Consider the following 121,896-nt stretch of genomic DNA (forward strand, 5'->3'; position numbering starts at 1 on the left):
TTCAATTTGCGAAATTAATATTTAAAGGTTACGAGTTGCTCATCTACAGCTACACCAAAACGTTGATCACACTACAAACAAGGCATAACTAGAATGCTATAAGAAAAGTGAAAATAATTATTTATTGTTTACCTGCTGTTTTGTCTAGGATTATGTCATCTCACCTCTTCTGATGGGTCTTCAAATTTAAGTGGTTCGTTCACGTTACACTGACGGTCCCAAATAAGTTTAACCAAAGCACACAGCCTCAGCCGAAAGGAGCCATGATTAGTTTATCTTTCGAGTCATCTGGTTTTTGAGTTGTTCGTTCATTGGTGACAGCATGTAAAGAGAGATTACTCAAATTGATGACTTGAGAAATTAATGAATCAAATCTTTTTCTGGCTCTAAATGCATATGATCGGCTTCTGTCTTTCACGTGATGAACAAACGACTCAAACTGAGGACTCGAGAGATGAACAGATCAAATCTTTTTCTGGCTCTAAATGCATATGATTGGTTTCTGTCTTTCACATGATGAACGAACGACTCAAACTGAGGACTCGAGAGATAAACAGATCAAATCTTTTTCTGGATCTAAATGCATCTAATTGGCTTCTGTCCTTCACAAGTTGAACGAACGATTCAATCGAAGACTCGAGAAATTAATGAATCAAATCTTTTTCCGGCTCTTAATGCATATGATTGGCCTCTGTCTTTCACGTGATGACTGAACGACTTAATCGAGGACTCGAGAGATAAACAGATCAAATCTTTTATGGCTCTAAATGCATATGATCGGCTTCTGTCTTTCACGTGATGACTGAACGACTCAGTTGACAACTCGAGAAATGAAAGTAGGATTTTGTTCTGTCTTTCTAATCCTACCTAAAACCTAAACCCAACTTCTATCTTGCTATCTATTATTAAACAGCTAATTAGTGGTTTATTAGACTAGTAGTGTTAGTTAATGGTTTGTGAATATCGTCAATTGTGACCTAAACTATATGTTTTCAATCCAAAGGCTTTAATTGGGGACCAAAATTTAGATGAACAATTATGTTTATAAATGCATATAAATAGTGACATTCGTTATCTTTGATTATTGCTCCTGATTTTGTAATAACGTTTATTAACAGAATACCTAAAAAAGGGTTTTGTTTGGGAAGACAACATGTCGTTTTCTAGCAACACAGACAAAACACTTGTCACTTTTTTGTCAGTTTTCATGCTCTTACTGAACAAAATTCTGTCATTTTCAGTGTTGAGTAATCTCAGCACCTCTGACTGATCACTGCATGTGGTTAAAAATGTTTGGTGGTTGTGGTTAAAATGTGATTAAAATGCTTAATGACAATAAAAAGGAATAGAATGAAATCTGATGGAACGTGCATGTCGCAAACTGACACTTTTCATTGAGATTCATTGAGATTGAGATTCATTTCACATCTCAGTTTCACCACAGCAGCCATTATAGATTTACATTTGAAGTTGAATTGTGGAAAAGCATTTTTTTTTTTTTTTTTTTCCTGGTATCTTGAATTTGTGGATTATTTTGAGTCATTTTGGGAGCATTTTTGGTTATCTAAATCTGTCCCTATCACATGGGAAAATATATGAATGCCATCAATTAGGCAAAACAGTAGCATATATTGGATATACTGTTCTAAATGAATATAGACATTTGGTTCATGTCCATATAGTACAGTGGTTCTGTTGCTCTGCTTGTACACTTGCGGAGAACTGAACTTCTTTTATAAAAAGTATTGGTCCCACTTTATATTAAGTGTCCCTAACTACTATGTACTTACATCAAAAAAATAAATACAATGTACTTACTGTGTTTATAATGTATTTGAAAACACTTGTATTGCTTTTGAGTTGGGATAGAGGTTGGGTTATGGACAGGTTTGGTGGCATGGATAGGTTTAAGGGTGGGTTAAGGTGTAAGGGATGGTCAACAGTGTATTTACAAATGTAATTACAAAAGTTAATTACAGATTAAAAACATACAGGTATTTAATCAAGCATAAGTACACAGTAAATACATGTATTTACACAATATGTACATTGTAACAAACTATTAATTCCTATGTAAGTACATATTAGTTAAGGCCTCTTAATATAAAGTGGGACCAAAGTATTTGTTTGCAAACGTCCCTTGGCATTTGATTTCAATTATGCTTACATAAGATGTATGTTTAAGAACTAAGGAGAAAAAAATGTAAATTCTAACTTTTCAGCTGCATCTTATGCATGATGGCTTCATTATGTGCATGTGTGTGTTACAGGAAGTACAGCGCTGCACAGCTGATATGAAGATTACAGCAGAACACTCCAATCATCCAGACAACAAGCACAAAAACAGATACATCAACATCATCGCCTGTAAGTCTTTTAATGTTTATACATGTACAGTTGAAGTCAGAATTATTAGCCCCCCCTGTTTATTTTTTCCACAATTTCTGTTTAACAGAGAGATTTTCTCAACACATTTCTAAACATAATAGTTTTAATAACTCATCTCTAATAACTGATTTATTTTGTCTTTGCCATGATGACAGTAAATAATATTTGATTAGACATTTTTCAAGACACTTCTATACAGCCTAAAGTGGCATTCAAAGGCTTAACTAGGTTAATTAGGTTAGCTAGGCAGGTTAGGGGAATTAGGCAAGTTATTGTATAATGATGTTTTGTTCTGTAGTCAATCTGAAAAAAAGTTGCTTAAAGGGGCTAATAATTTTGACCATAAAATGGTGTTTAAAAAATTAAAAACTGCTTTTATTCTAGCTGAAATAAAACATATAAGACTTTCCCCAGAAGAAAAAAATATAATCAGACATACTGTAAACAATTCATTACTCTGTTAAACATTATTTGGAAAATATTTAAAAAAGAAAAATAAATTCAAAGGAGGGCTAATAATTCTGGCTTCAAGTGTATATATATCCAAAGCTGAAGTCATTATTATTAGGGCTCCTGTGAAATGTTAATACATCTTTAAATTTCTTTTAAAAATATTTTAGCTTGCGTTTTACAGAGCAAACAAATTTTCACAGTATTTCCTATAATATTTTTAGTTTTACTTTGAATTTTAAAAATGTTAAAAAATTGTTAAACATTTTAAGGTCAATATCATTATCTTTCTTGGGAAATATATATTTTTCGATTGTCTACAGAACAAACCACTGTTATCTAAAACTTGCCTAATTATCCTAACTTTCCTAGTAAATACAATAAGCTAGTTCGGTGTTTAAACTGCACTATTTCTTCATTTCTTTCTACTACTATTTCTTTTCTCTACTAAAAATAACAGCTTGCAGTACTAAGATTCATTCATTCATTTTCTTGTTGCCATTATCTAACCAGCAACCCAGCGACCTTCTTGCTGTGAGGCGACAGCACTACCTACTTTGCCACTGCTTCGCCCAGTACTAATATTTTTTAGCTAAGACATTTTTATTCCACAAATAATATGTTTTTGTATTGTTTTAAACAGTAGATTTTCTTTTAAACCTTCTATTAATCAAGGAGTCTAGAAATAAAAGTGATGATAATCATGTTTTATGAACACCAAATGTGCATATTTGAACAATTTCTGAAGGATCGTTTTACATTTAGGAGTGGAGTAACGCTCAGTTCACACGGGGCTACAGCATCAACGCTTGACGGACAACGTGTCTGAAGTTGGGCTGACGCGATCGTCATAGCAGCATCAGCCAATAAAATTAGTCCGCAATTGGCTACTTTCTGAGCTGGGGTATTCGCGTAAAAAAAGTTCTGATTGGCTGACGCTTTCGTTGGCGCTTAAAAAGTTGAGAATTTTCCAATGTATGCAGCCATAGATATATACACTAGATATCGCATATGAACCCTGGGCATGCGTCAATACCGCCGCCATATTTGTACAGTGCTCCCAGAACAAATGTCATTCAACCGCATTTAGTCAAGACTAAAGCCAATCTGAAGATGCTGGACTTTTGCGCTGCGTACAGGTATAGTAACAAGCTAACAAAGAAAACAAAGCACGAAGACAGAACATTTCATAAGATTTAGTTTTTTATGATTTTGTATGTTATGTACTTTTGTGCTCAACAAGTAACGTTATTAATGATAATACAGTCTCTTACTGCACTAACCATAAGGCAAAAGTAGCACCAACTTGCACTTAATAATAGCCTTATGCTAGTTTTGTTGAATAAAAACAGCAAACTATGTAAATTTAATATGACAACAAGTCGCTGATAGCAGGAGCTTGTATTATTGTCGGCTAAGTGAAGTAACTGCTAGTAATTTATAAGGCTGTCCGATAACATAACAGTACCTGCGCCTAAATGTGCATACTGTAAACCCTAAATAATTGAATATTACAAATGTTATGTACCATTTAACTCAGAAAGGTGGATATGCACATTAAGATGCAGAGATATCGATGGTCCACACGAGTCGTTCATAACGTAGATTTATTAACAAACAAGTTGCTCCCTCCATTAGAATTAGAAGTTAAATATTTGCGTACTGACCACTGGGAAAACTCCCAATCATAGATATAGGGATAAATGTTTACATATCTATAGCTCCGAATGGCCAGTCCTCCACTGCACCTTGTTCCCTCATTCATTTCAAAGGAGTACTGCCCTGTACTAAAATGGCGGCTCTGTTGACGCATTCCTTACAACAGCATAGGCATGTAATATATAATTTCAGTGTTAAACTACATATTTAGCCTGTGTTCTCTTCCATGTCTCTAAGCATCCATCTCTCTTTGTTCCCCCAGATGACCACAGTCGAGTAAAGCTCAGGCCTCTGGCAGGCAAAGACTCCAAACACAGTGACTACATCAATGCCAACTATGTGGATGTGAGTGAAATCTGTTGACTGGCTTTTCTTTTCTCATAATGACCTGACTGTGTGTGTGTGTGTTTTTATGATGTATATCTCCTGTGTTTCTCTCCTCCACAGGGCTATAATAAACCCAAGGCCTACATCGCAGCTCAGGGCCCTCTCAAGTCCACGTTCGAGGACTTCTGGCGGATGGTGTGGGAGCAGAACACTGGCATTATAGTCATGATCACTAACCTTGTGGAGAAAGGCAGAGTGAGTTAGCACAGCCACTACATTTTCTCAATCATCTGATAATCTTATGTCTGCTCTCAACTTTTTTATTATGGTGTTCTGCAGAGAAAATGTGACCAGTACTGGCCGTCAGAGAACAGTGAGGAGTATGGGAATATTGTGGTGACGCTGAAGAGAACCAAAGTAATGGCGTGCTACACACTCCGCATCTTCACTATCAGAAACACCAAAGTAAAGAAGGTACACAATGTTTTTATCTCTCTATATTTCTCTCATTCTCATACCAAAAAGATTTAGCAAAAATGGTAACTTTTAAAATTCCTGAATAAGAAACAAACATGTCCGATTATATTTAGCTCTTTCCCTGCCAGTGTTGTTTTTTTTTTAAGTTGTCAGCCACTGTCAGCATTTTTGAAGATTTTCACCTGTGTTTGACGGCCCTCAGAAACTTTTTTGTAAATTTTACAAACAAGAAACATCAAGTCGAAAATTGTTTTGCAAAATGTAGTCAAATATTTGTACACAGCGGAATGAACCGCCAACTTATCCAGCGTGTTTTTACGCAGCGGATGCCCTTCCAGCCGCAACCCATCTCTGGGAAACATCCACACACAGAAATACACACATACACTCGTACACTATAGACAATTTAGCCTACTCAATTCACCTGTACCGCATGTCTTTGGACTGTGGGGGAATCCGGAGCACCCGGAGGAAACCCACGTGAACGCAGGGAGAACATGCAAACTCCACACAGAAACGCCAACTGAGCCGAGGATCTAACCAGCAACCCAGCGACCTTCTTGCTGTGAGGCGACAGCACTGCCTACTTTGCCACTGCTTCGCCCAGTACTAATATTTTTTAGCTATTTATTCCACAAATAATATGTTTTTGTATTGTTTTAAACAGTAGATTTTCTTTTAAACCTTCTATTAATCAAGGAGTCTAGAAATAAAAGTGATGATAATCATGTTTTATGAACACCAAATGTGCATATTTGAACAATTTCTGAAGGATCGTTTTACATTTAGGAGTGGAGTAACGCTCAGTTCACACGAGGCTACAGCATTAACGCTTGACGGACAACGTGTCTGAAGTTGGGCTGACGCGATCGTCATAGCAGCATCAGCCAATAAAATTAGTCCGCAATTGGCTACTTTCTGAGCTGGGGTATTCGCGTAAAAAAAGTTCTGATTGGCTGACGCTTTCGTTGGCGCTTAAAAAGTTGAGAATTTTCCAATGTATGCCGCCATAGATATATACACTAGATCAAATAGTCAAATATTTGTATTTTCATTTTAAAAGTAAGTTTTAATATTGTGTAGACATTTTATAAACATATTTTTTTAAGTTTCTATAAATATTTTTGCATATTACCCTGTTTAATAGTTTTTTTCTTTTTTTTTTGACAAAACCACAATGAATTAATTTATATATACACTACCTGACAATAGTCTTGTCATCGATCCCAGTTTAGTAAAAGCAACAAGTAATAACTTGACTTCTAGTTGATCATATGCAAAAGTAGCAGAAGGTTGATTTTTTTCAGATGAATCATCTGTTGAACTGCATCCCAAATACTGCAGAAGACCACATAAACTCAAGATTCTTAGAGAAATTTTTGGTGTTTGGTGAATGGTTTCACCATGGTTTGGGGTTACATTCAGTATGGGGGCCTGTGAGAGATCTGCAGAGTGGATGACAACATCAACAGCCTGAGGTATCAAGATATTGGTGCTGCCCACTATATTACAAACCAGAAGCTCCTTCTCATACTTCAGCCTCCACATCAAAGCTCCTGAAAGCAAAGAAGGTCAAGGTGCTCCAGGATTGGCCAGCCCTGTCACCAGAAATGAACATTATTGAGCATGTCTGGGGTAAAATGGAGAAGGCATTGAAAATGAATCCAAAGAATCTAGGTGAACTCTGGGAGTTCTGCAAGAATGCTTTCTTTGCCATTCCAGATGACTTTATTAATAAGTGATTTGAGTCATTGCAGAGATGTATGGATGCAGTCCTCCAAGCTCATGGGAGTCAGACACAATATTAACTCTTTTTCCACTGCAACATGACTTTATATTCTATACTGGACATTATTTCTGTTCAGTGACAAAGACTCTTTTCTATGCAAAGTCATACCTTACTGTCCTAACTAAATAATTAAAAATCATAGCTTGATTATATTTGATTTTGGTAAAATAATTGTAATCTTGAGGTCTTTGCCTTTCATATAAGCCACTTCTGATACCAAATGATAAACTAGTCAAGTTTTTATTTGTTTTTCCTAGAACTTGGATAGGCGACGAGACTTTTGTCAGGTAGTGTATATATCATAAACAAAGAACCAGGCCTCTGCTTTCAAACAAAATAGGCATTTTTTAACTTTTTGTGTTCATTTTTTATCCTCACTTGAATGTAAAAATGCAACATTTCTGACAAAAAAACAAAGGAGTCTATTTCCAACCCTAATTTTCCCGTTTTGTGACATGTTGTAAAGAGCAAATCTTTGTGCACCTTAAACGCTTACACATGGCTTAATACACACAGCAATTAGCAAATATCTTTACAAATTAAGAAGAATTAAAGGATTAAAATATTGCAAAAATACATTATTTTCCACATAAATATAAAACCACTGCCTCCATGCCTTCTTCATCACGGGGGGCTTTTTTCAGTTTATTCATGACAGTTTGCATTTGTTTATTGTTATTATTATTATTATTATTATTATTATTATTATTATCAGTATTATTTATTATATGCGTATTTATATTTGTTTTAATAAAAACAAGTTTAGATTTTACATTGTCTTGTAAAGTATAGTCACATGTTTCATTTTATTTGCAAACAAGAATGTTATGTGTAGATGTTAATTGATATTATGTATTATTAAATCCACTTATCTTTCTTTTGGTTTGTTATATTTGTCAGATGTGTAGATTTTAAAACCTTTACAAGATTTTTGTATGATAAACAAGACTTTTTGAACAAATATTAACATTCTCTTGCTAAGAAGCACGGTATAATTTCACAAATTTTAACTGCGTGAAATTAATCATTTTTGTTCGTTTTACTTGTATGGGGTATGATCTCAAGTGATATGAAAAAACAGACAGATTAACAGTTGTGCAGATTATTTGCTGCTTATTCTGACTATTTATAAGCATTTATTTTAAAAATGACCTGATGGAACTGGAAAAGGCACTTTTCTTGGAATGATCAAAGTAGCCATTATGCACAGTTTGACCTGCTTTTTTCTCTACCTGTGAGAAGGATTTTGTCAGGGCTGAGCATTAAAAGCCAGAGGAAAATGTCTTAAGAAGCTTATGCGAGGTCCTGGCCTTCACAGCGTCAGTGAGAGTGATCTGCTCTCTCCGTAAATCTCTTTCATAATGCACACCGAGGCCACTGGCAGCAAAGGAAGAAGCTACTTTTATAGCAGCCGCTTAGATTTGAGTTAAGCTGCCACTATTTTCAGTAAATGAAAATGCCTTAATGGTATATGGTGATTTTATGTATATTGTTATTTATTTTAAGATGGCACATTTCTATATTTCTTGGTTTTCATTTTGAATTTCAAGAGCTGGTGCTGGTTATGTATATTATTATTGTCAGTGTTGAGGGTTAGGCATTACAAGTAATGCAAGTTACATAATAATATTACTTTAAGTAACTAGTAAAATTTACTTAAAAGTAATGCTAGTAACAAAATAAATTGCTGAATCAAAATTAACATAGTCACATTAAATCATGCACACAATAGCCGCATTTCCACTATCGCGCCTATAGCGAGTTAGCCAGGGCAAGTTAGGGCCAGTCAAGTTTCCATTGTCACTTCCGGGGCCTGATCAGGTCAAACCGGGGCTTCCTTGGGCCAGCGTCCAGCCTTTTTCCGGCCCGCCAAGTTCCTTGGGCCAAAGAAGGCCAGCTGGGGCTTCAGGGCGGAGTGAAAAGAGAGGCAGAGTTTGCCCGAGTCTGGTAGAAATGGCATGCCACCTTTACACTAGTTTTTCGATCGCACACAAGTATGCGGTAAAATAAATAAATAAATAAGGGGAAAAATATAGCTGGTCAATTTAAGATAGGATATTCCATAAAACACCTTATAGGCTAGAGGTCTTTTTGATTATGATTGCCCTTATGTTTCCCTTTTAAGTGTAAGGCTGTTGATAAGGCTGAAGTGATATTTCTTTGCTGCATCTTCCGTTGTGTTTCAATAACGCATAACAATCTTTACACCATATTAAAGACCCTGAAGCCAGTAACTCTCAGCTGTCATGAGTTTTTGTTTAAATGTTAAAATGGTGTGTTTGTGCATGAAACGTGCATGTTTAGATGGCATGTGTGAGAGACCGGGGGAAAGAGTGTTCGCTTGACAGCTCTGTTGATGGGTTTCTTTCTTTCTTTCTTTCTTTCTTTCTTTCTTTATTAATTTATTTATTTTGGAGATAATACAAAATATGAATACAACAGAAAGACATAAAACTTCGACCCCTGACTAATAAAGGGACTAAGCTGAAAATAGAATGAATGAATGAATGAATGAATGGATGGATGGATGGATGCATTGGTTGATTGATTGATTGATTGATTGATTGATTGATTGATTGATTGATTGATTGATTGATTGATTGATTGATTGATTGATTGATTGATTGATTGATTGATTGATTGATTGATTGATTGATTGATTGATTGATTGATTGATTGATTGATTGATTGATTGTGTTGGGACAACATGAATAAATGTGTGTAACCCTGCATTTATTAACAGTGTAGTTACCTAGCTGGGGATCTGATTCAAAGATTTATGCTAAGCTAAGCTAAAAGTGTTCTCGCTAGGCTTGGAGATCAGCTAGTTATGGATTCAAAAAATGGTAAAACTCTGCAGTTTAACTTTAGGGAAGCTGTACAATGAGCCAAATTTTCCTCCAAAAAAAGGTGAAGTGTTCCTTAATGGAAAGATATATAAAAAATATATATTTAGAATATATATATATATATATATATATATATATATATATATATATATATATATATATATATATATATATATATATATAAAATATATAGTATATAAATATATTTGTTATATTGAAGAACATTTGGATGTTCAAGGGTCATGTGGTTTGTTTGTTTGCAGGGTCAAAAGGGGAACACTAAGGGCCGTCAGAGTGAGAGAACGGTTCTGCAGTATCACTACACCCAGTGGCCGGACATGGGTGTCCCAGAATACACTTTACCCGTGCTCACATTCGTCAGGAAGTCTTCTGCCGCACAGACCCCAGACATGGGCCCCATGCTTGTACACTGCAGGTAAAACCCACACACATTTGAGTATTGTTTATAGTTTACATTTGTATTTTATTTTTGTATCTTTATTGGAATGACATCTGGTTAGGGGACCACCAATGAAAACTTGTCTTTGGGATATTTGGCTATATTTACCTTCTTGGAGAATGCTGATTAGAGTATACTGTCCTTTGTTGTGAAATCAAATAAGCAAACATTCCTACATCTGATTTAATGGCTGAACAGAGTAATAAATGCACTGACTCGTATGATATCCATGTGTTTTTTTTTTCCTCAGTGCCGGTGTGGGAAGAACAGGAACATACATTGTGATTGACAGCATGCTACAGCAGCTAAAGGATAAAGGCGCTGTCAATGTGCTCGGCTTCCTCAAACATATACGAACTCAGAGAAACTACCTGGTCCAAACGGAGGTGAGTCAGCTGACATGGGGTCTGATTTATACAATTTGAGTAGAAATTGAACGTATACCAGAACGTATTTACATTTCTTGATTATTGATCGTTTGTTGAAAATGCTTGGCTCATTTGATGATTTCAAGTCTTTCAAGTCAAGATGTCCAAAATCTTTACACACATTGACCCAGAGGCTGTTTAGATGCATGCCACTGATGAGAAGATGACCAATGTTTACTGTATGATGACCGAAATGGCCTTATACACCCAGCAGGCACAAGAGGTCAACGTGACGTCAGATTGACGTTGTACCCTAACGTTGTGGGGATGTTGCATGTTGTTTTGAAATAAAAATCAGGTTGATGTCAGAACCCAACGTCAGGCCGACATCAGTGTCCAATGTCCAACCTAAAATAAACCAAATATCAACATCTAATGATGTTACAGCTTGACGTTGTGTGAACGTTACCACTATGATATCTATCAGATGTTGGATTTTAGTTGTAATACTTGTCCAATAAACATCAGTATTTGATGTAAATTTTGGCCGATTTTGGTCACTCTCTAATAGAGATCTTTGCGGGACTAAATTTTGAATCCCGCTCCCGCCCGCACCTGCCAGGTTTTAGCCCGAACCTGACCGCTCCCTCTTACATTCAGCATTTGTTGTCCCGCTGCCTGACCTGCCCAGTTTTCTACCCGCCGCGCCCGATCCTGCTAAAGAGCGGGGGGAGAACAAAACTGAAAACCACCCAGCTATACAGTCCAGACAGCCTATAACAAGCTGTCTGTATAAACACACACACACACACATAAGCACCAAGCACACACACAGACAAAGCTCTCTCTCTCTCTCTCATTCGCTCTCGCACTAATACACACAAACACACACGTAAGCACCAAGCACACACATAGGCAAAGCTCTCTCTCTCATTTGCGCGCACACACACACACACACACCTCTCATTCACGCGTGCACACACACACACACACACACACATACACATACACACACAGGAACAAACAAGCTAAACACAGCATCGCGCTATTTCATTTCATTTACACACATACATACTCGTGCTCGCTCCGGCGCTTTATTCGGAAATTTATTCCAGGAATAAAGGAAAAACAGACCTTTACTCTCTAACAACCTAAAATCAACCAAATATCAGTGTCATTTGACGTCGTTATTGGACGTCAAAATAACGTTTTCCCTAGATGCTGGCTAGACATTGATTTTCAACTGACATCACAAACTAAATCTAACCTAATATTAATGTCTTATGACGTTTTTGTGCCTGCTGGGCAATAACTGAATTAAATTGCACTACAGAATGTTACGTTAACACACCATCATTTTTTTTAACTGCGTAATACTCACAACTCACTTCTCTTGAGTACTTTTAAAAGGTCTACTTTTTACTCATCCTTTGAGTAATATTTACAACAGATACTTTTACTCTCACTACACTTTTAGGCAAGTAATGGTACTTTTACTTAAGTATGATTTTTCAGTACTCTTTCCACCACTGATAATAACACATACAAAACAAAAACATTTTCAAAGGGGTGGTCCAATGCTCTTTCAAGCATTCAGAGTTATTTACACTGTTAAAAGGGGTAAATGAGGGCAAGTTGTCACATTGTCGCCCTTAGTGTTAAACGTCAATGAAAAATGCTAGCAAAAAGAACTGCAGTGTGAACTAGACTGAGTGTGAGTCTGGATTATATATGTTTGGCTGGATCTGATTGGTTCATTTAAGACTACAAAGCTTGTTTACATTTTATTTATAGCGATATCACAGGTTGCAGTCAATTGTAGAAAGACAGTTGCGACTCATTAGCCCAGCACCCGCCTCCATTAGCACTGCTTTTATCCAGAAAGAATCGTAGAGCTGAATCTTCATTCATTCAATCATTTTCTTGGCTTAGTCCCTTTATTAATTCGGGGTCGCCACAGCGGAATGAACCGCCAACTCATCCAGCACGTTTTTACGCAGCGGATGCCCTTCCAGCCGCAACCCATCTCTGGGAATCATCCACAGACCCTAACCCTAACACACACATACACTTATACACTACGGACAATTTAGCCTACCCAATTCACCTGTACCGCATGTCTTTGGACTGTGGGGGAAACTGGAGCACCCGGAGGAACCCCACGTGAATGCAGGGAGAACATGCAAACTTCACACAGAAACACCAACTGAGCCGAGGTTCGACCTAGCGACCTTCTTGCTGTGAGGCGACAGCACTACCTACTGCACCACTGCATCGCCAGAGCTGAATCTTTCCTTCATAAATTGTGTAAGACTGTTCGGTAAAACTTATCAGTGATACGAAGGATGCTGTAGTACTCTATCCCCTGGTTTCACAGACATAGCTTAAGCCTAGTCCTAGACTAAAATGTAAGTCTGAGCTGTTTCAACAGAAATAAAATTGCACTGATTGATTTTTAAATAAGAGGTGCCTTTGTTTTGTTTCAAGATGCACACCAGTAATGTTTTTTTTTCTAAGCATGTTTGTAAAATTTACTTAAATGTCCTAGTTAAACTATGGCCTAATCCTGGCTAGTCTAAGCCCTGTCTGTGAAACCAGGCCTACATGTACTTAAGGTTAACATGGGATCAGCCAAAACTGGGTGTATTTGCTCACATTTAATTAAAAAACACATAATATTATTAAGGGCGAAGCAGTGGTGCAGTAGGTAGTGCTGTTGCCTCACAGCAAGAAGGTCGCTGGTTCGAGCCTCGGCTCAGTTGGTGTTTCTGTGTGGAGTTTGCATGTTCTCCCTGCATTTGTGTGGGGTTCCTCCGGGTGCTCCGGTTTCCCCCACAGTCCAAAGACATGCGGTACAGGTGAATTGGGTTGGCTAAATTGTCCGTAGTGTATGAGTGTGTGTGTGGATGTTTCCCAGAGATGTGTTGCGGCTGGAAGGGCATCCGCTGTGTAAAAACTTGCTGGATAAGTTGGCGGTTCATTCCGCTGTGGCGACCCCGAATTAATAAAGGGACTAAGCCAAAAAAATGAATGAATGAATAATATTATTAAGTGACGTAATTGCATAGGAAATATTCAGCAGTAGCTAATTAGACGTATTACAGTACTTCTGAATAAACAAGGCCTCTGCCTTTGTGCATTTAGGAGCAGTATATCTTCATCCACGATGCCTTGATGGAAGCCATTCTTGGGAAAGAAACAGAGGTGCCCTCGAGTCAGCTGCACAGTTACGTCAACAGCATCCTGACGCCGGGCCCAGGGGGCAAAACACGACTAGAGAAGCAGTTCAAGGTGGGCACCGTCTCTTTCTTTATGCAAAGTATATTCAACAAGCAATTTATCGGTGGAAACTGTTTGCAGAACTGCCCTGCATGACATACACTTAGCATATCACAACACTCATGCTCACACGCAGTTCATTTTTAATGCATATTTATGCTGGTCGGAATTTTGCTTTTATCACTTCATACTTTATCGTTTCACACCTGCGACTTACAAGCCAAGCCTGACAGGTTCTGTGCGGGTAAAATGTGTGATATGTGGTTTGCTGGAGTTTCATGAGTTCATGAAATGTTTTATTAGGCCAGATAGTCCAGCTTTTTAGAGTCCCTTTTGGTTCAGTCTCAGTGGCTGAATATAAATCACATTTTATTTGGGATGCTACATATCAAGACAAAGGTTGGAGTGGCAGTGCCTAATATAATTTTCGCATATGCGCCCGAAAATTAATCTATGCGACCTCACAATATATCTGGGAGCATTAGTGCGACTGCAGATAATGATTGTAGTGCGACCTGTTTTGATTTTTTTCTAAAAACGTGCTGAATTGCTCTTCCCTGCCGCTATATTGGTTCATATTAGCTGTCAAGGCTTTCCGCTGTTAGGTGACAGGGAATGAGCTTTTATGACCACGGGAAATGCAAACGGCTGAAGAGTGAAAACTTAAAGCACGCAGGTTTGCAAACCCCACCTAAAGTTGAGGCGCAGATGGGAGCGATCATGACATGTGGTGAATATTGATCCGCCAGCTGAGATTAATCGAGTACGTGCTTTTCGGAGGAAGCGCCCGAATCTCCATGCGTTTCATTCACTGCGTGTTCAGCGCAAATGTCAGCTAAAAGTCAAATCTAATACTGTACATATCATCGCCAAAGAAGCTCGTCTTTACTAAGTTTACACTGAAACTGCGGCTCATAACAAAACAGCGGTATAGAGCCGGTGGTCATTGCAAGAATCCTGCTCTGCCTGCTCATAAATTGGGTCGGCTGACTCGACTGCTTTTCCACTAACACAGAAAAATGAAAATCAGCTCAGACTGAACATTTAAATTGACACAAACTGAAACCAAAACTTTTAAAGAGTGATAAAAGTGAGACTTAATTTCTTTTGTCTATTCTTTCTTGAGGTGTATATTATTATTATTTTTTTATTTACTTACTGATGACTGTTTTGCAGCTTTTAGCCTTGAATTTAATTACTTATTATAATCTTTTGTTTGTTTTGTAGCAGAAATATTATTTATTAAACTGACATGCATAAACAGCAGAACAAAATATATATTTCTTACTGCAATGCTTCATTTTTGTTTGATGCAAACTATACATTTCATAAAGTAACAGACTTTTATAGCAGATAACTTGCATTTACGCACATTCAATGCAGCATGATGATGAGAAATGTATTCCATTGTTTCTATTATTGTCATTTTCATCATCATTAATATTTAATAATTATTCGACATTCATTTTGGAACTATTGCACACAAATATCAATGTCATCTCAGCATTAGTTAGATAGTTGTTTCTGGTTTTTATTCGTCCTAAATGATGTTGTTTTAAAATACAATAAATCCCTTAAAATACAATTTGCAGCGGTGCTCATTCATTTTTGGTGGGTGCTCCTAAATTTTTTCTGGTGCTCCTAAATTTTTGAAGTTGGGAGCACCGGTGCTACCAAGTAAAAAATATTAATTTCGAGCCCTGTAATGCATCTTTTTATTGTTTACTTAAATAAGGAGTCAACTTAAACAGTTTTGATAGTTGTTTATTTGTTTGATTATTTGACTCCTGAAATTATCGCCAATTATTGTTCTTATACTGGACATTTAACCTTCCTGTTGAGTTCAAATGGTTAGCGTGGTCTTATATGAGAGATTTACTCTACTTTTCATTTGAAAAATTCAATAATTATTTGTCTTTTATCAACAGTTGGTGACTCAGTGCAATGCAAGATTTGTCGAGTGTTTCAGTGCTCAGAAAGACTGCAACAAGGAGAAGAACCGCAACTCTTCTGTTGTACCATGTGAGTACTATAAACCAAAATATAAAACAATGGTCAATTAAATAGTTTGCCCACATTCAGGTCATCCCAAAGACTTCTGTTCATCTTCAGAGCTGAAATCAAGATAAAAAAACATTCATCTATATTCATCCAAAAGAGCGAAGATTCAAAATTTTTATTCATTCATTCATTCATTCATTCAGCTTAGTCCCTTTTATTCGTCAGGAGTCGCAACAGCGAAATGAACCGCCGGATGCCTTTTCCGGTACTGGGAAACACCAATACACTCAAATGCACACACCTAACCTACGGCCAATTTAGTTTGTTCAGTTCACCTATAGCGCATGTCTTTGGACTGTGGGGGAAACCCGAGCACCCGGAGTAAGCCCACGCGAACAAGGGGAGAACAAGCAAACTCCACACAGAAACACCAACTGACCCACCCGAGGCTTGAACCAGCGACCTTCTTGCTGTGAGACGATCGTGCTGCTCACTGCGCCACTGCGCAGCCCTATTATGTTTCCGTTTTTTATTATTCAAATGGCCAAATTCTGAGGAAAGTTGAATGTGCTGGTCAGTTTGTTATTTGCTTAATAAATGACACTAGGCTAACTTTTTTTCTAATGATATATGATGTAAAAAAACATCTATTTTAAAAACAAATATTTGTCATATTTCTTTATTCTAAATATTTGGGAAATTATTTTGGTACAACAGAAAGTGTAGTTATGATGATCATCTGACAAGCTAATTAATTCAATAAATTCAGCTAAAAATAGTGCTTAAAATGTCACCTAAATTCAGTATTTAAACCTCATAATTAAATACAAAATGAGGCGAATAACTGCAAAAAGATCCACTTTTTGAGGAAAAAAGAATCACCCCTTTCACCAGCTTGACTACGGGCCTGCTACTATTGGTTTTCCAGCATCCATCAAGCATGGTTAAGCTTTTGTGACCAAATTTGAATGCTATAAACATTATAGCAAGGGATTTATTTGTCCTCTTTGTTGAATAGTTTTGGGTGAAAAAGTTGTTAGTGGAGTGACAAACATACCTGACAATATTCATTTAATTTCATTTTTTTGTCGGCTTAGTCCCTTTATTAATCCATGGTCGCCACAGCGGAATGAACCGCCAACTTATCCAGCAAGTTTTTACGCAGCGGTGGCCCTTTTAGCTGGGAAACATCCACACACACCCTCATACACTATGGACAATTTAGCCTTCCCAATTCACCTGTATCCGGAGCACCCGGAGGAAACCCACACGAACGCAGGGAGAACATACAAACTCCACACAGAAACGCCAACTGAGCCGAGGCTTGAACCAGCAACCCAGCGACCTTTTTGCTGTGAGACGACAGCACTACCTACTGCGCCACTGCTTCGCCCACCTGACAATATACCTGCATTAATGTTTCAAAGATGAACGCATTTCTTATGGGTTTGGAGTGACATGGGCATGAGTGAACAATGACGTCATTTTATTTTGTGAACTCTTTAAGGATTATCAGCACTAAAGGATCTGTCCTCACTAAAATGTCAAAATAATAGTAATGTATTACACAACAAATGTATGTATTGTGTACTGCAGAGTATTTACTTTGTCTTTTGCACACACATATGTTATTTAGTGGAACTGCTGTTCTAGTATCTAAACTGTAACAAAAATGATCTTGCATCACTGTTTGAGCTCTCGCTCTCTCATTCCGCCATCCTGATTGGCTGTTTTTGTTCCTCTCAGCGGAAAGAGCACGTGTTGGTCTCGCACCGTTGCCTGGGATGAAGGGCACTGATTACATCAATGCATCTTACATAATGGTGAGTCCCCAACACCCCCACTGCAGTAAAACATTAACCAATGCTGTAATTTAAAACAAACATTCAGTGTTCTGAAGAGAGCCGATCTGTTTTACAGTCACAAGCCTGAACATTTGCTGAAATGTTGGCTTTGTAGCACCTGTGCACCATGTTTTGAAACGGTACAAAAGTAAAAAAAAAAAAAAGACAGGTCAACAAGAAAACAGGCTTCAACTTAAGGAATTCAGTCTTTTAACTAATACTTCAAGAGTTCACACTTATCTGATGATTGATTATAAAGCTTGTTTGGCATGCTGTCCTGGGAGAGAGCCCTGAGCTCATAAGATCCTCGAGCTCAGGGATCCCTCTCGTTTGCAAGGCGAAAGGGGAGTTTGAGCTCAGGTAGATCTCGAGAACTCCCCTGCTGTAGTAGCTAATGAACAGATAGTGATTGCTCTTAAGAGATAACTACCTATGTACATATACAATGACTGTAAAAAATATGGACGACGCGACAGCCCTTTTTCCCATTGAACGCCTTGAGGGCAAAACGCCTGCTTGACGGGCACAAACTGTCGCAAAAGACTGCTGAAATTGGAGCCAGACATGCGCAGAAGGATTGTCTGATGGAGCCAGAGGAGGAGCCGCGAAAATGAGCAGAGTCGAGCTTCCAATCAAACGCTTTATGTAAAATCAACTACGCCCCCCGAACTTCTCAGCATGCGTTTGCTGTCATATCAACACAAATGGATGTAATACGTTAACAAATATGAGGGTTTTATATATTCAATCGCGCCAGCTCCAGGCCGCAACACATAACTTACTCGCGGCGTCGCGGGCTGATTCCGGCTCGCATGCGGCAGCGCCTGCTCGCTCGGCCGCCGCATCTGGCTCGATTGACTCGGGCTGGAATTGGGTAGTGAGTCCAGGCATCCGGAGTAGGTCCAGCAGAGGTAACATTAGTCAGTCTGAGCTCTAAGAGATAAGTCTCCGGCAGGCGAGAATCTAGCCGGAACTGTATTTTGCTATCTGGGTGGCTAGGCGTGTATCAGCAAACTAATAAAGCCCGAAAAAAGCCCTGAACTTAGCGAATAAACAGTGTTCCACCAGGATCATGTATGTCAGAAACTATAGTTTACTGCTGAACTCATTTTGTCATGGTAAAATAACACAGAAATCGAATAATAACATTTCAGTCTACTTCAGTCTCCTGCCGAAGCTCAGACGCCGCGCTTTGAGAAACTGTCAATCACAGCTGTCAATCGCGATGACACGCATTAAATTACTGCTAAAAACAAACTGTTTACAAAAATGAAGATCTGCACCTATTTCAGCACAATAACCAGTGCCTTAATCGACCAGAACTATCTTTCAGGACATTTTATTGCAAGTGTAATATTTTTTTTTATTTGGGCTCAAGTCTCCTTCATTAACACGGAGGAGGCGGGCTTTATGACTTGTACTGCAGCCAGCCCCCAGGGGGCGATCTAACGGCCAAAACCTTCACTCAAACGTAGGCTTGCGGCACACTTGGTCAAATAGCTTAACTTGCATGTGTTTGGACGGTGGGAGGAAACCAGGGAGCTCGGGGGAAACCAACGTGAGATGGGAAGAACGTGTAAACTGTACAGAAACGTTGGCTGGCTTGGTAAGGACTAGAACAAGGGACGATCGTGCTGTGAGGCAACAGTGCTAACCACTGGGCCACCGTGCCACCCATCTAGGAAAGGAGGAGGAGTAGGGGTGGAAGGGGGGATTCTTCTAAATGAAGATGGCTGTTATATGGAACTTAGGGTAATTATAGTGGCTTAGGAATCGTCTGATTGGTGAATCATAAATTGGATAATGTGAGACCAGCCGAAAGCAATCATAAGCATGTGATCCTCTCGAAGTTAGTTTATAAATAGACTTCACTAAGTTGTAACTCTATAGGGTGTGTAAATTAGGACACTTTTTAACACTTGAATTTGTCTGTACTAACTCTAACAGGGCTACTACCGCAGCAATGAGTTCATCATTACCCAGCATCCCCTGCCTCACACCACTAAAGATTTCTGGAGGATGATCTGGGACCACAACGCTCAAATCATCGTCATGTTACCAGACAACCAGGGCCTGGTGGGTATTCAGGACTATCTGTATGTCTCTTGTTTGTCTTGTGTGATGAGGGAAACTCTAGTTAAAGGTGGCATAGTGTGCATTGATGAAACATGTTAAACTGATCTCTTATATCTACAGTACATAGTATGTGGCTTAGGTAATTCATATTTATTCAGTTTTTAAATAAATTTCAGTATTGCTATTGACTAATATGAAAATATTTATGATTTATTTACTATAGTTTAATGTAGTTTGTACAGTAACATTTTCTGTCTTTTAGTAGATGTATTATATGAGAGACAGTGGTTCTCAAACTGTGGTACGTTTACCACTAGTGGTACGCGGGTTTCCTTCTAGTGGTACGCGGAGATAAAATAAATAATAAAAAAAATATATATATACACTTTTAAGCCTTTGACGCAAACGATAACACTGTGATCAGCACCGACTGTTCCCTGAAGCGTATGGTCACATCTGTGTGCTTAGAATGTTTACTCCAGTGCATCACGTCATCAGGTGCTAAAAATCCACCCGATTTGTCGCAGAGCCAGAGAATGTGTGCGGCGAGTGCGGAGCAGATCCGCACTAGAGAAGCGCTTTTGCAGACCAGGGGCCTCATGTATCAACGCTGCGTACGCACAAAAACTTTGCGTACGCCAGGTTTCACGCTCAGAATCGCTCACGTTTGGATTTACTAACGATGAACTGAACGTGGGAATGTGCGCAGCTCCATGCCAGCTTTATGGCTGGCGTACACACATTTCTTGTGCGTGTCTGTTTTATTTCCATTGGCGACTCCTAGAGGCAGTTGTGTTAAATTGCACTCTACAAAGTGTCATTAAGCTGTGCATTGACAGCTGTATGAGACGGGTTCATCTAGCAGGTATATAAGGTTTCCATACATACAGTTGACCAGCCGAACATTAAAGCGCAACTTGCAGCGGTCGCCTGTTTTCCCAATGTAATGGGAGCGATCAACTGCACGCACATTGCTATAAAGACACGATCTGAAGATGAATTTGCATACGTGAGTCAGAAACATTTCCATTCAATAAATATGCAAATAAAATATCATGCACAAACCTATTAATGATTCCTACTTGTCTTCTTCGTGATAAATAGTAGGCAAAATCTGATATGCAGTGGGGGGGAGAAAGGAAAATGAGTTCACCAGACGCTGGATTCGAACTGAGTTCATGCTCAAACGTGTCAAAACATAATGACATGCGTTTTACGAGCTGCGCCACAGACTGTTAAGGTAACTGAAATATTTTACACATATAAATCACACTATTTCCTGTTTACTCCACTCAGTGGAGTATTTAACTGTGTTGACCGCATCAGCTAAACTCTCCCACTCAATTTTTTCTTTTGTTGTTAATTCCGGTGGACAAACTTGCAAATAACACCGTTTTTCTCTGGTCTACCTCCAAAAGCAGCACCTCTAATTCACATTCTGTTCAAAGTTTCTCTTTTTGCTTGCTTTTGCCATGGCTTTTTTGTTGGGTTTTGCCAAAGTAGAGTCATTAGCATATTCATACGGGGGAGGAGGCAGGGAGGGGTTTTGCGCTCGTGCATGTTGCCCTCAGTTTCACGTTCATTCTGATGTACAAAAGAATATGCGTGGGATTCAGCATACGCAGTGATTCATACATCTGAATTTTTTTCTGCGTACGCACATTTACAGCTTTGTGCGTACGCAACGTTTTAGTAAGATTTCCACACAAGTCTTCGTACATGAGGCCCCAGTACTGTTGTGTTGGCATTTCAGTTACTACAACCTCAGGAATCTTCCAATGCTGCTTCATCGGTAGAATAATTCTCAGAAATGTGTTAAAGAAATTTGTGTTCGTAGTTGTGTAAAATAATGCATGTTTTCGATATGTTATTTGTTTTGTAAAGCGTTAGTTTTGTAAAGTTTGTTTTGTTAACCAAAGTTGGCTTTCGGTTAATTTGTTACCTCAGATTTAGGCTGATTAATCTGGATGTGATTCAAATGTCTCGGGACACAAATCAAGCAACTTTGCCATGCTTAAAGCTTGGAGCTAGAATAATTAAAGTTAGTCTCTGTATACGGTTAACACAAACTCCATTAATTAATCTGCTTCCTCATTATGGTGGTACTTGGAGAGTAATTTATTTCCGAGGTGGTACTTGATAAAAAACATTTGAGAACCACTGGTTTACTTAATAAAGAAGATCTAATTGGATTTGCGTTGTAAACATTAAATACAAGTTAAAAATGTATTACTTTTTATTTAATATATTAAGGTTTTAGTTATAATACTCCCAAAATCATTCCGCACAAATCCGAAGATTTTTACCAAAATTCTGCTTAGAAACAGCCAAAAATTTCAGCAGATTCCGTCTGGCCCTAGACATGATGCTTAAAAATGCATCAAACTCTTATATTCAGCCGTTTACATATATCTGTTGCCCCATTTCAAACATCATTATACAATAGACATGTTAAACTAACAAAGAAATACATTTATGCAGACCTAATGCCTATTTGGGGTGATGCTGAATAGATTTATTAACCATATTTCTGACACTGCATGAACAGATGAGCTGCTTGTTTCACACTCACAGAACAGCTTTATCTTTCCTAAAGCCTCTGTCATTTTCAAAATAATTCCCACACACAAAGTACATTAATACAAGCTTAAATAAATGTAAAACATTAGGGGAAAATATTGTTGTAATCTCATTAGAATACGTTGAGGCCAATCAAACTGCTAGGGGCGTGCATATATTAATGATCCCTTGTGCATGGTAACAGTCTGTAAGTGGCTTGTTTGTCACTGGAACTCACAGTATTTCACGGTATATCACAGAGAACTATGTCATTTCCTTACACTGAAATCTTATTGTTCAACTATGCCAAGGTATATCCAGATTTGCATTCTATGACACCTTTAATGTTATTGGCTGAGCTCATCAAGGTCATCCGATGTGTTGTTATACTGTGAGCTGTGAATTATGGTGATGGGATAGAAGAGTGTCCGTTTTACTGTCCGTCTTTAATGAACTCCTTTACATATGTTCCTGCAGGCGGAGGATGAGTTCGTGTATTGGCCGAGTCGAGAGGAAGCCATGAACTGTGAGGCGTTTACAGTCACTCTTATCAGTAAAGACAGACTCTGTCTCTCCAATGAGGAACAGATCATCATTCATGACTTCATCCTGGAGGCCACACAGGTCTGTGGAGAAACAGCTCGCGATTGAAAGTGTTTAAAATATATCATTATTACAAGGGGCTGTATGGATTCAGAAACTCTTGTTATTAGCAATATAATTCAGACCAAGCAGTTTTGTGTTCACCGAACAGATATCCAAACATAAACCAAGTCTAAATTTGAGCTGTCAAGTGAAACTCTTAACAATAGCCTGAAGCTAGACTAGTCATCAAATAGACATTCATGTGTTGTTATTCATTCCTTTGTGTTTGATGACAGGTCTAGTTTTGAGCTATTTTTAGACATCTATTTCTCAAATTTAGCCTTGTTTTAGCCAAGACGACTATGTCAAGATGTCTATTTGACGTCCATGAGACATCTTTTCAACCTAAATGCTTGTTGGGATGGAAGAGAGCGCACAGATATCACATCCTTCTCATTTTTAATACACAACGTTCTACAAATACAATGTAAAATGTCAGGCTTGTGTAATCAACATCTGTGATAAGAATGCATATTGTTATATTTAATTGATTGGTTAGTTATATTTAAATAGTATGAATATTAATATACTTTGTATTAAATAATATACTTTAATTAATAATATAACAAATAATAAACAAATAATAACAAATACATTTCATTTGAACTTTAATTAGTAACTCTTAATATAATTTACTTTTTAAAAGTTTTGGATTTAGATTATTATGAGTAATTTTGTCTCAAATAGCCATTTAATTAAGCACATATTTAGATTTTCCTATGATGCAAAGCTGAGATTATTATGAGCCTTTAGAAATGATTCTAATATGCTGATTTGCTGTTAAAGAAATTATTTAAATTGTTCTTAATATTAATATTAATATTTTTAATATTTAATATTAAATTTGTTTAATGCATTAATATTATTATTTAATATTCGTAATATAAAAAACAGCCTATGACTTCTTGACTACACACATACACATTAAATGGTTGTTATTTTTGTGGAAATTTTGACATTGTATTAATTAAATGCATATTGAAGAGAAAGGAAAGATGAATTATATATTATATAATTATATATATTATACAAAAACATATATATATATATATATATATATATATATATATATATATATATATATATATATATATATATATATATATATATATATATATATATATATACATATATACTATGAATAGATTCTTTAATTAAAATTTGAGAGTAAATATGTTGCCTTAAAAGAGATAAGTTGATTAAATCACTTGTAACTTAACACTGTTAAGTTGACTTTGCCTATTTTTTTATAACTATGCACATAGTTCTTTTACTTAAAGGTCCTGTGAAATTAAAATAAAAAAAAATTAAATATTCGTTTCAGTCTGTTAGTTTTAAGAAGGGGTGCCCAAACATTTTGGTATGAAGGGACAAACACCAAATATCATTGAGAGCCGTGGGCCGAAGATAAGCATACCAAACTATTTTAACTTAAAGTTGGTCATGGGTAATGTTCTAATTCATTTCATAATAATCATAAATAAATAAAAAACATTACTTTGAATCGTATTAGCCAATGACGCATAACGTTTTTAATTATAACTCTTTGTAGTTCAATGCTGAATACATTAGTCAAGTACGATCTGCCTTTGCCTTGATTCACTCACCAAAGTCTCTGTACTGTCCTCTATCTGTCGGGTGACAGTATGTACAATTTAAACTAAATCTGATTTATTCAAACTACTTTAATTGAAACGTTTAATTTCAGGTCGCTCTTTTGTCGCTTAATAAAACAAACAAATAAAAGGTCACTTAAAGTTTCAAATGACAATCTCTAAACCATTCCCATCATTCCCCCTCTCTCTCCTTTAGATGGAATAGTGGGCCAAATCAAAGTTGCCCAAGTTTGGGCATCTCTGGTTTTAAGGATATCTGTAAGCTAGTGTGCTCCAAAACAGTGACGAAATTTGCATTTAGAAAATATAAATCTGATATAAACCTGTTTAGTTTGTCTCTTTTACCTAAAGTTCTGTCTCTTTTTCTTCAGTTCCTTATCAAATCTTGACCAATCAAATGCTCTCTAGTATCTGACATGCCCCGCCCACTTCAAGACTCTTCTCATGTGCTTTTCAGTTGATGCGCTTGAGCTTAACTCACTCTCACTGGCAGAGCTGTGATAAACACAAAACACTATTGGATGTTTTTCTAAAGGGGAGGAACTCTTCTATGTCCTGCACTCTCTTTATTTTTTCATTTGAGATTACGTTAAGCATCAAATAAAAAAATGCACATTTCAAAGCACTTAACGGGACCTCTGATCATTTTAATGCAACAGGTTTACTTTTTTCATTTAAGTCAACTAATCACTTTTTACAGTGTATATTACACATACATAATTTGTACATTTCTGTATCAACTGCATAAATGATTTGAAATGATTGTCTCTCTCTCTTTTACTCATTAGGATGATTACGTTTTAGAAGTTCGTCATTTTCAGTGCCCAAAATGGCCAAACCCCGACGCACCCATTAGCAGCACTTTTGAGCTCATCAACGTCATCAAAGAAGAGGCCATGACCAGAGATGGACCCACTATAGTGCATGATGAGTAAGTGATGGGCTTTTATCTCTGATTTGCCTTATGGAATGTACAGTTTGACCTAAAAATAACCTGCATACTGATATACGGTATGTTGCATGTCAGAATTGGCCCATAAATGTAAACATTTTACCATGTTTTGTGACTTTAAATGTGTAATAAGTAGTGCTGGGTTAAAGATTAATCACAATTAATAGCATCCAAAATGAAGGTTTGTTTTGACATAAGAATTCAAGTTTACTTGTATAGCAATTGTACATTATTACATTACAGTCAAAATCAAAAAAGTTATTTCACAGTATTTGCTATATTTTTTCTTCTGGAGAAAGTCTTATTTCTTTTATTTTCGCTAAAATAAAAGCAGGTTCATTTTTTATCATTTTAGGGTCAATATTATTAGCATTTTTTTTCTTGATTGTCTACAAAACAAGCCATCGTTATACAATTATTTGCCTAATTTCCCTAACTTGCATAATTAACCTATTTAAGTCTTTATGGGTGCTTTCATACTAGCAGTTTTGCTCCACACTCCAGTTCTTTAATGTCAGAGTTTGGTACATTTAGCGAGTGTAAACGATGTCTTCTGGATTCGGGTGCAGACCTGTGAACCATACCCGAGTGCGCCTGAAAGAGGAGTTCTGGGGTTTGGTTTGTGTGAATTTCGGTCCGGTTCACATCTGAAATAAATTCAATCGTACCAGATAACGAAAGCGATCCGCCAAGTGTACTACATCTTTAGTTTTCATAGTGTTTATTTGTGTGTGTGTGTGTGCGTGGGTGCGTGCGTGCGTGCGTCTGTCTGTCTGTCTGTCTGTCTGTCTGTCTGTCTGTCTGTCTGTCTGTCTGTCTGTCTGTCTGTCTGTGTCTGTCTGTCTGTGTCTGTATCTGTGTATCACCTAACTTTACCTTGGCCACAAGAAAGAATGACCCAGTGCAAACACAGTGAAAATGTCTGCTAGTCTCCTTCAAAAAGACTTTGCATTGCGAAGACAACGCGTGATGTTCTGAACGTTTTTAATATTTTTGCTGCAGATAGACGCAAGTCGCTCTCTGTATGTTACCAAAACCAAAAGATTCAGTAAAAGCAGAATGATCGCGATGTGTGTACCTCTTTCCATTTTGGTGCCTTGCTCCCGTGGCTGTCCATACCTAGCAACAGCTGAACACACAACAGCAGCTTGATGACGCAAGCGTAGCAGGGTTTAAAAGAAAAAAGACAGTGTGAACACAAACCAGCTGAGAAGGTGGCAAGGCGGGAACAATCAAACTTGGGTTCAGAGCAGGCAATTGAACCAAGTGTGAAAGCGCCCTAAATAGGGTATATGCACAGCTAATGTTTCTCTCCATTCCAATAAACTTCCGGTGAACAGTTAATGTGACTTGAATTTTAAATCTTTTAACTTTATAGGGGTCATTTTACAGATGAAAAGCCATTCACATCCATGCGCCCGTCAGAATTAACAGGCTAGCTCTGAAACTCCATTGAAAATTCTGGGGTAAAATAAATTGCCTTAATTTAAAGACATGGCACAGAAAAATGTAATTTATTACAGTGCATCTTGTACATTCTGAGACCAACTTTACATCGTATATCAATCAGGCAGTGAAGATCATTGATTTTTAAAGAAACAGACCTTAAATGTGCCGATTTTGTAGCTGCATACAGTTCACTGGAAGCGTTTGACCCTTACTGAAAAATGAAAAGTCCTTCTGCTTATACCTTATTGCACTTTAAGCTGTATAGAAGTGTCTTGAAAAATATCTAGTAAATATTATGTGCTGTCATCATGGCAAAGATAAAATTAGTTATTAGAAATGAGTTATTAAAACTATTATGTTTAGAAATGTGTTGAAAAAATTTGCCATCCGTTAAACAGAAATTGGGGGAAAACTTACAGGGGGCTAATATTTCTGACTTCAACTGTACCTATACACATATATTATCACATCAAACTTTTATTTTGGTTGCGGTTAATCTTTGCCCAGCACTCGTAATAAAAATTATCAACATAATGTAAAGTTTTAGTACCTCTGAAGTATGAACACTGAACTGAGCAGAGCTCTCCAACATTCCTTCTTGATATGTCAGCGTTTTGCCCATCTTTTATGTGCAGCTCGTTCGACGAGGTTTTGGAAACAAAAGACATTCAACAGAGTGGAAACAAAAGCCTTCCATTTTAGACTACAAAGAGTTGAGAATCTAGTCAGAAGCAGATCTCCCTCTAACAACAGGGAGACGTGAGCGCAGAAATAACTCCACAGGAGAAGCAGATCGTTGCTTCTGTCAACAGGAGGAGCGTTTCTAATGAACGCCATGCTAATTAAGACAGCCATCTAATGGAAAGCTCTTAGGGTGATACCATAGTAACATTGCACATTTCCAAAAGCTCAATTAGTCCACCATGTTTATCAGATGAGGCAAGCGGGCCTCATTAGCATAATGAATAAACATGAGGGGGCCGTTGTGAATCATTTTGTGGCAAAGTGATGTCTGTTGATATTAAAGAATACTCGTTAGGGCTAATTGGATCACAGCACCTTAGGGTGTCAAACAATAGAAGCAGTAATGGATTTGATTCCCATAGACTTAAATACAGAGTTTATCGTGGGAGACGTTACACTGCTGTTAGAGAGAACAGCAAGGACACAAGATGAATGCCTACAAAGTGACTTCTGGCCTAGCACCTTCTTATCTGCACTCACTTCTGCAGATCTATGTGCCCTCCAGAAACTTGCGTTCTGTGAATGAACGTCGCCTCGTGGTTCCATCCCAAAGAGGAAAAAAATCACTTTCGCGAACGCTCACGCTCAATCTGCCCAGTTGGTGGAATGAACTCCCTAACTGCATCAGAACAGCAGAGTCACTCGCTATTTTCAAGAAACGACTAAAAACTCAACTATTTAGTCTCCACTTCACTTCCTAATCTGCAATTGCCTACTTGAATATCACACTAACTGTACAAAAAAAAAAAAAAAAAAAAAATTACTAACACTTCCCTTCTTAGACTTTACAGACCTGAAACTTGCCTTTAGTACTTATTCATTGTTGCTCTTAGTTGTGTAAATTGCTTCCTTGTCCTCATTTGTAAGTCGCTTTGGATAAAAGCGTCTGCTAAATGACTAAATGTAAATGTAAATGAATGAGAACAGATCATCCATAACGTAAAAAGAAGTCTACTCTCTGGGTGCTTTCATACCTAGCAGTTAGCGCGGTTCGTTTGGCATATGTGAAACTACCAATCACCATATCTAAAAAATGAGAACTTGTTTCAACCTCCTTAAGTGTAACTTCATAATTTGTCCCATAGGAAATTAATGTGGAATACCAAAATAAATATATATATATATATATTATTTGTCCAAGAAATCTTACCCAATGCTGATCGAACATGCCTTTTAATAATGGTCTGAGTCTGTACAACATGCTCAGTATGTGAAACGCATGCGCACACACCCCCACAAACATACAGACCCCCTAAAACGCCATTAAAGTCTGTTGTTATTTTTGATATTTTGAGGTTTTTATGCAATCATAAGCCAAACAATTTCACCAAAGTCAACCCATTTTTAGGGTTTGGATGTCTGAAATTGCTGAAATGATTTTTGTTCAACTTATGGATGACAAACATTAAATGAAGCAAAAAATATGCATATTTTACATTAAAAAGAACAAGGTCGTTTTAGGTGCAGTTGAAGTCAGAATTATTAGCCCTTGATTTTTATTTTAGTTTTTAAATATTTCCCAATTAATGTTAAACAGAGCAAGGAAATTTTCACAGTATGTCTGATAATATTTTTTCTTCTAAGAGAAAGTCTTTGTTTTATTTCAGCTAGGATAAATAGTTTTTTTTTAAAACTATTTTAAGGTCAAAATTATTAGCCCCTTTGAGCTGTATTTTTTCGGTAACACTTTACAATAAGGTTCATTAGTTAATGCATTTACTAACATGAACTAATCATGAACAACACATGTACAGCATTTATTAATCATAATTGACCATTTACTAATACATTATTAACATTCAAGTCCATGCTTGTTAACATTAGTTAATGCACCATGAGTTAACATGAACTAACAATAAACTACTGTATTTTCATTAACTAACGTTAACTAACATGAACAAATGCTGTAGTAGATGTATTGTTCATTGTTTGTTCATGTTAGTAAATGCATTAATTAACATTAACTAATGAACCTTATTGTAAAGTGTGACCATTTTTTCAATAGTCTACAAAAGAAACCATCGGTTTACAATAACTTGCTTAATTACTCCAACCTGCCTAATTAACCTAGTTACGCCTTTAAATGTCACTTTAAGCTGTGTAGTGTCTTGAAAAATATCTAGTCAAATATTATGTACTGTCATCATGGCAAAAATAAAATAAAGTAAAGAGACGAGTTATTAAAACTATGGTGTTTAGAAATGTGCTGAAAAAATCTGCTCTCCGTTAAACAGAAATTGGGGAAAAATAAACAATAATTCTGAAAAGAATTTAATATAGAAAAAGAACATTAATTGAAAGATTTTATTTGATCAAAGACAGCGATATTGTCACAATCACCAGCGTTCAAGCTTATACAGAACTACACATCTGCCACCAAATGAACTACAAATACCATGATGCTGTGTGCCAATCAACACCTGCTACAGCTGACAATAATCCGGACACTCACACACAGCTAAAACACATAATCAATGATATAACATCTGTTTGAAAATAGCTGTTTTGGCTATAGCTAGAATTCAGGGCTCCAAATATTAAATCTAAATTGACCTTTTTTTTAATGCATTTCACTGTGTTTGATTAAAATGCATAGTAAAATAGGAAATGTGAAGGGTTTTTAAACATAAGAATACAACCTGACTATTTTACTGCCTTTGTATTGTGTAAATATTATATTATTATGAGTAAGTTGACTTTGTCATTGATTGTCCTCTTTTTCAACTCTGCTATTTTAATGGTTTTATAGATGATTTAAAAAAATAAAAGTCCTGGTCTACTATTTTCTCTGATATTTTTATTATTTTTAAAGTGACATAACCAGTGATAGAAAGAGTACAGAAAAAAATTATACTCAAGTAAAAGTACCATTACTTGCCCAAAAATAAAGTGCAAGTAAAGTAAAAGGATCTGTTATAAATATTACTCAAAGTATGAAAAGTAGAACTTTTAAAAGTACTCAAGAGTAATGAGTTACACTGTGAAAGTCTTATGCATTTACATGCAATTTGGGCATGTATGTGTGTGAAAACGTAACATTCTGTAGTGCATTTGGTTATTGCTTAAGGCCATTTCAGTCATCATACATCTGTCATCCAGTTTGAACAGTCTCTGGGTTATTGCATGTGAAGATTTTGGATGTCTTCTTGGACACTTTTAATGTATTCAAATGCTAAGCTTCATTTAGATAGCACCCATGTCTTAAGGTAGTTCAGTGTGATGCAATTTACTTTGTATGTGCGATTTGATTTGACAGGAATCACAGGACTTGGAATTACAGGACTGATTTTCCTACTTTAGCCAATCCCATAAACAAGAAAAATAAAGTAGTGACTGCAGGTTGAAGGAAAGTAGTGGAGTAAAATACCAATACTGCACTAAAACTTTACTCAAGGGAATGAAAAGTACACATTTTTAAAACTACTCACTATATTACAATTTCTGAGAAGAACTACTCGATTACAGTAATTTGAGTATTTGTAATTTGGTACTTTACACCACTGGACATAACGAGTTAAAACGTGTTTTGTAGAGCGTGGAGTGTAGACAGTTGTGATATATGATGGATGTTTGTGTGTGTGTCAGGTTTGGTGCAGTGTCTGCTGGGATGTTTTGTGCTCTCACCACACTGTCCCAGCAGCTGGAGAGTGAAGGAGCTGCAGGCGTCTATCAGGTGGCCAAGATGATCAACCTCATGAGACCAGGAGTCTTTACCGACATTGTAAGTGCTTGTATTCAGCTTTATAGGTTCATTACTGGTTGTATTTTATGGTGTAGTTCACTCACACACACACACACACACAAATCATTGACTTACTCTAAAATCTTAAAGGTGCTGCTTTTAAGTTTTCCACTCTTCTGAAGCATAAAAATAATATGTTTGCAGATATTTAAGAAACATGCTAAGTAAACATTAATTTATCCAAAAAACAATGCTAAAGTCAGATATTCTGCTTTGAAAATGTGCATTATGTGCCGGACCTGTCTTTGTTATGGTTCTTTTAACCCTCCCACTGCCACTTTAGCCAATTATATTTCTGCACCCCAGGTTGCCTTGTTGGAAATACTACATTCAATTAGTCATGTAGGCTTCCATGTATAAAATGCTACCTCCGGTGGACTCCGAAATAAGACACAGATTCAGAGTTCTACATGAGGTGGTTATTAATTAGCAAATAATAGAAATATTATGAACGTAAACATTTGGTGAGCAGCCTCTCAACCACAACCTCACGCTGCTTTTTTGGTTTTGTTTTACCTGGATCCTGGAATGGTCACTAGACTTGAACCCCATTCCACGTTCTAAGTCGGCCATTGTTTTAAGTGAGCTACCAAGCAATCCAGTCACACCAGAAAAACTATATGGAATTAAGCAGTCAGCGGAACCTCCCCATAGCGTTCATTTTACACACAAATTGCAGGCATATGTACCAAAAACTACATATTTCTCGGTTCTCAAAAATGTAGCCCTGAGTACATTTTCCCAATAAGCCTGTATTTGTATTATTTCAACAGTGACAAACTCAGCAAGGGTCTCGCCTTCACTCTTGTGAGGGGCCTGTGCAGGTGGTTTACAGCACTGCATAGAAAATATCCCAGTTAAGCAGTAAAGTCTAGATTGGATACGTGTACAGCCGGAAGTGCGATATGCACATTAATATAGCAGCATTTTTTTATGACACTGTATTACAATAATTAATATTTTACAGTACTGTGATGGTTAGGTTTAGGATTGGGGTGGGGGTAGGCATTACAAATACTATTTATTGAGTAATTTAATAGATAACATAAGTAATACTCAGTACAACTACTGTTTTTACAGTGCTGTGATGGTTGGGTTTAGGGTTGGGTTGGGGGTAGACGTTAATAAAAACACAATAAATGGGAAATTTAATACATAACATAAATAATTCTCGTTAACTTCCGGCACCAACCATATCCGATCTAGCAACAACCCAGTTTAGCCTACCGACACACTGGAAACCACATAAAAAAGTATTCTTATGGAACATTTTGCACAGTTAGCAGTGTTTTGTTTGGGTTTATTTTTTATTTAGTTGTACCTATTCTAGATCCAGTTTCTGTATGTCTATACTCCATATTCTACAGTCATGTTTTCTGTCCCTCTGTTTTTCAGGAACAGTACCAGTACCTTTACAAAGCTATGCTCAGCCTGATAAGCACTAAAGAGAACGGATCCAGCCCCATGTCCCTGGACAGAAACGGCAGTATGGCCATGTCTGACGAATCAGACCCCGCCGAAAGCTTGGAGTCCCTCGTTTGAAGCCCCCCGAACAGGCGCAAGAAGAAGAGGCACTTAATCTAACTTAAAACTTCAAGGACTAAGACAGACTTTTTCTGAGGCCTTTTTTTGCCAGAACTCTTGGTTAAAAGAATAACCTGATTACTTTTTTACACTGATAAAAAGTTTTTGATATTTATTTTTTTCGCCATTTTATGTCTTAATGTTATCCTACTGAACATTTGCACCGACGTTTTTGAGTTCACAACAAACGAAACAAAACGACACACAGTTCTGTCTAGTTTGCACTATGAAAATATCAGTGTTACTGCCTACTCCACCATCTGGACCACAGTCGGCTTCTCGCTCACGTGAACTCTCGCTGTCTCAGTCACGCTCTTATGTTGACATTTCACATTAAAGCGGCTCTCAGAAGCTTTACGAATAACCGCCACAAACGAAAACGACCTCAGACGCTGGAAAAAGAGATTAATCCCATGTTCAACCTGCGAAGACCCACCTCGAAATGTCACGTCCGCCAATTAAAGACCATATTCACGAGCAATATGGATTACGTTGGTTTCGATTTGTATGTTTGCTTTGATCATTTTGCGCACCCCGAATCATATAGCTATCCATTACGCTTCTAGTTAAACCCATATTTACTTTCTCAAAAGGTGGTATTAAAACAGCTACTGTGAACTTTTGTATGATTCATATTCTGCTTTTAATATATATGACTATATCGTATATCATGATAACGTGTGCTTTTGTAAATGTTAACTGTCATTCGGAGCTCCATCGAAGGATCCGCAGAGCTCATGTCTTCTCTAGCGCCCCCTGCTGGTTTGATTTCTCCATCGCTTTATGCTGCAAAGCTGCTACTTGTGTCACTTGAGTGCAACTGAATAGGTGATGACCTTCCCTGTCAACTCATAATGTAGGAGTTAGCTATTTGCCCACTTCATTTTGTAATTTTATACTGCTCTACGGTTGATTTCTTTTATTTGTTTTTAATAGTTCTGACATAAACCGTCCCATACTCTGAGAATAATGTATACAAGTCTCTCGATGCCTTCTGTACAGTCTCATTTCATCTCAGCCCGCGCGTATGTGTGTGTATGTGTGTGCGTGTTGTGTTTGGTATTGAAACAAGTAGACTAAGTCTAAGCATTTCTTCACTGACCGACTAACAGACTTCTGTCGCTGTCATTCATTTCAGATTCAGCTAGGAAAAACAGTTACTGTAATATCGCTAACGGTTCTCTACATGCCATACAGCACAAAGGCCTTGCTAACGGAACATTAGAGTCATGTTTATAACAAACAAACATTACTTTTTACCAAAGACTACAACCGTCATTTCCTTCAGTCATGAAATGTGAGAAAGTCGTCTTATTATTATTGCTATAATCGCTGTTATTGGTTAAAGAAGTTTTCAGAAGAATGTTTTGGTAGTGTCTGGGAAAACAGGTTTGAAAATGATCCCACGATGTTTGTTTCGTTTTATGTTTAGCTTTGGTTTTCTTGTTTGTTTCTTTCAAATTGCTCTACTAAAAGATGTTTGTTTGACAATTCACTATTATTTTTAGTTTTGCTTGTTTGTTTTTTGTAGAGTTTTTTCGTTAGTTTTTTGCTTTGAATTCTATTCAGATTTCTCCACTAAAAGATGTTTGTTTGTTTTACAGGTCACTTTCATCTATGGTTTTGCTTGTTTGTTTTGTTTTTCTTGTTAATTTTATTCAAATTTCTTCGCTAAAAGATTTTTTTTTCACTTTTGTTTTTATGGGCTTTGCTTTGTTTTTTGCGTCACTTTTCTCTTTTGTTTTGCTTGTTTTTTTATAGGGGGCTTGTTTTTTTTTTCAATTTGCTTCACTAAAAGATGCGTATTTTACAGGTCACTTTTTTGTTTTGTTTTTCTTGTTTGTTTTGTTCAAATGTCTCCACTAAAAGATGTTGGTTTCACTTTAAATTTTGTGGCTTTTTTGTTTCTGTTTTAGTTTCTTGCTTTGCTATGCTCTTTGTATGACTTTTATCTTTTGTTTTGCTTGTTTGTTTTTAATGGGGTGGGGGTTGTTTTGGTTTTTGTTTTGTTTGGTTTAGTTTTTTGTTTGTTTGTTGTTTTTGCTTTGCTCCACTAAAACATGTTTGTTTAACAGGTCACTTTAATTTTGTATTTGCTTGTTTATATTTTTATGGGGGGGGTCTTTTGGTTTGTCTGTTTTTTTTTTTGTTTTTTTTTTTTTGCTTTGCTTTGCTTTGTGTTTTTTTATTTAATTTTGTTCAGTTTTCTCCACTAAAAGATGTTTATATTACTTTTAATTTTTTGTGTTTTTTGTTTTAGTGTGGGGAGCTGTTTTGATTTGGTTTGGTTTTTGTTTCGTTTTTTGCTATGTGTTTTTCTTGTTAGTTTTGTTCAAATTTCTAACTAAAAGATGTTCTAAAAGTTCCACTTAATTTTGTGGGGTTTTGCTTTTGTTTTTTGTTTTTTTGTTTTGCTTTGCTAGACTAAAAGAGCTCTTGGTTTTGCAGGTCAATTGTATATCTGGTGTTTTGCTTGTTTTGGTTTGGTTTTTGTTTTTTGTTTGTTTTTTGCTTTGTGTTTTTTGCTCATTTTACTCATACTTGACTAAAAAATACTTGTTTTACAGGTCACTTTTATCTTTTGTTTTTTTTTGTTTCGCTTTGTGCATCACTTTTATTGTTTGTTATCTTTTGTCTTTTGTTTGTTGAAAGTGAAGAAGAATGTAATCTGTTGCCGATTTCTGTATGAAGAAGAAATATGTTTAATCTTTGTTTGTCCTTTGAACCATTCAAAAACATTAGAAAGATTGAAAATGTTCCCGTTTAGATGGAGAAGACACACTGAAGGTGTTTATTCAGTTCATGCCCTGTTTCTCCTATATGAAGGAGGCTGATAAACAAAGTCACATCTCCAACATTTGGAGTAATATTCTGACTTGTGCATCATGTACGGTAATGGGAGGTGACAAACTGCATTTCTACTTTTGTGTCCTGTGGTGTCGCATTTTTTCTTGTCTTATCCTAACATTAATTGTGGGTTGCATTTGCAAACATATTTGCATTACCATGTTAAGAATTGTACATATCCTTTGTTTGCCCGATCGCTCTCTGAAAGCTTTGTATCCTTGCATATAGTCACACACTTTATATTTTCTTATAAATCAATTTTGTTTCTTTCTTTTTAGTTCTGTGTTTAGTTCTCATGTTTATGGTTAACAAAAAATTCCCTAAATTCCCCCAGAAGGTGGCTGACATCACATTCCAGACCATCATACACAAACTAAGGCAGTGATTTTGGTGTTTTTCCCCCTCTCTCTCTCTTATTTTCTCTATGAATCTCAATAAAAATCTGTTTCATTGTCCAGAAGTGCAATAGAATAGCTCTTGTAAGTCAATGAATAAGTTCTCCCATACAAAGCAGGTGGGTGTCGCCATCATATCCTCCTTTTGTAATCTGGAATAAAACGCAAAGGGTCTTTTGGTTTTATTTCTTTTCTTCTTTTTGTTCAAAGCTATATCAAAGCATTCTATTATAGTGTTATTTAATATGTAAATTGTATTGCTATACATAAAATAAAATATGAGTTTTGATGTACTTTAACGTTTATCTTCATGTTGTACATTGTGTGGAGTGAGACTAGAATGCATTCATTCAATTTCTTTCGGCTGAGTCCCTTTATTCAACAGGGGTCGCCACAGCGGGATGAACCGCCAACTATTCCAGCATATGTTTTACACAGGGGATGTCCTTCCAGCTGCAATCCAGCACTGGGAAACACCCATACACTCTAACATTCACACACATACACAACGGACAATTTAGCCTACCTATATAATTCACCTATAGCCCATGTCTTCGGACTGTGAGGGAAACCGGAGCACCCGGAGGAAACCCACACCAACACGGACAGAACATGCAAACTCTACACAAAAGCCAACTGGCCCAGCCAAGACTCAAACCAGCATCATTCTTGCTGTGAGGCGAATGTATCAAAATGCTTGTGCCACTTTTCATCATATATTTGCAGCTGTCATCATAACTGGGAGTTTTGAGGTTGGACAACAAACTACTAAAGCATAGCAGTGCCTCCCAGTGTTCATGTTGTTTTGTTTTCTGACAGGTTTATTTATATAGTTTCTCTCTCTCTCTCTCTGACAATAGTCATAATTGCTGTAATCATTTCAATGCCTGATTTAGTTTCTCACAACTATAGATTTCAATCAGAATAAATGCTGATGTCTGGGGCATAAAAACAATAATCATGTGGAGCCAGAAGCAATTACATGATGAGTTTTGTGTTGGAAGTCATAAACAGAGCAAGGGACAAAGCAAAGTTAATTACAAAATGAGGCAATACGCTGTAGAAAGAACAGTCAGATTGCGTACTTTGCAATGTCCTGTTATAAACATTAATGAGGATATCCCAAAATCCTCCAATTTATGTAGGGACTTGTGTAAGTCTTGTGTTTTTGTATAAGTTTTTATGTGACAGGAAATATACACAGTTGATGTCAGAATTATTAGCCCCCCTGTTTATTTTTGCCCCAATATCTTTTTAACAGAGAGAATATTTTTTAACACGTTTCTAAACATAATAGTTTTACTAACTCATTTTTAATAACTGATTTATTTTTATCTTTGCCATGATGATCAGTAAATAATATTTGGCTAGATATTTTTTCAAGACACTTATTTAAAGGCTTAACTTGGTTAATTGGGTTAACGAGGCAGGACAGAGTAATTGGGCAAGTTATTTGGGAAAAAATAGCTTAAAGGGGCTAATAATTAAAAATGTTTTTAAAAAAATTAAAAACTGCTTTTATTCTAGCCAAAATAAAACAAAGAAGACTTTCTGCAAAAGAAAAAATATTATCAGACACACTGTAAAAAATTTCCTTTCTCTGTTAAACATCATTTGGGAAATAATTAAAAATGAAAAAACAAATCAATGGAGGGCTAATAATTCTGACTTCAACTGTATATTTTTATATATAAAGCATCTTTTATAGAGATTTTATGTTGTTCTATTTAAAAGAAGTTCTGTTTAATCATGAGTTATTATAAAATATACTAATTAATTAAATTATTTCATGAGCATATAGGCTATAATTACCATTCAATTATACAATTGCTTCAAAATGAATTAATAATAAATTAAAAAGATAAACAATTTGAATTATGACCACACATAAAGCTGGCACCTATATTAATACTAAGAACTTGCTCATAACAATATGGTTTTAGCTGAAATATAAAGTCTAATAAAAGGAAAATGAGATCATATAATCATCTCACAATGAAAATGAGCGTCAATTGTATTTCTCATGAATTTCCCATGTAATATCACCGCTGAAACTGTTCACGCTTCTAACCTCATCCATCTCTGCTGCAAGTCCCCATAACACACACAAGATGGCGGTATATAACATCTGCGCCACCATCCACTGCTTGTGCTGCATTAGGGCGCATGTGCGGAGTCGTGACCGCGCACTTGTGTGAGACGTTTGAAAGTTCTCGCCGGTGATTAGCACAGCACTGCAACCTACAGCTAACGGTAAGGCCCTTCACACGCCTTTCTATTTTCACTATTCATATATCGACTTTCTATTATTTACCGTGCATTTGTTAACAGTTAGTCCCAGAAAGAAATGGTTTGAATGATAACACACGCCGCGCGCGCTATTAAAGTAAGCTCGACAGTTAGCTGTGAACTAAACACACACTGACGGATTACTTTAATAACGTTGCTACATTTTTCAATCTTATTTAAACTAAGTAAATCAAATGTCGACATTAATTAAGCCTTATTTATGTTAGTAACATGGCTTATTTTACGCTGAAATAATGGATTGTCACTAGCAATATGATGACTAACTTAGCAGTATGCTAGCTACTTTAGCACGTGAATCATGGCCGAGTTTCTGTAATACAACTAACGTTTTCTCAAAAATGTGTAATATTTGAGTCATAAAACAGCTGACTAAGCCTCACGCGTTATTTTGTTGTGTTTATTCATTTATACAAGGGAAGTATCTGCCAGGCCTTGATAGTAAGCTTAAGTCACAGCAGGCCAAGCGTGTGTTACTAACTGTCAAAAGTATATAAGTTATAGAGAATGTATTAACTGTTTTGCTAACGTTATCTAGTTACGATATACGTTTAATAAATGTTTATCGCTTAGAGTTTAATAAAGGTGCTGAATGCGTTCATTGAATACACACGCATGTTCTCTCCGACACAATTATGCGATTTCATTCAACAGTAATGTGTGAAATGTAAACGTAATAAAGAGTATGCAGACTGCTTGCTGTTGTTGAAACTTTTCTGTAAATTGAAGTTTGTTGTAATTATGCATCGGGTTTTATACATGTTTGTATTACTGCAGCAATCATGGAGCTCAATGATGGAAATCTCCAAACCCTTACCGAGTACTTGCAGAAAACACTAAGCGCTGATCCAGCTGTGAGGAGGCCAGGTAACATTTACATATCAGAAAACTATTTCATTTTCTCTGGACTTCTGATTTTTTTTTTTTTGATATTCATGCATACGTACACTTGCAAGGATGTATATATATATATGTGAGCAATTCCAGCGTTATGGATGTGATATTTGCAATAAAAACTCCATACATTAATTCATATAGAAAGTTGAAACAAAATTGAAACATTGGTATAAATTTTCCAAAACAACTGACCATAGAGTTAATGGACCAGAAAAAATCAATCTGTAACCATGTTTTGTACTTTAAATGAGAAAAGTAAACATGCGTTATGGATGTGATGGAAAAAAGTCTGCAGGTTTACAGTATACAACATACTTTGTGGAAATTCTGGAAATTAAACTGCACAACCCAAAAGAAATATTGATAATTAACAGGATAAAATGTGTCTCTCTAGAACAAAAATGATTGACTTTTTATTTTATTTGTCATTTTTCCATTTATAAGGAAAAAGTGTCGTTACGGATGTGACATCTCTCCGTTATGGATGTGACAGATGTGAAATTTCCGTTCGTGTGACTTTGGAAAATCAAGTATAATAGTTTGAAAACATTGACACAGAAATTGTGTATTTCTAAAGTGCTGTTAAATACAAGAAAACACAAACATAGAATTGGTTTCCATATTTTGGTGAAATCTTTCAATGTAAGATTGACTTTTGCATGGAATTGCTCATATGGAAGTCACAATTATTCGCCCCTCTTTGAATTTTTTTTTTTATATTTCCCAAATGATGTTTAACAGAGCAAGGATTTTCACAGTATGTCTGATAAGACTTTCTCCAGAAGATAAAATATTATTTGTTTTATTTTGGCTAGAATAAAATCAGTCTTTAATTTTTTTTAAAACATTAAGGACAAAATTATTAGCCCTTTTAAGCACTTTTTTTTCGATAGTTTACAGAACAAACTATCGTTATACAATAACTTGCCTAATTACCCTAACCTGCCTAGTCAACCTAATTAACCTAGTTAAGCTTTTAAATGTCACTTTAAGCTGTATAGAAGTGTCTTGAAAAATATTTAGCCAAATATTATTTACTGTCTTCATGGCAAAGATAAAATAATCAGTTATTAGAAATCTGTTAAGTAGAAATTGGGGAGTAAAAAAAAAAAACAGCGGGGCTAATAATTCTTGCTTCAACTGTATAAGTATGTATGTATGTGTGTATATATATATATATATATATATATATATATATATATATATATATATATATATATATAGTATACATTTAATTCGGTTCAGTCAGATTTCTGTGTGGTTCTCTGCATCAAATTAAATTTACAAAAGTGATTTCATATTAATCAGATGAATGTGATAATCTAAAAGTGTCTTTTATTCTTTGAAATGACTTCCATGTCAAATTGTGATAGTAATAGTTCATTTTTAACACATTTTTGAAATATCAGACTTTATTCTGTTTCCGTCAGTCCTGTCGCTAGGGTTGGGTATCAGGGTTTTAACGGACAGTACTTTAACGGTTCTCTGACCGGTATTTTTTTGTTGTGTTTTATGAAAGAAAAAAACAAATCAAACAATTAACAACACTTCTTGTTTTATTATTACGTTTTTAACATAATACTAATGCTAAACCAATAATTGTAAAACAAATAAAAAAAAATTCCTGTAAAAGAATGTTCAATGGTTTGAAGGAAACTGACTCTGTTTTTCTACAATTCTTCTGGATAAAAATCAACATGTTTGCCTTTTCTGGCAGAAGTCGAGATCTTTCTTGCTGTCAGCAGTGCTGTCTGCAGTTCAAAATACCCTCTTTGAGCATCAAAAATGCAGTTAAATGAGATTGTTTATGATTTTTCATTAACACATTCACATAAATGAGTTAAGTGTTTTGGGAGTTAACTGTGTTTTTAATACAGCTTTGGAGCATCTTGCAATGTAAAAATAAGCAGTTTTTTTAAATATAATTTCTTAAAAAGCATTAAGTTTATTACTAGGCTATTCATAGGCTATATTTATAAATACAGCTGATGCAAAAGCATTTTTAATGTTAAAGATTTATTTAGGCTACTGCAGGAAAAAACAACTGGTTGCAACAGACATTGTTGCTGTCCACTTGTGAAATACAACCTGTTTGGTTCACTCCGCAAACTTAGGAGCTGTGTGTGCGCGAGTCTGTCGCAAGCTATGTGTGTGTGCTTTGCATGAGCCTCCTGAGTGTGCCCGCACAGCTGAGAACTGTGAAGACTTTTATATTTGCCTCGCTCATCAGAAACACCAGCATTTCCCATGTGAGATTACCAACTTTGCATACAAATATCAAATATTGTAAATTTTAAAAAGTTGGTCAGTTAATTATGCTACTGTAAGTACTGTTTATACAGCAATAATTCTCCAGTACCAATAGCAGCACCGTTAACGTCAGAGCTTATTAATACTTCTGTATTTTATAATGTAGCACCAAAACCGAGTTTTAGGACCCATGCCTACCTGTCATATTTACGATAAATTTAACATAAATACTTCTTTAAGGCTATGACTCAGAGGAAGTGACATTTTATTTGAAGGATAGAAGCTGGCAGTGATCAAGCATCAAAGCATGCATGCTAACTTCTGTCACTGAATTGTATGTAGTGTAAATGTACGTTTCTGGTAGAATGCCCTATGTAGGAAAGAATAAATGATCATGCAAAATTAATTGCATGGCAATAAAATCTGAATGTCTTTCACGCCAGTATTAATTATTGAGCCCTGATTTATGTCATACCTGGTATTAAATGATAAAATGTTCTTATTGTCTTCATCAGCCGAGAAGTTTCTGGAGTCGGTGGAGGGAAACCAGAACTATCCCATTTTACTGCTCGCAGTACTGGAAAAGTCCCAGAATGAGGTCATCCGTGTGTGTTCAGCCGTCACTTTCAAGAACTACATCAAGAGGAACTGGCGCATAGTTAGTGTCCTGTTCAATATGACTAAAGCTGTCTGATGTGAAGCGTAGATGCTTCCTTCATTGATTTATTCGCTTTATTTGAATCTATCAATTGTTTGTTATTTTATCTTTAGGTTGAGGATGAACCCAACAAAATCTCTGATCCTGATCGGACTGCTATTAAGGCCAACATTGTAAATTTGATGTTGACCAGCCCGGAGCAAATCCAAAAACAGGTACCCATTCAGATAACAAACACAATACAGGAAATAGAATAAATGAACTTTTTGTCTTCAGTAATCTTCTGTCATGTGGATTGAGGTCTTCTGCTATAATTGTCATTACAGAGGTTTTAACAAACATTTTTAGATTCACTTTGATCAATGTTTCTCAAAAAGGAGGCCTGGAGCTTTATACACACAATATTACCACTAGGAATTCTCCTAAATGGCAGTGAAAAATTAAATTGTAGTGTCTTAATCTGTTTACAAAGCTGTTGAGACGACACATTTTAATAAGGAATAGAAAGAAGTCTTCAGCTTGGGACAAGAACTAGTGGTGACAAAAAAAAAGACTTGTTGTTTTCTTGCACCAGCTGCATCTGGTCACCCAAACAGATGATGACCAATGTCTGAAACTGAAGTCTATAGGGTATAAGCCGAATCATGCTAATAGGACTTTTAATTTGCCAGTAATCTGGGTTAAGCTCTTCTGCCGAACTGTATGCCAATGCAAAAACCGCCGCATTTAGGGTCAGTTTTCTTTAAAAATCAGCGTTCTCCACTAGCTGAGTGATATCCGATATAAAGTGGGTTTCAGATTGTACAAGAAGCACTGCATTAAATGACATTTTCCCCTGCCATGTCTTTATAATATGAGTATTTATTTTACCCCAGTATATTCAATGGAGCTTGTGCGTGTAAACGGCTTTTTGTCTCGTTTTACGCTTGAGCAACTAAATGAATGCCAAAGTTTATTTAACTGAATGTATTTTAATTACATTACAACATCAATGCTGTAAAAGGAACCGTATAAAATGGAAAAAAAAGTTCACAATAATAGGTCACCGGAAGTTTAAAAGTATGGGAAAAACACTAGCTCGGCATATACCCTATTCTGCGCCTGCGAGAGAGGATTTACCTTTCCTTGCCTGCAGGTGGCAGCAGTCTGTTGTCATTCCACAATGGGAACTTGTACACTGTAGCACTTGTAACAACACAGAAAGCATCATTTACATACCATTTTCGCAGTACTTTGTCGATGACTACAGGGATTTACTTGTGCAAATACATCTGATGATCCTTATCATTTGCAAATATTTAAGAAATGGAAAATTGATGTTTTAGGGTAGTTTGTTAATTGGGTCTTAGTGACATGAGAGTCCTCATCAATACTTCTCAGCTTTGCTGATTTAGGAGTTTGATTTTAGTGCTCAATAGCTTTGTGAAATAATCTGTGAAAAATCAAAAAGTCATGTATCATTAGTTGTCCTCAGCAAACTTCCAAGGTAGTGTTTAGACACAAAGCTTTGCTAATGTAAAATTGACTATTGTTATTTAAAAATTGTGGTTTTACTATTGAAAATAGTTGATTTATCTGGCCTTGAAGATTAAGTGTCTCCAGCAAGAGGGCTGGCAAACACCTCATTAGTGTTTACTGTGCCTTAGATATGTGTTTTTCTCTGTGCAGCTGAGTGACGCTATCAGCATTATCGGGCGGGAAGACTTCCCTTTGAAATGGCCAGATCTCTTGACTGAGATGGTGAACCGTTTTCAGAGTGGAGACTTCCACATCATTAATGGTGTTCTTCGCACGGCACATTCCCTTTTTAAACGGTATGTGAGGTTCATTTGAATAAAATCAATGCAGTGTTGCTGTTCTTTTGATTGCGATTATCATTTAGTTGATGTACCATTTTTGTTCTATACTTGATCTAAAGTTTAGTTTCATGACTTTTAAGAACTGTCTGTGTTGTCTTTCAGATACCGGCATGAGTTTAAGTCTAATGAGCTGTGGTCAGAGATCAAGCTGGTACTGGACACGTTTGCACAGCCTCTTACTGAACTTTTTAAGGTGATGTCAAAAAGTCATTGTCCGTCTTGATTTGAAACGTTATTAGTCATTACCTTATAATTCATCGTTTTAAACTGTGGTTTGCTTGTTTTTCTTTTAGGCTACAATTGAATTGTGTCAAACACATGCAACAGATATCAACGCCTTGAAAGTGCTCTTCTCTTCTCTAACACTTATTTCAAAACTTTTCTACAGCCTTAACTTCCAGGTAAATTTCTACTCTCTCATCTCATGCCAGCATTGTAGCTTTAGTGTAGTTTTTGTCTTCATCAGGAGTTTTCTAACTTGGTCCTGGAGGGCCAGTGTCCTCCAGATTTTAGCTCCAACTTGCATCAACACACTTGCAATGTTTCTAGAAAGCCTAGTTAATCTGTGGTCACACTGGACTTTTCTCCCCATAGTCTTCCATTCATAAACGCGAATACTTCAGACCGGAAACATAAGCTCATGCGAAAAGTTTTGCAATTTGCTGCATTGCGAAGTTCAAGCTTATAAGCTTGATTAGCTAGCCCAGGTTTGTCTGATTCGAGTTGGAACTAAACTTTGCAGGACACTCACTCTCCAGTGATGAGTTTGAGAACCCCTGGTAAATAAGAATGCATTATGATCAATGTAATTAAGTCACTGAAAATAAATACAAATGAGAGAATATTTGCAAAGTTTTCACTACATTAAAACTTTCTTCATGAATTTTTTTGTTAAGGTAAACTAAGTGATTTTTTTTCCCTCATAGCACGGTGTGTAAATCTGAATGTGATAGATTTTTTTTTTTTGAACAGTTCAGTAAAAAAGTTCATTTGTATTAAGTTGCATTTTAAAGCACTTTTTAACCCACAGTAATTGAAGCAACCTGCAGTCTTGGTTTGACACAAAACTGACTGTTTTTGTTTTTTGTAACTGGGTTAATGTATTTTATTAAATTATCTGAGTTAACTAAATCCAGTGATTCATTTGTAAAATCACTTTTTTCGTTATCAATTACCAATTTGTGTAAATGATTGAATTCATTTCTAATCTGGGGACACCTATTGCCATATTCAAGACTGGTTTATACTTCTGTGTCTAGTGATTGTCTTGACCCATGGGTCCTGCCTTGCGCATAGCCATGCTTTAATGCTTCTGCGTGATGTGTGTTGCTCTGCAATAACACTTCCGAAACACTAGCTGGCAGTAGATTTTTATGTTCCTCTGTGTCGCGTTTTTTATGCTAATGTTGTTTTTTCTGAACACTTACTTAATGTACAAGCAGTTTAAACTCGCTCATTTAGAGGCAGAAAACCGATAGATGTGCAGCTTCAATCATAAGGTACACACAAAACAAAAGTTTCAATCTGGAGCTCCTTCACGGGGACTCAACACTTATAAACAATCGCTCTAAGCTCGCAGCTCTCAGCACCGCACCACACCCTCAGTGCTACTAGCCAACCAATCACAAAGCCTGCGCTATGCATTGTTGCAACGTGTAGTTACAATTTTTTTGAGAGCTGCGGGTCACCTTCAGCGTCGACCATAGCGAGGGCTTGTGTGACAGCACAAAGGCTGCGCTGCACCATACAAGTGTGCTTGACACAGAAGTATAAATCAGCCATTAGTGTCAATATTGTCCATGACAGGCTGCAATGAACCAGTAGATCCAATTAAAAACACTCAGCAATAAATGAATTATTATTATCATGGAAAAAAAGGAGAGTGTAGTAGACGCACTATTGTCTATTTGTCCTGCTAACAGTTTGATTTTTCACTTTTCCAGGATCTCCCTGAGTTCTTTGAGGATAACATGGAGACTTGGATGACAAATTTTCACAACTTGTTGACCCTGGACAACAAGCTGTTGCAAACAGATGTGAGATACTGCTCACAAAAACTCCCAAAAATTCTCTATCTTTGAATTCAGTTTACCATTTAGTTTTATTTATTATTTTTTGCTTTAGGATGAGGAGGAGGCTGGTCTGCTGGAGCTGTTGAAGTCTCAAATCTGTGATAACGCAGCACTTTATGCTCAAAAATATGATGAAGAGTTCCAGCCCTACTTGCCTCGCTTTGTTACAGCTATTTGGAATCTGCTGGTCACAACTGGTCAAGAGGTCAAATATGATTTGGTAAGTAGATTGCCTTTAGTTTCCATGTATTGATGTAGGTTTTTAAAAAAGACTATTTTGTGACAGTTTTGTTGGATTAATTGTGTCCGGGAACATTGCTTTTGTAGCTTGTGAGCAATGCAATCCAGTTTTTGGCATCTGTGTGTGAGCGACCACACTATAAGCATCTCTTTGAGGACCAGAATGTTCTCACCAGCATCTGTGAGAAGGTCATCGTACCCAACATGGAGTTCAGAAGTAGGTGCTGATTTATACATCTTGTATTTCAGTTATTAAACAGAAACCAGCTGAAGAAGTGGTACAGGGAGTTCTGACATGTAACTTGTATGTGAACAGGTGCAGATGAAGAGGCTTTTGAAGATAACTCAGAGGAGTACATCATCAGAGATCTTGAAGGCTCAGGTTTGTTGACACTTCTCTGTATTGTTCAGACGCTTGGTTTTTGTGATGTTTGTACTGAATGGTCTCTTCTGTTCTCAAAGACATCGACACAAGACGCAGAGCAGCCTGTGATTTGGTGCGAGGCCTTTGTAAGTTTTTCGAGGGCCCGGTGACGGGTATCTTCTCTGGATATGTGAACTCAATGTTGGCAGAGTACGCCAAAAACCCTGGTGTGAACTGGAAGCACAAAGATGCCGCCATCTACTTGGTTACATCTCTAGCATCCAAAGCTCAGACACAAAAGGTGAGATGGTCTTTGTTGATGATAACTCCGTAAGCAGAGTACTGATTTCGTTTCACTTTACTATGAACTCTTTCAACTCTTTAAATGAACTCATTTTAAAGCATTTTTAAATATATTTATTATCTATTTTAATGTTAACATAAATCTGCAGTAAGAAAATGATTAAACTAAATCTCAATTTTTACACCAAAAAAAAACATTTTTATTTAGTCCTTTGAATTATTGGCCACGTAACTGGGAGCAGTTTTAGTTATACAGTAGGTGACCATCCAAAAGACATGTTGCCATTGTCTGTAATACTGCTGCATAAATCCAGCCCAATGCAGTCACATTTTGCTTATGCATAATTTCCACAAGGGGGCGTAAAATGGCTTTGACACCCAATGCTCAGCAATGCATGGAATTGACATTTACACTCACAAATAAAGATTGAATTATGAAATAAATTACTGGCAATAATAATCATTTGTTGTTTATTGATGACTGTCAGTATTGTGACCACATTCATTTAGTATATTCAAATGCAACATTTGGGATTTAAATTGAATAATTCTCTGATATTTCAATAGGTTTACATTTTAGTATTCTCTCTCCCTTAAATAATTGTGATGAATGGAATATGTTTGTTTTTCATAATTGCTCTTTGTAATTGGCTTTTTTACATTCAGAGCTTGTTCATCCTGAATAATTCTTTAATAAAATCTAATATTTTTAAGATGAAAGAACTGTCGTACAGAGATTTAAATTATTAAGCAAAAGCCTAGAAACTGTACTACTTTGCATTTTAATGAGAATTAAAGATGTAAATGGACACCAGAGGAAATGGAAAAATATCAGCCAAGATTTGTTTTGGAATCGGATTGTGACCCCTGGAATCAGATTAGATTGTGAGGTCGCTATTGATTCTAACCAATTATACTTCTAAATAAGTTAAATGTAGTGACCATTCTGCTTTAACAATAAAAGAAAACACAGGATGAAGTCCACATGCTTCAGCTAAAGCAAATGATGGTTATTTATGTACGAGTTAATATATTTCTCTCCTCATTTCACTTTTATTTGGACCTTTTCTTACAGAATGAGTTTTTGCAGGCTCTCTTGCAGATGGTTGTAATATGATCATAGTTGGCCCATTTTTTTTTATTGGCCATTTATTGAAGTACTTTTTGATATTGACTAAAGTCAGGGCACGAAGGTCAGATATGGTCAAATTTCTCTGAATATCGCAGAGAACAATATTTACAGAGTTTCCAATTTTAAAGACTGTTTCCAAACAGAGTTAAGATGCAGTTTAACCTTCCAGGGTATGCTTGAGGCTTTTTATGCTCACTTTTTTGTTAGAGACCTTAAAAAGTAAGATTTTTGGTCAATAAGCTCTAAGTTTTAGGTCTTCTCGGATTAAATTTATGCTTCTCTTTTGCAGCATGGAATAACACAAGCAAATGAGCTGGTGAACCTGTCAGAGTTCTTTTTAAACCATATTCTCATAGATCTGAAATCCCCTAACGGTAATTGACTTTTCTCATTTAATGCTTGAATGTTTATTATTATTATTATAGTATTAGCTGAAACAGCAATGTTGTTTCTGTCCCTCAGTGAACGAGTTTCCAGTTTTAAAATCAGACGCCATCAAGTATGTTATGACCTTCAGAAGTCAAGTAAGCATTTTATTTTCAGTCCAAATATGCTTTATTATAGCACTAGTGGTTTAGTGTTTGTAACTGTGTGGCTTTTGCTTTGTTCTCCAGCTTCCTAAAGAGCAGCTGTTGCAGGCCGTTCCTCTACTCGTGTCCCACCTGCAGGCGGAGAGCATTGTTCAGCACACCTATGCTGCACATGCACTTGAGAGACTCTTCACCATGAGAGGAGGCAACAACACCACCCTGTGAGTTCACTCAGTACAAACAACTGAACGGTCATTTGCCTAAAATTCTAAATAAAATAGCAAATAAAACTGAATTTTGTGTTTCAGCATCACCCCGACTGAAATGGCACCCTTCACAGAACAGTTACTCAACCATTTGTTTAAAGCTTTAGCAATTCCTGGATCATCTGAGAACGAGTACATTATGAAAGGTAATGATCATCTCTTCCACTGTTGGACGAGTTCAAGCAGCAAGGCCAAAATCAAGCTGTCAGACTAGTGGCCACACAGCTCTGCTGTAAAACCTTCTCTCAACACACAACTCAGTGCAATGGCTTGTAACACTTTATTTTGATGGTCCATTTGAGAATTAGTGGACTGTCTGCTTAATATCTGTTGATACTGTTCCTTCTGAAGACATTTAACTGACTATAAGAAACTTTGCAAGTACATGACAACTTACACTAACCCCAACCCCAACTCATACTTACAGTCTAATGAGAACTAGTTGGCATGTAGATGCAATGTAACTAAATTCAACAAACGGACCATCAAAATAAAGTGTGAACCAACGGCTTCATTCCTCAAGCAGTTTCTACTAGCATAATGTCTATCATGGAAAATGTTAGCATTTCGTATAATTTAATAAATCTGTTATATTCTACTTTATAGATTGCAATGCAACTGCATTTTGTTGCATTGTACTTGTACATGTGTAATGACAATAAAGTTGAATCTAATCTTTTTGTGTTTCAGCACATTTCTAAGCATAATAGTTTTAATAACTCATTTCTAATAACTGATTTATTTCATCTTTGTCATGATGACAGTAAATAATAATTTACTAGATATTTTTCAAGACACTTCTGTACAGCTTAAAGTGACATTTAAAGGCTTAACTGGTTTAATTAGCTTAACTAGGTAGGTTAGGGTAATTAGGAAAGTTATTGTATATCGATGGTTTGTTCTGTCGACTATCGAAAAAAATAGCTTAAAGGGGCTAATAATTCTGTCCTAAAATTGTTTTTTTTTTAAATCAAAAACTGCTTTTATTCTAGCCGAAATAAAACAAATAAGACTTTCTCCAGAAGAAAAAATATTGTCAGACATACTGTGAAAATTTCTAGCTCTGTTAAACATAATTTGGGAAATATTAAAAAAAGAAAAAAAATCAAAAGGGGGCTAATAATTCTGACTTCAACTGTATAACTTCTCAATTTTTTTAGAAGTAATATCCAATTGTAAATCACTTCATTTAGACAACTTTAAAAGTGATTTTTTATTTTATTATTTATTTTTATTATCTTTTATTGTACAGGACTGGACATTAATTGGATTAGGAGGTGATTTATTGGATAACAACAGTAAAGTGAAAATCTGGAATCGGAAGGTGCAAAAAAAATCTAATATTTATACTTTTGCACCTTCAGATTCAAGATTCTCAAATAGAACAATGTTTGAAGAACATAAAACATACTAGCTTAACAACATAAAATGGAAAGGCTTTTTATTCAGCCTTCAGATGCTTTATAAATCTCAACGTCAAAAGTGACCCATGCTACTGGTTTTGTTACCCAGGTCACAAATGGTAATCAGACTCCACATTGGATCAGTCTGGTGTCAGTCATTTTCCGCTGTCTGCTTGAGCTGAATTCATTATTGATAAAGACACGTGTCTTTATCATCATCATGTTGATGTTATCTGTTAGACCAGGGGTCACCAAACTTGTTCCTGGAGGGCCGGTGTCCTGCAGATTTTAGCTACAACCCTAATCACTCCAACCCTAATCAAACACACCTGAACAAGCTAATCAAGGTCTTACAAGGTATACTTGAAACAACCAGGCAGGTTGTGTTAAGACAAGTTGGAGCTAAACCCTGCGGGGACACCAGCCCTCCAGGACCGTGATTGGTGACCCCTGTGTTAGACGGATATAACAATATGTGTAATGAGCTGCAGTGCTGACCATCAGCTCTGGTAAACTCTTGTTCATGATGTCTCTTCAAGCCCTAGCTGGTCTTCTTTGACCCAAGGTTTTTGGTTGGCAGAAAAAAACAAGCATTGGCCTCAAGGAAGCCATGATGAGGCTTGATTGAGCTCTAGAAGTGATGGTGGAAAACACAACTGGTCATGGCATGCATGCTTTAGGCCCAAAAGTGGAAATGCAGTTAAACTTTAAATTTTACTTGGTTTTAATAAATCTTTTATCAATATTTTGTTCAAATTAATAGTCTTTTTCACTCCTTGACCTTTTCTGTTTGTCTCCTCCGCAGCCATCATGAGGAGTTTCTCCCTCTTGCAGGAAGCCATCGTGCCCTACATTCCCACTCTCATTGGCCAACTCACACACAAGCTCCTCCTCGTCAGCAAGGTCAGCTAATCAATAAAGACAGTTCAAGAGTTGTCCAGTCATGTGATCCTCGTCTCAGTCTATGACATTGGAATCACTGGCAGGACATACAGAAATATCCGTCCAGTATAGGGGGCATTTCCCAAGAAGTAGGACTTGATCCTAAAGGCAGGACGGAACATCTGTTTCACACACAGCTCACTGAATAAAATTTGTAACTTAAAAGGTTTAAATCCAATAAATGTTCATTAAAACTTTTTTCATAAGAGGATGATTCAAACAGCCACCAATTACTGCTCTTTCCGTTTGTAGGTACAGTATTGTTCTAGATATGCTTTTCTTTTTGTCTACAGAATCCCAGTAAACCACATTTCAACCATTACCTGTTTGAGTCGCTGTGCCTGTCCATCAGGATCACCTGCAAGGCCAATCCAGACACCGTGAGCAGCTTTGAAGAAGCCCTGTTTCCTGTGTTTACAGAGATCCTCCAGAATGACGTGCAGGGTATGGTGCTGGTATAAAGTTCTTACACTCCTTCTTTCCTCTAGGGGTTTCTAATTATTTAAAAACTATGAAACACTACTTGAATTTGACTTTGTCACTACACTAACTGCAAAAAAACGTACATATGACAAATTAATTTGTTATCTGCCAGTGTGCTAAGATAATTAGCCCAAGTAGTTTTTCTTATTTCAAATAATCTTACAAAAGATAAAGAAAAAAAGCCTTAATTATTATAGTAACACCTATTCTAAAAAAATCTATTTAGTCTGATTATCTTAACTAGCTTAATAACTTTTTAAATTTTACATTTTACTTTTTTTTTTCTCTCTCTCTTTTTGAAAGTTTTTAACTAGTTACTGAACAGGAGAATTCCTCTTAATTAGTGACTTGTCAATGTATATTTTGTTTTAAATTAAACCAAAGCATTTAAACATAAAACAAGATTGTGTAAACCAAATCAGGATCACGCATGCATGCATATTGTCCACAATTTATTTGATTTAAATTAAAATATGACCGTAGTTACATGGCAAAAATATTTTTTGTTGCTTTTTAAAATATACTGAAACTTGTTGCCACAAAACATGACAAAGTCTTGTCACAAACAAATATGAAGTGTGATTTGAGCTTTTTTATGGGCAAACTTAAAACAACTTACTACAGCTAAAATAAAAATATGTGTGATTAAACCTTTTTAATATGGCATTATTACAGCTAAAATTTAATCTTAAAAATACAAGCCTGGCTTGACTATATCTCTGTATTTTAATTGAGCTAAATTTGCAGTTAAAATACCTTTAACCTTTTAGGGGCAGACTGAAATGCTCAGGCCAGTCCCTTGGAGCACAGAGCCTATTAGCCACCTCTGTACACACTCCTCTCTGGTTGAGGAAATGCTTTCCTCTCCACTACAGCCATCTCAGTCCCCAGTGAAATAGTTTTTCATCAGCAGGGGACATTGTAAAATGTGCGAAGATCTCAGCCCGTGTCAGAAAACATGGATATTCTGATATTTCTTTAAAAAAATAAAAATGTAAAATCCCAGCACAGTAAAAGTTTTAGTTTGTTTATATTAAAGAGGCTTTAGTTTGTGTTATTCACTTTTTTTGTTTGGATATCGTTTTAAAATTCTAATTTAGTTTGTTATTGCAGAAAATATTTTACTTTGAGAAAATGTTCAGTATTTAAGAAACAATAAATAAAAATTCAAGAAAGCATTTAAGAAAAAGCATTTAAGTGCATTTAGGGGGGGAAAAAATCTTTTTCACCTTAAATTAGTATCAAATGATTTTGTTAAAAAAAAAAGTCATGACTAAATTGTGAATTGCACTGTAAGGTGAATTGGTACATCCCTATAAAACAATTATAATAATCTTACACAATCTGATCTTGCATAGTATTGTGTTTTTTAAACCAGATCAATAAGACCTTTCAGCTAGAAACAAGATTGTATCTCCTGACTGGATAAGATAGGATATCTGGATGGATGGATGGATTGATTGATTGATTGATTGATTGATTGATTGATTGATTGATTGATTGATTGATTTTGAGGGCCCTTTCTTTAAGCCATGTTTTAATGATCCTTGTGTGTTCTGGCCGGGCAGAGTTCGTGCCGTATGTCTTCCAGGTGATGTCTCTACTTCTGGAGATCCACAGCAACTCAATCCCCTCCTCCTACATGGCTCTGTTTCCTCATCTCCTGCAGCCTGTGCTGTGGGAGCGTACAGGAAACATCCCTCCGCTTGTGCGTCTGCTGCAGGCCTACCTGGAGAAAGGAGCTGCCGCCATCGCCAACACAGCCTCTGACAAGATAGTGAGTAGACAAGCAGCCATAATGCAGAGGACCTCTTCTCAAATCATTCCCATTATAATAATCATAATATTTTTTTCCCAGCCTGGTCTTCTTGGAGTGTTTCAGAAACTCATCGCATCCAAAGCTAATGACCATCAAGGCTTTTATCTGCTCAACAGTATAGTGGAGCACATGCCTGCGTAAGTGACGTTACGAGGACACCAGAATAAAAATGCTGACGTATCTTGGCTATACTCATTTTTGTTTTTGTGCAGGGAAGCGATCACGCAGTATAGGAAACAGATCTTTATTCTGCTCTTCCAGAGGCTTCAGAGCTCCAAGACCACGAAATTCGTTAAAAGTAAGCGATTTGTCAGTTCTTGTCATAGTTTGATTCTCTCTGTTTTTAGGCTATCTGATTTTTGTGTGTGTAATCTCTAAATATATGTACACAAACCACTGGAAATGACTGAGAATTAGGAAACTTACATGCCAGACCATTAAGTGACTCTGATTATCCTACAGAGATGCACAAAAAATGCTGAAGACTAGGAGCATACACATTTGTCCATCTTCTTTTTATATATAGGCTTTTTTTTAAACATTTAGGCATCTTAATGTAATGTCCATGGCGTGATTTATGTATGCACTAATTTTATATTAGAGCTGCACAATTTTGGCTAAAATGAGAATCGTAATTTTTTTTGCTTAAAATATCACGATTCTCTCACAATTCTGTAGATGTAAAATAACGCTTAATATGCGATTTCTGTTTTTTCTCAAACATATGGTAAAACAACAATAATAATATTATAAGCAGGTCTATTGTTTAACTATAAATAATTATATTCTACTTATAATAATTCTGATGTTGATTTATGTTTGAGATATAAATGCAATCATTGACAACATTATTACACCATTTAATTCACTGGTAAAATCAACATTATAGGCTAGAGTAGCTACACTGACACTAAACATTTATTTTCATGCACAACTGTGTGTTCGATATGAAAGAAAAAAGTCAAATGCTTGTCGCAGTCATTACTCTATAATGCAATATGATTATTTAAATGATGTGCTCTCATTTGGTTTCATTTTCACTGCTAAGTGCTGTTCATACTTCAAGCGCGGCTCTCAAACAATCACTCTGTGCCACAAACTGAATATTATTTACAACTTTATTACCTGTTACTCACAGCATATGCAGGTTCTGTTCACTAAAGTAGACGCGCACGTCTATCATTAAGTAGGGCGCGCGCCGTCACAGTCAGCAGCTCATGTCACGTGTGATTTCCCGGCCACGAATACATCATTATATGAAGACAAAAATTACATTTTTGTGTGAATTATACCTTATAAATACAGTATGTGACGGTTTTAACATCATTTGGTCTCCATGTCGCTAAGCAACGTGTGTGAAACTATGAAAAGTCCCATAAAGCCGCCTTTGCTTCTCTCCTGAACTTGAAAATATGATTGGCAGAATCGTAGAAGTGCCGGATTAAGATTGCTAGGGCAGGGGTCACCAATGTTGGTCTAGGAGGACAGGTGTCCCTGCAGGGTTTAGCTCTAACTTGCCTCAACAGTCAAGTACACCTAGTAAGACCTTGATTAGCTTGTTCAGGTGGGTTTGATAAAGGTTGGAGCTAAAATCTGCAGGACATCGGCATCTCTAGTTTATTTAGGTCACGTGGCGGACATGGCGCTCTCTTGCTCTCGTTAACATGCTTAAATACCTGTGCTACATGACAATATAAAAGCTGTTTAAGTCCTCGTGTATGAGATTTAAGGTTTGGGACTCTGCTGAAGTCTGTTCTGAAATGAATGTGTCAGACTTGATGTCATTCACTATGGTGTTTAATGATGCGCGACTCGCATTGACAGGTGAAAATCAGATCTACACTGCAGACATGAGAACGCAGATCTGATTCATGTCGGATACATTTTCACATATGAATAAGGCCTGATTCTGATTTGAGTAAATCGCAATCCATGTGATTTGTTCTTGCTTACACGTACATGAGCCATATTCGATCTGTGCCACATGGGAGAAAAAAATCGGAATTTTATCACTTGAACAGTGCAGTGTAAATGCAACCTAAATGTACTACAATCATGTAGCGCTGCTTGCTACAACCCTTAAATACCTCTTCTAGATGGATTATATATCACGTTTAACAAATAGTGAGATTAGATCCATCGGGAGATCCTGGATGAACAGTCCGACATGCACAGCTCTCATATGGGTATGTGCTCAAAGCACGCTGCAGTGCATGCCAAAGTGTGTGTGTGTCTCTGTGTGTGTGGTCACATGATGTGCGTTTTCTCCGTTTTTCATTTCATTTCATTCTAAAATGCACTAGTGTAAACGGGGCCTTGGATGGACCCTGTGAACACTTTACAAACATGGCTTTCTACTAAAGCGACTCTCTCTTTCTCTTCCCAGGTTTCCTCGTCTTCATCAACCTTTATTCTGTGAAATATGGCGCCATTGCATTGCAGGAGATATTTGATGATATCCAGCCAAAGTATGTTCAGTTCCTGATGTGTTCTGTCCTCAGTTGATATAATCCAGAAGTACTGTCCGCAATGCATAATGCCACACACATTTGTACGTTTTTCCTATTTTTGTTTGGTTTTAGCATTTTGGTTTTATTCATTTACAGCTCACCCTTATTAGGACTCATATTGACTGTTTGTTAGTGCTCGCAGCACATCAATGCCTCAATCTGCTTGACCCTATATTAGATCTCCGTTTACAGCATACCTTTTGTTATTGTTTTTTGTTTTCTGATTGTTGCTTTTGGTCTGCATTTCAGGATGTTTGGGATGGTTGTGGAGAAGATTGTGATTCCTGAGGTGCAGAAGGTGTCAGGGCAGGTGGAGAAGAAGATCTGTGCTGTGGGAATCATCAAGATCCTCACCGAGTGTCCCGCCATGATGGACACCGAGTACACCAAACTCTGGTTAGACATGTTACTGGCTTGTTTGAAAATGAAGTGCGTCTCATGTGCTAAATATTTTACTTTAGCCAATCCCATTACCTTGCATAATTAACTCCACTGACTTCCTGTGAGGATCATGTATATACCTGAAGATGTTTTGTACATCTGTAACCATTCAAGATTAACCATTTATTCAAAATAGTTACATAAAGCAAATGAACAGCCATAAGCCGTTAGTTTGTTTTCTATTGTTAGATTCTATTGTTAGATTGTATAGATTAGTTTCTAATCTATTGGATTGTGACCCCTTTATGTCCATCAGATTGATTTTTTTTTTTTTTTACCCACCAGGTTAAACTTTGACACCTTACGACACTTAAATACATTAAAAATAAAAACGGGAAACAACTGAACATGGATGATAATGTCTGAGTGGCAGTCTGTGTCCACCAGTCTCAATAGGTGTTGTGAATATGCTTATGTTTATGTAGGTTTACTGATGTGTGCGCCTGCATGCAATGTTGTATATTTATAACCACCTTCGAGGATAAGGCCTCACAAGTCACTATTTATCTGCTGCGCTAGATATTTTGAGGCTGTAGAGTTAAACAACGATCACACACCTGTTTATTTCTTGAATGCAATGGCCAGTCAGAGGTGTTTACGTTACTTGAGGTCCACTCATTCTTCATAGGCCTCATGATTTACAGTGAATTTCTTTACTGACATTTTTATTTTGGGTTTGGGGTTTATTTTTTTGGTTTGAGTTTGAATTTACCTAATGTTAGTTGACGCAAAACTGAAAATAATATTGTTAGTTATTCATCCTCATGTTGTTTCAAACCCCCTTTATTCGTGGAATACAAATTTAGATTTTAGGTGAAATCTAAGAGCTCCCTCATCTTCTATAGACAGCAAGTGTCCAGACTCATTCATAGCAAAAAAAAAAAAAAAAAAACATCCTCAAAACATAGATATGCCTTATGTGGATCAAACTAAGACAATATTTTTGTGCGCACAGACAAAAGTGACTTCATTCAAACTCCTCCTCGCGTTCATGTGCCTTGCTTGCTCAACCTTTTTTGTGCCTGTGCTATTTAAAACAGAGGAAATCTGACATCTGGGTTACACATTAATGCATAGAGCTCATGATTATGCACAATATATTGACACTGAGGAGAAGAAACTATTCAATAAATTACTTTATGTTTTGTGCGTGCAAAAATATTCTTGTTAGGGGTGTCAGAAATTGAATTGTTCTTCCGGTGAAGCGGACAATTCAGTATCGGTTCAGTAATAATCATAACCGGTTATTATGTACTGACGTCATTTACCTCACATGTGCTCAGTCGCGAGGTAAGCGAGCGTGGGTATTTACAACACTCCTGGCGCCAGCTGTGCACAATTTCACTGCGTGTGTGATTTCTGTACAGTCTTTCATTGACATTTACATCAGAAGCCACTATTTTTCTGCGATTAAGGGAATGAAAGTACTCCATTTCTCTCTCTCTCACTGTGGCCCATTTCACCAGCCTGCGTGACTTTTCCTCTCGGCTGCTGGCGTGACTTTTTCTCCCCTCTCTTTTCTTCTCGGCTGTATGCAAAAATTTCCGGATAAAGCGCGGGAGTGGTCAGTAACTGTGGTGTAACTTTAATAGGAGTGGGCGGTCTTACAATATCACTCCTGAGTGAGCGAGCAAGCACGCGTGGTGTGTGTTTGGTGCTGTCTATGTTTGTGTATGTGTGTGAATGAGAGACAGTGTGGTGGTGCTGTGTGTCCGTGTGTGTGTTTACAGACAGCTTGTTATAGCCTCCCCCCAAAATACAACACTGTATAGAAAGCATCATCAATGCACCGAGATATCGAATTGAACTGAATCGATAACATGATAAACGTAACCGAATCGTGAGACCAGTGTAGGTTCACACCTCTAAAGCAGGTCGCACGCCAGAAGCGGCGCGCAGCGCCATGTATTTTAGAATTCTAAACATAGGTTTCTATCAGGATACACACACCGGCGCCGCAAGTCAATTCCAGAACCTTGTTGTTGTCTATGGAGGATCAGAGGGTTCTCCAATTTTTGTCTTTATGTTGGAAGATGAACAAATGTCTCAGGGCTTTGGAATGACATAAGATTGTTGCATAACCATTAAAAAATGTTGGTGAACTCTAACCTTTTAACACTGTGTAAAAGACCAAGAAAGAATAATAATATTATTTAATACTCTTTTATTTTTTAAGGGCTCCTTTGCTGCAGGCTCTGATTGGTTTATTTGAGTTGCCAGAAGATGACAGCATCCCAGATGATGAGCACTTCATTGACATCGAGGACACTCCAGGATACCAGACCGCTTTCTCCCAGCTTGCTTTTGCAGGCAAGAAAGAGCACGACCCCATCGGCGACGCCGTCAGCAATCCCAAAATCCTCCTGGCTCAGTCCTTACACAAACTCTCCACCGCCTGTCCCGGAAGAGTGAGTATCACTTCCCTTACAACATGCTCCTCACTAAATTCACAGAGAAATAGAAGCTTTTTTTTTTTTTAACCCACAATTCCCGCTTATCTCTTGAGTGTTGTCTTTTGAACAGGTTCCCTCCATGTTGAGCACCAGTCTGCCCACTGAAGCTCTTCAGTTCCTGCAGGGTTACCTTCAGGCGGCCACTGTACAGCTGGTGTAGCCACACACTCCTTTACAGACAAAAAAAAAATGGGGACCTCCGACACTCAAGACTCCCAAATTGATCTGACCCAAGAAGAGGCGAGCTGTGGACTCAACAAGAGCAGAGATGTGCTGCCCAGTGACGCGCGGCCACACAGAACGGCTTTTAGGGGTCGTTTTAATGCGTTATGGGAGTGATGGTCTCTGATCGTCTCACTGGGTGTCTAATGTTTGCTTTTTCCTTTGTGTTAGCTGGAGTCCATTCAACGTGTTCTCTTAAGTTCGGCGTCTCGTCCAATCACACATTTGGCAGTATTTTGAAATGTCGCCTTTTACAAACGTTAAACAGCACCGGGGTGTTGGCAAACATCGTGTGGCATCTTTAAAAGCATTGGAGAAATGTTTTTCTGTTCCTTTCCTGTCGTTTTGGAGAAGTTTTTACTGTATAAACGAGTTGTTCTGCAGAGGAACTGAACTCGTCTGTCTCTCGTTGCATGTCATTCATCATGTTTTGTCTTCATTACGTCTTAGTTTTGCTGCTCTAGTTGTTAATAAATAAATGAAGCACTTGTTTAAGATGGTGGTCACGTTTGTTTTGCTTCCAGATCGCGGGGGCACTTTTGATCATTTTGGAAGGGCACTTTCTATCCAAGACTAAAAAGGGCATGTGCACTGCACAGGTTGAGGCCTTTGTGTGCACGTGCCTGAGAGAGTACAAAATCATTTGTCTCTCTGTATAGTTTTACAGCCAACTGTTTGCTAGTTTCAAGCGCTGAGCTTGTACACAGAGACTAATAACAACACATACTGAATTAACTTTGACTGAGGAACCGGCTGTGCCGCTCGAAGCTGCGACACGGCACACCAGACACTGTGGCGAGGCAGAAACATAAAGTGTCCCGAATCGTCGCACCACTCAGTGCCATGCATTCCAGAACTCCAAACAACGGACTCCACCAGGGCAGACACAACGGCTACCTGCAGCGCCCAGCCGCCGACCCGAAGTGCCATCGCGTGCACCCCAACAGAAACCCACGCCCAGAACTCCGAAATGCACGGCGCCACGCAGAGAGACGCGTCTGCTGTACGACCTGCAGGCAAGTTTGTTATTTTATTTCCATGGAGAGATGCGCACATGAGGCAACACGCTCACACTTTCCAGCTGCACTTAGTTGAGATCTGAGGGAGCTTCTGTGTTCATGAGAAATGCAAACGGCTTAAGTTTAAGGTAGATGCAATAAAGTACACATGTTTGCAAACCTACGAAAAGGTATAAATAATTCTGATCAGCAATTTATGTGGAGTATATTGATCGTGTGTTGAGCCCAATGAGCCTTGCATCTAAAATAAAGCAAAGGTGTTCCTTTAGTGATTTTGCTTTGATTCACACGCTGAAAATGGCGCCCATAAAACGACAAACTAAGGATATGGGGACGCGCCTGTCAATCAATATTGGTGGGCGGGGGAACTGCACTCCTACGTCAAGTTGTGGTCGCTCTGAAAACCGCTCCAATTGGTCCATTTTTGTAGTGTTAAATTGGAAAAAAAAAGGGCCGTGTGTTTATATCACCCCAATATGACGGTCTATACACTATACATGCATGTCTGTCCAAACAGCTTGAAAAGTAGATTTTTCACCATAGGTGCCCTTTAACCCTATATAGTGCATCTGGAAAGTATTCATAGGGCTTCACTTTTTCTACATTTCTTTGTTACAGCCTTTTTCAAAAATTGATTAAATTAATTTATTTCCTCAACATTCTACAAACAATACCCCATAATGACAATGTAAAACAGTTTTTGAAATTGTTAGAAATTTATTAAAAATAAAAACGCTGAAAAATCAGATGTACATCAGTATTTACAGCCTTTGCCGTGAAACTCTAAATCGAGCTCAGGTACGTTCTGTTTCCACTGATCATTCTTGAGATGTTTCAGCAGCTTCATTGGAGTTCACCTGTGGTCAATTCAGTTGATTGGACATGATTTGAAAAGGCATACACCTGTCTATATACGGTCCCAGGGTTGACCTTGCAAGTCAAAGCACAAACTAAGCATGAAGACAAAGGAATTGTCTGTAGACCTCCGAAACAGGATTGTCTCAAAAAACAAGGCTGGGGAAGGTTACAGAAACATTTCTGCTGCTCTGAAAGTTCCAATGAGCACAGCGGCCTCCATCCATAAGTTGAAGATGTTTGGAACCACCAGGACTTTTCCTAGAGCTGGCTGGCCATCTAAGCTGAGGGATCGGGGAGAAGGGCCTTAGTCAGGGAGGTGATCAATAACCCAATGGTCACTCTGTCTGAGCTCCAGCGTTCTTCTGTAGAGAGAGAAGAACTTTACAGAAGGACAACCATCTGTGCAGCAATCCACCAATCAGGCCTGTATGGTAGAGTAGCCAGACAGAAGCTACCCCCCGCCTGGAATTTGCCAAAAGGCACCTAAAGGACTCTTGGATCATAAGTAACTAAATTCTCTGGTCTGATGAGACTAAAATTGAACTCTTTAGAGTGAATGCTAACGGTCTAATCTGATTCAATTCATTATGCTAAGCTAAAAGTGACCCCGCCAGAGCAAGAAATGGCTGAATGGATAAAAAAAAAAACATTTCAAGTCAGCTGTTCAACTCTAGGAGACTTGTAAAGAGAGCCTTGAAAAAGGTGCAGTGTTTCTTTAAATCATGTTTAAAAGCCCATCTTGCACCTGCTGAAACCATTTAAGTCATTTGCATTCATATGTGGACACGGAGAGTTGAGCTCAAACGGGACTGGCTGTAGTAGTTTCATATCGACGATGCAGGTTTAAAAAGGGCTTTGCATATTGTTTGTGTTCTCATGCTGTTGTACATTTATTAGTGGACGTCGTTTTTAAAAGTGTCATTTTCTGACAATGAAAAGAGCTTCAAGTATCCAACAGCTCAAAGAGCAGCTCATGCAGGCCGTCGATGCTCAAAACAATGTGAGTAAGAGCTGAGTAATGCAATGGGAAGTCCTTCTAAATGCATGTCGTTTATGCTAAATGTGTTCTTGATTGTTATTTTTTTTTATGAAAGTTTTGTCTTAAAGTTTTGTCATTTGTAAGCATGACTGTTTTTATTCCTTTAATTAATTCAGGTAAATTAAAGGACAAAAGTTCCTCACTACAGTATTTCAAATTGGTTGTTTCATTGAAAAGGAAAGATTGGCTGGTTTTATTTTATTTTTACATGTATGTTGACTGTTGGTTTGCTCAATCTGTTGTGGGATTTATTTTTTAAAGCAAGTTTTATAGACATTATTTCACAGAGTTTTACAGGAATGAGCGTGCAAGCAGATTTGCATTTGAAACCACAAATGATGACTGAAAGTGTGACTGCTCCAGGTGCACATATGAGAAAATATATGAGAACGTTCATGTCTGAAAAAGACACAGAAACTGACCTCAGTGTATAGAGGAAAATAGCAGTAAATGTAGATGATGTAGACTGAAAGTCTGAAGTGACATGAACTTAACCTTTACCTGTCAGCAGATACAGAACATGGTGGCTGTGTTGGATGTGATATGCTGTCTGGAAAGTTACCCCATGACTAAAGAGACTCTAGAGGTAAGATACTAACTCGGTATGTTTGCACAGAGTTTAATTTAGAAAATGATGTGTTGTTATATTGTGTGAAAACATGAATAAATAAGACTAAAATCACAAAGGAGGAGCACAGCAGCTTCACAAATGCAGTATATTACAAAATATGGGAAAAGGCTGAATAGTACATGCACAATTTTAAATGAAACAAACAAATGATGAATAAAAATTATATAAATTACATTTATAGAAATAATAAATAAATAAAAACGTTACTAAACCCTACAAAACATGTATTAGCTTGCTCTGATGAGCACAAAACAGCCATTCTAAAATATGCTGGAGTTATTAACACAAACTTCCTCAGGTTTAGGTTGACACAAGCCAGTATTTTATAGAGTGACCATCTTGTCTGGTTATAAAAAATCTAAATTAATTTATTTTAGGTTGAGCAGACGAAGAAAAAAAACTAATTTTCAGATTTTAATTAGCAAAGACCAGACCACCAGTGAGCACTTCAGAGAAACTCACGTCATACAGCTATTAAAATTAATGTGCCACCTTTAAAAATGTTCATTTCATTTATTCATTTTCTTGTCGGCTTAGTCCCTTTATTAATCCGGGGTCACCACAGGGGAATGAACTGCCAACTTATCCAGCAAGTTTTTTACACAGCGGACGCCCTTTCAGCCACAACTAATCTCTGGGAAACATCCACACACACATTCACACACACACTCATACACTACAGGCAATTTCGCCTACCCAATTCACCTGAACCGCATGTCTTTGGACTGTGGGGGAAACCAGAGCACCCGGAGGAAACCCACGCGAAGGCAGGGAGAACATGCAAACTCCACACAGAAACGCCAACTGAGCTGAGGTTCGAACCAGCAACCCAGCGACCTTTTTGCAGTGAGGCGACAGCACTACCTACTGCGCCACTGCCTCACCCATGTTGACATTTTCAACCATAATTATGTGTGAATGCATATTTATTTCTGCCGTTACAAAATGTTACAAATAAATTCTAACGATGATGCAGCAAATGCTACCGAAAATTACACTGCCAGTTTAGCCAATTATATTTGAACACCCCGGGTTGACTTCATGGAAAATTGCATATTTTATTCATAAATGCTCTCAAAGCATGTGTCCATGACCGAAATGGACAGTAGCGGACTCCTAAATGAGATGCAAATTCTGGAATGTGTTGTTCATCTAAAATCATATTTTGCCAACTATTTCTATAAGATTAAAATAAAATAATCAAATAAGGCGAAGCAGTGGCGCAGTAGCTAGTGCTGTCGCCTCGCAGCAAGAAGGTCACTGGGTCGAGCCTCAGCTCAGTTGGCGTTTCTGTGTGGAGTTTGCATGTTCTCCCTGCGTTCGCATGGGTTTCCTCCGGGTGCTCTGGTTTCCCCCACAGTCCAAAGACATGCGGTACAGGTGAATTGGGTAGGCTAAATTGTTCGTAGTGTATGAGCATGTGTGGATGTTTCCCAGAGATGGGTTGCGGCTGGAAGGGCATCCGCTGCGTTAAACATGTGCTGAATAAGTTGGCGGTTCATTCCGCTGTGGCGACCCTGGATTAATAAAGGGACTAAGCCGACAAGAAAATGAATGAATAATCAAATAAGATCAAGTCCTTTTCTTAAATATTCAACTTTTTAAATTTATTTTGTGGAATAACTGCCTTTATAAAAAAAACTGTATTGTAAAAGATATTATTACCTTTCTCATATTAATTTATTCATTTTCTTGTCGGCTTAATACGCAGCAGATGCCCTTCCAGCCGCAACCCATCTCTGGGAAACATTCACACACACACACAAATACACTACGGACAATTTAGCCTACCCAATTCTTCTGTACCGCATGTCTTTGGACTGTGGGGGAAACCGGAGCACCCGGAGGAAACCCACGCGAACGCAGGGAGAACATGCAAACTCCACACAGAAACGCCAACTGAGCCGAGGCTCGACCCAGCGACCTTCTTGCTGTGAGGCGACAGCACGACCTACTGCGCCACGGCATCGCCCCCTTTCTCATATTGTAAAATAAAATTAATCAAATGATTTAAAGCTTCTTGAAAATCGGTGTTTAAAAGTGAAATTGTTTTATTGCAGGAAACCCGACTTGGAAAGCTGATCAACGATGTGAGAAAAAGGAGCACCGATAAATATCTTGTTAAACGGTTAAAAAAGCTTGTGCGACGTTGGCAGACACTAGCTGGCATAAATGAAAGGAAGGAACCAAATCTCTCCAGCCTGGCAGATCAAGTCAATTCAACATCTGCTGAACATACTGGATCAGCACAAACCCGCACTGAAAATAACAGTCAAAGTATTTTCCAGAATAGCATTAGCCAGAAGGCTGAAGTGTCTCTGGATTCTCTATCAGGTAAAACCATGAATCATACATCCAGTTTAAGAAAGAGTAAAATACCCATCCTTGCCAACAGATTGTATTGCTCATCCATCAAGCATTCACAGCATTTCACAAGCTTTAGAACATCTCAGCCCATTCAGCATTGCCAAGATGACCATAATGTCATAATCAGAGACCAGCACACGTTGCAGAAATACTCCATCTCCGACAATCACAACACAAAGCATGTTCTGTCGGCTCAGGAACCAGCACAATCCACCTGCATTACTTCTTCCCGTTCAAATCTTCAGCAGTCTTTAGACCTCCTCAAAATACTCCAACCTGCTGTGATGACGAATGTTAACCGGGACATGGTAACCAGCACAGTAACAGACACCAGCATGAAGACTTCTGAGGATAAAACGAGGAAGGATCAGCATAACAATCACATCGATAGGTATGATTGTCGTCCTGATGATTGCAGTAGCAAAACAACACTGCATGAGGCCAAAGCGGCGTATGACCCTCATACTCGACACATCCAAACCACAGCAAGCAAGATATCTCCAAAAGACTGTCAGAGATCTATAGGAGGTGATTTTCACGGGACTGAACATCTGGAAGAAAACGATTGTTCATCTAAACCGACAAACTGGAGAGAGATGTCAAAGTTGATTGAGAGTAGCTTGCCGACTTTAGAGAGATCAGAGATAGACTTTTCCAGAGATGAGAACTTCACACAAAAGCAAAATATCCCCAAGGAGTGCAGAAAAACATTTATTCCGGGTTTCCATGTGATGGACCTTCCAGGTGTCAGTCGAGAGGTCACCAAGCGAGATCTCACCAGGGTAAGGAGTCAGCGATGGCATGGTGTGAACGGATGTTTTGACAACCGAAACAACTGGTATGAATGGACTCAGTCTATAACCCTGGATCCATATGGGGACGGGAATAAACTTCAAATCTTGCCTTATGTCAACATTACAGACTCTAAATCTTCAAGGACATGTTTCTCAAATTCTTCATGGCCCCAACATAGTTAGTATATACAATATAAGACCACTGTTCTGAGTTTTACCAGTGTACAATGACATAATACGTCTTGCATGCATGATGTCAATTATCTTATGGATATAAGTTACTTGTTGGCGAGGCAGTGGCGCAGTTGGTAGTGCTGTCGTCTCACAGCAAGAAGGTTGCTGGGTCAGTGGTTCGATCCTCGGCTCAGTTGGCGTTTCTGTGTGGAGTTTGCATGTTCTCCCTGCCTTTGCGAGGGTTTCTCCGGTTGCTCTGGTTTACCCCCACAGTCCAAAGACATGCGGTACAGGTGATTTGGGTAGGCTAAATTGTCCGTAGCGTATTAGTGTGTGTGGATGTTTCCCAGAGTTGGGTTGCGGCTGGAAGGGCATCTGCTGCGTAAAAACTTGCTGGATAAGTTGGCGGTTCATTCCGTTGTGGCGACCCCGGATTAATAAAGAGACTAAGCCGACAAGAAAATGAATGAATGTATGAAGTTACTTGTAACATGAAACTAGTATTGTTCTCTAGTGATTCCACCTTCACTGTGTTTTCCACATCCGGAAGAGTTACGGTGTGGAGAAGCCCCAAAGAAACATACCACCCAGACTGTTGCATGCTCAGAGTGAAGCATGGGGGTGGATCAGTGATGGCTCGTAGCCAGCCTGGTGAAAGGGGTGGCTCTTTTTTCCTAAAAATGTGGACTTTTTTGCAGTTATTCACCTCATTTTCTATTTAATTATGATGTTTAAGTGACATTTTAAGCAACATTTTTAGCTGGATTAGCTTGTTGTAGCCTCCATTTTTGATGTACCAAAAATATTTACTAAAGATTTATAATAAACAAATATAAAAAAAAGAGCTTAACGATTTTCTTCTAGCCTCTCTTGAAAATATATCTAACATCAACAGCCTAATTAGTATAAACAGCAAAAGTCAGTCTTGAAAAATGTTTTTAAAATATTTAAAAGTCTTTACTGACACGGCTATTTCTTAAAACTGCGCCTACACGTTTTGATAACACTTGACTTCATCAGTGTAACCTGATGTAGCTGCAGTTTTAAGGAACAGCCATGTCAATAAAGGCTTTTTATAAACTTTTCCACATTTTTTGAGTGCCTTAGATCGATTTTGATGTTTATTCTGATGAATCCCTTACACAAACAACATCGACACATTTTTTAAGCTGCCCCTGAAAACGTTTTGTTTGATTTTGGATTTTTATACACAGCATAATTAGTATTAAAATTAACTTCAATAGGCTGCTTTTGCTGCTTCGGACCTTTTCATTGCTCATTTTATTTTTATCTCAAGAATAAGGTTCAAGGTTTAAAATGAAAGTTAGGCTTCTTGTAAAATGTTTTTTTTTTTAACATGTCTGTCAATAGTGAAAGTTAACCACTTATGTCATAATGTGCGTTTTCTTAAAACCTTTGGCGGGTTATTTCCATAATTTATGATGATATATCAGTCAAAATAGGTCAAATAAGAATATAGTGGCAAAATTCTGGACCTTTGTCAGTGGGTGTGGGGGGTTCTTTTGAACCACCCGAATCCCACCCGGCTACGCGCCTGGTTTGGGCTCAATATCATGGCATTATAGGCCCAATACTTAAGCTAGATGGGCACTGCCGAGGACCACTGAACCAATCTGAAGGACCATGTGCACCTAATGATTCAAACATTGTATCCTGAAGGTGGTGCAGTGTATTAGGATGATAATGCACTAATACACACAGCAAGACTGGTGACAGAATAATTTGATGAACATGAAAACTAAGTTAAACATCTCCCATGGCCTGCACAATCACCAGATATAAATATTATTGAGCCACTATGGGGTGTTTTGGAGGAGCAAGTGAGGAAACATTTTCCTCCACTAGCATCATGTAGTGACCTGGCTACTATTCTGCAAGAAAAGTTCAATCAAAATATCTCTGGCTGCTGTGCAGGACTTGTATCTGTCATACCCAATGATGCTGCATTGGCCGCAAAAGGAGGCCCTACACCATGCTAATGAATTATTGTGGTCTCACTATATGGAAGACAAAAGGACAAGATGGAAACTACAGTTCCTCAATGTCTCCTGACAACATTTTGCCTTATAAGCAAACAAAATAATTTTAGGATTGTAGTTTTTTTTCAATAATTTGTTAAATACAATTGTAATGCAATACAGTTGCATGTAAAATTAAACACCCTGCAGTGCATTTTATACAAAAATTGTTAAAAATGCAATAAAATAGATTAAATTTATAGATGTCCGGTTTCCACTTCCTTCGAATCTACAAAAGTGAAGCAAAGATGTCACAGGCATGGCTGCTTACATCTTTTGGATTCTGTCATCAATTTGGAGGCCAAAATTGTGTTGTGTAGCATCATAATCCAGCCCAAATTTCGAGTGTGTCCTCACTGCAGCCTGTAGCACCGATGATGTACCTAGTAAAGGAACAAAAAAAATATTCAACGATAAATGCCAAAATAACTGATCTTAAAGGGCACCTATGGTGAAAAATGAACATAAAGTTGCTGGGTCGCTGGTTCGATCCTTGGCTCAGTTGGCGTTTCTGTGGAGTTTGCATGTTCTCCCTGCGTTCACGTGGGTTTACTGCGGGTGCTCCGGTTATGCCCACAGTCCAAACACATGCGGTAAGTGAATTGGGTATGTTCAATTGTCTGTAGTAGTGTATGAGTGTTTGTGAATGAGTGTTTGAGTGTTTGTGGATGTTTCCCAGAGATGGGTTACGGCTGGAAGGGCATCCGCGATGTAAACATGTGCTGGATAAGTTGGTGGTTCATTCTGCTGTGGGGACCCCAGATTAATAAGCCGACAAGAAAATGAATGAATGATATACACGCACACACACACACACACACATATATATATATATATATATATATATATATATATATATATATATATATATATATATATATATATATATATGTATGTATATGAATGTGTATATATTAAAATGTGTGTGTGTTACACAGTCTATGGTTAATTTGGTGGATGTTCATGGGGGCGTGTCTTCAGAGAGTCACGTGACGCATCCACTAGCGATTCCTCCAGTGCGGCTCGTAGCGTCGCGGTTCGGGCTGAAAGATGGCTGCGACGGAGCAGCGCCCACCCGTACGGGAGGGAATGCGGATCGCGGTGTTGTGCTTGTGCTGGTATACGGTCAGCTCGGGCGGCAACGTGATCAATAAAATCATCCTCAACAGCTTCCCTTATCCGGTCACAGTGTCGCTTTTCCATATCGTCTCCATCATCGTGTTTCTCCCGCCGCTGCTACGAGCCTGGGGCGTCCCGAGAACGGAGTTACCGGCCCGCTACTACCGCTGGTACATCTTGCCGCTCGCCTTCGGGAAATATTTCGCCTCCGTCTCGGCCCATTTCAGCATATGGAAGGTTCCGGTGTCGTACGCGCACACCGGTAAGTCACGACTGCTTTGGGATAGTCATATCTGCTTTGTTAACGGGCCTTGTTATTTAACGTTAAACTCAATGAAAGTGTAACGTCTTTACTCAGCTTCACCGAATTGTTTTGTTCAGCAGGACTCTGTCCGTTGCTAAGTGTTTCCCACGTAAACAAGTCTTCAGTTTAAATGAGTGAATGTTGTTGCTGTAGTGCGCTGTCTGTCACTAATTAACCTTTAGCCACAGCTGTGATTCAAGCGGCCAATTTAAACGTACATTTCACCCAAACACGAAGAAAATAATCGTTATGAGCATTCAACGACTCGTCATTGCTGTACGTCCACGCTTTAATAGCACCACACTTTGTTTTAATTCTGAACTACGTCACTTCCGCACTCTTAATACATACTGCCACATCATCCACCTGCGTGGCTGCAGCTCTGTAATACAGATTAGTCTAGTTTGGGGAAACTCTATGATTATCAGTTCCTGCTGTAAAATCTGCTAAATGGACAACAACAGGGCGCAGCAGTATACAATGACTTAAAATCTACAAACAATCAGAAAAAAAGCTTTGACTTCGTATTATTAATATTTAAGAGTGACTTAGCCATTCCTATCTTTTGCTATATGCCAATGTGGCGCCATTCATTTTTTAACAAGTTCAGCTCATTATTATTTATTATAATAATAACAAATGTAACTCTTCAAACCTCCCTGCAACTACTTTAAAGGCAAGCAGAACTTACTATAATGTTACTAACTGTCTTTCTGCAGGTTAATTTTGAACAAACTAAAAAAGGTAAACGTGTCAAATAAATTATGGTAATCATGATGAAGAAGGGTATTCACTTTGAAAAACTTTGCAAAGTGCGTTCTTAAATAGAGAAGAAAGAAAAATAGGTAAAGTTCTCAGACATTGTCCTTAATAATATAATTTCAGAAAAGTATTATTTGCAAATCATATTAGCAGCCAATGACTATCAAAGCACAACCATGTTTATAGTCAATTAGATAGTGTTGATGTCGTTTTGAAGTCATACTTGCATGCTAATTCTGATTGAATATTCAAATTAGCATGGTAAACGATATAGAGACAGTGAAATGAACGAATGTGTGAATATAAAATCAACTTTACCTCAATCATAAAGCATTCAGAACTTGAAATGTTACCACCTTATGCTAAAACACTTTTAATTAGTAAATGATATTCAGCAACTGTCCTTCAAACCAACAGGTCTTATTATGTTTTACCGTTCCACCGTTTTGAAGAATTTAAAATATAATTTAGCATGATCAGATATTTCTATGTTTCTATGTCTATTTTTTGACTAACAAGTCTGAATAAGTATGTTTTATTTTTACATCAGTATATTTGTTATCCGTAATGGGTGCGCGCGTTTGTATGAAAGCGAGAAATGTAGTTTTACATTTATATTTGAATGTCTACAGATGTTAAGGGATTTAAAAAAAAAATTTGCTCTAAAATTTTCCAGTATCCAAACAACTTTTAAACGCATTTAGAATAATAAATTGGATTTATAAATAATAATTGGATATTTTAGTTATCAGAAAGCAGGAAGTATGATGTGCTATTGCTTCTTTGTTGTTGATAATTCTTTAAAAATGTAAGAACTTATCTGCTTTGCTTCCATTTAGTAGTTTAGACTAGTCAGCTTTTTATTGGAAAAACATTTAACGGGGAGCACGGGTGAGGGAGTTTTAAAAGGTTTATTCCAGACATTTCAAGTCAGGGAATTGTATTTTTTATTTTTGCCATTTTTTAAATTTACTTTCCGTTTATCAACAAATATTTTTTATTACACTTTTTTTATTGGATTAGTATTAGGTTGTATAAGTGGTCGCCAACATAATTAAAATATACCTAATTAGATTGTATGCTAATTACTGTTAAGTGTTGACCATTTTTGTCTATGTGAGCAGTATTTAATCACTCATTTAAAGTCTTAGATTTGTCATGCGATTTGCATGCAGCAAAGGAGCATCCACATTAGGGCTGCACGATATTGGAAAAATCTGATATTGCGATATTTTATTTTTCTGCAATATGAATACAGTTTCACATGATGATTTGAATAGCTCTGTTTGATGGTTTTCTGTGGAGACTAACAGTATTTACGTACAGAGATTAAATAATCACAATGCAAAAAACCTATTGCTTTGTTTTGTCTTGTTTCTTGTCCAAATATCAAAATATTCTCAGAACAAGTAAAATATTGTTTAGTCTTCACGATTAGAAGAAATAGGTGAAAGCAAACTTATCTGCCGGATGGGTAAGTGAAATAATCGTGTTTTTGCTTTGAAATTGGACTAGAAACAAGGCAAAAGATCTAAGAAAAATATTTTGTTTTGCATAAATCATATAAATTCCATAGAAATACAGTGATCAAATACAATTCTGTAGCTCCTGGTCAACTGTATTTCAGACTCAACATTGCATATCTTTGCAATGTATCTGTAGCGAATGCAAACATTGCGATGACAATGCTGAAACGATATATTGTGCAGTCCTAAGTAAGACCCTTTTTGTCTCTGTAATCAGTATTTAATCATACATTTAAAGTCTTAGATTGGTGTAAATGATTTATTGATTAATTTATTATTCATGAAAACATGCAGCAAAGAAGCATCCACATCAAAAGCTACTGGTCAGCCCATGATTCAGCAAACATTTGTGATACAAATTGCTCATACACCAACATCCAAGCATGCTATTGACCTGAACAGTGTTGTGGATCACTTATATCTAAAGAAAAGAAAGATTTCCAAAGATGTCTTTTTTTCTTTTAAAGAAATCAGTGTGTTTTCGAACTAATGAAGATCAGTGACTGACATTTACATGGACATCAGCAATTGAATTATTTGCCTTAATCTGAATAAGACAATAATATGATTAAGGTGTTTAGATGAGCTGCTTTTTGAATGTTCCTTTCATGATCCTATTTTACATGTTATCAGCATGATTCGATTAACGTCATTGTGTCAACACGCTATTCACATTTCCTCCAGAGATTCAAGTAATTTGAGCTCTTTTATTTTTAATTTGTCGGCTTTTTTTGGCACTTTTACTTTCATTCAGAAACATTTCATTCATGCCCCCCTGATAAACAAGATATTTTATGCGAGTATGAGCAACTGGAAGAATGTTGTTTTAATGGAATATGATGCAGGACGACTTATGGGAAAAAACACTCTATGCATCGTGTGTGTATTGACCTTATTCAAAAATCGGAAGTGCGCCTGTTTTCGCGATTGTCTTAGAACTTCCGTTTCAGTCGCCTATGGGAGAAATGACAAGAAATAATAAACGGCAAAAAACGGTCAAACTACTTGCTCTACAAACAAATGTTTGCATGACTATACAGACCAAGTAGAATAATATAACAAGGAAATATCAGTTTGCAACATCAAACAGCGAAACAAGCAGTTTTTAATGTCTAAAAATGAATGGAAGTGAATGAGACCGGAAGTCTCGTGCCAAAAAGATTCAAATGGCAGCGCCCACGCGTCTGCGGAGAATAAGGTCAATAGACTAAAAAAAAAAATATCCTACACGACGGTAATAGTTTGATTAAGGTCATAGGCGGAGCGTGTGTAAGGCTGAGGAAGGCTTAGCCTCCCCCTGGCCAGACCACGGAGATAGCAGCAAAGAAAAAAAAACTGCATTGAAAACATGTAACATGGGTTTAAGGCGGAATATGAATGTAACTTAATGTTGATGATTAACAGAACACTTAAGTTATTGTAAGTTTGTCAGTCAAATTAAAAGTTCCCCTCCACACAAAAATGAAACTATCCAACTCCGCACTTTGCACTGATGAGGGCTGTTTATCACTGGAGTTCGCAGCAGCATGAAAACGAAATCAGCAAACTATTGGTCAGCGAACTATTCTGGTTTGCTAGTCAAGAACATAAGTATTAAAAAGACAAATGAGTATTACGAGAGGGGTATAATAATATATTATTCTGGTTTAACTAGTTTTCAGCATTAAATTAAATTGGTAGTTTCATTTTAACGTATAGTGTTGTAATCTTGTTTAGGCAGTCGTTTAGAGTTTTACATTTCAAATATGACATTTCAAGGTCAAATATTTATTGCTGATGAACAAGTTCAGTTTTCGATTGGCCTGGTGAAAAGAGAGTGATTTCGTATTCTTGACACATTTTTGCAATTTAACAACAAAGACAACATCAACAATTATAATGCCGGGTCTAAAAGGAAGATTTTGAAGGCTACAAATATAATATAATATAATATAATATATACATACAATTTATTATATTATTATTATTATTATTATTATTATATACATTTCCAGTCCATAGTTTGGGGTCAGTAAAATTTTTAAATGTTTTAAATTAAGCTTCTCCTCACCAAGGCTGCATTTATTTCATCAACAATACATAACACATTGTAAAGTTGTGAAATGTTATTGCACTATAAAATAACTGTTTATAATTTAATGGAATAATTTATACTAGTCATTTTAAGGATTAATTTTCAGCTTCATCACTCCAACTTCAGAAATTACTCTAATATTAATAATTAATAAAATTCTTAAATAAAATTATTAAATAAATAAACTGAAATAAACTGACCCCAAACTTTTGACCAGTAGTGTAGATCAGTGCGTTAGTTTAATAAAATATTTTAATGTGCGTGTTAAATATAATAGACATTTGTTGATGGGCAGTGCTTTTGTTAAAACATCGTCTTTGTCAGTCGCAAATCTTTTTCAACGCATTAAAGGGCAGCACATAATAGCCTTACCCTGGAGTTTGTTCACCCTTCGCCTATGATTAAGGTGTTTACATGTCTGTACTGCACTTAAATAATGCAACTAAAATTGGCATAATCCACATCTTAATTCGATTTCTCTTAGTTCGATTATGACTTTAGTCAGATTAAGGTAATCAAAAATCTCTGTTTACATGATAAACTCTTAATCAGAGTATTGTCTTAATCAGATTATTGGTGTCTGTCTATGTAAACATGCTCAGTATTTTTGTTTTATTTATTAGCCTGACATGTTTACTGTTCCAGAATATTAATTTAAAATTAACTTATTTTAGAGCAACTATAAAACAGTGATCATTTTATTCAAGGTTATCATATTGTCAGAATCTTATCCTGGCCCATGCTTAGACATTGCAAGTACTGTTAAAGAAAAAAAAAATTTTTTTTTTGTTTTTTTTTTTAAGAGTGTCAGATGAACTACAACAAATCCTCCTTGCATCTGAGTTTGTTGAGCTGTAGATGGCTGTAAACAGCTGTGTGTTTTAAATATGAAGCAGTATTAGTGCAGGAATCAGCAGGGAGCATGTGAGTGTGGTTTGTCCGGACTCGACTGCAGCTGAGATGTTTCAAACATCAGGTGCGCTCACAAGGACTTTACTGAAGAACATGTGATGAGACTAATGACTGATTGTCTTCTCTTCCTTCTCTCCATCCTAGTGAAGGCCACCATGCCCATCTGGGTGGTGCTGCTGTCTCGGATCATCATGAAAGAGAAGCAAACCACAAAGGTCTGTCTGCATCTAAACACACACACTCATGTAGTTGATGCTGCTGTAATGGTTTAATTAGTCACTGATTGATTCTTAGTAGGGGTGTGTGACATTGATGTGGATTTTTTATTATTATTTTTTTTAATACTAATAACTACACAATTCTTACACAATAAGTATTGAACACATGAATGTTTTTTTTCCTGGGAATAATATTTATAAAAGAGCTGTTGACATGGAATTAAACCAGATTTTGGTAAAAACCCAAATACAAACATAAAAATAAAACAAACTAAAAAAGTCTAAAAAATAAATGTGTAATAACAATGAAATGGCACAAGGGGGAAGTACCGAACTACTGAAATGTATTTTAATACTTTATTAAGTATTAATAAAGCCATTAAATTAATTATTTAATTAATTATTAAATTAATAAAGACCTTTATTTTAAATAAAAATATCTTACACCCCTATCTAGTCATGTCATTTTGAAGACTGGGTTGTGTGTTTTGGTGTTTGATAAGGTTGGCTTTCATTTGACCAGGTTTACGTGTCTCTTATTCCCATCATCGGCGGAGTCCTGTTGGCCACGGTCACCGAACTGTCCTTCGACATGTCTGGATTGATCAGCGCTCTGGCAGCAACACTCTGCTTCTCTTTACAGAACATCTTTTCCAAAAAGGTTCATATCTGATGATTTCTATTTAAGAAAAATCTGCATTGACATCCTGTGTGAATGTAATATTTGTGGTTGTTTCAGGTCTTGCGTGACACAAGGATTCACCACCTCCATTTATTGAACATCCTCGGCTTCAACGCACTTTTGTTTATGCTGCCCACATGGATTTTAGTGGACCTTTCTAGCTTCCTGATGGATGGAGACCTGGTATGTTTCTTATTTTGTTAAATCGAATGCTACTTATGGGTGAATCTGCAGAAATTTTTGTTTTGTGGTTATTATGGACTAATATTATTTACATTTAACTTTCTAATCCTTCTATCCTTCTGTGAGTTGAAGTTTCCGTTTACACAAAATTGGACAGCATGTTTGATAGTTTTCTACGCAGTCATAAAGGAGTTGAATTATATACTTTACTATTGCCACTGGTTTGCATGGTTCAGGATCTGTAGAGCTACACAGCGATGGATTTGCTCTTCAGTGCTTGGACTCTCAGTAATGACTTTAAACAGCACTGAACTGAGCTAAACTAAACTGAACTACCCTGATCCAGTTACTATGACCATTTATGTGAAGCTGCTTTGACACAATATACATTGTAAAAGCGCTATACAAATAAAGCTGAATTGAATCGAATTATTAGTATAATTATAATAACGACTTGGATAAACCATACCATGTCATTATTGTGTGTTATTTATTAGTCGCCATTAATGAATGAGATCATTTAAATCTGTTAATTTAGCAACTTCCATAGCCTCTTCCCACTGTCTTGGAAGTTCTGTGTGAGAGGAAAGGGAAGAAACCTATTTGTGACTAGAGATGGGTATTGAAGCTCTGTACTTTATCGGTATCATTGCTACATTATAAAAGACAGAAGTATCGATAGGCTCTGACTAAGGGTGTCACAATCCTTCAAATCCTCGATTCGATTACATTTTCGATTCTAAAGGCACGATTCGATTTTCGATTATGAATAATTAATTAATTAATGACCATTTAATTATTTGTAGCCTACCGTTTAAACTCCCTGACCTGCATGGTCTTTGTTTTACCCATAAACAAATCATACAGTAAATTAATAAAGGCAAGATACACACATAATTACCACCTGTCAATCACTTTTTTCTGCGGGACTCGTGAATAGGCAGTGATCTGTGTCGTTATAATGGCGTCGGTAAAAAAGACGCACAACCAAAAGGAACCAGCCACCAGTATCTGAGGTGTGCGCTAAAATGACTAAGTACAAGTGAGTGAAAGATTGAAGCAGTCCTCTGACTGCCTGGACCTGCTGTCTCGAGCGCATGGCTGTGTGCGTCTGTGTCTGTGTGGTCACGTGATGTGCATTTTCAGAGGTAGAGAGGAAGGAGGGCTGCTCAGAAATGCCACACGCCATTGTGGATGTCAAATCGTTGTCGTTCTAAAATGCCATTTAAAAACAAAGACAGTGTAAACAGGGCCTGAGTGTGTACTTTTCGCGAGCGGATTTGCAACGGGGGCGGGCGGAGGATCAAGATGCCGGTGTTGTCTATCGGACGAACCGTACGTAATTTGTACATAGCAGAGCTTGCAAAACTGTGTTTTTTTTGTCGACAACACGAACATTGTTAACATAACTCACTGGAAATCCAAAATGCTTCCACACCGGCGACTTCATTGAAAGAGGAGAGGGTTTAAGCTCTGTCGACGGGTCTCCTGCGTCTGCAGTTTAACAAGCACTTCAACAAGCCTGTTTTTTTCCCGCTTGGCAAGCCAAGCTAACGTGACATGGGGGCGTGGCAGCATCGACGATTCTATTTTTTGATTCAATACTCGAAGTTAAGCATAAATTTCGATCGATTTTGATTAAAAATCGAAATCGTGACACCTTAGCTCTGACGTTAACGGTTCTGCTATCGGTACTGGAGAATCATTGCTGAATAAACATCGCAAGCAATATGGCTAAGTGAAAGTATCTTTCGAAAGTGCATCGATTTGCCTGTGATTTCAGGCATTTGTCGGCGATTTCTCAAAACCTGTCGGCGAGTCAAACTCGGGACGAAAATCATGCAGTCTGAACTAGGCATAAGTGGTATTGATAAAAGTAGTAATACCATTAAAACCCTAACGATACCCTTCCCTATTTGTGAATTGAATATTTTGAAATAAAAACATATTTTAATAGACTGTATAGTTTAATATGATATTAGAGAAATGATATTACAACGGTGTCTTCTAGAGGAATTTTAGGATGTTTATCATTGATCAAACTGAAACAACACATGACTTTTCATCAGTGTTGTTGTTTGTATTTATTTAGCTGTACAATGAATTCAGTCTCCTTATTACTGCTCAGTGAACAGCGCTGACTGTTGAGTGTGTGAACTCATTCGACAGTACGGTTATCGACAGTACGGTTAAAGCACAGAACAGACTCAAGTTTAAGAGCAATGGGCGTCCGCTGGTGGTTCGGTGGTATGGGTTGCATATAGGGAGGATCAGCTCTTTATTGTTTATTGCCAACCTTCATAGAGAGATTGAAAATACTGGAGAAATCTTTACGGGATGATAGCAAGGAGAAAACGGGAGGGTTGGCAGGTATTCACTAATTTACTAATTATTAAAATCAAACGATGGGTCTGTTGATATTAATCAAATTCATAATGTAACAGTTTTATTTATTCCTAAAAAGTGTGAATAAATGCTGTAAGAAATGTAGAGTTCTTCGTTAATTAAGCAAAAATCTACATTTAAAATGAATTGTTTCACAAATATTTTTGATTTTTATAAAAGTTTCCCAAAGTGTTGTGGTTTCCTTAGAATTAGAAGAAAAAAAAAATCACCGCCTCATGATACAAAATCCAGTTTTGCCATGACTTTAATACATTACTATTTTTAAAATATCAAAATAAGTATTTCAGATTGAAATAAACTGCAATGTAACTTGGTGAGCACAAGAAAAATCCATTTTAAAAATCTTATAGCCTCAAACATTTTTACGTCTTTGGCATTTGTGAGGTTAGTGAAATATGTTTAAAACTGTTTAAAACAGATTTGATGAAGTTCAAACTTGGGTGACTAATGACTGTAATGACTTGTGTGACTAATGACTGTAATGACTTGTGTGACTGTCACACCCACAATCCTTGTTTTGACTTTTCTTGTGCAGTCGGAGGTTTCCAGCTGGACAGGAACTCTCATGCTGCTCCTCATCAGTGGTTTCTGCAATTTTGCTCAAAACATGATCGCATTCAGTGTGCTGAACTTGGTCAGCCCACTCAGTTACGCTGTAGCCAACGCAACAAAGAGGATCATGGTCATCAGTATATCCTTACTGATGCTCAGGAACCCCGTCAACACCTCCAACATTATCGGCATGATGACAGCAATACTAGGCGTCTTCCTCTATAATAAGGTAATTTATAATTCCAACACAAATAAGAGTCCAGAATTACTCGAATACATTTTATTCAATTGTTCTGTGTATGTTCCATACGCAGTGATTTTCTTGTTTCTCTGAATTTACTGGATTTATTAAGAATAGACTTGTATAAAATCTTAACCCATTTAATCCACTATATCTGGATGCTCTAAACATATTGTTCTTGACGTTTGGCAAGAAATTAAACTTTTTTTATTAAATAAATTACAAATAGATTTAAAATAAAATATTTTGATGTCATGAGTTTACATATTTCCTTCTGGTGCATCTGGGGGTGGAAGTTTTGGTGTTTGCTGATAGCATAACAATTGTTAAGAATTAAAATCAACTGAATTGCAATGCAATTCTGACTATGCTGCACATTAAAACATTTGAGTTGGGGAGGTCTAAGGAGCCAATTTTATTTTCATTTCATTTTTAATTCTATTAAGGTTTGTTTATATAATTTATTTATTTTATTTATTTATTTATTTTTTTGCTTTTTTAGAAAATGGCAAATGTTATTGTCACAATAACATGCTTTTTAGCTGTTCTGCTTTACAATTTTACCAAATTTAGAATTTTTTTTAACTCTTTTGAATTTAAAACATTGGTGCTGTCAAAAACGAATATAATCATGTATGAAAACATGACGGCCTTTGGTTATTTTATGCAAAAGGAAGCTCTAAAAGACTTCAAATAACTATAAATCGTAAATGCAGATAAGCTGTAAATGTTAAAGCAGCACCTATTCTCATAGCGATATGAGAAAAAAAGTAGAAATAATAAAGTCAAACACTAAAACAAAAAAAGTTGTTTAAGGCCAAATTGTACCTCAGCATCAAGTAATGTGTATTCAGTCCGAATTTACGCTGAGGTTTTCAGTAATTTTGAAGTCTAAATGTTTTCACCCAGATTTATTTTTTTAGATGTATTTAGCTCAGAAAAATATGTTACCTGTTTATTTTAGTGTTATCATTACATATATATATTTTTTTAAATTGTATATGATAAGTGTTTTGCAAGTTATATCACAAGAAAATAACAACATCGCATGTCACATATTTTCCCTGTTTCGCTCAGCCTTATTTTGAGCTACTTCTACAATAGTATTGCACTCATTTCCAGCATTACTCAAAATACACTACCTGACAAAAGTCTTGTCGTTGATTCCCAGTTGTAAGTGCAACAAATAATACCTTGACTTCTAGTTGATCATTTGGAAAAGTGGCAGAAGATCAATATTGCCAATGAATCATCTGCATCCCAATCATCACAAATACCTCAGAAGACCTGTTGGAACCTGCATGGACTCAAGATTCTCATAGATATTAGTCAAGTTTGGTAAAGGGAAAAATCATGGTTTGGGGTTACATTTAGTATGGGTGCGTGCGAGAGATCTGCAGCCAACAGCCTGAGGTATCAAGACAGCCTGAGGTGTCCTGCCCATTACATTACAAACCACAGGAGAGGGCAAATACTTCCACCTCAAAGATCCTGAAAGCAAAGAAAGTCAAGGTGCTCCAGGATTGTCCAGCCTAGACACCAGACATGAACATTATTGAGCATGTCTAGGGTAAGATGGAGGAGGAGGCATTGAAGATGATTCCAAAGTATCTTGATGAACTCTGGGAGTCCTGCAGGAACGCTTTCTTCGCCATTCCAGATGACTATTAATAAGTGATTTGAGTCATGTAGAGATGTATGGATGCAGTCCTCCAAGCTCATCTCCAAGCGTTTCCACTGCAGCATGACATTATTTTCTATACTGGACATTTTTTCTGTTAAATGACAAGACTTTTGTCTAAGCAAAGTCAGACCTTACTGTACTAATTAAATCATTAAAAATCAAGGCTTGATCATGTTTTACTTTGGTAAAATAAGCATAATCCAGAGGCCTTTGCCTTTTATATAAGCCACTTCTGATACCAAATGATCAACTAGAAGTAGGTGTTGACTTTTAAGCATTCTGTCAGGAATCTACAAATGAAAAATTGCCATTGTTGGCTAATTCTGGCACAGTTTACAGTAATGTTCATTAGTGTGCATTGCCCCTGTAAACAAATAAGCTAAACTCAACACAGTGGAACAGAGAAACCTCACTGCTTGCTAGTGTTTCAGAAATGTTATTATCAGAGCGATCACTCGACGCAGAAGTATAGTTCAGGCTTTACGAGGTGCATGTTGTGCAGTGAAAAATGCGAACACCAATGATTTCTAATTGCTTTCCTCACTAGGCGAAATACGACTCCAACCAGGAGGCCAAAAAGGGACTGCTGCCTGTTTCAGCACAGGATGTGGTGTCATTCGACAAGCCGCAGTCCAACGGCACCGGAGCCTTCACACACAGCTCAGACTTTCAGCACGGCCGGAGCACAGTGCTCACCGACCACTTTCAGTACAGCCGACAGGCCTACACAGCAAACTACAGCTCCAGTCAGTATGTCGTGTGAGCCCGGGACTCTAAAGACTGCTCTCAGACCAGTGCTTCAGCGGGTGCATCTTTCATACGGACGAGTAACTGGATGAGGAGTGTGTACTCACAAAATCCTACTGTTAATTTTTTTCCACAGGCCTGTTATTTATTTCATTACAAACCTTTTATTTTGCTGTTCAAACTCTCAGTGGTATGTGTAGGTTTTAGAAAGGTGCTGGGAATAATTGTTGTTAGTGGTTTTTGCACAGGTTGCATTTCAGTGCAGTTCAGAATGTAGTGCATCTTCGTGGCCGTCATGCTACTGCGAGCGAACAGCGAGAACGCCGCCATATTACATACACTGGGTCACTGAAAACACAAACGCGTCAGGGTATCAGTCAACGTTCTGTTTTTTTTTGTTTTATTTGTAAATATTATATTTATTTTTATACAGGAAGTTGCATCGATCGATTATATCATGAACTGAAAACACCCCATTGGATTTCTGAATGTCTAATATCTGTGAAGGAGTCTCTTGTTTCCTCCTCTGGGGTGTTTAATCAGGCAGAGGTCACTGTATGAGATCACTTGAATCATGCTGTACATTCATATTCATGCTTATTGTTTATTTCTTGTATCTTTTTTGTACTGTCGACAGGCCTCTTGTGTGAAATGGTTATGATTTATGAGCCAGTTTAATATTAAACGTCTGCCAAGGGAGAGTTGAAGGCTCGTAATTCTTTACGTTTTTTAAATAGTGACAATTTCTGGTGTCTCGTATTGAATAAAGATCTGAGCACAGCGTTTAAAAACTGCTGATTCTACACTGAACTCTACACTGTAAAACCCAATAAGTTAAGGCAACTCAAACCGATTGCAACAAACCATTTAAGTTCAAAAACTAATCCTAATGAGTACTGCAAACTTAATCGTTTTGAGTAAACGAATCAATTTGAGCACAGTAAAACCCGATAAATGAAGAGAACTCAAACCAACTGAGTACTGTAAAACCCAGTATGTTAAGGCAACTCAAACCGTTTGAGGAAACCGATTGCAACAAATCATTTAAGTTCAAAAACTAACCCCAATGAGTATTGCGTACTTAATCCAATTGAGTAAATTTGAGCACAGTAAAACCTAATAAATAAAGAGAACTCAAACCAACTGAGTACTGTAAAACCAAATAACCATTTGACAACAAACCATTTGAGTTAAAAAAAAAAATCTATATACAGCTGCAGTCAGAAATATTAGCCCCCCCCCCCCCCCTTTTTTTTTTGTTTACTGAATATTTCCCAAATTATGTCAAACAGAGTAAGGAAAATTTTACAGTATGTCTGATAATATTTTTTCTTCTGGAGAAAGTCTTATTTGCTTTATTTCGGCTAGAATAACAGCAGCTTTTAATTTTTTAAAAGCCATTTTAGGGACACAATTATTAGCCCCTTTAAGCTATTTTTTTTTTTTATAATCTACAGAACAAACCATCGTTATACAATAACTTGCCTAATTACCCTAACCTGCCTAGTTAACCTAATTAACCTAGTTAAGCCTTTAAATGTCACTTTAAGCTGAATAGAAGTGTCTTGAAAAATATCTAGCAAAATATTATTTAATGTCATCATGGCAAAGATAAAATAAATCAGTTATTAGAGATGAGTTATTAAAACTATTATGATTAGAAATGTTGGGGAAAAAAATCTGCTCTCCGTCAAACAAAAGTTGGGGACAAAATAAACAGGGGGCTAATAATTCAGGGGGGCTAATAATTGTGACTTCAACTGTATGTACTGTGAACTTACTCCATTTAAGTTGAAGTAATGAGGTATTAAATTAACTCATTACCTTCAACACTGAGTTCAAAACTCTTTTCAAATGAGAACTTTCAGTAAATTGAGTTAACTACACTCATTTCATTTGATAAAGTTGACTGTTGGGTTTTACAGTGTGTGAATGTTTTCTTTTAAAGGTGCAATATTCCTGGAGGTGTTTCAATCCCTTATAGGGTGTAAAACCTGAGTCTGGGACAAGTTTTTAGGGTAAATGTGTTCCGCTGAGAGGATTGCATTGAACACATTAAATGATTTGATCAGCATTGATGGTTCCATGAAGAACATTTAACATCCGTGCGATCTTTAAAGGGTCTTCAGATTATTAAATGATCATTAATTTTAAGTCTGTTTACTTAAAGGTTCTTTGTGGAGCTGTAAATGGTCTTTCATTTCATCTCTACAAACACTCTCTTTATTAGTACGCCTGCGGGGGTTTGGGGATTTGTACTGGTCCATTATCATCCTTGTTCCCAAACTTACGCTGGTTTTAGCAAATGTGTAGGGTGAGGTCAATATTTGTAAGCTAGCTGTTTTTTCTGCACCCTGTTTCTTTCCAAGTGTCTTGCTGCTGGGAAGCTAGACACATTTTGGGCAACAAAAAAAAGGCATGCAATTGCAAAGAGTTTAACATTGGAGTGTTTTTAATACTTATATTTGAAGTGTTCTGGAATCATGGCATTGTGACTTTTTAGTTGTGAGTTTTGAAGGACAATGTTCATGCGACATTCTCTGTCGTCACGTCTCTATATATTGTGAATTTAGAGGATCAGTTTGAGCAATCATGTGCTTCTTTTAGTTCCCATTTTATCATCAGCCAAAAAAGAAAGGCTTTGGGTGGTCTCGTCCTTCTGCCTGTTTTTTTATTGGTTCACAGCTTCTGCGCTTACATCATGTCATTACGGGGGGTGTGCAGATTTTCTGTTCTCCCCTTATTGCTTTTAGTCAGGGGTCACCAATCTCGGTCCTGGAGTGCTGATGGTGTCCCTGCAGGGTTTAGCTCCAACTTGCCTCAACACATTTGGGTGTTTCAAGTTTATTCAATTCAATTCAGCTTTATTTGTCTAGCGCTTTTACAGTGTAGATTGTGTCAAAGCAGCTTCACATAAATGGTCATAGTAACTGGATCAGGGTAGTTCAGTTTTTAGTGTTTAAGTTCAGTTTAGCTCAGTTCAGTGTGGTTTGAAGTCATTATTGAGTGTCCAAACACTTACCTAGTAAGACCTTAATCGGCCTGTTCAGGTGGTTTTGATTAGGGTTGGAGCTGAAACCTGCAGGACACTGGCCCTCCAGGAACAAGTTTGGTAACCCCTGCTTTTAGTCATAATCAATTTTAAAAGAAATATTGGGTTGAAGATGCGTAGTTATTAACAAGACGCAGGTCAGCACTGCACTTAAAACATTGCTTGTTCAAGCTGCTTATTTTAAAATGAGCTGAAACAACACAATTCTTGAGATTATTTTTGGGACAACTTGTTTGTTTTATGTTCAATCTACTTAAATTTGTTAATTTGCGTTGGGACAACATGATTGAATTGTGTTGAACTCTGCATTTATTACAGTGTGATCAGTGTCGAAAACTGGCATTGTGAAGAATATGAGTCTTGGAGAGGCTTTTCGTTTTGTGTTGAATTACATGGTAAACAATTATAAACTGAGCCTAAACCTTTGAAGTCTTGAGCTCGACAGAACTGATGTTACAGTGACTTCACCTTCCCCCTCCTGAATGTCATGCACTGCTGTAATATATTTTATTTCCAGTCAGCGTTCGAATCTTTAAGCTCTTGGACCTTTTCCCTTGGGAGAGGCGTATGTGTCTCTATAATCTGACATTCAAGCCGAGTCCTTTTCATTTGTTTTTTAGTTTGTCTTTCTATGGTGTGGAAATGCATTGTCACACTTTCCGTGTTGAGATTGTTCTACTTTCAGCCAGTGTTTCTATTATTTGATTTTAAGATGCCTTGATACGGTTATTGTTGCATTTTCTTGTCAACTTAAAGATTATAAGACTTATTTTTAAATGTGAAAATAAAGAAGATTGATTGATAAAGTCTTGCTGCTGGATTTGTCTTTGTAAAGTTACATTCAGAATTTTAAAACTATTTCTCTTTGGTGTACCTTTTGAGTCTATTTATAAAAAGAATTTTGTTAAAAAAAAAGAAAAGTTGTACAAATATTTTAAATTCTGTAGTAGTATTATGATGTTTTGTTTTGTATATACAGTGCTCCGCATAAATGAGTTCACCCCATTTTTTAAAAAATTTATATTTTAACACTTTCTCACTGAATATAGGTAATATATTTTGGTGCTTTTGAGCAAAACATATTTATTAAACCAATATATTTATTAAAATAATATTTTAGTCAAAGAAAATATTTTTAAAACAGTGAAATATTTTTTTAAAACTACAAAAGGGACTTTGATTGCTTTTAAAATTTCCATTTATCGAAATTTTGCGATTAATAATTATAATTTCTTGTTTTGCCTATATTGTTATAGTTAGACTTTGTTTCGGAGTCATTTTATTGCTTTCCCACTTGTCAAATCAAATCAGGCCTTTATTTGTCACATACACTTTCGCATAGTGAAATTGAACCCCCCTGACCGTACAGGTCACCGGAGGTAGCATTTAGAAAGGGAGGTAAGATACATCAGGAGAGTCAGGCAAAAAAAACAAAAACAAAATACCCTTTAACCTTGCTCTTGATTTAGAGCAAAGTGAGACGAGGAGAAAAACCGCCCAATCTAGCACAAAAAGCACACAGACAAGACACAACATTGACACAGGGGATATGGATTTCAAGAGTTCACACTTAGCTGATGATTGATTATAAGCAAGTTTGGTATGCTGTCCCGGAGAGAGCCCTGAGCCCAAATGGTCCTTGAGCCCTGTGCTCCCTCCCGTTTGCAGGGCGAGAGGGGAGCCTTGAGCTCAGGTGGATCTCGAAAACTCCCTTCTTGATAAGAGCTGATGACTAAAATGAATGCTATGAAGAGATAAACTGCAGGATGAGAGTTTGACCGTAGTGCTAAATTTAGATTGATCAATTCACTTGTAGTGCATGTTTTTGGAATGAGGGAGGAAACCGGAGAACCTGGGGAAAACCCACACGAGCATGGGAAGAACATGCAAACTACACAAAGAAATGACCGCCAGCCTGTTAAAGGACTAGAACCGGTGATGTTCTTGCTGTGAGGCAACAGTGCTAACCACTGGGCCACCGTGCCACCCTATGGAAGGAAAGGTGAAGAGGTGGGGTGGAAGGGGGGATTCTTCAAATCGAAGATGACTGTAGTGGAAAAACCCTGGCTCTTTATAGTGGGTTACCTGATTGGTGGATCATACATGCTAATGCAGAACCAGCCGTGTTCAATCATAATCACGTGATCCTCTACTTCAAATAGTTCGATGAGGGCGGGCAGCCATCTGGTCCTGCAGCCATGGAGGCGTTGGTCGCAGACCCGCACACTCCTCCCGTGGGTGAAAGCACAAGAAGGCGTTTGGATGAGGGAATCAGTAGTGATTGTTTATCTTTAGTTAAGTGTATGTGTGAGCCTGTAGAGTCCAACAGGTGTCCTTGACAGGGAGCAGGAATTTCAGAGCGTCTCCTAATTTCGATATCCGGGAGACGTTGTTTTTCTCCAGCCGAGGCCGTCTGGCAGGAGAACGAAAACAGAGAGCCGAAACAGTAGGAAAATACTACAACTTTGGGTCAATATCTGCCAATTTCACCGATATTTAATGTCCATCACTCGTCTCCCGATCTGGCCAGATCTTGTTGCAGAGCTGCTAAATTCACCCCGATGTTTTCCAGTTTGCGGTCTAGGACCATAGTCTGATTTGCAACCTATATGCGTTTCAATCAAGCCGGCCAGCCTGGCGGTGTTTTGAGCTGCACTGACCGCTTTAATCAGTCGTCGATACCCCAGGGCCCCGCATAAGCCCATAAGCAGAAATCCTGTTATCAGTTCCGATTTGGTAAATATCTTCAAGATGGTTCCAATTGCATTCAGAGACCAGTTGATTAAATCCATAATTCCTTGTTCGTTTGGATAGCAGGGCACGGAGAGCCTCAGAGATAGAATGAGACGAAGACAAGAGGAGCCAGCAAGGAGAGATATTAGAGGGAGAGGCAAGAAGTGCGACTGCCTTCGCCAAGAGCCTGTTCACTAAGCCAAGCAAACATCTCAGTAAATTTCAAAAGCTTCAAAATGACCAAAGACCGGGTGTTAAATTCTGCTAGATTATATATATTGTGGTTTTAATGTCATTCATTCATTTTCCTTCGACTTAGTTCAATTAAATTAATTTTATTTGTATAGCCCTTTTACAATGTAGATTGTGTCAAAGCAGCTTGACAGAAGTTCTGGTAAATTGAAACTGTCAGTCCAGTTTTCAGAGTTGAAGTTCAGTTTAGGGTTGTTTAATTTTCAATGCTGAAAGTTCAAACACTGAAGAGCAAATCCATTGATGCCGCAGCTCCACAAGTCCCAAACCAAGCAAGTCAGTGGCGACAGTGGGAACAAACTTTACCTATTGACGGACTAAGTAGATAAAATACACACCTCACATTTTCACACAAAATTAGTTCTTCCCCTTTCTTTTTTTTTTTTCAAATATATTTTTACTGAACATTTTTAGTGCAAAAACATGTCAGAAAATTACATTGAGTAGAAAGATAGTATCTGCAAAACATGAAATTTGAGTTCTGACCCCCACATGAAAAATAAAAATAAAATAATAATAAATAAAATTAAATTGTGATTAAATAAATAATTCGGCAAATAAATAATAATAACACTTATAATAATAAAAATAATAATGACAAAAAAATACAATATTATATTGCGATAAGGCATATTACATTTCTTTAGTCCAGGCTGAGTCCATCAGACAAGCTTTAAGTCTTAAACACTAAGAGGTTCCTAGATAACCAAAGAAAGGGTCCCAGGTCCGATAAAATAGAAAAGGTTTGCTCTTCAAAGCTCAAGTGAGATTATGTTGCTGGGTGGTTCTCCATTAATCCATTTTTACAAGGATACATTTAGTTCTTCCCCTTTCTGACCGACAGAGGGAGACAAATCACGATTTCTTTGAAGAACTCACAAGGTAAAACCCCAAACAATTGTTTTCTTTAATTCAATAAAACTGACAGGAGTAAAGAATTATCAGCCCAAATATTATATTAAACTGCATATTAAAATATTATGATTAACATATACCATTACCTTATGTCACTAGTCAACTAGATGCTCAATTTCCATGAAGTCTGTGGTTATAAACGAAAGAGTTTTTATTATATAGCGTCTCAAAATATAGATATACGCAGTTTATATAAGTGCATTGTGGCCCGGTGTGATGTTTTCATTCATTTATAATCCACTTCCTGCTTGAGTGGTCGCTCATCTGTGCTTCAGGCCAGGAAACTGCAGCAGTCTGTCGCACTATTTAAGCTGTCGTCACATGACATGAAACTTTGGAAATAAAACACATGGTAAGGACACCTTGATTATCTTTTTACCCCTTTTGTTAGGAAACTACGAAATGTGTATTTAAAAGCTCCTACATTAATATTGAAAGACACTGAATATTGAATTGTTAGTCGACATTGATATTATAAATTGACCTGAAATCAATATACTTGGTTCTCGTGTACTAAGTTATTATTAATATATAATGTTACTCATATGTTTATGGCTATTATTATTTGTATATGTAATATATATGTATGTATTAGGCTACTGTATTCGTACTTAAGAGCAGAAAGGTGACTTCATTATGTATTGCTTCTGCAAGATGATGTTAAAATTATATTTTTGGGGGTATCGCAATACCTTTGGGCTAAACTAAAGTGTATTAATATGTCTGAGTGTAGATTTTAAAACTGGTGAACTCAGTGAGAATGCCAATGTTTATTAAAACCAGCAATATTTCAGTCCTGACAACTGGATTTCAAGATATTTGAGAGCGTAACACCTGTAGCTAACAGAGTCTATCACTATTCTTATCTTGAGGTAGACTAAGTATGGGTGAATATATTAAATATAGCAGTGAGGATGACACTTTTTATTAATAGCTGAAAGCACTATCAATTATCAAATCTGAGATTCTAGTTGGCTCCTAGGCTTGTGATTTTATGTGGGTGAATGTTTGAACTGCTGTTTGAGTTTAATATTGTAACATACACACAAAAGGCAGGCACATTTTGCATCACTGCCTTTGTAAAATCTGTATAGTTTAATTTTGAAATACAAGATTCATGTGACAAAAAAAGTTATGAGTGTTATTCTGTTCACATATGATGGTTTTGTGCCACAGTATAACTTTTACAACTTTACACAGTATTAACTGGGTGTATTGAAAATATATACGAGCAATTCCAGCCTCATGGATGTGACATTTGCTGTAAAATCTTAAAGAATAAATACACAGAGAGAGTATATGCTAACATTATATAGAAACATCTGTTTATATCTTCTAAAAACAACTAACCACAGAGTGATGGAATCAGAAAATTATCAATATGTGAACATTTTTTAGATTTTAAATGAGGAAAATAAACACACAGTTGAAGTCAGAAATGTTAGCCCCCTTTAATTTTTTTTTCTTCTTTTTTTAAATAATCTCCAATTGATGTTTAACAGAGCAAGGAAATTTTCACAGTATGTCTGATAATATTTTTTCTTCTGGGAAAAGTATTGTTTGTTTTATTTCGGCTAGAATAAAAGCAGTTTTTTATTTTTTAAACACCATTTTAGGGACAAAATTATTAGCCCCTTTAGGATATATTTTTTTTCTCGATAGTCTACAGAACAAACCATTGTTATACAATAACTTGCTTAATTACCCTAACCTGCCTAGTTAACCTAATTAACCCTGTGAAGCCTTTAAATTTCACTTTAAGCTGTATAGAAGTGTCTTGAAAAATATCTAGACAAATATTATTTACTGTCATCATAGCAAAGATCAAATAAATCAGTTATTAGAAATGAGTTATTAAAACTATTGTGATTAGAAATGTGTTGAAAAAATCTGCTCTCTGTTAAACAGAAATTGGGGAAAAAATAAACAAGCGGTCTAACAATTCAGGGGGGCTAATAATTCTGACTTCAACTGTACGTTTTGGATGTGACCAAAAAGGTTAGCAAGTTTACTGTACACAAGAGGGCTGCACGATTCTGGCTTAAAATCAAGATCATGATTTTCTCATGATTCTGTAGATGTAACATAAAAGTTAATATGAGTAGGCTATTATTATTGTTATTCTCAAACATATGGTAAAACAACAATATTAGGCCTGTGTAGGCTTGAGTGTTGGTTCAAATGCTACATTTCGTATAGACTTGGAACGGTGGACTTGAATAGACTTCAGATATGTCAGTCACCATTGATCCTCACTGCAAAAAAATGTATTTTTTACTTAAAGTTTTTGTCTCGTTTCTAGTCCAGATATCTAAAAGTTCTTATATCAAGAATCAGTTTCTAGGCAAGCAGAACATAATGTCTAATTTTAAGAAATAATATGCCAAAATGAAGTGATTTTTTCCTTAAAACAAGCTAAATAATTTGCTAATGGGGGACGCAATTAAATCTACTTTTCCTGTTGACATAAGATTATTTTTCTTACCCCATTGGCAGATTATTTAGGTTGTTTTAAGAAAAAACTCACTTCATTTTGACATATTATTTCTTAAAACAAGACAATATATTTTGCTTGTCAAGAAATTTCTTCATGATTTAAGAATTGTTAAATATTTGGACTAAAATCAAGACAAAAACTCTTGAGAGAGACGCATTTTTGCAGTGCTTAAAAAGTTGAAAAGAATTTCATTTCTCCTACAACAGAGAACTGACGCATGTCTGAACTGAATACGTCTTCGAATTGTGGCTAGAACAGACAAAGCTTTCATTTTTCTTTTGTCATTGACACAGGTTGCATTTTTAGCAGTGCATGCAGCCGATTGGCTCACTTAAGTCTGTTGTCTCTATGGCAGCCTCTGTTGTGCGATGTGCTGTGCAAAGGTGTGTGGTTGGAGACTCTTCCTGTGCCTCACTAGCGCTCTGAACCTGCGTTTCATGACGGTTCATATCTTCCTCCACAATGCCTGACATCTCAAAGTTTACTTTTAAACAATGACACACGTCAACAGATGTGTGATAATTATGTATGAGTGTAGACTGACCGTTTGAGGAAAGTTGTAAGGAAAGAATGGAGATGTCACTGGCAGGTGTTAAGGGTGGCACTCTGTGGTCTGAGGTATATTATTGTCCATTGTGTCAGCGTAACATGGGCAAACTTCTGCTAAAACTTCTGCCTTCCAGTACTGACTTTCATCAATGGGTGTCTTTGAACAAACAGTGTGCTTTATTACTGTTAAATCCTCTAGGCAGACGGTTTCGGGTTCAATGCAAGTTAATCTCTGATGATATTATCTGTGGCCTTGTGTTAGTTACCACAGAAATAATTGTGACTCCCTGAGTGTGTTAGGGGGTACATCGGAGTGCATATACACTCCTTCCTCCTCAACAGAAGTCGAGTCTTTCATGTGTTTGTTTAGGTTAAACTTGCACCAATGTGAAGCCATTCAGAATTTTTGTAATCTGAGTGAAACATGAGTTCATCCCTGTTAGCAAAATTCTTGTGGCTCAAATGCGGCCCACACCTGACACTTACATCCGGCCCACATACGGCATGGAATCATGGCACTTGGGTGGTCCATTCCTGTTTGCCAGATCTGGGCAACAATAAGCCATAGCAATATCACATAATAGCCAGAATTCAACCAAATGAACCAAAACTGACCCTATTCTGTGCCACAGGTTGCTTTTATTCTGGTCCAGATCCAGCCCACACCAAACACTGACATCTGGACCACATACTGAATGGAATGATTGCTCTAGGGTGGTCCATTCTAGTTTGCCAGATCTGGGCAACAATAAGCCATAGCAATATCACATAATAGCCAGAATTCAACCAAATAAACCAGAACAAACCCTATTCTGTGCCACAGGTTGCTTTTATTCTGGTCCAGATACGGCCCACACCAGCCACTTACATCTGGACCACATACTGAATGGTATGATTGCTCTAGGGTAGTCCATTCCTGTTTGCCAGATCTGGGCAACAATAAGCCATAGCAAGATCACATATTAGCCAGAATTCAGCCAAATGAACCAGAACGGACCCTATTCTGTGCCACAGGTTGCTTTCATTCTGGCCCAGATCTGGCCCACACCAGACACTGACATCTGGACCACATACTGAATGGAATGTTTTCTCTAGGGTGGTCCAATCCTGTTTGTCAGATCTGGGCTACAAATACGCCAAAGCAATACCACATATTAGCCAGAATTCAACCAACTGAACTAGAACTGACCCTATTCTGGCCCACAGCTTGCTTTTATTCTGGCCCAGGTCTGGCCTACACCTTACACTTGCTGGCTGTGGCAAAGTCCTAAAGTTTCAGCATGCATTGCAGTATGAGTACATTCTATATCTTATTGATGCTCCAGTTTTCATTATCTGCTGTTGATTCTGATGTTTAAGTTGACGTTGATTTTGTCACTTTTAGTCTCCTGTTTGTGAGTTTTGTTAATCCGTTGTTGACGTTCACACGCTGATTATTGATGTCTCTGTGAGCAGAAGTTGAACCATAGAATGTTCACACCGGGAGCCACTACTGTCAATCAATCTACAATCAAAAAAAGAATTAAAGAACCTGGGTGTTATTTTCGATTGTGATCTTAATTTTAAATCTCATATTAATCAAGTTACAAAAACATGTTTTTATCATTTACGAAATGTTGCCAAAATTCGTTCTTTCCTATCTTTTGATGATGCCAAGAAATTAATTCATGCTTTTATTTTCTCTCGGCTTGATTATTGCAATGCTATCTATACTGGTCTACCTAAGGGTTCTACAATGAAGTTGCAATTGATACAAAATGCAGCAGCCAGAGTTTTAATGAAATTGAAGAAACGAGAGCACATCACACCAGTATTAATAGAATTACACTGGTTGCCTGTGCACCAAAGGATAGATTTTAAGATTCTTTTATTAGTTTTTAAAGCACTACACAATATGACACCTTCCTACATTTCCGACTGTTTAACAAAATATAATCCAAACCGTTTACTACGCTCTTCTAGTGCTGGACTTTTAGAATTTTATCCTGTAAATCTGATGCGATCTGGCGGCACTTCTTTTAGCCATTATGCTCCAAAAATTTGGAACTGTCTCCCCCTTGAAGTGAAAGAATCACCAAGTATTCATGTTTTTAAAAAGCGTGTTAAGACACATCTTTTTAAAATTGCGTATGATTAAACAAGTTTGTTAGGTGTACGCATTTTATCTATTTTGTTGTAGGTTTATGTATGTAATGTATGGTGTGTGCCTGCATATGTAAGGACTATTGTGTGTGTGATCATGTGAATATATACTTACATTTTGTGTACATGAATGCTTTTATTTTAGTATATGTGATAAGTTTTTGTGGTCTGTTTTAATGCTTTTGTTGTTGTTTGTGAGGCACTTTGAGTTGCATGTATGTTGGAAAAGTGCTATACAAATAAAGTTATTAAAGTTATTATTATTACTGTCAGCTAAGAACAGGAAACTGAGGCTATAATTCACAGAGGCTCACCAAAATTGGACAATAGATTGGAAGATTAGAGAAACATTACCTGGTCTGAGTCTCAGTTTCTGTTGTGACATTCAGATGGTCGGGTTAGAATTTGGCATTAACAACATTGAAGCATGGACTCATCCCTGCTGAAAAATCCAGTTTAAACCAGCCTAGGCTGATTGGCTGGTTTTAGCTGGTTGACCAGGCTGGTTTTAGAGGGGTTTTGACCATTTCCAGGCTGGTTTCCAGCCATTTCCATCCTGGTCTTAGCTGGTCAGGCTGGAAAATGACCAGCTAAATCCAGCTAAAACCAGCTTGGCCAGCCTGGTTTAAGCTGGACATAGCTGGTTTTAGCTGGGCTCCCAGCCTGGCTAAGCTGGTCAAACTGGTTTTAGCTGGTCATCTCCCAGCCTGACCAGCTAAGACCAGGCTGGAAATGGCTGGAAACCAGCCTGGAAATGGCCAAAACCCCTCTAAAACCAGCCTGGTCGACCAGCTAAAACCAGCTAACCAGCCTAGGCTGGTTTAAGCTGTTTTTTTCAGTAGGGATCCTGCCTTGTATCAACGATTCAGGCTGGTGGTGGTGGTGTAATGGTGTGGGGGATATTTTCTTTGCAAACTTTGGGCCCATTAGTACCAATTGAGCTTCATTTCAACACTGAGTGTTGTTGCTGACCATGTCCATCCTTTTATGACCACAGTGCACCCATCTTCTGATAGCTACTTCCAGCAGGATAATGCGCCATGTCATAAAGCACAAATCATCTCAGACTGGTTTCTTGAACATGACAACGAGTTCACTGTACTCAAACGACCTCAACAGTCACCAGAACTCAATCCATTAGAGCACCTTCGAGATGTGATGTAACGGGAGATTCGCATCATGGATGTGCAGCTGACAAATCTGCAGCTACTGTGTGATGCTATCATGTCAATATGGAGCAAAATCTCTCAGGAATATTTTTAGTACCTTGCTGAACCTATGCCACACTGGATTAGGGCAGTTCTAAAGGCAAAACAGGGTCGAGCCCCGTATTAGTAAGGTGTACCTAATAAAGTGGCCAGTGAGTGTATATTAAAGTAATGTGTTCTCATATTAAATCAATCTCACATTTTAAATTGCCAGTCTATGATTGCCAAATAATTTAATGTACACTTAAAACACCTTTAAAAGTTATTGGTTATGATATGAGCTACAATTTTAACATGTAGGGGATATGCTGAAATACTTTTCACAAAGTAATATTCACTACTTCTTATTACTTTTTTAGGGGCTACTTTTTAGTAGCTCCTAAAAAACTTTGTGTAGTTACACATACTTTGTGTAGTATTTACTGTACAACAGATACTTTTACTGTGCTTGCACTACATTTTTGCAAAATAATGATACTTTTAGTTGATTATGATATTCAGTTTTCAGAATTTTGACATTTGTTTTCAACATTCACACCTGTAGCCTGCATGCAAACAGTCTTTTTCGTTTTTGATCTAGTTAATATTGTGTGGTGAAGCACCTACAAGGTCAGATGTTCTGTATATGGATGTTTATGCGACAGAAGCCATCAGTGCTTCAACCGTGTGTTTGACCCAGTTTCTCTCAACAGTTTCTTTCTCACAAAGCACAAATCAGCTCACCTAAACACAGCAGTCTAACTTTACTGAACTGCAAATAATTAACTCAGAATGGTCATTTTCTAGGGAGTCATCTGATATTGATTAAAGCCCAAAGGAACTGGTTAAATTGGCTACTTCTCTAATGAAAAACAGTGGTATAATAAAAAAACTCTTTGCCCTTACTGTTTTTTTGTTTGTTTGTTTTTTGTATGTTTGTCACATTTTATTGTTTCTGATCATCAAGCTAATTTAAATATTATAAGAGTAAACAAATTACGGAGTTTTGAATTGAAGGTTTTCAATATTAAAGTAAAACAAAAAAAAGTGGTTGTGCCACCCTTAGCAGCAACAACTGCAATTTCAAGAGTTCACACTTAGCTGATAATCAATAAAGCGTTTTTGGCTTGCTGTCCCGGGAGAGAGCCCTGAGCTCGTAATATCCTCGAGCACGGGGCTCCCTCCCGTTAGAAGGGCGAGAGGGGAGTTCGAGCTCAGGTGTGTCTCGAGAACTCCCCTGCTTGTCGCCACGTGAGAAGTGTAAACTAAGGTTGTATTAGGTGATAATTTGGTTTAGTCGATTGGCTATGGTTTATGTTTTTGGACGGTGGGAGGAAACCGGGGAACCCGGGGGAAACCCACGCAAACATGGGGAGAACATGTAATCTCTGCACAGAAACACCAACCAGCCAGATAGGAGGTCGGACCAGCGGTGTTCTTGCTGTGAGGCAACAGTGCTAGCCATTGGGCCACCGTGTCACCCCATTCGCAAAAGGGGGAGGAAGTAGGTGTGAAGGGGGGGTGGGGGGGGGTCGTTAATTTAAAAATTGTAATTTTTAGCATTAGAGGCTGGCTGTATTCACAGACTTGCCACACAATACCCCTTATAAAAGTGATAATTTTCATAACAGGTCTAATTTTTGTTATCTGGCAATTGGTGAAAGGTGATCTTTGAATACTTGAGAGAAAGTTGACATTCATTTTCTTGTCGGCTTAGTCCCTTTATTAATCTGGGGTCACCACAGCGGAATGAACTGCCAACTTATGCAGCAAGTTTTTAAGCAGCGGATGCCCTTCCAGCCAAAAACATTTACACTCACACACTGTGGAAAATTTAGCCTACCTAATTCACCTGTACCGCATGTCTTCGGACTGTGGGGGAAACCGGAGCACCCGGAGGAAACCCACACGAATGCAGGGAGAACATGCAAACTCCACACAGAAACGCCAACTGAGCCGAGGTTCGAACCAGCGACCAAGCGACCTTCTTGTTGTGAGGCAACAGCACTACCTACTGCGCCACTGCTTCGCCCAAGTTGACATTTTCAACCATAATTATGTGTGAATGCATATTTATTTCTGCTGTAACTAATAGTTAATATAAAAAAACACTAAGCAGCTTGTTCAAGGTTATGCCGGTTTGTTTATATCTGCATTTTATATTACGGATGTTGAGATTGTTTGACTTGTTGGCTAAACAGTACTGCTGCTCCAACAGCTATCGCAAAAAATACTAGTCTAGTTTTCAGTTTTGTTTCATGTTTTGCTTTTGAAATGAATGTTAATGTCACTTAATATATTATTTTCCACCTCGTTATATGCAGTATACAATATATTTCATTTGACCTTAAAGCTTGTGTGCATCCGGTTTCTCAGTGACTGTGGTTAGTTTAGAGAAATGGGAGAGGGAGGAGGGGGTGGACTGTTTGATGTAAAAATGTCAAATTTAAATTAAACAGTTAAGCTTTGTTAATTTGTTGATATACTAGTTATGGAGAACAACAGCAGAAATGTTATCCCGAATCAAATCTGTTACCTTTCTAAAGAACATTGCAAAGAAATCACCTTTATTTGAAGAATTCTGTTCATAGTCCTGGTTAAGGGTTTTAAGGAGAGTTCAGATCATCCTGAAAATCCAATATTAATCTGTGGGAGTTTTTATTGGGTTTTTAGGAAAATTGAACATTCAGCACATATCAGATATCAGCATAGTAATAGATTGGAATTAGCTTTTTAAAGATATAGTTCACCTAAAATATGACACTTTACTCACTATTTACTCACATTTTAATAATTCTAATGATCTTTAGCAATTTATTTCTTCTGTTTAACACAAATGAAAAATAATTAAAATATTAAGGATATATATATATATATATAGGATATAAATATAAAGGATTAAAATATTTCAAAAAATATTATTTTCTAGCCTACATAAATATAAAAAAAAATACTTCCATGCCTTCTTCATCTTGGGGGGCTTTTTTAGTTTATTCATGACAATTTGCTTTTGTTGCAATTTGCTTTTGTTATTATTAGTAGTATTATATGTATATATATATATGGGGTACAGCATGTGTATTTGGATATAACTCAGTTTTTTGAACACACTTCGTTATTACTGTTTATTTATTTATTAGAACTGAATTTAGAAATAGTTTTGAAACAAATCGTTGCACTTAATAAATAAAAATAATTATGTATAGGCTAATGGATGTCTGTGCGTACAAGGTTTCCCTCCCTACGAGAGTTAAAGTGAAAGTAAATAATGGGGAGACTCATTCTCGTACTGTAGATGCTTTGTTTAACTGTTTTATTGCTAGTGAAACGCTGAGCGAAACACATTTAAATATGTCTTATGATATGTTGGCACATACTGTTTTAAAACTTTTACAACAACCGTAAAGCAAAGCAGATGTATTTCCCACGTAAAATGATCCAGAAGGCACGTAGGTCAATGTGTTTTTGCATATTTATTTGTTTAGAATATATAACGTGGATTATAATATAATAAACAGAGAGATTAACTCTGTCATGGACAATATTTTTGAAAATAAGCTTGAAAAGTTGTCTGTATCAGGGTGGGGCTGACGTCACAGGCAAGCGCCCCGAAGGCACTTTAGTTTGTTTATAGCCTAATGTTAGCTTTTCAATTCTTGCATTTGCATTTAAGATCCAGGAGTGCTCAAAGTTGTATTTTTGTGTGAGGATTATCCATCTGGACAAAACATTCAAGTGTAATGAACAGTGTTGGAACACAGAGCTTATTATTTGCAATCTTCGAAAAGCCTATGGGAAAATCCTATAGGGATTTAATCGAGCGAACCAGTTTTATGCTAGCGGCCTTCCTCCACTCTATAGACTTCTCAGTTATTTCAAGAGTTCACACTTAGCTGATAATCAATAGAGCGTATTTGGCATGCTGTCCCAGGAGAGAGCCCTGAGCTCTTAATATCCTCGAGCCCGGGGCTCCCTCCCGTTAGAAGGGCGAGAAGGGAATTCGAGGTCAGGTAGGTCTCGAGAACTCCCCTGCTTGTCACCGTGAGAAGTGTAAACTAAGGTTGTATTGGGTGATAATTTGTTTTAGTCGATTGGCTATGGTGTATGTTTTTTGGACGGTGGGAGGAAACCGGGGAACCCGGGGAAAACCTACGCAAACACGGGGAGAAGATGTAAACTCCACACAGAAACACCAACCGGCCCAGTGGGTTAGACCAGCGGTGTTCTTGCTGTGAGGCAACAGTTCTAGCCACTGGGCCACTGTGTCGCCCGATCAGAAAAAGTGGGAGGATGTAGGGGTGGAAGGGGGGGGCTTCAAGACGAAGATAACTGGGGTGAAATACTCAGGCTATTTATAATGCTTCCCTAATTATCTAATAGGGCTGATTACGGAGCTAACAAGGAGCGAGCCGTGTTGATTATAAGCACGTGATCCTCTCGAAATTAGTTTATGAATAAACCGCACTTAAAGGAGCCCAGTATAGTTTTTTACCATATAATTTTTACTGTCTTTTTTTAATGTTTGTCCACTATTTCAGTGGTACTAGAGCTTGACCAGAATCTATTTATTTATAGGAGGAAAATGTGGATGTCAAGGCCCTCCGGGCCAGATTTCATGCTCAGTTAGAAATGGCAGGTTCCGGAGGTGGAATCGCTATCAAACCGCACCCAATTGGTGCAATGCCAGAATCTCTAACCAATGGAGTGCTCCGAAGCAAAATTTCAGCTGTGCCTCCAAGACCAAACCTTCCTGTGAACTCTTTCAGTGAAGCAAAGATGTTTCAGTCGGGTCCTCAAGGAGTGTTCCCGAGACCTCCTCCATCTCATCGTTTTGGAGCTCAGGAAAGTTCTACAGAGCTCCCTGCGGAGGTCAGTGTGCCAAGCAGAGTCAAACTGACAGGAGAAATTCTTCAGAACAAGATACTAAAACAGCAAAATGACATGAAATTGACTTTCAAACCACCACTGCCGCACCAGAGGAGCATTTCAGAAGTAGTACCACTAAGGAAGCCAATGCCCAATGTCGGACAGCGACCATCAAAGCCAAAACGTCCTCCATCTGTGAATCTTGATCAGTTTCGGAAAAAGACCCCCATTGTTCTTCCTAAAAGACCAGTGGAATCACACATTATAAAAGGTAGGAGCCATTTTCTGTCTAAAACTGCCTTTTCAGTCTTTTATAGCATTTACAAAACAGTAGTCATCAAAGAACATTTGCATTTATTGGTTTATATGAACTACTGCAGTGGTTGTTTACATGAATTAATAGTTAACCCATGGACTTAACAACTCTTTCCATTCTATATTAAATAAGACTTTGAAGTAGGTCACAGGAAAATGTTGTCTTGATATGTATTTTTTTCTTATCAGGACCAGCAAGACCCCCAAACAAACCCAGCCTGTTCACAAAACCCATTTCAGAATTGTGAGTAATACAAGGTTGACCATACATTGTTGTCTGGCTTGCCAAAGAGAAAGAAAACAGTTAAATTTGTGTAAAATCTATCACCGCTGGATCATTTTGTTCTCTGTCTGTACTGTATCTCCGAAGCTGAAAATGATGATAATTCTGAATCGAACACAACATCTTCCATTCTGTTGCATCAATTCGTGCATGCACCTTATAGTGCAATCTTTTGCTGGAAGTATGTGGGTGTAAAGCATGCACTGTGGCATTTCCTGACTCTGTATGTAGATTCTTTAGAAACCAACTTAGATTATTGTGTATTGTGCAGCAAAGTGGTTGTTTTTATCCTACTGTATTGATATTAAAATCTGAATAATGATTGTTGTCAGTAAGTCTGACTGAATTAATAACTAAACTCTATGTATGCAAATCTCAATAACCTTTGATAAAAACGCCCCTGCTGTTCTGTCCAGAATCATCCCTAGGAGAAATTTCAAGTAGAAAGCAAATGGTCTTTTACGACAGTAATAAAAATACATCACTCATCAATAAATATTTGCATTCACTGTGCCATATGTCCTAGGATCTAGTGCTAAAGGTTCTTTGCAGGTATTAATAGATATTAATGATTATTTATGTAGATTATGAAAAAACCAGCTCAGATTAGCAAGCATTGTATTGTGAGTTTGATTGGGTTAGTATATGTGAGAATGATGGTCACACACTGAAGCTAAGCAAGGCTGCGCTCGGTCAGTACCTGGATGGGAGACCTTATGGGAAAGCTAGATTGCTGCTGGAAGTGTTGTTAGTGAGGCCAGAAGGGGGCGCTCAACATGCTATCTGTGTTAGTCCTAACGCCCCATTATAGTGAAGGGGACTCTATACTGCTCAGTGAGCGCTGTCTTTCAGATGAGACGTTAAAGTGAGGTCCTGACTCTCTATGGCTGTTAAAAATTCCCAAGTTCACTCACTGGCTTCTGTCCATCATGGCCTCCTGATCATCCCCATATTATAATTGGCTTCATCTCTCTGGCTGCGTCCGAAACCGCCTACTACTCAGTAGGTACTGCATTTGAATTTAAACGTACTACTCGGCCATTAGAAAAGTGCGTTCAATATAGATGTGAATGTGAAAAGTATGAATGGAATTCGGATGTACTACATCCGCCATTTTTGTCATGGTCATGTGACTTACTTGCGTCAGTTGCGTTACTTTACTCCCATTCATGAATTCGCTCGCGGGGCATCATGGGATAGCGCAGCATGCATGGGATGCACACTCCAGAATCTCGCGGGAGGTAGTAAGTCATCCGGGTACTTCTCGCATACTGATTTTCAAATTCTATGAATTCGGACATGCTACTCAGCTCACATACTGATTTTAGCGTACTGTATAGTATGGAAGTATGCGGTTTCAGACGCAGCCTCTGTCTCCTCTCCACCAATATGGCTGCTGTCGCGTCATCAAGGTGGATGATGAGATTCTCCTCAATGTGTAAAGCGTTTTGAGTGTCTAAAAAAAGCACTATATAAATGTAAGGGTTTATTAATATTATTATTATTATTCTTTTTAAGATTTATTTTTTGTCTTTTTTAGATAGGACAGTGTTGAGACAGAAAGCGAATTTGGAGAGAAAGAGTAGGGGGTAGCAAGCATTGTATTGTGAGTTTGATTGGGTTAGTATATGTGAGTTTGATGGTCACAAACTGAAGCTAAGCAAGGCTGTGCTCGGCTAGTATCTTGATGGGAGACCTTATGGGAAAGCTAGGTTGCTGCTGGAAGTGTTGTTAGTGAGGCTGGCAGGGGGCGCTTAACATGGCTATCTGTGTTGGTCCTAATGCCCCATTATAGTGAAGGGGACTCTATACTGCTCAGTGAGCGCCGTCTTTCAGATGAGACATTAAACTGAGGTCCTGACTCTCTGTGGCTGTTAAAAATTCCCAAATTTGCCCACTGGCTCCTGTCCATCAAGGCCTCCTGACCATCCCCATATCATAATTGGCTTCATCACTCTGGCTGCGTCCGAAACCGCCTACTACTCAGTAGGTACTGCATTTAAATTTAAACGTACTACTCGGCCATTAGAAAAGTGCGTTCAATATAGTGTGAATGTGAAAAGTATGAATGGAATTCGCATGTACTACATTCGCCATTTTGTCATGGTCATGTGACTCAGTTGCGTTGCTTTACTCCCATTAGCGCAGCATGCATGGGATGCGCACTCCAGAATCTCGCTGGAGGTAGTAAGTCATCCGGGTATTTCTCGCATACTGATTTTCAAATTCTATGAATTCGGACACACTACTCGGGTCGCATACTCGGGTCATGTCAGCACGCTAACCACAAGGCTATTGCGCCATCAAATTATTATTATTATTATTATTATTATTATTATTATTATTATTATTATTATTATTATTATTATTATCATCTAATACTCATGTACATGTGTTGTCTGGATTAGGAACATGGGGCAAGATCAGGAAACCTACGATGACGCGCTTCCTCCACCCCCTCCACCTCCAAAATCAAAAGGTAAGAATAAATATAAATATATAGTTTTCACCTGGTGGGCAAGAAAAGCAGATGCTAAAGCATTTTAGATTTATACAAAAGGACCACTTGTCAAAAATTCTTGTGGGTTATATCTTTAAAACCACCAGTAAGAAACCACCGGTCCACCACATTGCAATTAAAAAGCCTAAAAAGACCGGTACAGATATAGCATAGCATTAGTTTCTGTTCTCCTTTTGTTTGGAGGTTGTAGGGGATCGTTCTGTAAGAAAAGAATACTAATACAGCATATATTTCTTGTGTTGCAGACACATGGTCTCACCTTTCACATAATGAGGTTAGTCTGTTTTTGTGTGTATAAAGGACTGAGAGAGAGAATTGTGTTTGTGCAGAGGTTACAGTGCTGCAGTGTGCTATAACGTGCTGTTTTATTGCATTGCAGGACAGCGATCAGGACATTTATGAAGATCCAGACAGGTAAATTATAACTGTTTGTTTACACAACATCTGCCGTGCAAAAATCTGCAGCCTAATCAGACCATTACTGAAACTCTAGACATGCTCATAATAGTGATGCCATAAACATTACCACATTAACATGGTGTATCTTACTCTATAGCTAATAAATAAATCGGTCACACTTTACAATAAGGTTCATTAGTTAATGTTAATTAATGCATTTACTAACATGAACAAACAAAGAACAATAAATCTACGACTGTATTTGTTCATGTTAGTTAACGTTAGTTAATGAAAATACAGTAGTTCATTGTTAGTTCATGTTAACTCATGGTGCATTAACTAATGTTAACAAGCATAGACTTGGATGTTCATAATGCATTAGTAAAGGTTCAGTTATTATTAATAAATGCTGTACATGTGTTGTTCATGATTAGTTCATGTTAGTAAATGCATTAACTAATGAACCTTATTGTAAAGTGTTACCAATAAATCTAGTGCCCTATCCAGAGGTCGCGTTAACCGAATATTTTCCGTCATTGGCGGATTTTTCAGCAGTGACGGAAAAATCTGAAGGTGATCCGTCATTTTGATTATGCTGAGGGTGATCTATTGTAATTTGTAGCTAACTGTAATTCCCAATCCTGTCCAGCTGATGGCGATTGTCCTTGTTTTGTCTCCTCTTTGTCACCGCTGCGTACAGTTTCAAAAATCTCACAGCAGCTGAGTGTGAGAAGTTTCTTTAAACGGCCAAATAGTTGTGATATTAATAATAAAGGTGAAAAAAAGAGGAAGTGATGCTGTGGATGATGAAGAACAAACAGACAAAATCCTGTCGACAGCTGTTTCAAGCCAACCAAGGAGGTCAGCTGCTTTGGTGTGTGTTGTGAGCACTACCGAACGCAGAGGTGCAGCTGCACGCATGTTGCTGAAGGAGCGCGTGCTGTAGTATTTTTTTCCCCGGTGAAACGAGTGCTTGCAGGATCGGGAAATCCCACATTCAGAGAATCCAGCAAACTTAGTTCTGATCACAGCCTTAGGAGAAATGTTTCCTATCTACAAAACGCTGGCTGAAGTGGCGCTAGTAATTCCGGTCTTTGGTCACGAGAAGTCGACTTTCCGAGGCAAAGACAAAGAATTTAATGACAACTGCCTCTGCATCAGTCTCCCTTGATACGTTTGATTACGCACAGGCAAGCACCCAGTTCAGGTCGACGCAGGAGGAAGATATGAGTTAAGGCAGAAAGGAGTTTTTGTTCATTTGTTAAATAAATAAATGAATAATTTAGCCTGTATGCTCGTTGTGCAAGTTTATTATTAAAATATGAATGAAAAAAGCGATTAGAAGGTCTGCAAATTAAATAACGATCAATAATAATAATAATAATAACAATAATAATCAATAATAATTATGACAGAATTTTTACAACCCTCTCTGTCAAAATGACGGACAATGAGAAAGTCTAAAGCCTGGTTTATACTTCTGCGTCAAGTGACCGGCGTAACCCACGGCACATGCAAGGCCCGTAGCTGTGCATTTATACTTCTGCGCGCTGTCTCTGTTGGTCTGCATTACACTTCCGTAACGCTAGTGGGCAGTGAGGTGTAAATGTTCCTCTGTGTCGAGTTTCTTCGCTGCTGTTTTGCTTTTCCTGAACACTTCCTGAATGTACAAGTGGCTCAAACTCGCTCATATTGAGGCAGGAACCGGCGGAAGTGCAACAACTTTAACTATGAGGTAAACACAAAACAAAACTTTCCATCCGTAGCTCCTTCACGGGACTCCACACTTGTAAACAATCGCTCCATTGAGCTCGCGCCATTCACGCGGCTCTCGGTCCCGCCCAGACTCGTCAGCGCTACCAATCACAGAGCTTGCGCTACGCGTTTTTGCGATGTGTAGTTACATTTTTTGAGAGGTGCACGTCAGCGACGGCCAAGGCGAAGGGCTATGCGTCAGCGCCGTAGCATACGCATGCGTTTGACGCAGAAGTATAAATCAGCCTTAATGCGACCTCTGGCCCTATCATACATCTGGCACAATGTGGTGACAGACACTGTACTTTGGGATATATTAATATAATATTTCTATATCTTTCAGACCTATTCCTGCTGAGAGGAAAGTTATAAGAGAAATTAAAAAGCCACAACTGGATGAGAAAGACCTGAAGGAAAAGCAGAAGCAAGAAAATGAGTATAGAAAAAGATTTAAGGTAAGCTTTGCCTGATTTTGAAGGCAGTTTGTCATGAATGTGTGTGTGTGCCTCCTGCAGAGATGCGTGTTTGTTCTCTGGTGTGTGTTCACAGCTGTACGGACCCATTGAAGTGATCCACATGGCTCGGGTGAGAGAGGACTGGCAGGGCGGGAAGAATGACCTGAGTGTTCAGCATGGGGAAAACGTGGAGATCATCCGTGTCAGCAACAACCCTGAGGGGAAATGGCTGGCGCGAAATCTGAGGGGCAACAGTAAGTCAAAGCCACTGTAAATATAAGTGCCCATAGATACAGCATATTTACATTATTATTGTCTGGTTCTTTGAGATATTGCATGTATACTGCTCACTACAATGGTCAAAGCCAGTCTGTGACAAAGCCAGCCTGATACCTGCAGTAGACTTTAAAGGGTCGCGAAACATCACAACACATTTTTTGAGATGTTGACAGTCATATTTGTGTCCCACGCTGCTAAAAACACTGTTAGGACATATATTTTTCTAAAAAGTGAAAATTGCTTGTTTTTGCGTTATTGCGAATTTTTGAAGCTGGGTCACGCCGACTAGATCCTTGTGTGTATTTCAGCGTGGAAAGTGGCTGTCTGTACTCGCAAGTACAACGTGACGCGTGAGTGTGCAGCATTAAACCATGAGAAAGACTTGGTTAAAACCATGTAGCGCTCTATTGTGAATGAGTTGCAACTTCATTAATATGCATGATAGCTTCGAAGACTTTTTACCCGATACAGTGTTCAGATGGCAGAGAGACGACACGTTGTGTTGCCAAAACAAGTGAAAGAAGAATTGTTTAGAACAGGGGTCTCAAACTCGCGGCCCGCGGGCCATTTGCGGCCCTCAGTGCAATATTTTGTGGCCCGCGCTGACCGCTGTACTCTGACAGAATCAGTGGAGCGGGGAGAGAGAGCGCTCCCCGCTCCGCTGATTCTATCCGTACACAGCGCGCTTGTCACTCAATGCGCGTTGTCGCGCGCGTTCTGATCAGCTGTGTTGTCGCGCTCGTACTCAAGAGCGGTGTTATCGCGCGCCTACTAAAGGGCGGGACCGAGGGTGTGTCGCGTCGCGGGGGCACTTTTGATCATTTTGGAAGGGCACTTTCTATGCAAGACTAAAAAGGGCATGTGCTCTGCACAGGTTGAGCCCTATGTGTGCACGTGCCTGCCCTGCATCTTATATATATTATCAGTCTGATCTCACGAATTAGATCGTACGAATTCATACGAATTAGCCACTAAATGAAAAAGTTACGAATTGCCGTGAGATTGTGTTGATATTATAGGTAGATACAGACTGGTACAGACTGATGTGACTGGAGTGGGGTGGGGGTGTTTTATTTATACATATATACGCCTTTTTTTAGGTGAGGGAATAGAAGTTTTGAGTGAGTTCCCCCACTTTTTTCCCTAGGACTTCAATAAGTCAAAGTACAGGTCTAGACTTAATGATGATCATCTTCAAGCCATACTGAGGGTCTCAACTGCTTCCACTCTAAAGCCAAATGTGGTTCAGATTTGTCAGAAGAAGCGCTGTCAAGTCTCTGGCAGCAAGAAGTAGGCAAAAGATGCCATGTTCAGAAGAACTGTTCATAATCTTCACTCAATGTTCTATTAATGTTCAGGACACTTCATGTTCAGAAGAAATAATTAAAACTGTTAATAATGACATTTGAGGACTTTTTTTTGTGAAATCCCTTATGCGGCCCAGCCTCACCCAGACTTTGCCTCCTGCGGCCCCCAGGTAAATTGAGTTTGAGACCCCTGGTTTAGAGACACTGGTCGTCAGTGTTGTGTTTATAAATGTGCTGCAACGAAGGTTTTGTTTTCATTTCCCCGCTATGCAGCTGGATTCACGTGTAGACTACAGTGCGAACGATTGAAATACGTTTTTAAGTAACATTTTTACCTGAGCTTTTGCATCCGGAAATGGTGAAATCCGCATTTGCCGCTCGTATTTGCATGTGTTGTGAGCATTTTCATGCATAACTATCTATAAATAAAATCAAGAAAAAATACAGTTGAAATGAAGTGTTTTATCGTTTTCAGAGTCTAAACAGTATTCAAGTACAGGAACTGAATGATAAAAATAAAAATATTTCAATAAAATTAATCAAAGTTAAGGTCACAAATCATACATTTTTTTGTACCTGATAGCTTTTAAAATGAACAAACCATTGTTATACAATAACCTGCCTAATTACCCTAACCTGCCTAGTTAACCTAATTAAGCCTTTAAATGTCACTGTAAGCTGTATAGAAGTGTCTTGAAAAATATATAGTCAAATATTTTTTACTGTCATCATGACAAAGATCAAATAAATCAGTTATTAGAAATTCATTCATTCATTTTCTTGTTGGCTTTGTCCCTTTATTAATCCGGGGTCGCCACACCAGAATGAACCACCAACCTATCCAGCAAGTTTTTTTATGCAGCGGATGCCCTTACAGCCGCATCCCATCTCTGGAAAACATCCACACACACATACACTACGGAAAATTTAGCCTACCCATTTCACCAGAGCACCCGGAGGAAACCCACGCGAAGGCAGGGAGAACATGCATACTCCACACAGAAACGCCAACCTAGCCGAGGTTCAAACCAGCGACCTTCTTGCTGCGAGGCGACAGCACTACCTACTGCGCTACTGCCTCGCCGTTATTAGAGATGAGTTAATAAAACTATTATGTTTAGAAATGTGTTGAAGAAATCTTCTCTCTGTTAAATAGAAATTAGGGGAAAAAAAAAAAGGGGGGGGGGGGGGGGGTACTAATTCAGGGGGGCCTCCCAGCTAGCAAAATTCATGTGGCTCAAATCTGGCCCACACCAGACACTTACATCTGGCCCACATACCGCATGGAATGATGGCTCTAGGGCGGTCCAATCCTGTTTGTCAGATCTGGGCCACAAATAAGCCATAGCAATATCACATATTAGCCAGAATTCAACCAAATGAACCAGAACTGAACCTATTCTGACCTAGATCTGGCCTATACCTCACACTTGCTTGGTGTAGCAAAGTACAAAAATCTCAGCATGCATTGCAGTATGAATACGTTCTATAGCTTATTGATGCCTCAGTTTTAGTTATTTGATTTTGATTCTGCTGTTTATGTTGACATTGTTGATTTTCACATTTAGTCTCCTGTTTGTGATGTTTGTGAGTTTTGTTCATTTTATTAATCATCACCGTTGTTGACGTTCAGAAGCTGATTATTGATGTCTCTGTGATTTTTTAGCTTATACAGCTTCATAATTCTGTGGCATGTGCGAGCATGTTATTACGTTACTTTTAGTAATGGATTAAACTTTGGTTAACGTCAGTGAATTATATTACTTCATCACAGGTTGTGTCTCACTTAAGTTTATTGTTTTTATTTTGTACTTGGCTTGTTTGCTGTAATGAATAAACTTTTCAGGCAAAGTTCTTAAATGTTACAGCAGCCCAAAAGAACATTTATATTAAGAGGTTCAGGGCTGTGGGCTAACTAAAGCAAACGCTTTTCTCCATGATGGTGTCTTTAGTCTATGTCAGGGGTGGGCAAACTCGGTCCTGGAGGGCTGGTGTCCTGCATAGTTTAGTTACAACACTAATTAAACACACCTGAATGTGCTAATCAGTGTCTTCAAGATCACTGGAAATCTATACGCAGGTGTGTGTGATTAGAGTTGGAGCTAAACTGTGCAGGACAAAAGGGCTGTTTCTCAATATGTGTTCTTCAGCGGTCTTGCGTCCTCGTGTTCTCGTGAAATGTCATCATCAGCTGCTTAAGTTCAGTTCCAATACACAAGAAAATACCGCAAGTACGGAGGACGCGTGAAACTTCCCGGATGTGATCTTGATATCGAGGACGCACCGATGCAGACTTGAGCACCGAACTCGCTCTGGAAATCCCGGAAGTCATTGCGACTGGAGGTGGGAAGCGCTGCATTTTATCTAGATTTATTATTAAAGTTCATAGATATGAACTATTTACCTCAGGAGTTTCCCTAAATGAGACGGTGAAAGTAAACATTACCATGGACATCTTAATAAAGGAATAAACACATTAAGGGTGTTTGTTTGCTGAAATTCGTATTAAAGTCTGTTTTATTTATATTGTGCCACATATATTTATAATGTTTTTATGCAAAGTATATATTTTGAAAAGAGGAAAAACAATAAATCGTATGAAGGCTTTAATGTTTAAATAATTTACCATTTAAAACACGTGAAGGTCATGTGATCAGGAAGAACACAGCATCTCAATTCTCAAAGGACGCGTTCTCTGCCCTAGCGGTCTCCTGAGTTCGTTCTTCCGAGGACACCTGGCAAGACCGGTCTCCACAAGAACACAAGTCCGTTCTCTGAGTTCTTGGAATGGAGAAACAGCCAGGGCCTCCAGGACTGAGTTTGCCCACCCGTGGTCTATGTGGTCCACATACGCTTTAAGATAACTGGGCCACATTCGCCATATCTTCTCTAGGCCGCTTTAGGCTCACAGCCACATTAGCCAGAGCTAACTGTGTTGAATATTTGCCAAAAGTGGCCCACATATGTTTTAGGATAGCTGCGCCACATTTTCCATATCTTCTCTTGGCCACTATAGGCTAACGGCTGGATTAGCCAGAGCTTACTGCGCTAAATATTTGCCAAAAGTGGCTCACATATGTCTTAGGATAACTGGGCCACATTTGCCATATTTTCTTTGGGGCACATTAGGCTCACAGCGGCATTAGCCAGAGCTTACTGTGCTAAATATTTGCCAAAAGTGGCCCACACATATGTCTTAAGATAACTGGGCCACATTTGCTATTACACACGTGAGCCACTTTAGGTTTAGACCCAGATTACTCTTAAATGACTATGCCACATGTTTGCCATCTGTGGCCCACTTTTCTCCATCATTTGGGCCAAATTTATCATTTTCCAGATGGGCCACATTAGGCTCACATTCAGATTAAAATTTGCCTTAAGTGACAAATCTTTGCCTTAGATGGCCCATATATGAATTTGAATCTTAAGCCCCCCTTTGCCATTGTACAGGTGGGCCACTTCAGGCTCACATTCATTTTGTCAGGGCCGAAGGAAGACCACCAGTGCTGCAAAACTCTCTAAAGTGGCCCACGTTCATATGCTATCTGGACTGTTACTATAAAAAGTCATAAAGCTAGCTGTATGTGTTTTCTGTTGCAGTCGGCTACATCAGTAACTCCTGTGTTGATGTGGATTATGAGGAAGTGAAGAGGAAAATCCGTGGTCAAGCTGCACCTCCCTTCAGCCCTCCTTTAGGTCTGCCGGTCAATGATGACAGCAGCTCCAATGACCCCATGGACAGGTGAGACTCTGAGCCTCCTGTTGGGGTAAAACAGTGGCTGCTTTCAAATGACTGAAAGGTTTGTGCTCATATTGTGTTTTTTCTCTTTACAGCAGTTTTTACAGTGATGGTAGGTACACAACACACCGACTTCTACATTCAGAGATAAGACTTCTCTAATATGTCCAGCTGCAGACCCGCGGACCCACACGCTTTATACCACGCTATATTTTTATGCTCTAACTTTATTTCATCTTCGGATGTACACCATTGATTACACCACGATAGTGTCCATGTTCAGGCAGAACATCTGAATGGGGTTAAATGGAATGCCCTAAGCCAGGGATGTCCAAACTCTGTCCTGCAGGGCTGGTGTCTTGCAGATTTTAGCTCCAACTTGCCTCAACACACCTGCACGGATGTTTCTAGAAAGCCTAGTAAGAACTTGATTAGCTATCCCAGGTCTATCTGATTGGGGTTGGAACTAAACTTTGCAGTATACCAACCCTGTAAGACCGAGTTTGGACATGCCTGCCCTAAGCCGTTGAGCATCTGGAAAGTGCAGTGTTGTGACATCACAATTGTGATGAATTCTAGGACATATAAGTGCTGTAGTCAACATATTAAGCCGACTCACTCCCTGTCAAAATTTAGGGATCGAGGGTATGTTCATGTACTGTAAGTTTCCCTCATTCACTAGATAAAATGGGACACAGCCTAAATTACTTAAGAGTTGGCTGGTTTTGCACTTTTGAAAGGGACAATGTTTCTAAAACTAAGATAGTTATCTTTAATTATTTGAATTAACCGTGAAGCACTTCCTGGAACTGTTTGAGTCTACATAAAACACATGACTACTGAACATTTTGAACTTCCGTTGTCACAATTCTCTCATAGACTGCATTCGTAATCGCCTACTACTTAGTAGGTACTGCATTTGAATTTAAACATTAGTGGTGTGAACCTATACTGGTCTCACGGTTCGGTTCAGTTACGATTATCATGCCTTCGATTCGGTTCAATTCGATTTCTCGGTGCATCACGGTGCATTGACGATGCTTTCCATACACAGTGTTATATTTTGGGAGGAGGCTATAACAATATAAACACACACACACACAGCACCACACTGTCTCCCATTCACACACATACACAAACATAGACAGCACCAAACAAACACAAACACACACACACAAAAAAAAAAAAATGAAGAAAATGAAGTACTTTTCCGACGGTCCCTTACTGAGAGCTCCGCTAAGCGCGAGCTTTCCCGGCTAAACGCATATTGCAAGGGCCTAAACGGAGCAGTGGTCGTAATGTCGAGCAAAAAAAAGAAAAAGTCAGCTGTGTAACATAACCAGCTTTGTCTTTTTGTTGGAAACACACTTTAGATCTTTTTAGGGTAAGAGGCAGGGCCGTAGTGGGACTCCTTTTCAGCCCTGGAGTTTCAAGCCTCAGACCGGCCCACCTCAGTTCACGACTGACTATATTAAAATAAGGTCATTTCCAAATCAGTTTCTAATGACACTATCACGTCTTTTTTTGAGAAAACAGCTGCTTTAGAACTTAAAATGTTCAACAACCCAAACAGTATTATATGTCTCAACAATAAAAATGGAAAAAATTACTCAGACGAGGATCGAACCCAGGTCTGCCGTATCGTAAATTAACGTGCTATCCACTGAACCACAATTGCTGTTCGGTGTTACGTCTCATCGATGTTATATCATCATTAACCTGCAGGCTGCAACTTGCTCACTGAGCTGCGAGAAAAAAGATAAAAAGAGTAGAGCTGCGGTAAAATAATGAATAAAAAGGCTGTGGTCAAGTAAATAAATAAATTAATTAAAAAAGTGTGACTGCTGAGAGCAAAAGATTCTGGAGCTTGAGTTATTGCCGTCTATAACTGAATGTGTCAGGAATATCGAAAACAAAAGCAACTTGACCGCGCTCATTTCTGGCGCCCCCTTGGATGTACAGCGCCCTTAGCATTTGCCTATACTGCCTATGCCACGGGTCGGCCCTGAGTTAGCTCCTGAGTGTTGTAAATACCCACGCTCACCTCCCTCGCGACAGAGCGCATAGGAGATAAATGACGTCAGTACATAATAACCGGTTATGATTATTACTGAACCGATACCGAATTGTCCGCATTTTGATAACCCTATAAAACCTGCTACTCTGCTGCTAGAAAATTACGTTCTATACAGTATAGATGTCAGTAGTATGAATGGAACTTGGGCGTGCTACATCACCATTTTGTCGTCATCACATGACCTACCCATGTCAGTTGCGTCGCTTCACTCCTTTTCTTGAATTCTTTTGAGGTGCATCATGGGATAGTGTTGCATCAATTGGATGTGCACTTCAGAATCTCGCCGGAAGGTCATCCCGGTACTTCTCGCATACTGTTTTCCAAATTACATAATTCAGAAATACTTCTCAGCTCGCATACTGTCTAGTATGAAAGCATGCGATTTCAGACGCAGCTTATGGCTCTTGTTTAAACCTGGTCAGTGGTCACTTAATTAGTTTTTTTCTGATTGCATAGCTAGCTGATCATGAAAAGGACAAGTGTAAATGCCCTCCGAATTGCATTCAAGACGGATATACAGTTGAAGTCAGAATTATTAGCCCCCCTGACGTATTAGCGCCCCTGTTTATTTTTTTCCCCAATTTCTGTTTAATGGAGGGAAGATTGTTTCAGCACATTTCTTAGCATAATAGTTTTAGAAACCTATTTCTAATAACTGTTTATTTCATCTTTGTCATGATGACAGTAAATAATATTTTACTTGATATTTTTCAAGACACTTCTATACAGCTTAAAGTGACATTTAAAGGCTTAATTAGGCTAATAAAGTGAACTAGGCAGGTTAGGGTAATTAGGCAAGTTATTGTATATCAATGGTTTGTTCTGTAGACTATCAAGAAAAAAAATAGCTTAAAGGGGCTAATAAAAAATTAAAAACTGCTTTTGTTCTAGCCGAAATAAAACAAATAAGACTTTCTCCAGAAGAACAAATATTATCAGACATACTGTGAAAATTTCCTTGCTCTGTTAAACATCATTTGGGAAATATTTAAAAAAGAATAAAAAATTAAAAGGGGGCTAATAATTCTGACTTCAACTGTAAATCTAATCACTCATCACTCCACGAGGTGCTCTAAAACGCACTCCAGACAAAACGGAACTGGCCTAATCTAAATGATATGCATCTGGCTTTTAAAACCACACACAGGATTTTTGAATGCTGTATGCAAATTTTACTTCTCCCAAAATGTAAAAATAAACATGTGAGAGCACGTTATGGACTATGAATTGGGTATAACATCACAAATCCAACACTCACAGCAATGCCACAGACCAATTGAGATGTTTGTTTTAATTAATTATTTATTTACTTTCATTCTGTTTCTGACCAGTCATTAATCATTAAAAATCTAATTTGTTTGGTAAATTAATATAATATAGCAGTGATTAACAACAGAGATGCATCGTGCACCTGTAGTCTGTAAATGAAGAGGTGGAAAAAAACAAATATAAAGTTTGGTACTTTTAGAAAGGGCAGAGTGTTTGGTTTGTGGAAGAGCAGGTTATACACAAATTAAAGGTGCTGTATGTACGTTTTTGACTCTTCTAAAGCAAAAAATATATATATACTATTATATGTTTGCAGATATTTAGGAAACATGCTAATTGAACATACTTTATTTGCTGAAGTCAGATATGCTGCTTTGAAAATGTGCGTTATGTGCCGGAACGTGTTTGCTTTGGTTCTTTTGGCCCGCCCACTGCCAGTTTAGCCAATTATATTTCAGCAGCCTGGCTTGCCTTGGTGGAAAACAGCGTATTTCATTCAGTCAGTCAGAAAGACTCTAAAAGCATGCATCCGTGACCAAAATGCGACCTCCGGTTTACAGTAGCAGACTCCAAAATGAGACGCAGATTCAGAGTTCCACATGAGGATCTTAATTAGCAGATAATTTAAATATTACAAATGCAAGCATTAGGTGAGCAGGTCACATTGTAACCCCGGTCCTAAACCTAACAAAGTATAAATCAAACAAGACTCAGCAAAGTGTGTCAAACAGTGCAGTATATATAGTCACTGTAATCAGTCCTTGAGCAGCTCCCGGCCGTGTGTGGCATCAAAGGAGAACCGGAACAGGTGTGTGAGGTGCATGACAGGATTTGTAGTTTTTTTGGTGATAGATTTGTAGTTCTCCAGTGATCTGTATAGACTTGATTGCTGGTGATTGTGACAGTAAGGGGTAGTAAACCACAATCACTATCACCAGCAATCTAGTTAAACACAAGGGAGTTGGTTGAACAAACACAAAGTAATTATCTCATAACCTACAGTCAAATATGTTACGGATGATCAAAATGAACATCAATAAAAAATCAAAAGATATATTTGTAGTATTGTGTGTATTGTTAGTAATACTGTACAAAAAGCATGCATTTAATGATACACAACAGCGACTAATATTACTAGGGCCAGACAGAATCTGCGGACGTTTTTTGCTAATTCTGCGAAGAATTTTGGTACATGTCTGCGGATTTCTGGGGTATTATTTTGGGAGTATCATAACTAAAACCTTAATATATGAAATAAAAAATACTATCTTTTTAACTTTTATTTAATGTTTAAAATGCAAATCCAATTAGATCCACTTTATTTGGTAAATAAAGCAAGTTTGTCAAATAATATATCTAGTAAAAGACAGAAAATATTACTGTACACACTGCACTGTACATCAATCAGATGAACATTTTCACATTAGTCAATAATATTACTGAAATGAATTTAAAAAAACGGAATAAATATAGATTTACACGCATTTACTCAAGTAAATAAACAGAATTATTAATGGCCTAAAAATATGCGAAATTCTGCGAGCACAGATTCCGGATGGGCCTATTACCTATATATGATGCTCTTCGGCCTGGATGTAGTGGCCTGAAATGAGTGGGTCCGCAGGCCTGCAGCTGGATATATCTTGACTTTTCTGCACTGCATTGACATGTTTTGGGTTCTGCTGTTCTCAGATGTATATGATGACGTGGACCATGACTTTCCTCCTCCCCCTCCAGAGATCAGGTTTCTATTCTCTTTATTATCATTTTCTTAACAAATAGACCTCAGTTTTAGACCATCACTTTACACATCTGGAAATGAGGCTGAGAAAAGACATGTACAGCCTGTTTAGTGGGTTGTACTCTTACGTACATTAAATGTCAATCATTCAAAAACTACAAAATACAAATGATTAGAGTAAAGATAATAATAATAGCCTGGGTTTTTGAAAATTTGATGTGAATTAGGATGCAGAATGCACAGCCTAAATTTCCCTGCAGGCACACGGCGTCAACATGATGTCAAACTGATGTTGGACTCCAACGTCATGGGGACGTTGGATTTTGTTTGAAAATAAAAATCGAGTTGACATCAGAACTTAATGTCAGGCCGACATCAATGTTCAACGTCTAACCTAAAATCAACCAAATATCAACGTCTAATCATGTTACACCTTAACGCTGTTTGGACATTACCACTGTGACATCTATCAGACATTGGATTTTGGTCACTTTCCAACGCAACCTAAACATCAACGTAATTAAGCAAGTTATTGTATAACTATAGTTTGTTCTGTAGACAGTAGAGAAAAAAATATAGCTTAAAGGGGCTAATAAATTTGTCCTTAAAATGTTGTTTAAAATTTTTTAAACTGCTTTTATTTTAGCTGAAATAAAACAAATAAGACTTTATCAAGAAGAAAAAACATTATCAGACTTACTGTGAAAATTAGCTTGCTCTATTAAACATCATTTGGGAAAAAAAAACATTCAAACGAGGGCTAATTATTCTTACTTCAACTATATATTATATATAGGGGACATTATACCAGAAACGTGCATTTTCACTTTTTTTAAGTGAAAGTCATTGACCTTTAAGCTTGATGTCCTCAAAAAAATTACACAAACAAACATAAACACATACAATTCAATGCTAGAATGCATCTTTGATCAGTCAGCTTCTCCTCCATCAAATGATGTCCTATCTACTGAGCCACGGCCTTAAATGTGTATTGCATGCATTTTATGTTAACGTTAATGCAAATGTGACAGGACTGACAGAAACATGGGCACAATATTATTTATTTGTGGAATTTACTTATAATTTCATGTTTTTAATCAACTGATGTGAATAATAACAACTTAAAACATGCTATTTCGGAAGTTTGTTTTTTTCCCTAAATAACAGTTTTTAGCATAACAAAAACTATTAAAGCTGTAGGTTCAATTGGACTGAGGACAAGGTTTTTACATTTGTAAAGTGTTTTTAATAAAGAAAAAAATCAACCATTTTTGGGATGAAATACTTTTTATTCACTGTATTTATGTTTTTATTTCAGGGACAGATAATGTACGTTTCTTGTAGAATGTACCATAAGGATGAGTCGGGTTATGAAAACAATTTACATTCAGGTTCACAGTGACACACTCACATAAAAAAAAAGTTATCTGGGGATTAGGAATGCAAATGTGTGAATACGCAGGATTAATTGTTAAACCTTGGCAAATACAGAACTTGTGAAACATGAAGCAGATACACGATTAGCTCAAGTGTACTAATATCACATTGTTGTTTCTCTCTTCAACTTACTGTGCTATAAACAAATCACAAACTTATTTTGACTCGTATGTTTATAGATAACTGCTGAAAACTATCATAGTTATTTCCTCTAATAGACCATGTGTGTTTTTTTATTACTGATCAAGTATGATTTATTTTTATCATTAATTATATAAAGAAACATCATTACATGCCTTTTGACTTCAGAACATGATTGTGTTACTAATTTAAACACGTTTTGTTTGCAGCCACGATCCGAAATTGACCAAGAAGGAAGAGAAAAATATTCGAAAGAAGTTTAAGGTGCATCTGTTTACTTGTGTCTGTTTTTATTTCACACGTTTCATGCCCATAGCCAGGTGGGGGGTCCCATGGCCAAAAGGTCCAGAATTTGTCCTTTTAATTATTTTATGTAATTTAACATTTTATAATATTTTTTGTATAATTAATATAATATATTTAATTAAATTAATTAATTAAATAATTTATATTTAATATATATTGTAATAAAGTGTTGTTTTAAATAACTCTGGCCAGTGATTCGAATCCCATTGACAGTAGGGAAAGTCTTGTTTCGCTACTGTATTGTTTTTAAACAGAGAAAACATTTTACTGGTCACTTCTATTCTAAATCTTAGACCTTATTTCTGAAATAAAAATGAGCAATAAAAAGGTGTGAAGCACCACAAGCGGACCATATTACATTAATTTGAATATTTTTTGGCTGTTGTTAATATCCAGGAATTTTCAAATGTACTTTTTTTTTTACCAAAGAGGCGGGAAAAATTCAGAAGAATTCATTATTGTTGTATTTTTATTATTTATTTATTTTAAATTTTTTTGTATTCATTAATTTTTTTGGCTTAGTCCCTTTATTAAACTGGGGTCGCCACAGCAGATTGAACCGCATATTGTTATTGTGGTTGTTATTATTATTATTTAATAATATATTTATTTATTATTACAATTATTCAATTACAATTTCTTATTAAAATGGCCAAATTTTGACCAGTTTGTTTTACGTCTAAAAAATGACAGTAGACTACATTTTTTTAACTTTAAAACTTGAACAGATTCCTATTTTTTCCTAATGATAAATGCAATAAATTTTTATTTTAAAAACTAGACTTGTTTTAATTATTCCTTATTGCAAATTTTTAGTAAACAATTTTGGTACATCAAAAAGTGGGATTATGATGACATCTGACGAGCTAATCCCGCAAAAAAAAAAAAAAAAAGTCACTAAAATGCAGTATTTAAATCTCATAGTTAAATTGAAGCTTAAGCGTATAACTGCAAAAAGGCCCATTTTTTGAGAAAAAAAGAACCACGGCCCTACAGAAAAATCCAGCTTAAACCAGCCTAGGCTGGTTGGCTGGTTTTAGCTGGTTGACCAGCCTGGTTATAGAGGGGTTTTGGCCACTTCCAGGTTGGTTTCCAGCCATTTCCAGTCTGGTCTTAGCTAATCAGGCTGGGAGATGACCAGCTAAAACCAGCTTGACCAGCCTAGCCAGGCTGGGAGTCCAGCCAAAACCAGCTATGTACAGTTTAAACCAGGCTGTTCAAGGTGGGTTTAGCTGGTAATTTTCCAGCCTGACCAGCTAAGACCAGGATGGGAATAACCTGTAAACCAGCCTGGAAATGGCCAAAACCCCTCTAAAACCAGGCTGGTCAACCAGCTAAAACCAGCCAACCAGCCTAAGCTGGAATTTTCAGCAGTACCCCTTTCACCAGGCTGGCTACAGGCCTGCATTTGCTTTGATCATTGTCAAGCCCTCCGGGGTTTCTTAACTCCAATAAAATATAAATGTTTGTAATGTATTCAACAGTTAGAGGGGCCTATTCGAGTTTTGTACACCATGACGGTGGATCCCAATGCAATGTTGAAGAAGCGCGGGAGCAATGACCTACCAGTGGTCCGTGGAGAGATTCTGGAGGTTCTACAGGAGACCAGCAAGAAACAAGTTCTGTGCCGAAATAATGATGGCAAATGTGAGTCAAACACACCACCTGCTGGATGAGTTATGCTATTGAATTAAAAATTGATAACGCTGAGAGAGAAATGTCTGATTTGGTCGCATAGAGGTATGAAATATTCTGTTTCTCTTTCCACAGATGGATATGTACCCCTGGATTACCTTTTACCTGAGTGTGTATAACTAAATTCATTCATTTGAATAATTTAATAGTTTTATTATTTGTTTTTTGTCTAATCCTTTGTTTTGTTTCCTGTTTTAAAGGGAGAGTGATGTTTACGATGACATTGAAATTTCTTCAGGTTGATCATTTTTCCACTATTATTATGCCAGCTTTTGTTCAATACGTGGGAACATTTTATTTTGCATTATACATTAGCAACTAAATGCGATATCTTTATGATTTATGTATTGTTTGTGTTTTTGTTTGTTTGCAGATATATATGACAATGACGACAGCTGACCTGCTCGCTGAAGATGCTCTCATCCTCCATGCAAAAGTGTTTTTACCTGAGAAAGTAAAGAGATGCTGAAAATCTTTTTCTGTTGTGAATGGCTGAGTGATACTAAAGCTCAAAGCGTTTTACATTGTATAAACAAATTATGTGGAACATTATAATTATTATTATTACTATTGAAAAACAGAAGAAAAAAAAAAGTCTGACATTTTTGTAATTATGATGGAGATGCTTGCATACCGCTAGATCTCTCTCTCTTCTCTCTCTCTCTCTCTCTCTCTCTCTCTCTCTCTCTCTCTCTCTCTCTCTCTCTCTCTCTCTCTCTCTCTCTCTCTCTCTCTCTCACTCTCATTTTTAACAACCAGAAACAATTCTTCATACTGGGGTTTGTTCTACATGTAGATTACTCTGTTAGCTGGATGATTGAATATTGAATGAACAAATTAACAAACAAACGATCGAAGGAAGGAGGGAAGGAATAAATGAACGAAGGAAGGAATGAATGAAGGAAGGAAGAAGGGAAGGAAGCAGGGAAGGAATGAAGGAAGCAGGGAAGGAATGAATGAAGGAAGGAATGAAGAAAGGAATGAATGAAGGAAGGAGGGAAGGAAGGAATGAATGAAGGAAGGAAGGAAGGAAGAAGGGAATGAATGAAGGAAGGAGGGAAGGAATGAATGAATGAAGGAAGGAGGGAAGTAATTAATGAATGAAGGAAGGAAGAAGGGAATGAATGAATGAAGGAAGGAATCAAGGAAGGAAGGATTGAATGAATGAAGGAGGAAAGGAATTAATGAATGAAGGAAAGAAGAAGGGAATGAATGAATGAAGGAAGGAATCAAGTAAGGAAGGATTGAATGAAGGAAGAAGGGAATGAATGAATGAAGGAAGGAGTCAAGGAAGGAAGGAATGAATGAATGAAGGAAGGAATCAAGTAAGGAAGGATTGAATGAAGGAAGAAGGGAATGAATGAATGAAGGAAGGAGTCAAGGAAGGAAGGAATGAATGAATGAAGGAAGGAAGAAGGGAATGAATGAATGACGGAAGGAGTCAAGGAAGGAAGGATTGAATGAAGGAAGGAAGGAGGGAAGGAATGAATGAATGAATGAACCAAATTAGCCATTAAACATTTTTCCGGGATCTGTCAAATCATCTCAGATGTTTTTAGAGAAGTATAAAGACTGAAGCACAGCACTGTTCACTTGGAATAAAGCTTTCTTCATATTTTTCGTTTTATTCTGTGGTCTGTTATTTACTTGTATTTTACTCTTACAGATATTTTACTTCAGTTTTTTTAACAAACACTTCAAATGTAAAGCCAGGCCAACAGAGCAATTCTTTGCCAACCCACATGATCTTTGTTTTATTATTATTAATGTTTACGCAATCGAACATTTAATGTCCTGAGGACAAATCGTCACCTTAGAATTATAAGGTTCTGTCTGACATTATTGAGAAAATTGAGTTATTGACATTTTCTTGTTAAATGACAACTGAATAACATGATGGGATGGTTTATTTTATGTTTACATTTTAAGACTTTTTATTTAAAAAACAAAAAAAGGTTTTATCTACAAGTCAAACTCTCGCTTGGCTATATAAGGTTCT

The 121,896-nt window shown here is 37.5% G+C and overlaps 5 protein-coding genes and 1 non-coding gene across 12 annotated transcripts in view; all 6 read left to right on the plus strand.

Moving 5' to 3' along the window:
* ptprga (protein tyrosine phosphatase receptor type Ga) overlaps positions 1–36,793 on the plus strand; it is a 502,971-nt gene extending 466,178 nt beyond the window's left edge. For 4 of the 5 annotated variants that reach the window (XM_073915995.1, XM_073915997.1, XM_073915996.1 and 1 more), the window contains 14 exons: positions 2,271–2,367; positions 4,760–4,842; positions 4,945–5,079; positions 5,164–5,298; positions 10,203–10,375; positions 10,650–10,785; positions 13,912–14,058; positions 15,975–16,068; positions 17,794–17,870; positions 19,839–19,967; positions 23,004–23,150; positions 25,576–25,718; positions 31,518–31,653; positions 33,070–36,793. In XM_073915995.1, coding sequence (XP_073772096.1) covers positions 2,271–2,367; positions 4,760–4,842; positions 4,945–5,079; positions 5,164–5,298; positions 10,203–10,375; positions 10,650–10,785; positions 13,912–14,058; positions 15,975–16,068; positions 17,794–17,870; positions 19,839–19,967; positions 23,004–23,150; positions 25,576–25,718; positions 31,518–31,653; positions 33,070–33,216 — 1,779 coding nt within the window. In that variant the 3' untranslated portion in view covers positions 33,217–36,793. 5 annotated transcript variants of the gene reach the window in all.
* A 1,893-nt stretch (positions 36,794–38,686) lies between these two features.
* cse1l (CSE1 chromosome segregation 1-like (yeast)) lies at positions 38,687–60,146 on the plus strand. 2 transcript variants are annotated; one of them, NM_201450.1, is given in 25 exon segments: positions 38,734–38,753; positions 39,585–39,674; positions 42,470–42,612; positions 42,726–42,827; positions 44,281–44,426; positions 44,574–44,664; positions 44,765–44,872; positions 46,415–46,507; positions 46,596–46,763; positions 46,871–47,000; positions 47,100–47,165; positions 47,246–47,448; positions 48,872–48,956; positions 49,045–49,106; positions 49,197–49,333; positions 49,421–49,524; positions 51,587–51,684; positions 52,017–52,167; positions 53,775–53,983; positions 54,065–54,162; positions 54,238–54,323; positions 56,412–56,493; positions 56,785–56,931; positions 59,153–59,384; positions 59,500–60,146. In NM_201450.1, coding segments are annotated over 24 exon segments (2,916 nt in total). In that variant the 5' UTR covers positions 38,734–38,753; positions 39,585–39,589; the 3' UTR covers positions 59,590–60,146.
* LOC137496755 (small Cajal body-specific RNA 11) lies at positions 51,715–51,846 on the plus strand. The gene has a single exon (XR_011017311.1).
* A 2,163-nt stretch (positions 60,147–62,309) lies between the features above and the next one.
* Positions 62,310–66,996, plus strand: LOC141376514 (mediator of RNA polymerase II transcription subunit 26-like). Of its 2 annotated transcripts, none has more exons than XM_073916282.1 (3): positions 62,310–62,528; positions 63,079–63,153; positions 65,259–66,996. In XM_073916282.1, exons 1-3 carry the CDS (start codon positions 62,460–62,462, stop codon positions 66,540–66,542), a joined length of 1,428 nt encoding a protein of 475 aa, XP_073772383.1. In that variant the 5' UTR covers positions 62,310–62,459; the 3' UTR covers positions 66,543–66,996. The 2 variants fall into 2 exon arrangements, with proteins under 2 accessions (XP_073772383.1, XP_073772382.1); XM_073916281.1 differs by having other exon boundaries at positions 62,314–62,528; positions 63,076–63,153.
* A 2,579-nt stretch (positions 66,997–69,575) lies between these two features.
* On the plus strand, positions 69,576–82,681 carry slc35e1 (solute carrier family 35 member E1). Its single transcript, NM_213074.1, is given in 6 exon segments — positions 69,576–69,953; positions 75,414–75,484; positions 76,011–76,148; positions 76,227–76,352; positions 79,294–79,539; positions 81,783–82,681. Coding segments are annotated over 6 exon segments (1,128 nt in total). The 5' UTR covers positions 69,576–69,622; the 3' UTR covers positions 81,999–82,681.
* Positions 82,682–89,279: 6,598 nt separating this feature from the next.
* Positions 89,280–121,524, plus strand: si:ch73-40i7.2. The gene is made up of 16 exons (XM_073916283.1): positions 89,280–89,286; positions 100,076–100,446; positions 100,680–100,734; positions 103,182–103,252; positions 103,540–103,568; positions 103,674–103,708; positions 105,792–105,903; positions 105,998–106,157; positions 111,093–111,234; positions 111,327–111,343; positions 116,270–116,321; positions 118,106–118,160; positions 119,687–119,849; positions 119,973–120,006; positions 120,098–120,135; positions 120,271–121,524. Exons 2-16 carry the CDS (start codon positions 100,086–100,088, stop codon positions 120,294–120,296), a joined length of 1,350 nt encoding a protein of 449 aa, XP_073772384.1. The 5' UTR covers positions 89,280–89,286; positions 100,076–100,085; the 3' UTR covers positions 120,297–121,524.
* Positions 121,525–121,896: the final 372 nt, after the last annotated feature.

Source organism: Danio rerio, chromosome 11 (genome assembly GCF_049306965.1).
Source record: "Danio rerio strain Tuebingen ecotype United States chromosome 11, GRCz12tu, whole genome shotgun sequence".
Classification (NCBI taxonomy): domain Eukaryota; kingdom Metazoa; phylum Chordata; class Actinopteri; order Cypriniformes; family Danionidae; genus Danio; species Danio rerio.

Bases quoted from the DNA above. Each gene is read 5' to 3' on its own strand.
- si:ch73-40i7.2 (XM_073916283.1), top strand. From the start codon at position 100,086: ATGTTTCAGTCGGGTCCTCAAGGAGTGTTCCCGAGACCTCCTCCATCT. The intron at 103,253-103,539 runs GTAAGAATAAAT...CTTGTGTTGCAG, and splicing joins TCCACCTCCAAAATCAAAAG to ACACATGGTCTCACCTTTCA. The intron at 119,850-119,972 runs GTGAGTCAAACA...CTCTTTCCACAG, and splicing joins CCGAAATAATGATGGCAAAT to ATGGATATGTACCCCTGGAT.
- LOC141376514 (XM_073916281.1), top strand. From the start codon at position 62,460: ATGAAAAGAGCTTCAAGTATCCAACAGCTCAAAGAGCAGCTCATGCAG. The intron at 62,529-63,075 runs GTGAGTAAGAGC...TTTACCTGTCAG, and splicing joins CCGTCGATGCTCAAAACAAT to CAGATACAGAACATGGTGGC. The intron at 63,154-65,258 runs GTAAGATACTAA...GTTTTATTGCAG, and splicing joins TGACTAAAGAGACTCTAGAG to GAAACCCGACTTGGAAAGCT.